The sequence below is a fragment of the Anolis sagrei genome, chromosome 5 (assembly GCF_037176765.1).
Source record: "Anolis sagrei isolate rAnoSag1 chromosome 5, rAnoSag1.mat, whole genome shotgun sequence".
Taxonomy (NCBI): Eukaryota; Metazoa; Chordata; class Lepidosauria; order Squamata; family Dactyloidae; genus Anolis; species Anolis sagrei.
The window spans coordinates 119386621-119530799 of record NC_090025.1 but is presented as its reverse complement, the minus strand read 5'-3'; the positions used below and the strand labels follow the sequence as shown (position 1 = coordinate 119530799).

Below are 144179 nucleotides of genomic sequence, written 5' to 3'. Positions count from 1 at the left end.
CCAGTGACACAAGAAGTTTCCCATGTTATGTTGGCTCCAATGAAGCCAGCACAGGACCTTCCCGCAATGGCGACGCTTTTCCCATGTGATGGGATAAGCGTCGCAAAGAGGGAGCTGCACATGAAGTGACAGATTGGCCCCACTGCTCCCTCTTTTCTCCCCAGAAGCCTGGGAAAGAGAAGGCTCAACTTTTCAGGTCCTCAAGATTGGCTGAGAAATGAGCCAGCAATAGGGAATGCCTGGGTACTTTGAATTTAAGGAGCTCAAGTGAGGCATCTTGCTATTTAATGTTTGTGATCTCTGGATTTAACCTTGGACTTTGGCTTTTGGATTCTCATTTAACCATGGACTGTGGACTCTCTTCCATTCCACTCTCGAATTGACATTTGGCTACTCTGTTGGTTGACTCCCTGCTGGTAATTGGGGTGGAGGCATTTGAAACATGGGATTTATTTCCACCAATGCTCTGGAAAAATCAAGACAAAGTCATTTCCAAATAGGAGGGCTTAAATTAGGCTTGCACAACCTGAGGCCCTCCACCTGTTTTGGTCTCCAACTCCCAGAAGCCCTAGCCAGCTTGTCCAATGGCCAGGAATTCTGACAATTGGGGCCCAAACAGCTGGAGGGCTGTTATTATTAAACATATTGGTTTTAAAAGTACTCAATGCAATTATGATTCTTTAGAAACTCTCCCTGTACTGATTCTCCGACATCCTTCAGATGTTTGTTTTTCTGAAACCGAGAGTGGAAGAAGAAAGGGGTGTGTGGTGGAATTTCCTTTGTTCTCCGTATCATTTTGAATCCTATAATTTGGATTACAAGCCTTTAGAGAGCAATACACTTTGAATGCTCCTTTGCCACTAAACCTAACATGTCTTCATACAAATATTTCTGTCAAAAAAAGCACAATGGTGAAAAGGAATTTGAATATTAGGAAAGGCCATTTCAATAGCATGCCTTGAAAGAATTCTTTTCTGGAAATGATAGCAGCTGAAAGCTCTGGGTGGAAGGTCATCTGAGGGCTTATCCGAAAAGGAAAAATGTCCCTGGGTGCATCTAAGTCTGTCTTGAAATATCCTGGGTTTCCCTCACTCCTGCTCCTTTGTGCCCTTTCTCCTTCTACTGATCAAATATCACAACTAGCCTCAAGCAACCTTTCAGAAATTGCCTTTTGCCAATTTCCACAGAGTCTTTTTAATTATTATTCAGGAGTTATAGTCAAAGCATTACAGTGCTCTGACAATATTACATTATTTAAATATTCAGAATTGTTTTCTTTTATTCTTAGTATTCATCCTCCTCACTCAGTCTCTGTAGAACCATCACACTAGAGAAAAAATCCACTTAAAATTCGGTTTCTGCCTCCTGCAGAATTCTGGGGTTTGTAGTTTAGTGAGGTTGTTAAAGGCTCCTCCCTCAACTACAAACTCCAGAATTTTGCAGGAAGCAGAAACAAGAAACAATCACCATGTTTCTTGGTGACAGCCATCTTTACTAACGGTGGTATAATGCAAATAGTAATGGAGAGGTACATTTCAGTTCAGGTAATACTGGGTTGTTTTAAACCTGAGGAGTAGGAATGAAAAATCCTTCAAAATAAAACCATTTTATACAGAAACAAAATCAGGGACTTTTAGAGACATTTGTCTTGTCTGGAGAGGATCTTCCAGAAAGTATATGTACAATAAGATCGCTTGTCCATGGGGGGAACACATTCCCATCTGGACCATTGCTTTCTGAAATGGTGAATATGACCAAACACCATTAAATCACTTGATTTCCAGTCGCAGAGTACAATATAGTTGTACTGGGGGATCTAGAGAGAAATGTGTACATCTTTCAATATGTCTCTATAGTACCTTGCAGTAGAATCATACCATAGAATTGCCTAGAAAACCTAGCAAATTCTTAGAGAGACCATTTTCCCTTGGGTTCAGAAACTACAGATATGGGTTCTAATGTAATGGAAGTCTGATCATGTCATCTCATTTTAACTCTCTCCAGTTTTCTTACTATGTTCGTGCACTGACAAAATGGAGTCCTACAGAGGCCATCCTATGACACAAAGCCACTAACTGTGAGAATACGTCATGCCAGCATATGAAGTCGGTAATAAGACTCTATTTTCAGGAATCAGGTTTTCCTGGACACCAGACTGACGAAAGCAACAAGAAGCGGAGGAAAGCAGGAAGAAGATGAGGAAACATCAGGGATGGCTGGCCACCCCCGAAGACTGACCTTGCAGTGGTAAGGCAGGTCACCACTCTTCAAGATGCAGTCCCTCGCTTTCTTCCTTCCCTTTTGTCCTTCGGATAACGTCCTGACTGTATACCTCTATGTTACTTCTCTGTACAGGCAGAGGCAGACCTACCAGTTATGTTTGACCAATCAGGAGCATCCCAAGACCTGAGATGTCAGAGTCTGAATGCAAAACTTGGGAAGGGGGGGGGGGTGATGATGGCAGAAAGTGAAGCCTTTCTTGTCAACAGCAGACAGGTCCTATTGATGTAATTCAGCATGACACTTTAAACAGTTTATTAGAGAATGCCTTTCAGATTTAAAAAAACACAAATTCTAACTGGAAAAATATTTTGCTAATTGGAAAATTACATTTGCCAAATTCTGCTTAGAACAGGGATAAAACTGAAATATTTCCTAGATATGTCTTAACATATTTGCAAACACTGCTTCTTACAACCCATGGGAGATGTTGTACAAGTGAGGCCAGTTTTCTAAGTCAAAAGTATGTTTGCCAAACTCTACCTTTAATAGGATTACTCTGTTTAATTACTGCTCTTTGGAGACCACATTAAGGGTTTTATTTTTTTACAGTCAGGTGATACTCTTGTCATTCCCAAAATAATTATAATGTTCATAATCACCACATATTAAAAGGAGGAAAATATGATGATAGTGATGACAAACTTAGACTCCAGAAGCCATTGAGACCAACATCTGCTAATGTAGCTAACATAATCCTAACAAACGGCAATCCAATTTCTCCCCACTACCTCTGAGGATGCTGGCCATAGATGCAGGCGAAACATCAGGAGAGAATGCCTCTAGACCATGGCCATATAGCCCGAAAAAACCTACAACAACCCAATCCAATTTCTGTTTTAAAAGGCAATTTATTCCATTGTTGAAAAGTTCTTACAATTAGGATGTTCTTCTTTCTCATCATTGGATTTGGTCCATTTCAGTTTCTATCATTTAGAGAGGTAGCAAAAAGAATTACAACTGAAAATGTACCTATCATCTTTAGCCATTTCATTGAAACCAGTGATCAACTTCTAAGTTAATGTGTTCAGACTGGCTAGACCAAATTATTTTTATTGGTTTTAGTGGGATTTAACCAAGTAAATGTGCAAGATTTCAACAATACTTTATGAGCATCAGCCTTTATAGACTGTTTAGTCTATAGGCGATCTGATCCTCCCCTTCCACTTCTACTAACCTATCTGGCAGAATGTTGTTATTGGCAAACACATCTCTTTTTCATTTGTTCAAATACATTGCTTCTAGCAGTCACCAAGCAGCTGCGTGTCCTTTGAGGTTTCTGTAAGAAATCCAGGATTCTAAGCCTATTTGATTTAAGTGTACACACCTTAGGTCATTTCCCTTAGATGCCTGCTCACACTTGGTTCCTTAACAGAAAGGATTTGTGGAGTCATTGAACAAAATACCCTAGACAAAAAGGGGAAAAAGGGAGCTTTATTTCTTACATTTTGCCCTTTTACGGGAGATGTTTTCCTCCCTGTTCATCTCGCAGATAGATCACTGAAGAGTCTTCTGTGACAGCTTACAAACATTTTTGCCATGCTGTGCTGCAGAGCACAGAGGAGTACGAAAAGGAGAGAGGAATGTTTAAAATGAATTATGAGAACCAAAAAAAGAATGGGAAAGAACAAGGCACCAAAGTAGTCAATAGCAGACTTGAATCCGAATCAGTTTGAATGAAAATTATTTGTAATATTCGGTGATCCGTTTAATATAATCTCTGAAAACAGACTGGGTAGGAAGGAACCGAAAAGTTCAGCTAAACAGATTGAGAGAGCCAGATTTTATTGGCAACTGTAGAGGGTAGAGTTAAGTGAAATATACCTGAGACAGGGGTCTGACGGGGCTCCCGGAGAAGATGGAATTATTGCAGCATATTTTACTCCCTACTCGGCAACAGCAGCATCCCTCCATTTTTTTTGGAAAAGTTTCCTAGGCTTCTCCTTCAGAGATGGCCCTGCTGGGGAAATTGCTTTCCTAGCAGAACTTACATGGGGAGGGCATTGAAATGTCTCTGCGTTCCTCTCAAAGCATGATGGAAGCTGAAGTTTTTTTCTCGCTTTGTTTCTCAGCCAATGAAAAGCCTAGTTGTGTCCATGCTCTGATGGGCTGAGAATGGACACAACCAGCGACTACAATTATCAGAACTCTCTCTTGCGGTTTATCTTACTTTAAAAAATGTTATGGTTAAAACTTAAAATAATTCTAAAAAATTAGTAGATTGGTGAATTGTTTTGAAACTTGGCAGGTCTGCAGTTGTAAATGGAGTCTAAAACAGAGGTAATTTTTATGCAGAAAGGCATTAAAAATGACTAAGGATTGAGTCTTTTAAGTTTCCCATTGTAGACAATGGGCTGAATCTTTGCTGAATGAAAACAACAACAATTCTCCCCTTTCAAGTAACTTCCCAGTAAGCAGAATGAGGGGTCATCTGACAGTGGGCCCCAAAACGGAATGCCTTTTGGTCAAATTGCACAAGCCTAATCAATAGATATACAGACTGCAGCCCAGGCAGTTAAATTAAGGAATGTTCAAGTGCCTCGTGAATTGAGATGAATTGAAAAAATGAAGGGCGAATGTTCTGCCATTTCAATCTTCAAAATGTTAACAATTATACAAAAAGAAATATCGTTAGCAAATAAGATGAAACTCAGCTTGATGAAGCTTATATTTTTGTCAAGTATCAAATAATATTATCTCAGAAAATCTAAGTGTTAAAAATTAACACATTTGCAGTAGGTTTGCTATCAGGACCTCAGCAATACCAAGATTTTGGATATCAAAATCCATATGGGCTCAAGTATCTTTCTCACCCTCAGAACCACCTCACACACAATAGAAAATGATATCTTCTGAATCTCCCAGGCCAGTTCCCAAAGGCCAAAAATGGCTGTGCTCCAAATATTCTGGAAGGTGTACTATGTTTTCATAATTAGAAATACTGAAAATACTGCCGTGTTGGAGTCGGGGAATCTTGGGTTATCTCCCTAGAACCCCTACCTTTTGTATTCATTTCTATGCCAATTTCATGAAACTGGCATCTTAACAAAACCAAATGCGATGGCACCATGTCAGCAGTAGGCATAGTTAACAGCATGTGATAAACCTTTTAAGTTCAAACGGTGAAGTTTTTTCCAGACATTACATAGACTTTGATTTTGTTTCACTTCTCAGTTACTTGTATTTAAGAAGCTTTTTCTTGGATGTTTTATTAATGGCATTGAGGAGCTCTTGTCACCATGGAGAAATGTAAATACATTTGAGATATCTGAGATTTCTTTTGCCTCTATCACCTTTATCAGGAAGTAGTTCTTCAGATGATGATAGCTTTCTAACAGGCAATATAAGAAAAAGGGCAATCAAATCTAAAAATAGGTCTGATTTCATAAAAAAAAATACTTTGCAAACTTGAGACATAGCACAGACTATAGCAAAGTAACAAAATGTCGATAATGGAACTACTCCGCCAACTCCAGGCCAGAATGCTGAAGATAAGATGTTCCATGAGGCCACCAAAAAAATTGAAAGCATTCTCTGATTGAAGGCATCTTTCTGGTGGAGAGAGACAGCTAGCAGGGGTATTTTAACAACCACTTAATCAGTTGTTCTCAACCTTTGGGCCTCCAGGTATTTGGACTTCAACTCCCAGAAATCCCAGCTATTTACCAGCTGTTAGGAATTGTGCGATCTGAGGTCCAAAACACCTAGAGCCCAAAGGTTGGGGACAGCTGATTAGATCAACTTGGATCAGTAGCACTGAAACTGGTGTTTCAATCTTCAGGTCCCCAAATTCCTGACTGTGGGTCTGGTGAACTAGAACTTCTAGACACTGGCATCCAAAACACCTGGAGAACCAAAGTTTGGGAATCACTGAAGCAAGAAAGGGAGGGATGTGTGGATCATGTATCAGCAAGAGTGGCAAACCCTTCCACGGTGCTAATGCAACAAGTGCTTTAGAATTGTGATTCCTCACTCAAAATAAAACCTTAAATAATTTATTCACAAATAATTCAAGTAACACTTACCACCTACTTATGGTTCCGAAGTGAAAATAGAGCAGAGTTTCTCAAACTGTGCTCCTCCAAATGTTTTTACTTCGGCTCTCACAATTCCTAAGGGCTGGTAAACTGGCTAGGATATCTGGGGGTTGAAATACAAAACAACTGGGGGAGCAGAGTATGAGAAATACTAAAATAGATATAGGTTCCTGTAGCTTACATAGTTGTACAAAAAAGAGAATTTGTGCAGGTGTTCCTTGTCATAAAAGCTTCAACTGCTAAAATCACACCTTTTAAACAATGATCAAAGGTATAGAAACAGTCTCATATTTCATCCAGCAACTCTACACTTCAGAAGTTTGTGTAAAGAGGATTAACTATCAGTGAAAGGCAGCATGATTCATTTTGCTAGAAGGGGACTCACACAACTGTTGAATCAATAAACCAAACAGAACTGTATATAGTAGCCAGGTCCTTGGCAATCCCCTATTTTTTAGAACTAGAAAAGAAAAAATAATTTGTTGTTTTGTGCTTCTGGCTGTCTGTCATATAAAGCAACCTTTGACTTGCATGTCCTCTCAACATTTCATAGCTCAAAAGAGATGCATGGGACCAAATAACAGGGAGATAGGACCAATTAAAGATCAACTTCAGATTGTAATGTTGGGTAGGATTCTGCATCACAAAGCATACCTTTATCATGTAGTAACATCTCCATAGGCTGCTTAATCCAAAAGATCTTTTGTAGCTGACAGAAATTGCAACTTCAGACAGAAAGGTATTCCCAAAGCTTGAAATCATAAGTGTTTTGGACTCCAACTCCCAGAGCCCTCCAGTCAGCATGAACCCTGGGAGTTATACTCCTGAAATGTAATTTTCCCAAGCTTAGGTTATATAGAGTTAATCCTCTCTTAATTCAAGCAAGTCATTCATTTAGAAAAAAAACTCTTACCATTATTTTCTTTTAGGTGTAAATTCTATTATTATTATTATTATTATTATTATTATTATTACCCCTCTTTATCTCCCCAAAGGGGACTCAAAGTGACTTGACACAAAAGCATTGGTAACCAATTTAAAATATACAAATATACAAACATTAAAACAGAATTAAACAGAATTAATAATTTCTGTTAAAAACCATCAAATCATAGGTTGTTGTAGGTTTTTTGGGCTGTAAGGCCATATTCTAGAAGTATTCTCTTCTGATGTTTCGCCTGCATCTATAGTAGAGGTTGTGAGGTCTGCTGGAAACTAGGGAAATTGGGTTTATATATCTGTAGAAAATCCAGGGTAGGAGAAAGAATTCTTGTACTGTTGGAGCTAGGTGTGAATGTTTCAATTGACCACCTTGATTAGCATTTGATGGCCTGACAATTTTTAGGTGTGCTCTGTTGCTACCTGGGGGAATTCTTTGTTGAGAGGTGATTAGCTGTTCCTGATTGTTTCTTCTCTGGAGTTCCTCTGTGTTTGAGTCAGGAGATAATACTTCTAGAACATGGCCATACAGCCCAAAAAACTTACAATAACCCAGTAACTCCGGCCATGAAAGCCTTCAACAATGCACCGTAATGTTAAAAACCTTAGCATCCCCTGACTAAACCTTAAACGCCTTCATCTTAAAATGCCTGTTTAAATAAAAAGGTTTTAGCCTGCCACCAGAAGGACAGCAGGGAGGGGGGTGTTCTGGCTTCCCTTGGCAGGGAGTTTCAGAGTCGAGGAACAGCCACCGAGAAGGCCCGCTCTCTCGTTTCCAGCAACTGAGCTTGAGATGGAGGTGGGACTGAGAGAAGGGCCTCTCCTGGAGGTCACAAGACCAAGGCAGGTCCATACAAGGGGATGCAGTCAGCCAAATAGCCCGGACGTAAACCATCTAGTCGAAACCAGCACTTTGAATTGTGCCCAGTTGCTGTAACATGGGGGGTTGTCTGCTCCCTGTAGCCAGCCCCAGTTAGCAAGCTGGCTACAGCTCTTTGAACCAGCTGAAATACAATGGCTAGCCCAAACTAGAGTATAACCTTCGAATCTGCAAAATGAATATAAGTTTTGACACTCAGCAAGTAGTTTAATAAAGCTAGTCTTGTTAAAACAGGTTGACTTTTTAGGCCCTAACATGTAAATATTTATTACTGTTTTTGTTCTACATGCAGAGCATCCTTTATCCAGTTGTCCACATGGGTGACTGAGATAATGATAATGGTTTTATATACACAAACTTTGTTTCATGCCCTAAATTGTTTTTAAAATGTTGTATAAAATTATGAAACAAATGAATGTCGTGTTTAGATATTCACGGTATCCTATCATGTGCATATATGCAAATGCAGGCATTCCAAAAATCAAAATAATAATAATAATAATAATAATCCAAATATTAGAACACTCCCAAGCATTTTGACTAAAGGATATTCATTCAGTATATAAGACTTCCAGAAACATGATGGAAAGCAGGGAGTCTAATGTAAAAATAGATAATAAAAGTATAAGATGATTTTAAAACTGTGGAGTAGGAGAGACAGCGAAGACATTTCTCAAGAGATGACTCCTGGGGCCGGTAGATGTGACCTCCATCTATGGGGAAGCCTGCCATTTTCTCTGCCTCTGATTATATCCAGAAGAGCTCTGTGCAGTTTGAAGAGAACCAACTCCCTTACCTTACTTGCTCTAACTGTTCCTCATTGCACAAAAGTGACCGGATGCTGTGACAGCTTATAGGCACTCTCCAAGTCACTTCAGCAAGGTTTTTCCAATGATTATCTTCCTCCGGCTTCCCTAAGGGTTATGATTAATTCATAGTGTGTCACCAAAGGTGCCTTGCAATGGCACAGAGAGAGAAAGTGTCCTCTACCCACTGCTGCCCTGGGATGACGGTGAAATTTGTACAGACAATCCCACCAGGTAGTCAATCTTGTAAAAGCACAGATATTACAAAGTAAATACAAGCGATCTATTTGTTTAAGGTTATTACTCTGACCGACGGGGTATTGAAACAATCTTTTGACTGACAAAAGATATCACACTGCTATTTTCCACTGAATCTGCCCAAATAGGTTTTCCTCCCCCTCTTCCCACTGCTTCCTCTTATTGCTGCCTGTGAGTGTTTGGAAAGTTCATCAGTTTTCTGCTGATATGAAGATTGGAATGCATAACGCATCCAATCCATTGAAATTCAATTCATACAGAAGTCTAAATTAGGGGGAATGGAGAGAGAGAGAAAGAGAAAGCCAACGGAAAAGAAATCAAGAAACTTCAGCCAGAAATTTCACCTTGATATGCAGAAGCATCAAATTTTAACTTTATCTCAAGTCAGCTTCCAATTACCCCATTTGATTTATATTTTATCTCGTAATACATCCAAAGGTGCAGGTATTGAATGCTGAACTCTATGGTCAGAAGTAATTAGAGTTGCAGCTCTTTGAAAAAGCTCCCTTTCTGAGCTCTGATCACAGCTGTATAGCTAGATCTTTCCACAAGATGCAAGCCTGCTCCCTATTGATCTGAAACTGAGATCAATGCTACTTCTCCCCTTTACTGGGAAGCCACCAAGTGTGAAGAACTTGGAAATTCAGACTTGAGAAGTACAAAAGTAGCTGTGGTCATGTAAGTCTCAATGTTCGAAGTTCCAAAGTTGCTTCTATTAGAAGTGGAGTGGCTGCAGAGTTCTTACGCAGTTGGCACTCAGTATCCACCGGGATTTGTATTCAGGGCTCCATGCAGACACCATAATGAATTTATTTATTTATTTAGTTAGTTAGTTAGTTAGTTACCATATTTATGTATTTATTTATTTATTTAGAGCTTTTATAACCCGGTCTTCTCGACCTCCGAAGAGGGACTCAGGCCGGCTAACAGCAGAAAATTCATACACACATAGAATAAACATAATAGCATCATAATACATTAATCCAAAAATACATTAAAATACAGATCATACAATTACAAAAGCCAGGTCGTCAGAGTAAAATCACAAATTCATCACCATCCGCCAGTGTTGTCAGCTGTTATTGACTCAATCATCATTCTGCAAATGCTATATTCCAAAGCCAAGATTTTACCAGCTTTCTGAAATGTACCGCCTCTTATGTACTGCCTCTCTCAACCCAAAGGTGACTCGAGGCGGTTTATAGTTGGCAGTCAATGCCCCCACAACATAAAATATAGTTAAAACATTACATATAATATAGACCATATAAAAGCAACAAAACAATAAAAGCCTTAAAACACAAGTCTTCAGCATCTCATCACTAAAATCATTTCTGTCACGTCGTCCAATCTAAATTCAGTGGATCTAAATTAGTCAGTTATACTGCATCTGCAAATGCCTGCTCAAACAGCCAGGTTTTAATTCTCTTTCAAAATGTTAGGAGGGAGGAGGCCTATCTGATATCCCTAGGGAGGGTGTTCCATAGCCGAAGGGCCACCACTGAGAAGGCCCTATCTCTCGTTCCCACCAATCGCATCTGCGAAGGGGGCAGGACCAGGAGCAGGGTCTCCCCAGACTATCTTAAGCGCCTAGTTGGTTCATAGGGAGAGATGCGTTCAGACAGGTAAGCTGGGCTGAGCATCCATGCATGAATCCATGCATGGATGTTCAAGCCGTATTATATACAATGCTGTACAAAAATGGTATCAACTACACTATGTAACGACATTTGAAAAATGTTTTGTTCCTGATTTGAAAGTGTTATTTCCTGTTTAACCGTGTGGTACTTATTTCAAAGGTAGTTGTTATCCAAAAACTTCATTTTTGTGGGTGTCACAAACTGGTTGAGACTCTAGTTGAGACTCTAAGATATTCATTGCAGCAACGATGTCCTGCAAAAAAAACAGTTTTTAAAGTTTTAAAAACTTTTCCATGTTTTTATGATAGAACCAATTAGTAAATGACATTTATAATGTAGGAACAAAAATCACATTACATAGTATGGTGAAAAATGGTGGAAAACTCAAATGAGTCCTGGGTTTTTTATTCTAAGATTTTCAAGCCTTTGGTTGGTTGAATACATGGATACACAAAACATAGGTGTGAAGGGATGACTAGTTACTAGTGGGAATGTGGTGGTGCCTGAACCACTGCCAGGGCATTGGTTACTGGCCTGCATGGAATTTGCAGGAAACAAAGAAACAATGGTAGACAATGGACTACAGATGGGAAGGCTTGAGGAAAAGTGGAAAAATTGGGGGGAAAGACAGTTTTTTCCCATTTTGTCCAAAGCCATTTTTCTCTGAAAAATTTGGGGAAAAGGTGTGTAGAAACAAAAAGTCTTTGAAATCTTTCATCAAGGTCTTCGTGTTATATAGTTTGGATATAATATTTATCATTGGAAAATAACATATTGTACACTTTTCCATTTTTCCACGGAAAATGGCTTTGGAAAAAAAACCTAGTTTCCCCTCCATTTTTGAATTTTTTTCCAGGCCTTCCTACCTCTACAGTGGGCATAAATATGGTATCAGTTCATCACACGTTAACAAAATAAATGCCAGTTCCGAGCCTTAGATAGTCAGAGTAGCATGGCTGCAGAGAACCGGGTGAGCTGGAACATTTATTTATTTGCTGCACTTATATCCCACCTTTCTCACTCCGAAGGGGACTCAGGGCAGCTCTCAACAAAACTACATTATTATTTCATTATTATATTTATTTATACCTCACTTTATCTTCCCAAAGTGGACTCAGGTCTAACTAAGCAGGTCTCAAACTAAATTCCCACCCAACTAGCAAATGCACTATTTCACAGTTTACCTCCCTTTCTTCTGAAACAAGTCTTCTCATAGTTTTTCCCCCAAAACATCAACAATCCAGTGAAAGAAAGATGGAGCTCTTGAAAGTCTTCTCCTTTACTCCCTAATCTGGGAACTGCAGTAGAATAATAATAATAATAATAATAATAATAATAATAATAATATTTTTTTAAACTTTATTTATATTCTGTTCTATCTCCCCGAAGGGACTCAGGGTGGATTCCAAACATAAAAGGCATTCAATACCTGAATACAACAACAATACATCCATAATAACAAAATTTAAACAACCCAACATATAAACATGAATTATAACTAGATCAAAAACACGGCCTGTTATAAAAAGAAATGCAGCAATAAAATACCTGTGTGTTGATCATTGCTGGGGAGAAACCAGTCACAGGTAGAAATATATTCTCCCAGGAAATAAATAAATACTTTCAGCATAGTTTGGATGTGTCAGGTGATAGGATGCTTTATAGCAGAGCTCCTCAAACGTTTTAAGCAGAGGGCTGGTTAGCAGTCCCTCAGACTGTGGAGGGGCTGTTCTATAGTTTGAGGAAAATATGTGAGAGGAAGCCACAGGGAGGAGGGAGCAAGCTTGTTTTCTGCTTCCTTGGAGACTAGGACGCGGAACAATGGCTTCAAACTACAGGAGAGGAGATTCCATCTGAACATGAGGAAGAACTTCCTGACTGTGAGAGCCGTTCAGCAGTGGAACTCTCTGCCCCGGAGTGTGGTGGAGGCTCCTTCTTTGGAATCTTTTAAACAGAGGCTGGATGGCCATCTGTCAGGGGTGATTTGAATGCAATATTCCTGCTTCTTGGCAGGGGGTTGGACTGGATGGCCCATGAGGTCTCTTCCAACTCTTTGATTCTATGATTCTATGATTCTATGAAAAACATGAATTGATTCCTATACACACTGCACATATCTCATTTGTAGTGCAAAAAAGGTGAAAGAACAATACAACATTTAAAATGAAGAACAATTTTAACCAGCATAAACTTACCAGTATTTCAGTGGGAACTGTGGACCTGCTTTTGGTTGATGAGCAACTCAAGTTAATTAGGATTGTTATTGTTGTGTACCTTCAAGTCATTTCAGACTTAGGGTGACTCTAAGTCTAAAGTTTAGTGTGGGGACTGAGTAAACGACCTTGGAGGACTACATCTGGCCCACGGGCCTCAGTTTGAGGACCCCTACTTTATAAAAACCAAGTGCTTGCAGGGGGTTCGTTTTGGGTGATGTTAGTCTTGCATGGTTCAAGATTTTGAAGAATCATGAGACAGCACCCTAGGTAATGTCCAGCTAGCTTTCCCACATCTACCGATGATATCCCAAATATGCTAATCCAAACAGGAGTCAAGATAAAGGCATAAAACAGTATCTCCTTAGCTAAAGTAAGAACCAAAACTGCATTTCTCCTTTGTTGAAGAGACTCTTCAGTCTGCTTCTCAGCTGGCCTTTTTCATGGAAGGATAAATGAAGACCTCCAGATTGCCACCTGTTCAATATGAGAAAAGCACTGATGTTTTTTCAAAGCTGCGCATTTCTTTTCTTCAGCTTGCACTTGTGCTAAGTGATGGCTCCTGTTTCTGGCAATAGATGTTTGCTTTGTTGTTCATTTTTAGAGTCGACAGAAAATAAAGGTCACTTTGACTGAAATGTCTGGTTTCTGGAGAAAGGCAGAACAAAGGGAGATCATAATTTCCTCCGCTGTATTGTTTTGCAAGCTGAATGCGCTCTTTCACTGGGCTCCTGATCTTTGAAACCAATGGGAGTGTGGCTATTGATTCCAGCGAGAAGAAGCGAGAGGCTGATTTACATATGCAATTAGGAGACAAATATGAACTGAGTCTGTCATACCAGCTTCATCATGAACTACATTTCTCTTGATGCCTGGTGCCATTTTCTATATCTATCAAAAGACGAGGTGCTGCAAAAGGATCAAGAGATGACAATACTCCTTTCTTTGTCAAGGAAGGCATAATGTTTCTGAGAAGCTCAATCTAAACTTTTTACCCAATGCTGCAAAAGAGCAAGTCACATTCTATTCAAAAGCTAGTAATGTCCGCTTATACCTGTGGTAAAACGCAGGTGTGCTTTGTCAGAGGGAAGCTGTCCTGCCATTTTGGCTAATTCTTAGATTTTTATAGCAGGCAAATAAAAATATATATTAAATTCCCTTTGTCATCTTATGTCCCCTATATCCTATAGACACTGCATAAGAAAAATGGTATGGCACATGCTCTAGCATGACGGCTGTCAAAATCAAGTTCATAAGGATGTAAGAATTGCTGCATTGTATCAGACTGAAGGTCTAGCTTAGGGTCCTCAAACCTTTTAAGCAGAGGGCTTCACATTGTTGGGAAGCCAGACTATAATTTGAAAAAAAATATGAACGAATTCCTACGCACACTGCACATACCTTATTTGTAGTGCAAAAAAACCCATGAAAGAATACAATGTTTAAAATGAAGAACAATTTCAACTAACATAAACTTGCCAATATTTTAGTGGGACGTGTGGGTCTGCTTTTGGTTGGTGAAATAATCAAATTAATTAGGATTGTTGTTTTGTGTTTTCAAGTCTTTTTGGACTTAGTGTCTAAAATTTGTCTAAAATTTGGGGGGGGGGGAGTAAATTACCTTGGAGGGTTACATCTGGGGACCCCTGGTCTATCTAGTCATAGAATCATAGAATCAAAGAGTTGGAAGAAACCTCATAGGCCATCCAGTCCAACCTCCTGCCAAGAAGCAGGAAACTTGCAAAGCACCCCTGTCAGATGGCCATCCAGCCTCTGCTGAAAAGCCTCCAAAGAAGGTGCCTCCACCACACTGCAGGCAGAGAGTTCCACTGCTGAACGGCTCTCACAGTCAGGAAGTTCTTCTTAATGTTCAGATGGAATCTCCTTTCTTGTAGTTTGAAGTCATTGCTCCGTGTCCAAGTCTCCAGGGCAGCAGAAAACATGCTTGCTCCCTCCTCCCTTTGACTTCCTCACTCAATCTTACATAGGAGCTAAACAGATAAGTATGAGAGGTCCATAATTTACAGGATGCAAGGATAGATGCAACCACCATTTGTTTAGGGTGTCTGGTCCGTGAATGTTGTCCATGTCTGCAAGAGATGTCTAGTTTGTCTCCTGTCACAGGAGTCTTATATCTAAGGTGGCTGCTATCTGCATATTGATAGGTCAAACTGGAATCTTAATAGCAGATTATCCCAACTTGATCCAACACTGTAGAGTAGAGTTGTGCATGGAATTTGTTTCTTCCGTTTCCTTTGTTCCTTTTGTATATTTCATTTCTTTGGGAACACGGAACAAAAAGGCCCCTCATTGAACAAAAAAGCAAGCAGGAGCGGGTCCTGGGTCCTGGCTAGTTTTTCGGTATCACAGATTAAGAGGTGCTCAACTGCAGGCACTGGCAAGTGCAGGCGCTTTCTGTGGCATGCAATGAGTGTGTGTGTGTCACATGCAGGAGCACTGGCACCTGCCAGTACCTGCACCAAGCACCTCTTGCTGTAGAGGCTGCAGGTACTGGGGAGCGTGTGCGCGCTGGGCCTGTATGCCACACACACACACACTTCTTGGAAAAAGAGTGCGTGTGTGGCATGCAGGCCCAGAAAGCATCTGTGCCAGCATCTGAACGCTCCTCTAGAGTAGAATCAGTAGGTAAGATGAAGCCTCCTTAAACTGCACACCAGAAAGGGAATTCTGGTTGGGAAGCTCCCCCGCACCCTTTACCATAGTGGGCTGATTGAAAATAGATCTTTTGGCACCAAAGAGCAAAATATCTGCCCTCTCAATTTTGGGAGGCTCCCAAAAATGGATGAAAGCCGGGACACAAAATGGGTCAAGGTTTACCCCAATGCACAACCTTACTGTAGAGCAGCAGTAAAAGAAAATGTGGTCCAGTTGTTTTCTAGTTATGAGCAGAATAGGGGAACTGATTCCTGTTGTGGTTTTATAGAAAAGTACCAACCATGCTTCAGTATAGGGGTATTAGAGATATGTCCTCCAACTGATCTGATTTAGCAAGGCCAATTCTAATTAATCTTCTGTTGTCCCATTTTTTCAGGTGATATTAAAATGCACAGTTTTCTTTCTGTTCTTCCTATTTCTACCCTTAATCCTCAATTTACTTCAATTACTGCAAAGTGAGTTCAAAGTGCAAAGGTTAAGAGGGAGCAGAAAGGAGGGAGAAGAACTTTACAGTTCCCAGTAGGTTCAGGCAAAAGCAAACTACTGCAGCCTCTTACACTTGTGTGTGCATCCTCATTCACAACCATGGCACTTAAAGTGGAAAAACAACACGATAGGCCCCAGTTATCCCTCTTGGAAATTCTCTCTCCAAAAATTGTGTCTTTCAAATAACTTGGAAACACACACAACAAATAAATTCATTTTCAAACTCACTGGAAACCGATGTGTCTTTTTTATTTTACAGATTCCTGCTTAAAGAAGCAGACCTTGTTAGAGATATGCTCATAGACATGCTCACATCTGACAGAGGAGGGAGATTCACTGAGTAGGTCAGTCTGCAAAGTGTTTGCTTCCACACCACAGTGTGGGCAAGGGGATTGTTGAACAAATTTCATTTATCGCTTTGCAAGCATCTGGGCTTGAGGAGTGTTTGCCGTGCGATTGATCATTATCCAGAAATGTCCAGGAATCTCAAAGTGTACATAGGATTTCACATCTTCCAGCAAACTGCTCCTGCAAATCTTTATTTCTGACACATCCTGCCGCCTCATACCCTGCACTTAGCTGCCTCTATCTTCAACTCTGCAGAGGTTTGAGAAGCTCTCCAGTTCCTTTTGATTAGCACACCTTACACCGAGTGCTCTGCACTGAATAACTAAAATGGTAGCAGTGTGCATCTCACAGCTATTTGAGAATGTGGACCAGCTCTTGCCTCAAAAGAAATAATTACCCCTTCCCCCATTTCTGGGAGAGACAGAAATGCTCCATGTACAGCAAATGTTACATTGTGCAGACATTTCTGTGGAGCCAGATACATTTATACTGTTCATTTTATTGTATTGTATAAATGTAAGCATTTGTAAAAGGTTACCTAAAGGAATATTGCTCCACTACACTTTAAGAAAGTTGTTCTGGGATAAAATGATAAATAATAATAAGGACTTGCAATACTAACAGTGCAATACTATCTAGTTGTGGGACCGATGGGGATATAAGGTGGCTACCTGTGCTCAATGGGGTGACACTCCCTCTAAGGACATAGTCCACAGTCTGGGGGTCCTTCTGAACTCCTATTTGACACTTGATGCTTAGGTGTCAGCGGTGTCTGGGAGGGCCTTCGCACAGTTAAAGCTTGTGCACCAGCTGCACCCGTACCTCATGAAGTCTGATTTGGCCATGGTGGTCCATGCCCTAGTTACTTCCAGGTTGGATTACTGCAACACACTCTACGTCAGGCTGCCTTTGAAGACAGCCCAGAAACTACAGTTGGTCCAAAGATCTGCAGCCAGCCTGCTAACAGGGGCTAGTTACAGGGAGCAGTCAACCCCCCTGTTTAAACGACTTCCAAAAAGTTTCCGGTCCCAATTCAAGGTGCTGGTGATTACCTACAAAGCCCTAATCGGTTTGGGACCTGCCTATCTTCGCGATCACATCTTCCCCTATGAACCAGTGCATACCCTAAGATCATCTGGGGAGGCTCTGCTCTCTCTTCCACTGCCATCTCAAGCGTGGTTGGTGGGAACGAGGAAGAGGGCCTTCTCAGTGGTGCCCCCCCCCAGCTTTGGAACTCCCTCCCTAGGGAGATCAGACAGGCTCCCACTTTGTCCTCCTTTTGGTGGGAAGTAAAAAACTGTTGCACAGCAGCGGATTTTACCCAGTGCCCAAAGTCCAAATGCAACAGACTCACAGACAAGAGAAAAATTGAACAGAAAAATCTTTACTCAGCAGAGATGAAACATAAACTTGCAATGTTGCATACAGAAATGAAACAGTGAAAGAAATTTACATAGTCCTTGTAAGTAACACAAAATAAGGCATCTTCATCTTAAATCAAATGAGAGAGCAAAGCATAAACGTTGAGTATATAGCTATTCTACCATCGCCTCCTTCAGAGTAGGTTCTCCATGCTGCTCTCCAGACCAAAGCCTTTGAGCATAGATCTCCTCAGAGAAGCTCTCGAGCACCCACATCCACACTGTATTCTAAAAAAAAACCATACAGATATACCCCATTGGGTGTGGTCCAAGCTTGCTGGTTGACCTACATTACCAGCTGTACATAATTACCATCATAAGGTTTTTCTTCAACATACACACACACTTGGTCCTGCTATGACTTACCCTTATATGCTATATAATCCAGCAGAGATCAGAAAATGCTGGAATGAGGAAGTCCTGATGGCTCTTCATCATAGAGGATGGAGTGACAGCACCCCCTGTGGACTCAAGCCCAACTGTCCATGGCACGACACAAAAACCCCCTTCTGTCTGTGTACTGTCTATACAAATGGCATTGAATGTTTGCCGTGTATGTGATCCACCCTGAGTCCCCTTCGGGGTGAAAAGGGCAGAATACAAATAAAGTGTTGTTGTTGTTGTTGATGATGATGATGATGATTTAAGAAAACTATTTCTTGATTAGGGCAATGGCATGCTGGCTGATATCCAAACAGGCGATGGGCCGGAGATGTGACTGCCTTGGTCATTTCATTATTGGCTGCTACTTTCCAGCGGATGTCAGGTGGTGCAATACCAGCTAAATAGAATAATTTTATTGCTGGAACCAATTAGGAAATGACATGTGTAATCCAGGAACAAAAATTGTGTCACATAGTGTAATGCTTGGGAAAAAGAATTAGGGTTCCACAGGAAAATCGGAACAGAATTTGGCTTCCACAAGGGAGATAGTCTTCTGAAGAGTTCCATGACCCCAAAAGTTTGGGAACCAGTGCTTTAGGGTATTTGGACTTCCTATTGGTTTGCAAACACTGGTTTATAGAAAATAAATGGCTGCCACCAGCTATGTCTACTTCAAATCCTTCAAAAATCAATGTCACCCTGGCAGCCTACTTGGAAAAAAGAGAAGGAAACAAAGTAATGTTTCCTTGAAAACGAACTTACAGCACTGGTGTGTTTTGATTAAATGTTGTTCTGTATTTTTCCCTTATGGAAAATTGTCTTTGTTCCAGAACAAACAGTCCCCTCTTTGTGTGTCTGCTCTTTTCTTTGGAACTTGGGTTCAGCTTTCTTAAGCCACAGGTTCCAGCCTCTAGCTTTCTAAACTTGGTCCAATGAAGCAGCCTCATCATTATACAGCACAGTCACGTCTAGGTCAAGCTTTAGGTGAGCTCCCTTTTATGTTGCCATTTTCAAGAAGATTTAGCCACAACAAACCGTTTTACAGATTGGCCATAAAAAAGTACCTTAACCCTTTAGAAGTGACATGAGCATTAAAACCCATCTGAAACGTAAACATACAAGGATAGTGTCACAAAATGAAATTACTTTACCTTTATTGTTCTTCATTGTCTGAGAATTGACCATGAAACTGAACTGCTTTCTGCAACCTGCTCAATTTGCTCCTGGAAGCTTCCCTAAATCAAATTTAAAATGTTTGAGGATTTCTCTGGAGGACAAATAAAAATAAATAGCATAGCAAACTACCTGGAAGTGTCCAGTCAAATAGTCATCAGATCTGACAGACAGAACAAGATGTTTAGAAAACAATAAATGTATCCTCTCTTGTTCCTTTCTGTAGTGCATTTGAGCTTTTAACTGGTACATATGTGTGTGTACATCAGCAGAAGTGCTCATCTTAACAAAGAAGTGGCTCTTAAGTGGGTTCAGACCACGTGGCTGCCAACCATGGCTACTTTTGATTTCATTTGGCTACACATGGAGCATGGAGAGGCAGCTACACGGGGTTTCCCTGTGAGCCCTGCCTATTGAGCCAATCAGAACAGAAGAAAAACATGAAGTGTCTTTTAGCCAAGCTGGGCCCCCTTTGTTATTGTTGCGGCCAGGTTTCTGAGAGAGACAGATCATGCTCAAGTCCACTGGTGATCTAAAGTCTCAGTGCCAATCACAGCTTTGCACTGTTCGCCTTGCTTTTTGATTCAAATAACAATAAATGTTTACTATCTACACCAGGGGTCCTCAAACTAAGGCCCGCAGGCCACATGCGGCCCGCCGAGGATATTTATCCAGCCCGCGTGGCCTGGCCTGGCCTCACGCAAAGCCCCTCGCTGCTTGCCAAGCCCAATTCCCTTGCCTGCCTCGTGCCGCCCATCGGGCCTGACAAGCAATGGAAGCGGTGAGGTGCTTCGCTCACGATACAACTTACCTGCCTCATGCTGCCCCTCGTGCGAGCCAGGCAAGGGAGCTTGAAGTGACTGGCTTGACTCTGAAGGAGCTGGGGGTGGTGACGGCCAACAGGGAGCTCTGACGTGGGCTGGTCCATGAAGTCACAAAGAGTTGAAAGTGACTGAACGAATAAACAACAACAAAATCTAGTCAGAACTATAGGATTTAGGCCATTCTCTAGGAAATGTATGTATGTACATAGATGATAGATGAAAGAATGATAGAATTTCCATGTTTGTACTTGTACACATTATACATACATGCACAAGGGAAGGTGTAGCACAGAGGCAGAAACAGTGTGAATACAGGGCTCCAGTCTCTGCACAATAAGCTGTTTGCTGTGGTTGTCAACAGAGTCCCAAAGGAGATCAATCCAAAGGAGATCAAGCATCTATCTAAAGGCATCTATCTGACTTTGAATCCCTCTCCCTGTCATATGGTTTTCTATACAGAACAGGCTTTTTGGGATTCCTCCACCTTCCCTATGAAACGTGCCATGCCAAATGACAGCTTATTATTTCAGCTGGAACAGTGCCTTCCAAACTAGTTTCAGTGCATATGAAAACATTTTAATGGCTGCTGAAAATGAAGGGAGATATGTTAATTTGACCTCAGATGAACTTCTTACAGCATTGTGATGGCGGTGGTGGTGGTAGTTGTTTGCTTTCAGTTTATTTCCAACTTATGGCAACTGTAAGATATGCCTACCACGATTTGTTCAGTGGACATTTGCCTTTGTCTTCCTCTGAGGCTTAGGATCCTTCCAAACAGCCATATAACCCAGAATATTAAGGCAGAAAAACCCACAATATCTGCTTTAAACTGAATTAGCTGAATCCACACTGTCATATATTCCGGTTCAAAATAGAAAATGTAGGATTTTATTCAGCTGTGTGGAAGGGGCCTCAGACAGCAATTTCAACCTTGGTTTAGGAAGTCATCGTTCAATGCTTAAACCACTACACCATGCCAGTTCTTCTACATCATATAACCTGGAATATATTAAATACTTTATATATTTGGTGGCACAGCGGGTTAAAGCACTGAGCTGCTGAACTTGCTGGCCGAAAGGTCAGCAGTTCAAATCCGGAGGAGCGGGGTAAGCTCCCACTGTCAGGCACAGGTAAGCTCCCACTGTCAGGAGTTGGAAAAATATAAATGTGAGTAGATCAATAGGTACAGCTTCAGTGGGAAGGAAATGGCGGTCCATGCAGTCATGCCGGTCACGTGACCTTGGAGGTGTCTACGGACAATGCCAGCTCTTTGGCTTAGAAATAGAGATAAGCACCACCCGCAGAGTCGGACTCGACTAAACTTAATTTCAAGAGGAAACCTTTTTCTTTACTTTTACTATTCACTTTTACTATCATGTATATAAGCTAAGAACCGGTTTTGGAGCTGAAAATATGGATTTTGATAAGTTGAGGGACGTTCTGCAAAGGATTCGCAACCCCAGCTCAGGGTCTCACCTTTTGCCATTCTACTCAGAGGGGAAAAATATTCCTTTTGTGGCATAAGAGTAACCTGTGAATTAGTCAACCTAATTTTTTTGGATCAATGTATTGACTAAAATTCCTAAACGTATAATGAGTAGATACAGTAGAGCTTTATAGATCACAACTGGCCTTTTGAATTACATCTCTCCATTTTCCAAGATGACTTTAGTGTTTAACAATTCATCCAAACTTCAGATGTTCTGTTTCTTTGTCAGAAAGTTCTGGTAGAAATAGAACGGCCTCTCTGCCACAATTATTTGCCTGCATATAAATTAGAAGCAATCAATTGCACTAAACAGCATCAAGTTCCTTTGAAAGGAAACGAATTAAATTGTTGAGATTTTCAAAGAAGCAGATTTACACTTTGTCCCTGTGCAATTTTCTTGCAAACAAAGGGCTTTTGCTACCGTCTGATAGTTTGGTTCCTCTTGTAACAACAGTAACAGCCAAACCCTTTTGTTATATATTTTAAGTAGATATGTTGTGAAGCTGGGATATGTTGGGAGGTTGGGTTTTTCTTCTTTTAAAAAACACCTCACCGATACAGGGCCTTTAAAAACATATATCTATGAATTCCTCGTGCTACCCATTATATTGCAAATTCTTCTGAACCTTGGTGAAATATATGTCATTCTTTCAGCTGTTTTATCCGGCAGATATCATTTTGTTGTTCATTTACTGCCATCAAGTGGATCTATTTGATAATACACTTACATTGACACAAAATATATGGGATTTAATGTGTTGTCGAAGGCTTTCATGGCCAGAATCACTGGGTTGTGTGAGTTTTCCAGGCTGTATGGCCATGTTCCAGAAGCATTCTCTCCTGATGTTTCACCCACATCTATGTCAGGCATCCTCAGAAGTTGTGAGGTCTGTTGGAAACTAGGCAAGTGAGGTTTCTGTATCTATGGAATGTCCCGGGTAGGAGAAAGAACAATTGTCTGTTTGAAGCAAGCGTGAATATTGCAATTGACCACCTTGATTAGCATTGAATTGCCTTGCAGCTTCAAAAAATGACTGATTCTTGCCTGGGGGAATCCTTTGTTGGGAGGTGTTTGCTGGCTCTGATTGTTTCATGTCTGGAATTCCCCTATTGTTTGAGTGTTGCTCTTTATTGACTTTCCTGATTTTACTGGTAGTAGATTTTGCTCATTTTCATGGTTTCTTCCTTTCTGCTGAAATTGTCCACATGCTTGTGGATTTCAATGCCTTTTCTGTGTAGCCTGACATGGTGGTTGTTAGAGTGTTCCAGTATTTCTGTGTTCTCAGATAATATGCTGTGCCCAGGTTGGTTCATCAGGTGCTCTGCTTTGGCTGACTTCTCTTGTTGAAGTAGTCTGCAGTGCCTTTCATATTCCTTGATTCGTGTTTGGGCAATGCTGCGTTTGGTGGTCCCTATGTAGACTTATCCACAGCTGCATGGTACACGGTAGACTCCTGCAGAGGTGAGAGGATCCCTCTTGTCTTTTGCTGAATGTAGCATTTGTTGGATTTTCCTATTGGGTCTGTAGATAGTTTGTACATTGTGTTTCTTCATCAGCTTCCCTAGGCGGTCAGTGGTTCTCTTGATGTAGGATAAGTACACTTTTCCTTTGAGTGAATCTTTGTCTTTACTCTTGTGATTTGTTCCTGGTCTTGCAGCTCTTCTAATGTCTGTGATGAAGTATCCATTAGCCTGTAGAGTTCAGTTTAGGTGGTTCAGTTCACCTTGGAGGAGTTGGAGTTCACAGATTCTTTTTACACAGTTTGCCAGGGCTTTAATTGTTCTTTTTTTTACTTGGGTGATGGATATGTTCGCATTTTGTATTTTTGCTCAAGTATTTGCTAAGTATACCTTTGCTTGTGGATTTATGCTGTACTTGTGGAGAAGAACAAACCACAGACCACCTATTACAATGCCGTCTGAGTCCCGCCACATGCACAATGGAGGACCTCCTTATAGCAACACAAGATGTACTCCAAGTGGCCAGCTACTAGTCAAAGGACATTTAATATAATTGCCAAGTTTTTAAACTTTGTGTTTTTTTAATACATTACAACTGTACCCTTGGTTTGCTCCTGATATGATAAATAAATACTGGACTATATTACATGGAATTTGCATGAGACATTTGAAATTATTGTCTGGTTATCACCTGGTATAACCCATTTTTGGATTATATCTTCTTTCCTTATTCCTGCTTTTTCATATATTTTATATGCAACCTCCAGTGGCACAGTGGGTTAAACCCTTGTGCCGGCAGGACTGAAGACCAACAGGTCGCAGGTTCAAACCTGGGGAGAGTGTGGATGAGCTCCCTCTGTCAGCTCCAGTTCCCCATGCGGGGACATGAGAGAAGCCTCCCAAAAGGATGGTATAACATAAAAAACATTTGGGTGTCCCCTGGACAATATGCTTGCAGACAGCCAATTCTCTCACACCCGAAGCTACTTGCAGTTTCTCAAGTCACTCCTGACACTATATATATATATATATATATATATATATATATATATATATAGTAAAGGTAAAGATTTCCCCCTGACATTAAGTCCAGTTGTGTCCAACTCTGGGGGTGGTGCTCATCTCCATTTCTAAGCCAAAGAGCTGGCATTGTCCATAGACAACTCCAAGGTCATGTGGCCGGCATGACTGCATGGACCGCCGTTACCTTCCTGCCGAAGCAATACCTATTGATCTACTCACATTTGCCTGTTTTCAAACTGCTAGGTTGGCAGAAGCTGGGGCTGACAGCGGAAAATCACACCACTCCCTGGATTCAAACCTGCGACCTTTCGGTCAACAAGTTTAGCAGCTTAGTGGTTTAACCCACTGTGCCACCAGGGGCTCATATTCACACACACACACAGTATGCACTTTTGCAATAAATGGTTTGCTTATACTCTAGACTCTTGTGTGGTTCTGTGGCCATAGGGTTTCCGGGCCTGGGGTGCAACAATATCTTACTTTTCTCCTATAATGGACCCAAAACAGCTCTTTGGCTGACCCCAAAAAGTGTTACCATGTATTGGTATTGACTCAACGGTACATAAGGATAGGGGCTTCGAGACCCAAATATTTGCCAGTTATAAATGTTTACATGTTACATCTTTAATCTGTTTATTGTGGCGTGGCTTGGTAGGATGCCAAACAGTGAAGAGTGTTTGCAAATGCACCTCAGGACCCACTTATTTACGAGATCCATTTATAGGAGCTATTTTCAAGCAACACTTGTTCATTTAAAAAGAGTTCTTCCTTCCAGCTGATGTCAAGATTCCCTATCCGGCAAAGAGCTACTGGACTAATATTTCACATTAATAGCGAGGCAATTAACTGGCTCCCAGTGTGAGCCGGCAAATCATTCCTGGAGTTCTCTGCGAAGTTCACTTCTATATTTATTCATTAGTCGGGAAGGAGTCACCAGAACAAATGCATGCAGCCTTCTGGGCTCACTCCAATAAATGGAGGAAGAACTCATTCAGCTTAACAGCCGTTGCTCTCCCTCAATGAGACATCAGCGAGAATAACCGTCACCCAGAAGTGAGTGAAGAATGAAATTACTGCATATAATGTAGTGATCCAATCAGGCTTTCGGTTTCAGAAAAGCTCCAAATAGCTCATTCCTCCCAAGCAAGATCGAATCAGCTTTAAGGTGTAAAACAAAGGCCTTGTCAACTCATTGTTATTGCCAACTTTAATAATTCCTTTTGTTATTTTGAGTTAGGACAAGCTCATTATTCCAGGAGAAGTGTGGTTCCAGGGGAGCTGAGCTTCGAAGCTCAAATCTTTGATGAGCTTTCATTCATGTGCGCTGAAGTATGACCTGCTATATGTGTTTGGAGAGTCGACCGCTATTCACAAAACGACTAAATCAAGCTAGAGAGAACCTATCAAGACCTTTCCTTAAGGAGCTGCATTTTTTCTTGGCTGCCTTTATCCAAAAAGAAGCGTACCTCCATTTTAAATCCCTTCACACAGGGAGTCAATCCGGAGCTTGTTAAAATTCACTTTTTATCTGTTCAGTATGAAATGGTACATTTTCTTCTGATGCCAAGGCAGCAAAAAGCATGCGTGTGTGCCTGCAATTTACCAGAACTAAGAAACCCATGCTCTACAAACATATGGGGAAATTTAGCCTCACATGTAGGTTATGTTACAAGGAAAAGAAGTCTTGCGTGTGTCAGAGGAAGGCTCTTTCCCCCTGCAGAGTCTTACGTTTCTTTCACTATATCTAATTAGAGCAGAAAAGTTGTTCAGTGTTATATTAATATTTGGTATATTCAAGTTCCAGTCTTCAGTGGGTTGCAAGACTCACTGAGTGATGTTAATAGCATTACACTTTTTCAGCCTGATGTACAGTCTGCCTTCTATATCTGTGAGGATTGCTTCCAGGATACCAAAAAATGCAGATGCTCAAGTTCCTTAGAAAAAGGAACTCAATTCATGTGCATTCAATGATCCTGCAAAACAGCATCTGCCGTGGTGCTCTCATAAGGCCACTAGTGGGGTGGGGGGATATGTCTATACTATTATTATTATTATTATTATTATTATTATTATTATTATTATTATTATTCCGCCCTTCTCCCTGAGGTGACAGAGAGTGGATTACAGCATATATACAGAGACAGGCAAACATTCATTGCCTTGTTACAATGAAATAAAATGAGATATAAATGCACAGACAAAGGCAAAGGCTTCTCCTTTCATTTCCTGCTCCAGAGGCAGTGCTCATCTCTGGTTCTGGAGGAATTGCTCTTCTCCATTTCCAAGCCAAGGAGCCTCTGTCCCCATAGACATCTCCTGGTCTTGTGACCAGCATGACTGTCTTTTTGCCTTTTCCCGCCGAAGCAGTACCTATTGATCTACTCACATTTGCATGTTTTGAACTGCTAGGTTGGCAGGAGCTAGGGCTAACAGTGGGAGCTCATCGCGTCCCACAAATTTGAACTGCCAACCTTTAGGTCAGCAGTTCAGCAATACAAGCATTTAAACCAGTGGTTCCCAACCTTTTTTGAACAGGGATCACTTGACCAGGGACCACTCACCATCATTAGTACCAAAAGGCTTACGGATCAGTTTTTGATCAACTTTAGATTTGGTTTGGTTATTGGGGATGCCGATTCAGAAAACTGCATTGCACAGATAACTTTAGCTCTATTTTCTGATGCAGAACATATGCCATCCAGTAGTCACCATCTGCTCGCTCACAGAAAACCATATTTAATAATTAGAGCTCATGTGGTAGTAGTAATCTTTCTTGGGTAGTCAGCCTCTCCTTGAAATTTCTCTCTGAGTGATATGACAATTGTCCTGAATAAATCTGTCAACCTTTTGCTTGTCAAACTTGGTGGTTTCTGTCATAGGACGTCCAACTCTTTTTTTGTCATGCAAGTCAGATATTCCCACCTCAACATCGTTACACTTACTCGCCCAATGACGCACAGTACTCATGTCAACACAATCACCATAAACAGCTTGCATTCTCTGATCAATCTCCTTTGGGGTGACACCTTCTGCTGTCAAGAATTCAATGACTGGACGTTGCTTAAGTTGCATTGACCGACCGTCTGCGCAAGGTTCCTTACTTCGCACTTTAACAACACAACCATTCAATGCTAAGCCTTCCTGCCAAAATGGAATTGTAGAAGAGAGTCTACTGAATAAGCCAGTACCTGCCGCATACCAGTACTGCCATCTGTTGAGGAGTTACAAAGGTGGAGGCATTACTTTTCATTCAACTCTCATATCTGCTATGCACACATTTCCCCCAGAATTATGTTCCTTTTGAAACAATTTTAAACCAGTGGGTCATTGTAGGTTTTTTAAGGGTGTATGGCCATGTTCTAGAGGCATTCTCTCCTGATGTTTTGCCTGCATCTATAACAAGCATCCTCTTGTATGTTTGAGTCAAGTGTGAATGTTGCAATTGGCCACCTTGATTAGCACCTCACAACCTCTGAGGATGCTTGCCATCGATGCAGGCGAAACGTCAGGAGTGAATGCCTCTAGAACATGGCCTGAAAAAACCTACACCAAGTTGCTGTGAGTTTTCCAGGCTGTATGGCCATGTTCCAGAAGCATTTTCTCCTGATGTTTCAGACACTTCTATGGCAGGCATCATCAGAGGTTGTGAAGTTTGTTGGAAATTAGGCAAGTGAGGTTTATGTATCTGTGGAATGTCCAGGGTGGGAGAAAGAACTCTTGTCTGTTTGAGGCAAGTGTGAATGTCACAATTGGCCACCTTGATTAGCACTAAATGGCTTCCAACAGACCTCACAGCCTCTGAAGATGCCTGCCATAGATGTGGGCGGAACATCAGGAGACTCGATGTGGCGAGTTCACACATCATTATGCAGATAAAGTCGCTCAACTGCGTTCCGAATTAGTCACCGGTTTTGATGCAGTGTCCATGGATGTAACCGAGGTACCTGTCTGTCTGGTTTTGATGGATTCGTTTCAAGCTGTTCAGCCTGATGACGTGGACAAGATTCTTGGAACCCTGGACCCTTGCCCTTCCTGGCTAATCAAGCTTGCCAGTACGGGGTTGGCCGAGTGGATCTTAAAGATTGTAAACCCCTCATTGGAACAGGGATATATTCCATCTAACCTGAAAAGTGCAATTGTGAGACAGTTACTCAAAAAGGCGTCCCTAGATCTCTCGGTCCTAAATAACTACCGGCCAATTTCTAACCTCCCTTTCTTGGGCAAAGTTCTAGAGCGGGTGGTTGCCTCCCAACTCCAGGGATTCCTGGATGACACCGATTATCTAGATCCATCACAGTCTGATTTTAGACCTGGCCATGGTACTGAGACAGCTTTGGTAGCCTTGGTGGATGACCTCCAAAGAGAGCTTGACAGGGGGAGTGTGTCCCTGTTGGTTCTCCTGGATATCTTAGCGGCTTTCGATACCATCAACCATGGTATCCTTCTGGGGCACTGTGAAAGAATTATGGATCTGGACCAAACCTGGTATGAATACTCAATATACCCAAATGTGAACACTGGTAGAGTTTGGGGAAAATAGACCTTGATATTTGGGAGTTGTAGTTGTTGGGATTTATAGTTCACCTACAATCAAAGAGCATTCTGAACCCCACCGATAAAATTGGACCAAAATTCCCACACAGAACCCCCATGATTAACAGAAAATACTGTGTTTTTTATGGTCTTTGGCCACCCCTCTAACACTCCCTTGTGACCCCCAGGTTGAGAAACACTGATCTAATCTATCTATCTGGGAGTTGCAGTCCAGGAATAGGAAATTGGAAATATGCAGGAATTGGGATACTCTAAAAGAAATCCAAGGAGAAGAAAGCTTTCATCTTGGAAGCGGTGCATTTGGATCCTCCTCCTCTCCTAAAGGGCCTGGTCTAGGGGATGCTGGGAGCTGTAGTCTGGAAAATAGTGTGGATATGCTATTGTGTGTTTTGTTTGCTGGGGAAGTCATTTTTGCACTTCTGTTGTAGCATCTTTTTGCTTTTTGACTTTTGAAGTCCCTTCCACTGTGTTTTTCAGTGTTTTTATAAGTGATGGTCACTCAATGGCCTGATAGGTGTATTGTGTCCAAATTTGGTGTCAATTCATCCAGTGGTTTTTGAGTTATGTTAATCCCACAAACGAACATTACATTTTTATTTATATAGATTATGTTTCAAGTGCCTTTGTTTTAAATGTGTCTTTAATATGGTTACAACATTTAATTGTTGTTAAATGTCTTATTATTGTTTTAAGTATACCTGGTTTTGATTCATACCATAAGCTGTCCCGAATCCCATGGTGAGATCAATGTAAAAATAAAATGAATGAATGCCCTTCTGTAATCTGTGTTTGTAGAAAGCATGATAACTAGTGCCAGAAAGGGCTCTGCAGAGGCCTCTGCCTCATTCACTCTCATACCGTGGTGGTTCTCCATACTGCAAATAAAACACTGCTCGAGACTCCAGAGTGCGATATAACTCCTTTACAACTGGAGTCTTGGAGATTGTGTGCCCACAGAGCTTCTGCGCTTTTGCCTAGGCTCTTCTGCTTTCTCTCTACGGAAATGAAATCTGTAACACTCTTGGCAAGGTGGTGGGTCATATATTTGCAGCCAAGCGGCTGCTCTCTGCTGGTGACAATCAGGGCAGCTGCCAACAAGCCGCGGAACAAAAGCTTTCTTGCTCTAATTAAAGTGCACAGGAACTAGGATCCCTGCTGAATAGCTCAGCCCAAAGCCCAACATCTGGCAGAGGTTGCCAAAAGCCTGTTTGGCAGGAAATAAGAGAGTTCAAATAGTCAAACCTTTTGATATTTCAGTCCCAGAGAAGGAGATATAAAATACAGTTCCTCTCTTAGAAGCTAAGCCCTGGTTAGTACTTGGGTAAGAGACCACCAACTGATATCAGGTACTGTAGGCTGTATTTCAGAGGAAGGAACTAGCAAAACTATTTCCGAATATTCCTTGTCAATGAAAAACCTATAAAGCAGTGGTTCTCAACTTTCCTAAAGCCATCACCGCTTAATATAGTTCATGTTGTGGTGACCCCCCAACCATAACATTATTTTTGTTGCTACTTCATAACTGTCATTTTGCTACTGTTTTGAATCGTAATGTAACTATCTGATACGCAGGATGTACATTCATCCACTGGACCAAATTTGGCACAAATACCTGATATGCCCAAATTTGAATACTGGTGGGATTGGGAGGGATTTTATCATTTGGGAGTTGTGGTTGCTGGGATTTATAGTTCACCTATAATCAAAGAACATTCTGAACACCACCAGCGATGAAATTGAACCAAACTTGGTGCACAGAACTCCCATGACAAAGAGAAAATACTGGGTTTGGTGGGCACTGACCTTGAGTTTTAGAGTTGTAGTTCACCTACAGCCAGAAAGCACCGTGGAATCAAACAATGATGGGTCTGGACCTAACTTGGCACACATTCTCAATATGCCCAAATGTGAACACTGGTGGAGTTTGTGGAACGTAGACCTTGACATTTGGGAATTGTAGTTGTTGGGATTATTGTTCACCTATAATCAAAGAGCATTCTGAACTCCACCAATGATGAAATTGAACCAAACTTGGTGCACAGAACTCCCATGACCAACAGAAAATACTGGAAGAGTTTGGTGGGCATTGACCTTGAGTTTTGGAGTTGCAGTTCAGCTACATCCAGAGAGCACTGTGGACTCAAACAACCAAACTTGGCACAAATGTTCAATATGTCCAAATGTGGTGGAGTTTAGGGAAAATACACCTTGACATTTGGGAGTTGAAATTGCTGGGATTTATAATTCACACGCAATCAGAGTCCCTTGAACCCCACTAATGATAGATAGAACCCCCATAACCAACAGAAAATACTGGAGGGATTTGGGAGGAAATGACAGTGATTGAGGGGAGAGCACGCCTGCTCTCCCCTTCCAACTTGGAGTCTCAGAAACAGCCCTCCCCTTGATTGAGAGGCCAGCTGAGGGGCCAGCTAATCACAGCAGGAAGAGGGCTTCTGGTAGGAGGATTCACAGTTGTTTCCAAAAAGAGAAAGGCAGAAAGATCTTCAGCCTTCTCTGCCAAATAGGTTCCTAAGACCATCAGAAATATGTTTTCTGATGGTCTTTGGTGACCCCTCTGAAACCCCCTCGTGACCCCCCCCCCCCCAGGCGTCCCGACTTCCAGGCTGAGAAACACTGCTATAAAGTCATGAGATCACCATAAGTTGACAGGCGACTACAAGGCACATGCTTGCATAATCCAGAGGGATGTTTTCTTGCAAACGGTACACAGGACCTATGCTACAGGATGACTCCCATTTGTTTCAGTGGAATTTGTACAGAACTCCCTGCTGGATCCTACACTCTTGGGAGATGAGCGCTTTCCTCGATCAGTGCTCAATACAAGCACTAATAGTTCTACATATCATAAATAGCACTTAGAATGTAGATTTAAATTCCATTAAGAGAGATAGGTTAACTGGAAATTCAGAGGCAACCTCTTATTTTGACAGTTAAAATAAAATGAAACTGAAATCTCAATTGGTAATAGTTCCAGAAATGTAAATGCTAAAGAAACTATGCAAAGCCTGAAACAATTTCAGTCCCAGTTCCCTCTAAATGCAACAGAGCTATTTAGGCGTGGGTTGAGATCATTCCATCAAATAATGTTTGTCAGTTGCTCCTCCACAATCTCTATGAATTGTAACTTGTATTTTCTAAGGCTTTCATGGCCGGAATCACTGGGTTGCTGTGAGTTTTCCGGACAGAGTTTCATCTATGCTGATGATCGTGTCATCAGTGCTTAAACAGGGAGCTTTGAAATGGTTGAACAGAAGCTCTACGAAGCTTTAGGTGCTCTTACCGCCTATTACAGGGAAAACCAGCCGATTCCAATTGCAACTTGGGCTGTATTTGGGAAGTGCCTATCGATGGCATTTTGACCGGAAGTTTCTGAATTCTTATAAAAGCAATTTAAAATGATCAAATTGAATGCAATTGCAAGATATAATGGATTAATTCTATCACTCATCATATGAAAACACAACGAAGACCTTGCAGAAGGAATCATCATAGAGATCTGAACAAGGGTCTCTGCTTTGCTCCCAACTCTTCTGTTATTTTTCAGCTTAAGATTAGTTATCTATATGTATGTGGACTAGAAATGTACTTTCACAGACAGATGTCAAAATTTTCACACATAGTTTACATGAATGCCATGGCAGTGGTGGGATGTCAGTGAAGACGCTTCTACGTTATTCATTTCTGTGCTTGCTTTTGCTTACCATCCTTATGCATAGATTCGCTATCCATCGTTTCACTTACCGATTTCTAGGTCCTCTAGTGCAAATCCATGGTATGCCTTTGGCGCAAGTATAGCCAAAATATAGAGTTTATTTTATCCATAGTGTGCATATATTTTGGAACATATGCCCCATGGATATGGGAGTCATACTGAATAGCATAAATAGGCAACTAGGCTGCCAGATTATATTGGGCTGAAAGTCCAGTCAATTCTATCCAACCAACAACTTATGAATTACACTCCACTATCTCTAGGAAGCCAGAGTTGCTATCTCTGTTGTGCAGGAAAACACAAATTGGCCTTAGTGGATCAGGGGTCACAAGTCACAACCCATCAGAGAAACAACTGAATGCCAGTAAATCCTAGCCTCTGAAATTTTCAACTAGAAACAAACACATATAGAACAAAAGGAAACACCAATTGACTTGCGTCCTGTTTAGTCCCAACTAGAATAGATCAATGGAATCAAGATTTACCTTTGGGTTGTCAACTTATGAGCCAACAATTCATTCAATATTGCTCTTTTAATTTCAACTAGCCAACAAGATGCAGGGTGGTGTATGTCGCCACTCACAAGTTTTGCATTTGAGATTATAAAAGTAAATCATGAGTGTGCGTTTGTGTATCTCTCCTACTATAACTATTTTGCATATGCAAATCACCACTCTGCTAAAATATATGCTTCCAGCCCAGCTCACCTCTCCAAAAGTATCTCCCTCTATGAGCCAGCTAGAAGGTTAAGGTGTTTTGGAGAGGCCCTGCTCTCAATTCCACCTCCTTCACAAGTGCGGTTGGTGGGAACGAGAGAAGGCCTTCTCAGTGGTGGCCCGTTGGCTATGGAACTCCCTCCCTAGTGAAATCAGATCTGCCCCCTCCCTCCTGACCTTCAGGAAAAAAAGGTTAAAATGTGACCAAGTGTTTGGTTACTACTCTATCAGTACAATATGAGAACATGGAATAGTGTAATTATAATCTGGAATGGCCTCGGACTATGATTGGATTGCATGATTATTTAAAAAGTTGTTTTTAATGTTTGCTATGTTTTTAATTATTGTTTTAATGTATGTTTATTTTACTGATGTATGTTCGAAGGCATCAAATCGCTGCCTATATATGCGAGCCGCTCTGAGTCCCCTACGGAGTGAGAAAAGTGGGGTATAAATATGACACATAAATAAATATGAAAATATCAAGAAATTATTTTTTAAAAGTCTGTCCTTGCCCTTGGAATACAGCTTAATTGGTGAATCTTAAGATCGTAGATTAAGATCTTCTGGGGAGGTCCTGCTCTCATCCCCACTGGCCTCACAGGTATGGCTGGTGGGGATGAGGGATATGGCTTTCTTGGTGGTGGCCCTACGGCCGTGGAACTCCCTCCTGAATGAGATCAGGTCACGCCTCCCCTCCCTCCTGACCTTTAGGAGACAGCTAAAGACCTGGCTGTAGAACCAAGCATTCAGCCCATCATACAAATTAAAGTCAACGTGAAAGTTGAAAGTGCAATTACTTAAGATTGTTTACGGAGAACAACTATGTCTTTGTGTGATATGTGATGTGTTTAATAATGTTTAATGTTTTATCGGGGGAGGATCTATTTTGACGTTTTATACTGTTTATCCGATGGCACTGACTTGTTGCCAACTCTGTGAACCACCTTGAGTCCCTTTCGTGGTTGAGAAGGGTGGTATACAAATACTGCAAATAAATTAAAAAATAACAGTAGACAAAATGGCACGCACCAAAGCATGTGTAGCACTATAGGACATCAATCAGCTATTTAAAAGTGATTGTCTCTTGCAAGTTGGAGCGAAATGTTTACTATACAGGCTTGCCATGAAATATCCCACCCGGAAGAACGTTTCCTTAGCTTCCATAAGGTGGCTACATTATGCAGCACAAAATCCCAGCAAAGTTGATAAGATATAATTCCTGCGAAGTAAAGCTGACTGACAAAAGGTGACATCAGAAGCCCCACCATTCAAAAAAACGGGGAGGGAGGGAGAGAAACACTGGCTGAAAAGGAGCCCCTGGTGGCGCAACGGATTAAACCCTGGTGGCGGCAGGTCTGAACACCGATAAGTCACAGGTTCGAATCCAGGGAGAGTGCGGATGAGCTCCCTCTGTCAGCTCCAGCTCCCATGCAGGGACAAGAGAGAAACCTCCCACGAGGATGGTAAAACATCAAAAACATCCGGGCATCCCCTGGGCAACGTCCTTGCAAACGGGTAATTCTCACACACCAGAAGCAACTTGCAATTTCTCACGTTGCTCCTGACATGAAAAAAAATCACACATGATGTCCATACTGAATGAAGAAAAACATATACACTTAAAACATGAAGGTTTTTTTTAGAGTTTATTTAAATAAAAATTATAATTTATACCAAGAGCCAGCCCACCCACCCACCCATTTTTTTAAACAAACAAGATTCTCTTAAAAAATGTACAGGGCAAATTGTTTCAGTTCAATTTTTCCATACAGTACAAGTCTCCTCTTGAACAAAAGTTACACTGCTAATGAATTATTTACAAGTTCAAAATATAGACTCAAACTTCAGACAAAAAAAATTATCTCACATCCATCCTATTTAACGATTAGTAGCAGAAATAAAACATCTGCCAAAAATGTACATCATTCATAAGAAACTACCAAGTTTGGTTGCTGTTGGGTTTTTTAAAAGTGTTTAATGTTCATCTTCCTGTCTCTCATCACCCAGTTTGGAAAATTAATGAACTGGTTTTGCTTCATTTTTGTGCAATGTTGCTACACGACTCATTCATAGTCAGCAAAAAATAACAGTGAAGTTACATATAAAAGAACCGATCCTACTACCAAATTAAAAAGGGAACACAAAAAGCGATCCGTTTTCATATCCCCTTTGTGGTAAACAAAGGTTCTCAAACGTGACCACTGTGCTTCCAGTTACCCAACTGAACACAAAGAATTCACACACAAAAAAGCCATAGATTGGATTAGAGTAACACAGCAAATGTATGGATATTTTAAAAAATGCTGTTGAAAAAATAACACTTACATTAAATAGCACTACTGAATTCACATTCAGTACTGCCAATGCATATAAGGAGATGGACTCAGAGTGGTTATATGAATACAGAATGGGCCGACAAATGATCAACACTTCAGGATACAGGAAATAAAAAGAATGTCAATCCTCAAGTATACCAAGTTATTCGTAGGGCATATATAAAACAATAGATGATCTGGCAGCTCAAAGTTAGAATTTGCCAAACAATGTGCATGGCTGTCAGCTTTATTAAACTCTTTTTTTAAAAAAAAAAACTTCAGTTCATATATACGTGATATTGGAATAAACTATCATTGCATTGTAATTTGCTTAACATTACGATTTGTTCAAAAGTTTGCTTTGTTCCAAGTGTGGTTATTTGGAAGCCACCTGTATTTGTGATATCCACATAAAGAGGGGGAAATTTTATAATCATAGTCTGTTCTGTAATCATATTACTAATGGTTCATTCTGGAAATGTATGTGGCAAATTGTTGTGGCACTGTCATCATATATCGGCCAGAAATGGACTTCATGGAACCACATCCTAGAACAATGCATCAGTCGGCCAGCAGGGGGAGGAAGAGGTAAGAAGTGCTGATACCTGATTTTCACGACAACGGTATTCTCATGATCCAAGTGAAGGTAAAAATTACACTTGAAAATGATACAAAAATAAGAAACAAAGCTCACTTTGTAAAAAAGGTATACATTTTTTCAAAAAATGAGAACTCTGTGAACGTCCGAGGGAATGTTCTTTAAAAAAAGACAAACTCAACGTAGTACAGGCCAACTTCAGGGCAGTAAAAATATTACACTAATTAAATGTTTTCTGATCCATCCATTATTCCATTTGTTTTCCTACTAGACTGGTGCTTCACAAAATCCTTGTATGGTAAGAAAGTTCAATTTCTGTAATATACATCCAGGTTTCTTCAAAAATGTTCTGAAAAATTACATAATTTTCGACCTCAAATGTTTTTTTCATCAATAGCCAATTGTTTCTGATACATTGATACAAGGAAATTTCTGTTTTACTGTAAGAAATTTGTGGCAAGCCTTTCAGATTCCAATTTCGGCTCAAAAATTAATTCCAAGTGAGCAACACTTTTCAATGTTCGTTGTTCATGGAAACCTGTTTGCAAAATCCTTCCAAGATCAATCCTCCCACAAATTTATTTGGGGTTATTTCCAAGACATAGCCTCTGTAAGGAAAGTAGGGAGGGGTTTTTTTGTCCCAACACAGACCAAAACTGACAGAAGCCCAGATTATTGTGACAATTGCCCTAATGGTTAGCTTTGGGTCATATGCAAATCCATGTTAAGAGAGGTCTTAGAGACAATTTTAAAGCGAATGATACCACGGTTTTGGGATGAAGCAATTGAGGTGGGAAAAAGAATGATAGATAACATTTTGTCCCACTATCTGTAGGGGCACATTTGAACCCTTAACAATAAACACATGCTTGGAGAAGGAGCTGATGGAGAGAGAAAATACCAAATGCAGAAGAGATCCCATGTTACTTCTCTGCTCAATACTTGTCAACTTTGGGGAAAACCTAATAGGTTTTCTTGCCTGAATAAAGGATTGTACCATTATCTCATTCCATGTACAAGGGCTTGACCAGACTAGAACTTGAATCTTCCTTGAATACTGACTACTTCTACTAAGAGAAGCAGACTACTTTAAGGAGTCCTGGGCAGGCTGAGGGATCCACATACAGCCCTGACCCTAACAATTCACGGCTTCTTCCCACCTTTTACTACTTTCTGCCGAAACAAGCTACCTTACTCTATTTGCTCCTAGGGCCAGCCCAGTCACTCCTGTGGTCATTTTTAAAGTCCCTCAGCAATACATTATATGCATTTGTCCATAATGCAAGATTAGCATCTTAAGACCTTGAGAGTCCATTTTCTTGGTGAAAGACTTCCACATTCAAAGTCTGTTCTAGTAGGAAAGAAGTAGAGACAAGAAGCTACAATGACCAGCAATGACAAATTAATTGGCATTTTTGTGCAAGTTCAAAAAGAACTTTAAGAAAAATACAAAAGGAGAAATAATCATGGACACGGCAGTGTGAGTTTAATACTCTGTGACCACAAGGGTCGGGAAGCCTTTGGCCCTTCAGATACCTTTAACCTTCCTCCATCATAATGCACCACCTGCCAGGCTCATTTGAGCTAACAGGAATGCAAGTACCACGACATCAAGAGGGGCATGGTTTTCCAGGCCCATAGTATAGAATCATATATATTTATACAACCTAACACCACCCACAGCATTTCCAATATATTAAAGGGGGGAAATGATCTCCCTGGAAGTGTAACACCCAATGCAATCCACTGCGGTATCTTGGAAGTGATCAAAACAAAGCATTAAGATATAGGTAGTTTGTACTGAAAGTAGTGGCTTCATTGGTGGTGTCCACAAAGAAGGTAGAAAATGAAGGACCAGGCTGAGGAATAATGATTTCTCACAACTGTCCTCCACATTTACATAGCCACTGAAAAGTTCAAGGAGTTGATAAGAAGGTTTGCTTGAATCACAACTAGATAGCACTTATACCTTCTGTTAGTATGATTTAGATATGAATTAACAAAATAGACGTCACCAAAGTGTGTTGTCCTTCACATGTTTCTCCAAGAAGGGTTGCAACCCTGTGCCCAGTTTGTTGTTGCCAACTGCTGACAAGTCGACTTCGACTTATAGCAACCCTATAAAATGAGAGACTTCCAAGTCAGTTTAAAAATGCCACTGAAATCAACAGAACCTGTGCAATAAGACCCACAGCAGAAGAGGAAGAGAATGAACTGCCAGACCCTGGGATTTTAGGGTAGGACAACATACCTTCCTTGGTCTATCCTCAAGCTGCCGTCGCCACGTATGTTCCTAAGCGTTTTAATGTCAGTAAATAAACATTAAAAGTGCTTAATGTGCAAGGCCAATAGTGATGATAGCACTTTCACTGTCTTTTTCTCTCTTTTTGTTGTTGTTTTTTTTACAAAAAGCTTTAAAAACAAAAATGGAAGGCATATATAAAATACACTTATGTAACGTAAGACATATGCAACAAAGAAAATTATTGCAGAATCGATGAAGGGTGTTCCTCCTTTTATTCACTACCAAGTGAGTCAAATTTAATAAGAGTCTCCCCAGGAGAATCAGCAGTGATGATCTACTAGCTTTCACTGGTGGATGCTGCAGAGGTTATCTTCATGTACTGATTGAAAATGGTCTCAAAAGCTTCATCTCTGTGTACCATGGCACCAAACACTAAAGGCTGGAGTGCGGAGAGGACAAAAACAGAATGGTTAGCAACAAAAATAAAGATCCCTACTGCATCCCAATCCTAAATTCAAAACTATGTTTCAGTGTATTGTCAAAGGTTTTCATGGCCAGAATCACTGGGATGTTGTGTGGTTTCTGGGCTGTATAGCCAGTTCTAGCAGTATTTTCTCCTGACATTTTGCCTGCATCTACGGCTGGCATCTTCAGAGGATCAGACTATACAGCCCGGAAACCACACAACACCTCAGTGTGTAAGTGGCCTATTTGTTTAAAGCAGGCCTGCAGTAGTAAATGGCCAAAATTAAAACAGGCTAAATCTCTTAGGGCCATTGATAGGTTTGTAGCACTTTGATATGAGCCCCTGGTGGCGCAATGGGTTAAACCCAAGATTCTATTCTCATCAAAGAAAGGTCCGATACTACTTAAAATGTCATCCCTGCTCCCCACTATTCTAACCTGATTCCCCATGTTGTGTTTCCATGCAAGACCAACCCTTCTAGCATCCTAATCAGTGGCGCCACCTTTGCCACAGATTACTTTGGTATCTTTGATGCAAAGAGAAAGGAAACATGTAAAGGTAAAACCCTTGGAGGAGGGAATGACTGTCCAGGTTATAGTCTAAAAGACATAACACAAAAGGAAAAATAGGTGCAGGAGTGAAGAGGAAACCAACTTAAGCACCAATTTTGAAAGTTACTCAAAAGTGCTTTGAATGCAATTTTCCTGCCCCTTGGCATGGGGTTGAACTGGATGGCCAGCAAGGTCTCTTCTAACTCTATGATTCTATACTCAATCTTTATAATAATCAAAAATGTCTGAAGCAATGTAGAAGAGAGAGCACTCAAAAGAACTGGTCTCTCAAGATGGCTGACAGAGAAGCCTCTGCTAACCATTTTCCCCATACATCTAAATGGAATGGGCTGCATTCTAAGTCATTCTTAATACATGCCTTCAAATTTCTATGAATCATCATGTCACTTCTATTATTACCAACCGAATGCACCAGTGTGAATTATTGCATTAAAAAAAAACTTAGTGCTATTGATTGTTCCAATGTCACATACATATCAGCAAAATTAAATACCCCCCCCCCCCTTAGAAAACAATGGATATATTCCCTTGAGTTACTAATCATAGCACATATGCTGTGCAACTCAGTAATACAATCTTTATTATCTCAAGTTAAAGGAAGTGCTCCAAAAACGGATGTGGCCATCGTATCATTAATATTTCAAACACATGTAAACTGATAGTGCTGCCAATATGAGTATTTTTTTCCTTTGAGTACTTACTTTTTGTGTAGATGGTGTGGAAACTGCAATACCCATCCCAGATCCTGGGAGAACAGACAGTACTTTGTACTAAAAAGAAATACAAAATAAATGATAGTATTTATCAAAAGCTTAGACGGGTTGGGAAAAAAATATATCTGAACTGTCCAGAAATCTGGACAGAAAGTATCCCATTGGTGTAGCTATTAGAAGCTCTGAAAGTTGCATGAGGCTTGGGAATGACCTAGGCTACGTTTACATCAGCCAAAAATAACCTGGAGTATTGTGCTCCGCAGCTCCCCTGGATACAGCACAGGAGCACTCTGAAGCCCTTTTTGAGTGCAGGCCTTGCCAACAGTGCATTGGGGTCACTGTAATTGGACCATTGGCCAAAAGTAACTTTGCTCCTGATGCTGCTTTTGATGAAGTGACAACAAGGAGCCCAGTCACGTGATCAGTAGAAATGATGTCACCAGCAAGGCTCTACCAGGAAAATACTTCTGAGAGGCAACATAGCAGATATTTTTTTGAGGTGTGGACTCTGGTTTTATTTTTCTGGGATTTGTTTGTCTGATTGTTTAAAGTAAAGTATTTTGATTCCTCAAAAATCTTCATGAAATCTATGTAATAGGCTTGTGCATTTCAGCCAAACCTCAATCCATTTCTGCTGGCCAGATTCCAGTGGACCCCTGTATCCATGTGTGCATCCTGAAAACGGGCGGGTAGTCAGATAGCCTTTTTTGGTCTGCGCCTGAAAAACATGGCTAGATCCGGCTCATTGGTGGCAGTGGGGAACTTACGAGGCTCCCTTTTCTGTTCCTGGGACCCTTTCATTTCTTTCCTTCAAGGGAGCCCAGGTTTCAGCAATGAGGTTAAGCAAGCAACCTTCCTGGAACCCTTTCCTTTTTTCCCTCCAAGGGAGCCTGGGTTTTAGAAATGGGGTTAAGGAAGTAGACACAGCTTGCATAAGACATGTCACGGCATTCTTCAATTCTGACTGGCCCAACAGGCAGGGCTCACAGGGAAATGCCATGTGAGCAACATGCAGAAGCCTCTTTGCACACCTCATGATGCCAAATAGGGGAGGAGGAGCTGTTATCGACTGCCATGTGGTCCTGTTACGGACAGAAAAACATGACAGCTGGAAACCAGCCACTACGAATCCATGCACAAGCCTACCATATAAAATGCATGTATGCATATACACACAGCTTCCAGGTTTTGGAAAAGCAGGATAGGTGTGATTTAATTTTTAAAAGAATGACCTCTACTTTAGAGTTTAAAATATCCGCATATTCTTGGCACACAGACTCCCCATGACCAAAATTAGGAACATTTAACTGAACATTAAAATACATTTTGATCACTTTTAAGTAAAACAGTACACAATGGGACCATTTGCCACATCTGTCCGAGTGAAAATTTAAGATTACAAAACACCATTTTTAATAATGATGAAATGATGATGAAATATTAGAGCACGTTTAGGAAACTTGGGGTTCAAGTGGTGAAGAATGCTGGGACTTGCACAAAAGTGATAGATTGCTGATGCCTCATCTTTTTCTTCAAGCCTAAAAAAAATGAAAGGATAAAAAAGAACTAATACCATGAACGTACCTTTTGAATATCTGTTATATCTGCCAGTTTTATAACTTTATTTCTTTTTGATGAACCAGATTTGGAACTTTCAAAGCATAAGTAGCTAAAAAGAAAAAGAAAAAAGAATTATTTATAAAACAAATCATTTGAAATCATACCTTTAAACTTCATGTTTTAATTTCCAGCAGCAAAAATACCTATGCTAATGTAAGCAATATTAAACTTCTTGATTTTTTTTTAAAAAAACCATAGCTTTTACATTTTTTACACTGAACTGAACATCAAAGCTCTACAAAATACCCCTACAATGTAAAAAAAAATACATGCATACACATGCAGTCATGATAGAAATTGGTCAGCTTGGCATTTTTAAAAATACTTTCGCATGTACATTTTTTCTCCATTTTTTTGTTATTAGGAGCGACTTGATAAACTGCAAATCATTTCTGGTGTGAGGGAATTGGCTGTCTGCAAGGATATTGCCCAAGGGATGCCTGGATGTCTTACCATCCTGAGGTAGGTTTCTCTCATGTCCTTGCATTGGAAGCTGGAGCTGACAGAGAGCTCACCCCACTCCCTGGATTCAAACCGCTAACCTTTCCATCAGCAGTCCTGCCAGCACAAGGGCTTAACCCCAAGTGGTTCCCAGCTTTTTTTGACCAGGGAAAACTTTGACCAGGGATCACTCTCCAACATTAGTACCAAAAGGACTATGAAAAAGTTTTTTGTCAACTTTAGATTTGGTTTAGTTATTTGGGGTGCTGATTCAGAAAATTGCATTGTATAGACCACATCAGCTCTAGTTTCTGATACAGAACATATGCCATCCAGTATTCGCCATCTGCTCACACACAGAAAACCGTATTTAGTAAGCCTCTGCAATATAAGAGGGTTTCATGAGACAGTCACTCTTGTTGTAACAGTGTAGTAGAAGTGAGGCCGCAGACCATATTTTAGTTCTTGTGGACCATAGGTTGGGAACCGCTGGTTTAACCCAATGCTTTCCTCCGTTCAGAACACAAAAGAGGAAAATCTAAGAGTCAAATATCACCAGGATGTCTTTGCAAGCTTTTAAGGATATTTTAAGAATTTAAAAAATGCTATAGAAGCACTCAGACATGCAATTCTGTCATTTTTTTGGTGGAATACATATATAAAAAACAAAGCTGGGAGAAAATTTGACAAAGAATAATCTCTTTTTGGTTTTTTTTTTTCCTGCAAAGAGATGATGGTTTTAATTAATGTTTTATGATTTTATTGTCCAATTTGTTTACTGTGTTTTGGCATATCTTGTTTGTTTTTTATATTGATGTACTGTGCTGTTATTTGTTTATTTTATTTCATGTATTTCATGTATTTTACTGTATTTATTCATGTTGTGAGCTGCCCTGAGTCCCTCCAGTATTTTCAGAGAGAGAGAGAGAGAGTTGCAGAGAATATTAATTATAGGCTGCCTTATGGGCCCAGCTAAAAACAGCATTAGCAGCTGTATGAAAATGCTACCTGAAGATCTGCCTCTGCTGTGCTTCATATTATACAGAGGCTGGATATTCAATTCAGTATAAAACTGGCCTAGTTATCAGGCCCGTAGCCAGGATTTCATTTCAAGGGGGGGGGGGGGTGAATTTTTTTCAGGGGGGATTCGGGGGGGGGGGGGGCTGAGTTTTGGGGGGCTGAGTCTGAGTGAAAGAGGGTCTACCCTAGCAAACCTTTTGTATCATTACCCCAATACCCCCATGCATATGGGATATATTGAGTATGGTGATCAGATCATGATATGAATAAACATAACAGTTTAAGTAATGCACCAGTAAGGCCTTTTCGCGAACCACCATGAGAATTTTGGGGGGGGGGGGGGGCTGAAGCCCCCTGAGCGCTCTCCCCCCCCCCCCCCCCGGCTACATGCCTGCTAGTTATATAAAGATGTTATTGTTGCTAAGAGAAAAATCTGAGAACTACCTATTCCTCATGTTGAAAGTATCTGGGTTGTAAAGGCTTAAGAGAGGATTATATTTTGGGGACCTTTTCAAGTTTTCTGAAACCACATTATCATACTAAAATGTTTACAGGATCTCTTTCTGTTCAGCATTATACAAATATTTTGACCTGTAAGTATAAAACACCCCCTGTAAAAGTACTAAATTTAAGTACTCTAATCTGTACATACAGAAAGATGCTCCAAACAGCTTATGTTAGTGATTCAAAGAGTTTCACCAGCTCTGAGTTCTGAAGCATTGCTCATCATGACAAAACTGCAGAAATCCAGACACGATTCCTTCTTTCTGTATCAAACTCTAACTTGTTTACACTAGAGAGATCATCATTTGATCCACGGATAAGCCCATTAAGTCCAATTCATGTTACATTTTACGTGGTTGCTATTTCATGAGGCCTTTGCCACATGTTAATTGTGAATTGGCCCTCTTTCAACAAAAAGGTCAATGTATCTGATGATCTCATGAGAAAATCTTTTCCAAACTCATTTGCAGTTATCTAGATGTATGCAGTTTTTTTCTGCAAAGGATCCTTTCAAAATATATATAAATGTATTTTTACACTGGCTTATAGGAAATGGTTCTCTTCAGTCTGCAGTCTGTCTGGTCTGACTCAGCTACTGTTGAAGGATCAGCAGCTTGTCTGGCCTGGTTCAGCTACTGTGAAGGAAAGCCTTCAGCAGAAGCTGACACTCTCCAGTATTTGGAGCAAGGTTAGAAGGGGTTGATCTGACGTCCTCCTCAAGGAAAGCATCAGGCTGTGAAGGGTTGCTGAGATAAGCAGCAGCTGACACCTTATGATAACAGTGCTTGGGGAAGAATGGCTCTTGGTAGCAGACAACGGTTGTATTCTGACTCCACATCCTGGTTCTGCTGATCGTCTGTTTGATTTCAAGGCTTCCTGCCTTTTCTGACTTGTAGACTCTCATCTTGGCTCCATTGTATCCTTGTTCTAGACTGTGGCTCTGCTGCCCTTTGCTTTGTCTCGAAGGGCTCCTAGTATTTGACTTTGTGACTGACCTCAGTTTCTGTAATCCTGAATCCTTGGCTTTGACTTATGGACTGACTTCTTGGTGTAGAATTTATGGTTTCTGATTCTGGTTTGTGGTAAGAATCTTCGGCCTTTGACCTTCTGACTGTGACCTTGACTTTGTCTGCAAGAAAACCTGTCATTTGAGCTTGGAACCCCAATTACTCATGTGCATTCGGACCAAAAGTCATACCGTTTTCCGGTCTGTTTCCATCTGATCCCTGATTTTGCTTACCAGAAAGTTACCCAAAGGAGAGGATGTTTTCTGTTTCATTTAGGAGAGATTCGGCCCATTGGCTACAATGGGAAATTTTAAAGGCTCAATCCTCAGCCATTTTAAGGTCTATCTGCATGAAACCTACCCCAGTTGTATACTCCATTTACAACTGCCGGCCTGCCAGGTATGCAGTTGTAAACAATTCACCAATGTACTGATTTTTTATAATTATTTTAAGTTTAAACACAACTTTTTTAAAAAATAAGACAAACTGCGAGAGAGGGTTCTGAGAATTGTAATCTCTGGTTGTGTCCATTCTCAGCCAATCAGAGCATGGACACCACCAGGCTTTTTTATTGGCTAAGAGACACACACAAAGAGAAATTTCAACTCCCATCATGCTCCGAGAAGAACTTTCAATGGCCATCCTATGATAGTGCCAGTGGGAAAGCGAGTTCTATGGACCCTCTCTGGAGGAGGTGGGAACTTTCCAATTAAAAATGAAGGAGGCTTCTTCTGCCAGGGAGAGAAAAAGACGTCACAGATCTCCCTGCTTCAGGTATTTTGTGGCCTTAACTCTTTTCAAACACATTCTCTCTCTGAATTCATTTCACTGGTCTTTTCATCTCTCTCTTCACCTTTCTGTTTTTGAAAATCACATTAAAATTGCTCTCCGAAAACTACAAATCTTTTAGTTAACAGTGATTCAGGCTGAACTCTAACTCTAATACAAACCCTCAACATTTGCCTTTTGGACTCTAACTCCCGTTTGTTGAAAATATTCTTGGCATTTGATCCCCCCCCCCCCTTTTGATATTTCTAATTAAAACTTTTACCAAAAAAAAAAAAAACCCAGACACAAATAAACTTACCACAACAATACTTATGCATAAATCCAGGATTTAACTTTGGCTTTAGTTTATTCCACTCTGTTTGAGGTTTGTATTTCTGCTTTCCAGCAAAACTTTAAAAGGACTTGATAGTTGAGCTTTTGTGAATGAACTCTTGATTCTAGCTAGCCGTTAATTTGTTTAAGCTTTATGCCTTGATAACCAGGATCGTGGGAAAATGAGACATCACCTGGCATTTGGTTTAGCGTAATTTCGCTACTTCGCTACAATTTACAAAAAAATAATATACTTGTTCCAAAGTCACCACCAATCCCCTTGGTTTCTTAAGATTCTGCTGGAAATTTGATGAAAACTTACTTTTCTGTAACATAAAGCACACCATTTCGGATGTAGTCTGTGGGCATCTTCCGGTCTCTGTTGATCAAGCAGCAACGCCAGCCATTTTCACACACTGTCAAAATAGCACAATCACATTATATTTCACACAGTCCCAAAAACTCAGAAGTGCCGACAAAGCTTTTCTAAACACTGAAGTATTTGTTTCAAGCCTTGGGTTAAGTTACTTCTCTCACAGGATTATGCGCCTTTCCTCCCCTCTCAAATTCATGCTGCCACAAAGGCAAACCAGGCTATGGGCATCAGGTTCACTCAGAGAATCTTATGGATATCAGATAAAAGATTAATTTGACCTCCTGTCCATAGAGCCCAGCAGCAGATAACATTACACTGCAGTTCAGTTCTAAATACTGCTGCTCTTTGCACAATTCTTTTAAAACATGCTTGCATTTAAGGCACTGCCACCTTTTGCATTCAGATCAATACCTGCCAAAGGACGCTCATTTTCTGACAGATTAAATACTTCATGGAAGTTGCCTCGCTTAGTTGTATGAAAACGACTAGTCTCTTCCTCTCTGCTGATTCCTGCTGGGGCACTTGAGCCTACACAACTTCGTGAAGCTGCTGTTTGAAGCTGTAGGGAAATAAAGTTTGAATTACTATTACTACACAATTAAATGCATGCGTTGCACAAAATGTAACAATATTATGCCTCCACTGGACAAACATACTGCCTAAACTCTTCAAAATGGGTGTTTACTGCTAGAAAGTTAAATCATAAGATAGCTGCAGGCTTCACCACTCTATGTTGTGTATTGCTGTAATTAGTAACAATATTAGCTAAAATTAGAGCCAACAAACACACAAAGAACTCTATTGGTTCTTACTGCAGGCTAGTGAATTGCATGTTAGAATGGTCATCTACCAGAGAGCTAGAGATAAAAATCTCAACTCCATAGTCATATGGCTCTGTGTCACTAAACAATTATAATGAGATTATTCTACTTTAATGCCGTGGCTGCATCCTGTGGAATTCTGAGGCTACTACGTCAGAGGACACTGGATATCTGTGGCTGTGAATTCTAAATTCCTTTCCCAAAACTGCGAATTGCAGGATTTTGTAGGATGTTGCCATGCAGTTAAGAGTGAAATCACAGTAGAGGCAGTAACCAAGTTATAAACAAGATAGGTTTGTTCTTAAGTTGTAGGTTTGTTCTTAAGTTGAATGTGTATGTAAGTCAGAACAGGGACATTTTTTCAGTGCAACTCCAGCCGTTTGTGTGTGTGTGTATGTGTAAGCTTCCCTTCCAAGCTTTCCTTCCTCTTTCCAGTTCCTCCCCCTTCCCCTGCTTCCAAAACCATATTTCTTTCCCAACACTCAGTGGGTGCTTTGATTCAGGACCTGCCTATCTTAAAGACCACATCTTCCTTTACAAACCCACAAAATCACTATGATCTACTGGGGAAGCCCTTCTCTTGCTTCCATCTCTGTCAAAGGTGCAACTGGTGAGGGCAAAAGAAAGGGCCTTCTCAGTTGTTGCGCCCCCCCCCCCCCCCCCAGTGTGACTCTAGAACTCCCAGGGAGATTAGGCTAGCACCCTCCCTATCCACTTTTTGTAAAGATCTAAAGGCATAGACATTCTGCTGTGCATTTGACTAGACAATTCCCTTGACAACTGGCCCCTGCTGGGACCCAAAATCTTGTCCATGCACTTTACTATTGTTGTATTCAAAGTTAGAATGACCCTTTTTATATTGCTCTATTTTTAATGCTGCAATATGACCTATGTACTTTACTCACCAGCCCTATCCTCTAAACTGTTGTGCACCAGTCTGCCTACCCAGTCTGCCTACCCATAGTGAGACCTGAGTTATACTATTGTTGTTGGTTTTGATGCTTGTTTTATATATTGTTATAACGTTTTTATATTGTTCTAAATTGATGTTATGCATTCTAAGGGTTACGTTTTAACTCTGTTGATTGGGCTTGGCCCCATATAAGCCGCCCTGAGTCCCTTTGGGGAGATGTTGTTGTCACTGTTGTTGCTGCTGCTGTTGTTATTATTATTATTATTATTATTGTGCTTTTCCTGCATGGCAGAAGGGGGTTGAACTGGATAGCCCCTGGAGTTTCTGCCATTATTATTATTATTATTATTATTATTATTATTATTATTATTATTATCATCACAAAGGCTGGATGGCCATCTGTTGGGGGTACTTTAATTGTACTTTTCTTGCATGACGGAAGGGGGTTGGACTGGATAACCCCTGAGGTCTTTCACTGAAATACTGTTAAGTTTATGTTGGTTAAAATTGTTTTTCATTTTAAATATTGTGTGGTTTTTTCTTTTTCTATGCGCAGTGTGCATAGGATTTGTTCATTTTTTCCAATTAGTTCACACAAACACTCTCCATCCATCTACCACTGGCCCGGCCTGACTGTCAAATTTTAAATCGCAATGAGTCCAAAATTATATCCATGCCTGATATATATACATTATATAATACTTAATATAATATATAAGCATTCTTGGAGCTCCACAAGAAACTTTTCCTTCAAAAAGGGCTCTGCGGCTGAAAAGGTTTGAGAACCCCTGCTGTAGAACAAGGTCAGATGAAGTACTAAAAGGTCCGGAAGTCATTATTCCGTGTGGAGACTGCAACGCCTTAAGAGAACCAGAATATAATGAAGAGAGATGCCAATATAACCTAAGATACCAATATCTTTTTAAAAACGGATGCTTTTCATGGTTTTTATTTTAACCAAGGCCTACATTATTATCTCAGCTATAAATGAAGTTTCAGGAGCTTCTATGATGTAACTATTTTCCTTTTTATAAATATCAGCTGTGATGCAAGCACTACATGAACCCAGCAGCCTTTCAGCTTCTCATCTAGTGACAGAACTATGCACAGCCTTTCCCTGCTAAAAAAAAGTTTGGGGATTTTCTGGAAGGTACTCAATGTGCTTTGAAAAAGAAAATCAGCAACCTGCCAGATGTGAAACCATGCTTTGGAGTTATAAAATATAGAAAAAAGTAAAAATTATAGTAAAATCCTTTTTTTTGTTGTTGTTAAAGTTAGGGAAAACTGGAAATGGGCTGTTCATTATGTTGATTAGTGAGGCTGTTGAAAGACGGAGGGAGTGGGCAAGCAAATCTCATTTAACTTTTACTGCTATGCCACCTTGATAAACTGGACTGGAAAGTCATATATCAAACTTGATAACAAGGTAAATACTTTTATATGGTGCTTTCAGGCAAGGTTCCAAGAAGGAAAAGCTAAGATCTATTCCATTTTAATGGCCGTGTGACTTCAAGCAACCTGTCAAATTTCATAGGGCTTCCACAGGCAAGGAATATTCATATATAGTTTTGATATAGCCTGTAGTATGTGATATTTGTGAGGAGTCTCTCATCCAAGCACCAACCAAGGCAACTCTGCTTAGCCCCAGGTTGGCGTGAGCTGTCGACTGTCAAGCCCAACTTACTGTTGACCTAAGCAGTTCAAAAACAGCTTGTGCTATAATTAGATATATTAGATACCGCTAAATCAAGCGAGGGGGGTATTTTACAACACCATAAAGAAAAAAATCAGAAAATGCTGGGCGACCAAAAGGAAGGAGGAAGTCCTGATGGCTCTTCGTCATAGAGGATGGAGCGACAGTACCCCCTGTGGCTGGATTTTGAGCACAAACCTTCCAATGTGCCAAAAAACTGGACGTTGGTTGACATACATACCTCCTTCTGTTCTGTGTGTCTGTCTCTGTATTGTTTATTTAAAATTGCATTGAATGTTTACCATGTATGTGTACTGTGATCCGCCCTGAGTCCCCTTGTGAAGATAGGGCGGAATATAAATAAAGTGTTGTTATTAATAGCTTCTAAGAACAGGCAGGATCTGGTTCCTTCAGAATATTTAGGTGTTAACTAATAGCTAAGATACTGTAAATACATTCTAGGATATCTACATGCATGAGAGGTTGGCTATAGTATTAATCTACTGCAAGCAAGGATAAAGGGGAATAGGTATCCCCCCCCCCCCACACCTGAACCAGTGAAGACAGCACCCTAAACAAACAAAACAAACAGCAAAATTGCAAAACAAACCACAGTTCTCTTTTAAAACAAGGTACAATGAAAGGATACCACTTGTTTTTAAGCAAAAATGTGCTTTTGGGAAGCCTCAGAATGTGATTGTGCTTGTAAACAAGGTGTGTTCTTCCTGCAGACCGCGTTTTAAAGAAAAATGGTGGTTTGTTTTCCTGTTCTAGTTGTGGCAAATAGGAGAATGGGAGTCTGGCAGGGGCTACGACCACAGGACGGGACATGTGCAGACCAAATTGCTTGTCCCTGTCTTATTTCAATGTTATGTTTGAAAAGAAATACTTTTTTGTTTGTATGCAACCAGCGTTTCCTAAAGAAGCATCTAGAGTACTTTTACCAAAGCACATTAGAGAATTCCTTCAGTTACATGTCAAAATAGTACACCACTCAGGATCAATCAATTAGTAGGAATACTCCCAGGAAGAACATTAACTATATGTCTCCAAGAGACTTAAAATACAAGCCATTTAATATCACATACAGACATACGGATCAGTTAGATAAATGCACAAGCTTACACACATACACAGAGAAGAAACACATCAGATCATCATGAGTACAAATGATCAAATTGAAAGGAAGAAGTAGTTCCACGCTAAGATCCATACCTTTTCATGCCCTGACAGCTAGCAGGAAAAGAAAAAACAAACAAACACAAATGTGACAGTGACAAAAGAAAAAAGCAAAATCTATTTAGCTATCATATACAGAATAAAAAACATGAATTGAGTGAAGTTGCCAGATCTTTCTCACATACCAAGAGATTACACACAATGATTGCAATCTTAAAAAAAAACAAAAACAAAAAAACACCCGACGTAACAGTGGTTAGAGCACATCATTTTCATTCATTAAAATTATATTTCACTGACTAGAATTCCCATTTCTGTTGCCTGGCCTATAACATTTCCGGTTATAATACGGAGGCTAAAATAAAACTGATTCACAAAAGTGGTTGATATCGATCTTCCCTGGGGTTTTTTTTTTTTTTTTTTTTTTTTTGGCCTGTTTCAGGAGAGACTTGAGAAACTGCAAGTCGCTTCTAGTGTGAGGGAATTGACCATATGCAAGGATGTTGTCCAGGGGACGCCCGGATGTTTTACTATCCTGTGGGAGGCTTCTCTCATATCCCTGCATGAAAAGCTGGAGCTTACAGACGGGAGCTCACCCCGCTCCCCGGATTTGAACCACTGACCTTTCAGTCGCAGTCCTGCTGGCACAAGGATTTAACCCATTGTGCCACCGAGGCTCCATCTCCCCTGGTGATAGCTATATTATTATTAAAGAGGGTTTTGCATCTAAATGGAATGGATACAATTCACACTTAGTATATGATTTTTATGAACCGAGGAAGTATTAAATAAAATTACTTTGGGATACTTCAATTCAAACTACTCATAATTTATTTTAAACAGTTAACTGAGAAGAAAAGGACTGATGCATATGTACATAGTACTCAATTGGTTAACTCCCTGATGCTAATTTGAAAATTAGAGGAAAAAAGGTTAAGACAGCAGGAGCTAGAGGTTTCCTTGCTACTATAGCAATGAATCTATATTAGGTTTTAGTCTGGATTTTAAAGCAGCTATTCAAGGAGATGCATCCTATTCCAGTTGGACTAAAACTGGAATCAATTCACAACCCGACCAACACCGAAGGCTCCAGCTGCCACTTCAGTATTAAGGACTATGGACAAAAGCATCTGTCTTTTTCTGGTATCACAATTTACCACTGGTATAAGGTATAGCCGTATATGCTACAATGCACATTTTGATGTTCCTCCAGATGAAAAAGATCCTTTGGACAGAGAAAATAAGTGTCTCTGAAAAGAGAATACAAGTATAGCCTTTCTGAAATTTTAAGTGTTTCAATTGCAGGGCCCCTTCAATATCAATCACACATTTAAAATGCATTCCTGCATTCAGTAGGATCGCTGTTGTGACTTTTTAGACTTAACATTGAATTCAAGGCAATCAACACAGATTAACCATAGGTTTCCATGGAATAATCCATTCAAGATGCAACCTGAGTGTTTTTGGGTTCAATGAGTTTAGGTTCAATGAGTTTAGGCCATTAACTTTCATCCTATGACTACACCTGAGTTGTAGTCTTTACATAACTTCATAAAGGAGTTCTGGAGGCAATATTTAAGTTTGCATCTTGCCTCACTTCTTGACAAAATAGACTCAACTTTCAGGATCAAAGCAGAAAGTTGTCCAGAGAACAATAATTTCCTGTTCCTGAAATTCCCCATTTCCCTTTGTCCGGACACATATTAAGGTTGGGTAGCCCTGCTTTCAATAGGATCAGTGATTTTCATAAATATTTGGCACTAAAGGCCTACGGTAAAGGTAAATGTTTCCCCTGACATTAAGTCTAGTTGTGGCCGACTCTGGGGGGTGGTGGTGCTTATCTCCATTTCTAAGCTGAAGAGCTAGCATTGTCCGTAGACACCTCCAAGGTCATGTGGCCAGCATGACTGCATGGAGCTCTGTTACCTTCCCACAGAAGTGGTACCTATTGATCTACTCACATTTACATATTTTGAACTGCTAGGTTGACATAAGCTGGGGCTTACAGAAGAAGCTTACCCCGCTCCCCGGATTCAAACTGCTGACATTTTTGGTCAGCAAGTTCACCAGCTCAGCGGTTTAACCCGCTGCACCACCAGGGGGACTTGAAGGCCTAAACCCAACTGTTATTCTCAACTACAGCAGACATACTGAACAAATTGAAATTTACAGTAATATCTCATTGTTCAATGGGACTGCTCTATTTTGGATTAACAAGTATATTTAGGCTTGTTTAGGCAGGTTTATGATTACTGAGAATTCATACAATTGCTATGCATGTTATAACATGGATTTTTGCTGTATTCTTTTAACTGCTACAGAGCTTAAGTTGTGACTAGTTTAAGGAAGCTGAAGCTACAAGGGAATAGTCAAACATGTTAACAAGGCACTGGCTTGCATCATTTTTATTTTTTATTTTGTTTATGGACTTCTGATTTATTATCGTGTTTAAGGTTCTTATCAACTCTTTCAAAAGTTTTAGACAATTTCTTTTGTCTAAAAACTACCAACACATGCAAATTCCAGCAAAGACAATTATTCTGGAGGATGCTCTCTTCATTACCAATGAAAACAATGATTTTGAAAAATCTGTCAATTCTTTGTGTGTAAGAGGAGAATGAATGAACCACCAGTTTAAAATAAAATACGTATACAGGTCTCAATATATCCCTCCCTGCATGTGCTCTAGTCACTGAAACCACATGATCTGTTGTAATAATTTAAAAACGGATTTAAATTATTATGTATTTACCCGTCTTGACACTGTGGCATTAGCCCTCTCTTTGAGTTGAGGATCCGTGGGTAAATTTAACCATATGATGTAAGGAGTGTCATACTTTGCTCGTAGCCTTGGACATCGTTTGAAGACAAAATCAATAAGAAAAAATTTGATTCCTGCATATAGTCCTAGATAAGCAGAAAGACAAAAATTGGCGTTTAGCGAAATGACAGTTTGACAAAGTCGTGGCATTCCTCTTATACCATCCTTGCTCGTACCCCCAAGGTGCTTTGCCACTCTAACCAGGTTAACCCCTGGATCGAAGCTGGAACTGAATAATCTACATCAAACATATAATAATAATAATAAAATAATAAAACTTTATATAGTAATAAAACTCCATTTCCCCCAAGGGGACTCGGGGCGGCTTACATGAGGCCATGCCCATCGATACAGAAACACAATACAGTAAACACAAAGCAGGCTTTCGTGTTGAACAGATTTTCGTGTGAGGAGGGGGCTTCCCATTTTGTGCTTTCGAAGAAACGGAAGACACGAAAGAAATGGTAGAAATGGTAGGAATGAATTCCTCGTACAACTCTAGCATGTAGGTGATGAATGACACATCTTCTCTCACTTGCAATTTCTTAGAGTATATATTGTGTCCACAACACTGCTGCTCTGTGGGATGGCAATAGGAGGCACAATGTACATATGCCCCATGGTATCTGTGTGATGTGAGACAGTTTTACAGTAGGGTGTTGTGTGGTTTCCGGACTGTACGGACGTGTTCTAACAGCATTTTCTCCTGGCGTTTCCCCTGCATCTGTAGGACCGAAGATATCAGCCACGGATGTAGGTGAAATGTCAAGAGAAAATGATGCTAGAATACAACCATACAGCCCAGAAACCAGACAACACCCCAGTGATTCTGACTGTGAAAGCCTTAGACAATACAGTTTTAGTGTAATTCTACTCCTATCTATAGGGCTGAATACATAGAGTACATTGCAGATTCCTGTTTAGCTCCATGGGTATTAAACTGTGGAGAACAAACAAATAAAATTTCAACTACAGCCCATCATTGCATAGTTGGTCCTCTGTATCCACAGATTCTTTATCTAACGTTAAATTCTAACATTCAAAAGTATATCCACTATAAAATCAATATAGCTTTACCCAGTGAAAGCCCTATGATCCTGTATGGAATACAGCAAGATGCAATAAACGCTGCCCACAAAGCAATATACAGCTTTTGTGTTACTTCAGGTTGGACCCACATAAACAAGCTGTTAAAAGGAAAGAAAAAAAAGTTAAGACATTGCAGCAGTTCATTGTCTTACATCTCAAGTCTGCTGAATTCATGCATTGTTAGGAAAAGAAAAAAGAAACAGAAGGATACTTACTTCTTAATTTTTTCCAGTATGTCTGACATTTTGCCAAACAAATTCTGTATAGCAAGAAAAAGAAGAATATAAATTTGGAATGTAAATGTAATTAGAGATGAATCATTTGTGTGTTTCTGTTTTGTCTATGACGTAATTATTCTGAGTCACCCGCTATTTTTTAGCTCCATAATCAATTATTTCTAGCTTCATGTCACAGATTGGTGTTAGAGAAGACCCATCACATCAAAACACATTGATGGGTGATCAAATTGAGAGGAAAAACAGTGATATAAAGTGAATTATATAGCCCATTGAAGAATGCAGCTTGTTTCGTAGATCATAAAAAAACATGTGTAGTTCTTTAGCTCAGAGGGACCAACAATCCCATCACAGCAGACACTGAGAAAGAGCTTCAAATATCAGATTCTGCCCACATTATCTTAAGGCCAACACAGGTTCTTTAGATTCATGCCAGTTTTCTCCTAGACTGAGACCAAAGTATGGATATTATCTCAAATATCAAAGAAAGAACCAGGATAGGCAATTGCATTAGAGATGGGGATCAATTTTTGTCCCACATCCTGCCACCACTGTTTGGACCATGTCCAAGTGTGCTAGAAGTGAAGTCACATCACTTCCACTCATCATTTTTAGCCAAAATCTCCACAAATCTTTTCAGATCTTTAATTCTAGGGCAGTTATGAAATTAAAATAAAAAAGGGAGAACTGTGTGTAATGTCGTGAGCTCCTTGGGGAAAAGCCATGATATAAATAAAATAAAAAGTCCTAAAATTACATTTGTTGTGTTATATCATTTCTCTACTACTAGAGAAAACATCCGATATGATACATATGAAACTGCTTTTCAATGAGTCACACAATTTGACCATTCAAGCCTTCATTCTCATTGACAGAAGTATTCTTCGGTGAGAATATTTTTAGGCCCGCGATTCTGTGGCTGGAAATGCCAGGGATAACATACCTGTGCTTTTTGTGCCACATCCAGAACAAGCTGGAATTTTTCTGACACAGTTAGGTCTTCCTTTGGGGGTTCCTGAAAACAGATAAATATAGGAATTGAGCCTTTCAGATTAAATATTTCTTCCATAATTTAAGGCCAGTCAAAAATACTTTGTGAACTACCTTCATTCAGATCATGGTTATTCTTAACTTTGATTTACAAAACTAGCCAACGTCATTAACCAAGTTCTGAAGATGGCTTGTTTCGATAAACTATATTTAAAACTAATCACAGATTGACTGGTTTGTACATAATGCTAAACACAATATTCAGTTGGTTAGTTAACAAATGAAAAAAAAAACCCTTGTGGCTGCAACAAAGGAGAGAACACATGACCCTGAGATACACAAAGGATCGTTCACATAATAGTTTTGGGGTTCAAATATAGCCTGAGTATGTGAACACTATTTACAATCCACACCTTAATTTTAAATCAGTCCTTTTGAGTCCCAGAGGTGAATTCACAGTAATAATTCCCTGTTACAGAGATCTGACTAAATTAATCTCATTCATACTGGGGTTTTTTTTATTGAGTTCACACCTACATTCAGGAATTCAGTTTCCTTGTTTGGGTGAGTCACAAACTCTCAGTTTAAACTAATTCATGGGGTTGTAGTGATATAATGACAATGGCGAGGGCATTACACATGACTGAACTATTAGACTATCACAGTATATTCTATATAGGGTTATGCATGCTTCTCTGAGAATTCTGGAAGAGTGACACACTTGTTAAACTGAATTTTTAAATGGCTGCATTGATTTAAATTAATTACACAGCCCAACCCTCCATTTTTTCTTGGTGTCTTGGTTTTTAAGTCTGTCTTGGGATTATTTGGGACGTTGATTCAGAAAACTGAATTGGACAAGATTGCATCAGCTCTACTTTCTTAGATATGGTTATCATGATTTTCTATGGGCAAGCAGATGGCAAATAGTATATGGCATGTGTTCTATATCTCAAAAACTAGAGCTAAATTGAGGGGAACCGGTACCCTTTTTTTCAATCAGCAGGTCAAATATACCCAGAAACAGGTCTAACATTTGAGACATCAAAATGTGTGTTGGCCAGTCTTATTTTATTGCATATGCTTAAGCAATAAGCAATTCAGAAAAAATTACTTATTGTTAAATAATAAGTTGAGTAATAAGTAATTCATAAAAATGAATGATTTAAATGAATATTTTACTTATACAAATTCCTTATTTGTGTATATTTCATATTTAACATGACAATTCACTTAGGTTGTTCAAAGAGAGATTCATTTTTGTTCTATTTCTGTATTCTTCAATCTTATAGAAATATATGAGTCCAGTTTAGCCAGTTCTGTCTCAGTTATTTACAAATGGAAGGAAAATTGTGTTCTCTGTCAATTAGCTCCAGAGAAAAAGAGAGAAAGCCTAAGGGAATTTAAAGTCATGCCCAAATCAATAGACTAACTATACATTTACAGAATTTTGAAACATAAAAAATGATTTAAAGATTACATTGTTCTTCGCCTTTACTTTCTAAAATGAGGATTATTTGGATTTTTAGAAGAAATGTAAAAGGATGCATTTAAGATGTAAATCTTTTTAATATTACCTAATTATATTAAAATACTAATGTAGGTTATTCTAAGAATTAGAAAAGTACACATCCATAAGATATTAATTCTATAATGCTTTGTAATTTTCATATCAAAATTCTCAACGTTTCAAAATTATTTTGACTTACAATGGGCTCAGAAACTTCAGGCACAATACTCCACTGTATTCTCCATCCTCTAAAAATAAACAATACTTTATTAAACTGAGAAAATGGCTTTTCTACAAGATTCTGCAAAAATGGAACAAAAGTATGCTTGTTTGCTGGTTTGTACATAATGCTAAACAAGCTATTCTTGTGGATACCAGACAATCTTTTCCAATCTATTTTAGTATTTCTGCACAATCAAGTAACACATAATCATATCATCCTGAATCTTCAAAAGGTTGAAAGAGACTACAAAGGATGTCTGTTTGTAATTAACAAAGTATGAGGACTTCAAAATGAACAAAGTGAGGGGAGGAACATTTTAAAAACACAAATTCAAATTCAAATGATGATGATGATGATGATGATGATGATGATGATGATAAACTTTTATTTATAGCCCACAAGGAGCAATTGTGGGAGATGTACTGTCTGAAACAATTAAATAATAGGGAAATAGTGCAATGAAATTCTTTTTTAGAATACACATAGTCAAAAACACATATTTTCTCCTGTTTAAAGCAAAAAAGTAAGAAATAAAGTTGCAAAGTTAAATCTCAAGATAGCGAAAAGCAGTATGGTTACCTGGCTATGAGGTAATTTAGAGATAACCTCAAAATTGCTAAAAATAAGAACATAGGAATGGCCCAGCCATGCCATACAGCATTCATGTAGATCTATGGATAAAAGAAGAAACAAAACTTTACCTGTTACAATACATTACAAAACACTACAACAGGAATGGTTTTATCCCTCTGTTAAAAAACAATCTCCAATGATGGGTATGTATTGGCCTCCCCTACAATACCCCCTCTCTCTCTATACATATATATATACATTGAAATTCATTCCTAGTTAAGTAAAATCGGTTTGGATATTTTAGTCTTCCATGTAGAACAGCCAGGTAATAAACAGAAGCAACAGCAACTGTTACATCCTGAGATGCCAAGAGCCATTTTCTGGACCCAATATAATACATGCGGACTGGACTGGGCCCTCCACTTTCATCATAACCTTATTTCCATGTTAGTAATTTCTGACATAAAATATATCCATCTTTAATATTTATATCAGGATTCAAATAATGGAAGCACTATAATTATTCCATGTCTGGGAGAGTATTTTGATCTGAGACTTTGATCACTCTAGTTCTCCAGCATGGTGTAGTAGCCTGAGTGTTGGATTACACCCAGAGTTCAAACCCATATTCAGCAATGGAGGCCCACCTTGAGCATATTACACTCTGAACAAATCCCTTCTGAACAAATCTTGTGTAGGAAATCTTATGATAAGACACCCTAAGTTAGATTCAACTTGAAAGCAAATGACATGTACATGTGAAGCATAATTGTGATTTCAACCATTGACTAAAGTACTGACAGGTGGGAAATGGACTCATTTTTCACAGATTAATTAGAATGCTGCCTGTACATTTCACTTTTCACCTCTCGTTTTATAAGAAGGACAGATCCACTCTTTTAAAATGAAAGCTCAAAGTTTGCCTCCCAGGTCTCTTTCTCCAGGTGACAAAGCTCAGGTTTCCTAGTTTTCCATATCCTAATTTGACATTTAATGCACTGCTTCTCAAACACTATGTCAACTGGGCACAACTGTTTCTTACTTAACTGGAAACATGCCAGGCAGCTAAGGTACTGGCATCGGTCCAAGGCCCACCTGATTCTCCTCCACTTTGATTTGTGTTGATTTAATAAATCCATAAAGGACTCCACAATGGTTACCCATTAATTTACAGTTATAAAAATATTAAAGTGAAGGATAATATTCCCCTTTCAAAACTTCCCCATATGTTAGTTTTAATAGTGTTGAGAGTTTGTTTTTATTTTTAAAAATGCAGTGGATATGACATAGAAATGAAAACAATACAAAAGACTTAAACAGCTTTTAAGACAATTTTGTAAATATATGAAAACACTGAAATATTGCATAACAAATTAAGCAAGCTGTTGCCTTCTGGGCTCATTTGTCTCAATAGATCTCAGAAACTGAATAAGTCTAAGATTATATTGTGCATTTATTTTAGAAAATCTGGCAGCCACATTTAAAATCAGAAAAACAAATGGTTTCCACAAAGCATGTTTGTAAACTGAGCAAAAAACCATACTGAACAAAAACCATATTTCGCTCAATGGAAGAATGGCAACTTACAATAAAGGCAATAGCAGAAGTGTAGACAGAAAACCAGTCTGATAAGGCAGAAAGATTCTTCACAAAATTTGTAACGGGTTTGGCACCTCTCTCTAGGTAAAAAGGAAAAGGAATACATAGTTTTATGTATTTATATTTTAAAGAACATTCCCTCATAAGCCAAGACTTGATGCCTAAAAATGTCAACATCCCTATGTGAACAAGTGATGTATCATAATCTGTTTCATCTTTTGTAAACATATAGCAGACTCATAGTTGAAACCACATCTGTCAGATGGATCTAGCCTTAGTATAAGAGTACAAGAGAGTGCATACAATAGTTGACGCCACACTCAAATTCGTAAAGAATGAGTGGGAACTTATCAAGACAATACCTACATATTTCCTGTTCTTGTAGTGAGAGATGCCTCAGTATAGAAGTTTGACAACTTCAGGTTAATTTAAAGCAACTACAACTCTTGGAGATCATTTATGATGGGTGCGGGATTAAACATAATCAGACCATTCTAGCTTGGCTGCTTAGGAGCTCGAAAAAAATATTTTTGGGCTGCAACTCCCAGAATCTCTCAGCCAGAATCCCAGGTTGTTTAAATTTCTCCTCTCACCAAACCAAAGAATCCCTCAGTCATATTGACTGGGTGTTTTTGGAAGTTCGCATCCAAAAACAAAGATTTTCAAACACTTTGATGAATACATATGAGATTCTGATGATCCATATCTCTTCTCTAATGAGACTTGAACATCCATAGATTTTGGTATTCATAGGAGGTCCAGAAACTAAGCCCCAGCAGTTTCCCCACAGCACGAATACATTTTTGAGGTTTTGTTTAAAGGACAAAATAGTAGCATTATTTGTCCACTTTTCTTTGGTTTGACAAAGTATGGCACTTTTTGTTACTTTGAATAAAGCAAACAATTGTGGGTGGCAACTTCTATGGATAATAGAAACCAGGTTTGCATGTCACACAGAAACAGGAAGAGCAAGGGGAGTTAACAGCATACTCATTGTTCTTCTATTTCTCCACAAAAAGTACCATATGAAGAACCAAAGGTCATAGCTTGAATGATAAGCACAAATTGAAGATAACTAGAGAAATGTCAACACCTGGAAGACTTACTAATTTCTATAGTGTTCAAGAAAAATAGAAACTATACCAGCCACATCTGTTTGCAAAGTTATCTGTTTGTTTTTTAAGTAATTTCAGACATAGTTTGCACCTCCAGTTCCTCTTCCTAAGAAGGCCGAAAGACCAAGTTTAGATCTCCAACACTCAATAACCAACCATTTTTTATAAATGCAAGAAATACTTCTCATCTTTTTCTCCTTCATCTCTCCTTCCCTCCTTTTCTTACAGACCAACATTTCATTCTACTTTGGTTTGTTGCAAAGTTGTGCATGACTTTCAAACCATGAAAGCGTTGTTTGATGGTGACCTATAAGTCAGGATAAGCCCATGATCATGGACACACTGGGCCTGGGAGTACATTTACCATTTGTTTTGCAAATAAATATATTAAAGTGACTTCAAGCTTCTATTGCTATTAAGCATATCACATGATTGGAGTGTCATTAGAATTATTCTCAACTGGATTAATTATCACTGTTAGTATATATGCTGCAAAAAAGAGCAAAAAAATTTGTACAAGTTACCTGTTAATGTCAAAAATTGCCATTATTTTCTTTTTATATATTAGATTTCTAAAATACTGCAGATTTAAATTATTTTTAATCCATTAGGTACTTGTTCTACATTCTTTGTCTGCATGACTGTGAGATAACAAAATTGCACCAATTATATCACTACAACACCCGCTTCAATGTCACTCACACTTTTTTGCATGGTATAAAATTGTATTGTGCAAATATCAAGTTAGATACTTACTTAATCTTCTCATATTTTCTGTGAGTCTGGAAAGTAAATGTTTGAAAATGTAATGTCTCTTTGACAAATGAACACATTTTTGTTAACTACTGGCATATCTGAAAAAGACCTGATTCTAAAATGGCATATTTTGGAAATGCTTAATGCTACATTTAATACTAAGTCTTATTTTGGAAACTGCTTTTTTTTTAAAAAAATGTGGAATTCATATAAAATACCAGGAAAACAACAGTGCTGAAATACAATTCTAATACTAATGAAATAATAATAATAATAATAATAATAATAATCACCCAAAATGTGGAAAATGTGACATATTGATAATATCAATTAGCATTAATTCTTTCAGGTCAGTTTAAATATGAGAAGGCAGAGGGGTACGCCTACCACAAAGCAGCACTCTGCATATCATACACACCAGCATCTCTGCACAAATAACAAATGAAGTTGTGATATAAAACTACCCTTATTTACACATAAGATGCTGCATATTGCCAAAAATGAAACTGTAGTAAGAATTATGAGTTGTCTGAATGTATATTAAATAAAATATAGCTGACACTTTTATTCTTTGTGCACATACTGTATGTCAAATTGCATTATTTCCTCTCATTCCAGAGAGTTCTCAATTATTCCATCCAGAGACACTGGCATAATTAAAGAGACACACAGAGCTTTTAACAACACTCTAGAGGCTGTGATCAGTATAAGCAAAGAACAATGTGGCTTTTCTGTATTTAATTTGTATAATAATACAACAGGCCATCCAATATGATTTACCTTCTAGCACTAAGCGGTTCTTCCGTTTCAACTGTGTTCTCTTCTGGCTGAAACCTGAAGTCTTCTATATATTCCCCAAATTTGTCATAGACCCATTTCTGAACTCTTGAACACACCATGTGGCTGCGTTTATCTAAGGACAAAAATATGTTACAGTTTGTTACTTACAAGGATCAGTTTAAAACTGCACGCGCAAGCAATAATTCTATAGCACAGGCAGACCTTTTCAGCTGGCAAGCGAACTTTTACTATCAGTTGTGCTATGTGGTAACCTGTTTTTAATGAAGAACCAGTAGTACCATAACGTACAGTTAAGAGACCAGTGATGAACAGAAGAGTGCTCTGATAGCTTTAGCTCCCAATGTCTTCCCAAATGTTATGTCTTGATTCTCTCACGATCTCTGGCATAAATAGGGGGATTGCTCCATTAAACTGATGGTGCAAATGCAAAATGGGATACAACAGGAATACCACTAACACAGCCTTATGTCCAAGTAAAACACACCTATTGACTCAACTGAACTGAATGCTCATTTACTAACTTCCCACTGAGGCAATGGATTTACTCCACCGGGGACAAAGAACTGAATATTGGAGATCTCGTCTATTTATGCTACCAATATGTTACCATCTCTTTTTTTAAGGTGAAGGTTTCCCCTGACATTAAGTCTCGTCATGTCCGACTCTGGGGGGTAGTGCTCATTTTCAATTCTAAGTCAAAGAACAGGCGTTGTCCGTAGACACCTCCAAGGTCACGTAGCTGGTGTGACTATAATAACCACTACAGCAGGCAAGGGCAAACCTTTTCACCTTGGGGCCGCATTGTGGGCCCAGCCGGGCCAGGAGGAAGGGGGCCGGGCACACACTAGGTAGGGAGGGCCTGGGAGAAGGTGTGGCCAGGAGGTGGGAGGGCACGGCCCAGATCATCCTCAGGTTGTCCTCCCAGCATAAGGATGGGACTGCTCACCCCATCTTAATACCGGGAGGAAGGCAGGACACACAACGACTGCACCAATCCTTCTCCCCCAATTTTTTCAAAATAAATAAATAAAAATTCTTGGGTTGTCCTCTTGGCATTATGCTGGGAGGAGAGCAAGACAGGCTATGGCTGAGAGTGCTCCAGGGGTCTCAGCCATCGCTTGCCTTCCTTGAGTTGTCCTCCTAGCATAAGAATGGTGCTGCTCTCACCGTCCTAACACCAGGAGGAGGGCTAGACACACAGTGGCTGAGAGTGCTCTAGAGGGTTGCTACATGCCTTCCTCCTCCATTTTTTGCCGTAAGGACACAGTGAGCCACTGTGTCCTTTTCCCAAAAGAATGGGGAAAATAAGGAGGGCCTGAGGTAAGCGCCCAGGAAGCCGCATCCAGCCCCAAACCTTAGTTTGCCCATGCCTGCTCTACAGGATACTAAATTCCTGCAGTGTTTGGAAGTTCCAATTAGTGCAAAATGTAGCAGTCAGATAGCTGACATGTGTGCGCTTGAGAGACGGTATATCATTAGTCTTGCAGGAATAGTTCTTGCTTGAGATTTACTTCAGAGCTCACTTTTGATTTACAAAGTCTTGAGCCTCTTGTGGCCTGGATATCCTCTTTATGAGATTGCCCAAACTTTTGAGATCCTCAGTGATGATCTTGTTACATGTCCTATTGTCTATTAAAAGGTTAGGATGATGGATACCTGTGACAGGGCTTTCTTGGTATCCTCATTCCAACTGTACAATTCCTGCCCAAGAGAAGTCCAGTCTGGCTACATCCCTATTTTCTGATAGGCAACCAAGGCTGCATTATTTTTCATGGACTTCCATCCAGCTATTATAACTATCTGGCTTTTATATTATATTTTAGTCTGTTTTAAAATGTTTTTAATTAATTAAGGTAATGGTTTTACAATCTGTCAGGATCCTGGAGGGTTGAGAATTGATAAATAAATACTATAAATCAATGAAAGCTGTAGTATCTTGCTTCCCACATCTGATTCAGTTCAAAGATCATGAAGAGATTTGGTTAACAATCGTTTTTAAAATCTCAATGTACAATGATGTCAGAATCCTTTACTGCTTCCTCTGGTTCTTTTAGCTTTTGCTTCAGAATTTCATTCTGCCTCTGTGCTGCATCAGCATCTGAGCACAAAACTATAGTCTTACCTACTGTTTGCCAACTCAAATTTCATGCCGGTTAGCACAAGTCCCAGTTTGCATAGCCATTCCAAGCAGCTGCTTTGGAGTTTGATTTGCTATTCAACTGGAAACAGTAGTTTGCCAGTTGAGACATCATGGAAAATCCCAGTTAAACGTTCTTTGTAGAACAGTTAAAATTAACCTGAGAGTACAGTCGGTGCTATCACATTTTACTTAAAACTGTAAACCAAAGAACATTTCACAATCATTATACCAAACCACTTCATATGTTTCAGACTATTATTGTTTTTACACCTTCAGTTTTTATTTTAGCTATGACAAGAAAAGTGCTGGAAACATGTTATTTTCCAATGCTTATGTAACCAATGTTTACAGAAAAGCAGGGTCTCGATAGAACAAAGATTTGAAAACGGAGAAAATGGGCCAGATAGAAAGAGAGAGATGTTCCAACAAAAATAACACAAGAGAGGACTAAAACATTTTTAAGGAGGTAGCTAAGAGGAGGCTAGATATACAGGGGGGGAAATGTATGCAGGTATAACTTCTAAACAGCTTTGCAATGAAGTTAAATGTGCAGTGAGCCTGACGTTGTACTCTCATAAATAGTCTTCACAATATCTTGATTTTAAACAATAACTAATCTATGTTTACACAATGTCAGATTATAAACCTCAACACCAGTATATGGGCCATATTTATAAGCATTCATTCATCCTCTTATTTCACATGGAGGTGTATCACTACACATAAAACACTTTGATTCTACTCTTGGCTCCATCCAATGGACTCTTAGATCTGTGTAGTCTGACCGGATACTTAGGGCTTTCTGCTAGGGTGCTCCACGGCACTCCTGCTAAGTTATATCATCAGTTCTCTTGCCAACCCAAACTATGAATTCCAGGATTCTGCGAGTCAAGAGACATGGCAGTAAGATGGTATCAAACTACTATAATTATAAAATATTGATAGGCCAGCAATTAATTCTGAGCTGAAGAGTACATCTCCTCCTTCATCTCCTTCTCTGGAGTTCATTGTTCACTGCAAACATGCAGCATTCAAGGACATCAGAGATTCTGATGAGAACAATTGAACAGAAATGTAATGCTTGCTTTAAAGCCATCTCTGGTGGCAACGTTTTGGTAAAATAAAAATTGCTTCTTTTTCACTCGCCTTTTGAAAGTGGGCCATATCAGGTCTCTTCTATCGAGACCCTACTTTTCTGTAAACACTGGCTACATAGGCACTGAGAAAGATATAAATCATGGAAATAAGTCAATTTTCCCACTGAACCTTGACGCTTTTTGTAAACATTATTGAAATTTGGGGGCACTATGCAGAATTCTTCAGGTGCCACAAACCGCCTACAGTGTAGGTTTATAATTCTATATGAATTCAACAAGAACTCTGGAAAACTAAAATGTCTCATTTTGTTGCATGAGGAATCAAATGCCCTACTCCAACCACTGCTGCTGGAAGTTTTAGCCCAGCACATCTAATGGCTGCCAAATTGGAGAAGATGGCTTCAAAATATTCCCATGTAGAGGTTTCCTAATTCAAGATGTTTATAAGATTAATTATGAGAATACAGGCCTGTCTTCATCCAGCCCTCTCTGTACACAAAAGTATTTAAGAATTAAAATAAATTAAAATTAAAATTAACTGAAGGAGCCGCAGTACTGCAATGGGTTAAACCCTTGTGCCGGCTGAACTGCTGACCTGAAGACCTGAAGGTCAGCGGTTTGAATCCACGAGACAGCATGAGCTCCCATCTGTCAGCCCCAGCTTCCTATGTGGGGACATGAGAGAAGCCTCCCACAGGATGGTAACACATCCGGGCATCCCTTGAGCAACGTGCTTGCAGACGGCCAATTGTCTCACACCAGAAGCGACTTGTGGTATATTCTCAATTCGTTTCTGACACAGTAAAAAAGGATTAACTGAAAACACCACCCACATTCCAGAAAATATTTCTGTTTGCTAACTCATTAATCAGAGGTTTTTCCTCTCTGTTCATTTTAAATTTCCTTTCACATTCTTCTTGTGGAGAAAACTTGGCTGAAGTCACTAAAAGTATAATTAAGAAGCCAAATGTACCTGTTCCATTGACTTGTGTCTGTGCTTTTGGGGGCTGCTGAGTAGGTGGTGGTTCTTCTGTTCTAAAGAAAACCCAAAAACAGAAATACAGCAATTTAGAACAGTACATTCCTCAAAATAAAACAAAATTAATATACACATCCCATATAAGTATAGATATATTTTATTAGCCTGATGGGAGATAAAGGCTTTTTAGTATTCCCTTTGAAAACAGACATATAGGGAGAACATAGTCTTTCTATGATATATGATCTACCATAAATAAAATTTCATAAAAAGGTTTATTACTAGGGCTGTTTTTGCTAATCTTACTTATACTCTGCGTTTTCCTCAAACTACTATTTAAGGCAGGCAGCCAAAACTTCACTAGGTTTTTTTTTTCTCCACCAACCCTTAGACCATATACATCCAGGCTGCTTAAGGCAATGATAGTTCCTAGGCTTCCTGGAAAGAAATCTGAGTTATTTACAGGCTGTATAGCAAATTATTTTGCTTGTCAAAGTCCCAGTCTACAGAGCTGAGGCATGTTTCTGTCATTCCCTTTTATTCCCTGAACAACCACCTCTAGGAAAGAAAGAAAAAACCCTTCCATTTTCCACTTGCATTTATAAAGTACAGGTCAGTTCTGTATTATCATAGGCTTTCGGTATATACCAAAATACCTACTAGATGGCTGGCTGCCCCAAGACATTTTGTTATTTGAGGCAAAATAGCACCCACTTGCTATTTCCTGTACAGAAGATATGTTGACAGGCTATGAACTTTGCAACACTGGTGATGAGACAGGTTTCACAACCGCCAAGGCATCAGGCCAGTTTAGGCGGCCCAAGAAGAACAAAGAGCTCTCAAACAGTGACCACTAGGGACATCATTTGCTACCCGAGGTTTGGTTTTGCCTACGGTTTTGATCTGCCCATGCCTAGTAGTAAACTGCACAATAAAAACGAGCAAGAAGCTGTTTTAATTTAATGTACTATTCAACATGAAAATGGAGTCTAGGATTGGATTTACACTGCCCTATATCCCAGGATTTTATCTCAGATTATCTGCTATGAACTTGACTATGGGAGCCTACACTGCCAGATAACCTGGGATAAGCAGATAACATTATGTGCCCTTCCAGACAGGTCCTATACCCCAAGTTTTCTACTTTAAACTGGATTATATGAGTCAGTACTGTCAGATAATCTGGGATAAACAGAAAACCTGGGATCAGATCCAGGGATATGGGGCCTTTCTGGAAGGGCCCTATGCAACGCAAATTTTGTTCCATGGTGAAAAATGTCATTTCCTAAATGGTTCTATCATAAAAACATGGAACAAATTTATTAAACTGCAAGACATCCTACAGCACATTTTGCTATAGTTTTTCAGTGAATATCGCATAGAGCAGTGGTTCTGAATTTGTGGGTCCTCAGGTGTTTTGCCCTACAATTCCCAGAAATCCCAGCCAGTTTACCAACTGTTAGGATTTCTGGGAGGCCAAAACATCTGAGGACCCACAGGTTGAGAACCACTGTCATACAGCCTCATTTAATTCAACATACTAGTTTGTGTCAGCCATAAAAATTGAGTTTATGGAGTATAACAACTACTTTCAAAGTAAATCCTTAACAGCGTTGCTGTAAGTTTTTCAGGCTGTATGGCCATGTTCCAGAAGCATTATCTCCTGATGTTTTTGCATGCATCAATATTGAGAGGATGCCCCCAGGAAGTAACAAGCCACACCTTGAAAACTGCTAGGCTATTAAATGCTAATCAAGGTGGTCAATTGAAACATTCATACCTACTTCAAACAGACAAGAGTTTTTTTAACCACACTGAACATTCCACAGATATATAAACCCTGTTTTCCTAGTTTCCAACATACCTCACAACCACTGAGGATGCATGCCATAGATGCAGGCAAAATGTCAGGGGAGAATGCTACTGGAACATGGCCATATAGCCTGAAAAAATTACAGCACCCAGTGATTCCGGCCATGAAAGCCTTCAACAACACATTAAATACTGAACAATTAAACACTTTCAAACCAGGAAAGAAACATTTTCAAATGTTGTTACATAGAGTAATCTGGGGTCAGAACCTGGGATATAGAGCTGTGTAGATCTAGCTTAGGTTTCATAAACCATTCAAAATGCATAAATGAAACATCATGCATTCTCTTGCAGCTGGGAAGGAAATTAGTCCCTAATTTGTGTCTTTCCATACCAGGACCCCCAAGCTGAGCTAGTTTCTTCATTTCAGTCTGTGCAGTTAAGTTACATTGGTATTCTGGTCTTTGTGCAGGTCATATCTGATAGTAAGCACTCCAGATGTGTCAAGTAGCATGCACACTAAATAACATTCCTGTAGTATCTGCCTATGGAGAACACAGTACTATCAATGAGGTAGGACTTCCCTGAAACTAAATACAGAAGCAAAATATGGCAGGAGAGACTGAATGCGCCATCCATTAACAATAGATATTCAATCTATTGCAGCAGAATGACATATGACGAGCAAACACCTTTGAACACAACCAAATCTCACACACTCCAAATTCTCATGTATTTTAAAAAGAGTCTCACAACACTGCATCTGTGTAATGCCTTAATTGTCTTTAATTGATAAAATGCTGTTTCTATCAAGCATGGCACTAACACCAGCTTCAACTAATTTCTGTTTAGTCACACTGCAATTAGAGTACCATGAAAAGTCATTTAGAGCTGGCCATGAATGGCTAACGGCATATCATTTTGCAAGCAGCAAAGTACAGGTTTACAAACTTACCATTCAACTCCAACCCAAAGGAGCACCCAATATTCTGTGCCAAGGAATTAGCAAACATTTTTACAGCTGGGAACCATGATGCACAAAAGGAAAGGAAAACCTCTCCGGAGATGCATTTGTTATTTACTTAGGCACCTTGACAGTGTATTGCTGGGTTCTAACAAGGTTTGCAGTCAAGTATATGCTTGTTGCATGATGACTTATTTATTAAACTGAGTTCAAAATTACTTTTTCTTGCTCTCACCACATACTCATACTCACCACACACAGGGTTTTTTTTAAAAAAGAACAAAAATCCCACACAATCACTACTGTCATGATCACAAGAAACAATATATGTAATTGCTCCCTTAAACAATTGCATATCCAGCCATTAAGCTTCTAAGAATCTTTGTCCCTTTAATATTGTTTATATCCATATCATTTCCAAATTATGGCAGAAAGATTTCTTTAGAGGAAATTATCTACAGCTCTCTTCTGTAGTCAAAATAATGGAACCTGTCCAAAGTCACATGATGGAATTCCCTGACTGAGTGGGGATTCAGGCCTTGGTCTCCAGGGGCAAAGTCAACACTCAAACTATTGCACCGCAATGGCTTCCTATACTACACTGGCTGTTCCCTAATACAATTGAAAAGGGTAGACAAGGGGAGGGGGGTGTATTTCAGCCTCAATATATCCAGAGAACAGAACTCTAGAAAAATGAATTGTTGGGCTAGTTGATGATGTGCCACAAAAAAAGGAGCAGAACTATATCTTGAAAAGTTAAAACCACCGAAGCAGCCATTCCTCTATCTATAACAATGAGTGAAAGAAGATATCAAGAGGAACCCTGGTATGCCCTTACACAATCCACAGCATAGCAGAAACGCCAGCTATTGAACAAAGAGTGGTTGGAACAATAGACACCCATATAATAAACTCAGTCCTGGAAAACTTCCCAAACATTAAGGCACAAAGAAGAAGTGGTGGCTGGCCTCAAATCTCCAAACAGCTTGTCCACATCCTGAGGTTGAACAAACAGAAGATCCAAAAGTCTATGTGCAGATGTGGTCCTACCTCATTAATCTCTAACAATTAATGAGGTATTTATTCCATAGCATTAGTTGGAATAAATACAAACAGCTGAATCTTAAAAATGCACCGCAAGCTGTTCACAATAATCCTTTCAGGTTTTATCAGCTGATTCTCTTCAATGTTAAACAAAAGGTTCTTTATCCATCAAAAGAGAAGTAGTGTTTTGGGGCTTCCATATCAATGAGGCAGTGCATTCACAATGGGCTTACGATTGAACTTTAAAACACCTATCCGAGGTGCTGACCCCTACCACCCCATATGTTAGGTTCAGCACTTTGAACAGCTCCTTCAAAGTTTACTCTAAACTCAGAGCACCCATTGTCTCATTTTACAGGCATTTTACAGATGTGAAGATGGCAGAAAGGCGAAGTCTCATTGCTCCAGCCACCACAATATAGTATAAGAGACTCTTTTTCATGTTTGATTGTTATCGTCACAAGCTGTTTCATCATCTGCCAGAATATGAAAAGGCTGACACAGGTTTGCAACTGAGTCAAGGAGATTTGCAAATGATTATCTTAAGAAACTGAGCTGTCCAGGGTCTAGGCAGAACAAATGCAAATAGCTACCAAAAAAAACCCTACCCAGGACTTTCAGCAAACACCCAGATCTAACTGTCTGTGAGGGAAGACCATTTATATTAGTCAAGCTCGTTTTTGGTTATAAGATCCATTTGAATCTGACAATGAACTGACCATGACAATAAAGTACCTACTAGCTCTCTTACCCGAGTACAAATTTAGGACATGTCCTGCTACATGGGTCAGGAAATGCGATTTGAAACAGGCCAGAAGTTATCATAAAGTTTATGAATTCCAACTACTCAAGGCAGACTCGTTGTAAGTATTAAAGTTCCAAGGGCCAAAGGCTTGGTATCCTCCACACCATATCCAAAGCCACCTATAATATCACAGCTTACTATATCTCAGTACAGTACTCTGCATTTGAGGATCATACTCTCAGCTTCCTCTCTCAAAAGGCTTAAAGTGACCTCCTCGCTGTAATTTTCTCCTTCCCCATTCGCATTTTTAAACTTGGCCAGACCTGTTTTCCAGACAGGTAGACACCATCCAATTATTTTCTGTTTAAAAGGAAGTCCATTAAAAAATGAGCCTGTGGAGCATTCCAAAAACGTTGAAATGGCCCATAATGCTGGGGGAGACATATCACTCATTTTGAAGCCAAAACAATTAATATTCCCCAAATCTGGAAACTAAAGATCTTTGAAGCAAGCAAAAACAACCTTGGGGACTACATATGGCACACATTTTACTCACCCCTGCTCTAGAGAAACGCCATTAGATAAATATTTCACCATCTACATGTGATGTAGCAAATGGGAATGATAAAAGACTTGCATATGACACATCAACCTATCCACACAATCAACCCAAAGACAGTCATGAAAACTATACGACTCACTTACAACTGCCAGCATTTCTAGCAGTAATTATAGTTTTGTTATGTGATAAAACTAACCCATAGCTATAATAGAGACAGAATGCAATTTATACCAATTAAAACATTCTAAATCATTTTGACATTTAGACATTTGTTCTACTGGCACAGAGCCTCTTGCAGCAGATGTTACACTCAGTGCAAGGCAGTATAAGAACATCCTCGTGGAAGAATACATAAAACAAATGCCACACTGCTGCTCAGTATTTCTTTTTAGTATGATAGGAGATTGAGAAATATATAAGGAAAGAAATGCATTTTATTTTTATTGATTAATTCAATGCATTTATATTCTACCTTTCAGAAACAGAATAGTAGTTCACATACAACAAAAAGACAGGCACAAACAAATACATATATAAACAACACAATCCAAACTAAGCAAACTTGACGTTTAAAGTTCAAAGACCAGTCAACATGAAGCATTCTGAAAGATTTCTTAAAAGTTGAAGGTGCAAAGCAGAAAGAAAGGAGTTCTATCATTGAACTAACTTGCTAAAAGTCATGAATTATCTTTTCTCCTTATTATATACATAGGTTTCAACAATATTCAGTGTTTGCGTATGTTCTGATGCACTTCCTGGAATAACATATCTTGTTCTCGGCATCAGAATTCAAGGAGGATAATGGCAAGCTGGAATGCGTCCAAAGGAGAGCAACCAAAATTGTAAAAGACCTTTGAAGAGCTGTTTAGGGAGCTGGTTATGTTTAACCTGTAAAAGAGGTTAAAATATGACATGATAACCATTTGTTTAAATATCTGAAATGATGTCATATGGAAGATGGAACAAGCTTGTTTTTTTGCTGCTCCAGAAACTACAACACGAATCAATGGATTCAAATTATATGAAAGGAGATTCCAGCTAAACACAAGAACTTCCTGATAAAACAATCTGTCTGAGAAAGCAATATGGTGCCTCAGACTGTGGTAGACCACCTATTGACATCACTATAAATTTTTCCTAGTTGATGTGTATATGTGCTATAGATGTTGCAAGTCTCCAATACCCATCAGCCCCAACAAGCACAAATGTCCAGGTATGACAGAAGGTAATACAAGAGTTCTACAAGCTCCTTGAGCCACTTAGAATTCAAGTGGAACAAAAAAAAATTGACCGATTCAAAATCCCTATAAAATCTCCAATGGTGAATTTCTCATTGCTCCATCATATGGCAAAGCCAAGTGAATACTGTTTGCCCATTGTTAACTTGCTATCACCATCTAAAGAACAGATTCTACTTTCCAAAGCCAGTAATAGTATATGTTTTATATGATAGATTTTTCTTACCTTGTTTTAAGAATTTCATTGACTTTTTGTTCCAGTTCTATCCTCCTGAGGCGTTCTTTTTCTAGCTCCTGTTTCAATGTTTCAGCATTGGTTTCTTCTCTCAGCTTCCTCAGCTCCTCCTCTGTTAAGAAGGGAAAGTGGAGGGGGAAATGATTTTACTCGCTTCAACAAACTAAATCACCCAGACTGGAAAGAGGAATTCAAGAGGAGTAATAAACAGATGAATGGATGGCTCCCAAATTTGAAGAGAGCCCGATTCTGGACTCTAGTAAACCAATGTTTTAACTTTCAAATCAGTAGTACATCCCTGACATCAGGGCAGTTCTGACTAAGCAATTCCACTCCTATGGGTGCAAAACAGTATTATTTGACTACCTCACCAGTTTAGGAAAATCCAGTGACAGAGTGGACTCATAAATAGGTTGCTTTCCCAAGTGTGTTATGCTCAATAATCAATGAAGCCATGCCTATCTTCTGCTCATTAAGTCCTATTATGACAAAACATAAGTGAAACTACATCCAAGTTGCAAATTAAATCCAAGTTGCTGCAGGTGATTTCCCGAAACCCAATACAATAGCAGGGACAAAGCATATGCTCTCTATGCCTACAATCAACACATCTCCAAAACCACCACCCTCCCTTCAAATTCACCTAACGCAGAAGTCCTAAACCTGAAGCCCTGGAGAGCTTCTGCTAGTAAGAGAAGAAAGTACTACGCTGGGAGGGATGTTCAAATACCTGGTATATGATGAATTCCTATATTCCCTATCTTAGACACTAGTTGCCAGTATCAAGAACTTGCATTTTACATGAAGAGCAGCTGTTGAATATGCATACCATGGCATATCAAAGATAGTGTTCTGATTGAGTTATGGAAGCAGCTATTAGCATATTAATCTCATTCAGGAATTCCTAAATTAGTACTAATATCTTCTGGAAAGATATACTCTGGTGCGTCAAGAAGTTGTAACACATTTAAGTCCAATGAAGCAGATAAACTGAGATCCCATGAAGGTAAAAGTGAAAGGTGCAGTCCCAAGCCTGAGGTTAATCACTATGAACAGTAATGATTCTGTATAGTAGTAGTAGTAGTAGTAGTAGTAAAAAGAAGTCTGGTATAGTCTTCAGTTTCTTACAGTTGATAACATGCTTTTTAGCACATGCACAGGCATTCCCTGAGTTACAAATATCCAACTTAAAAATGACTCATAGCTAAGATGATAGTAAGTGACCTCTCAACCTCTGAGAATGCCTGCCATAGATGTAGGCAAAATGTCAGGAGAAAATGCTTCGAGAACATGGCCATACAGCCTGAAAAACTTACAACCCAGATAGGAAGTGAGATAAATCTACCCTAGGAAGGGAAAGTCCCTCCTGAAAGAGTTAAAATAGGGGAAAGGTGTCTCTAATGAAGCTTTATCTCCAATCCTTGTTTCAACAACAAGCCATTTTTTTCAAAATCCAATTCTCACAAGGAACAGAAAGTGAGGTGAAATCTTCTAAACAGGGACACAGACAGCAAAACACCCCACAGGGGTGTTCACCCTTCCTTATGCTATCAAAGAGATACACTTTAAAATGTATCTGTTCCGACTTACATACAAATCTCACTTAAGAATAAACTTACAGAGCCTATCTTGTTCGTAACTTGAGGACTGCCTGTACTGTAGTTTTAAAAACCTGAGTTTAATGACAAATATGATCACTCATATCTGGCCTGTTATCTGACTCTCAGACTTAAAAGTCTGACTGAGCTTCAGCAGTTATGTCAAGTGACACCATGAAGCAAAATAACTATTTATAACACTTAATTATATACCTGTAAAATCCACTTTTACATATGATTCAAAGATGCAAAAACCCAAAACTGAAGGCTTCAAACCACACGGGAAAGTTTTCTGTGTCCGTAAAGGAAATATATTTGTTCAATGGAACATTTTAACAACCTCCCGTGTTATAGTCATGACCACCAGAAGCTAACCTGAACCACAGCAGATAAAAAGGAACCTGAGTTCTGTCTCAGTGGCTTATCATTATGAGAAAGTCTAACCTCTAAAAATATACCTTCTTTTATACACCATGCCCACAATATCAGTTTTAGTTTGCATTCTGGATTATCTGCAGTTTAGAACATTGACCAAGACTTTAATATCAGTTAATCTTCATTATCTATATATATAAAAATGCTCAGTGCATAATGAGTACCTTAAAAACAAAAGAACCAATGAACGAAATCACACCAAATTTGGCAACAAAACGTCTCACAACACAAGGAGTGACCATCACTCAAAAATTATGATTTTGTCATTTGGGAATTGTAGTTGCTGGGATTTATAGTTCCCCTACAATCAAAGAGCATTCTGAATTCCACCAACAATGGGATTGAACCAAACTTGGCAGACAGAACCCCCACGACCAACAGAGAATACTGGAAGGGTTAGGTGGGCAGTGTCCTTTGGTTTTGGAGTTGTAGTTCACCTACATCCAGAGAGCTTACTGGACTCAGACAATGATGGATCTGGACCAAATTTGGCATGAACACTCCATATGCCCAAATACAAACACAGATGGCGTTTTGGGGGGAATAGAACTTGACCTTTGGGAGTTGTAGTCACTGGGATTCACAGTTCACCTACAATCTAAGAGCATTCTGAACCCCACCAACAACAGAATTGGGGCAAACTTCCCACACAGAACCCCCATAACCAACAGAAAATACTTAAGGCCATCCAATCTAACTCCCTTCATCAGGGCAAGAAAAGTAATCAAAGTCCTCCTGACAAAGAGTCATCCAGCCACAGATATAGATAGATAGATGGATGGATGGATGGATGGATGGATGGATGGATAGATAGATATGATTCACACACACACAGATATAGTATCATAAATTTGAAAGGGACCCCTAAAGAAGGACAATTATATGTTGCATGTTCCAGAGTAGGCAAACCAGACAATCTCCACATCAATACTGACATAGTAACAACAAGGAATACTGTTTACCCACATGCATAAAGGAATCACATATATTAGAAACCAACATTTTCTCATTACTTTATTTTCCAGATCAACAGACTGGGCCACAGCAATGCGTGACAGGGGACAGCTAGTAATTAATAAAAATGTGCCACTATCTTCAACTTTTTTTCTGCAGACTGTAGTTTAGATTAACCAGTTTCTTTAAGTTCAAATGACACATCAGGTTGAAAACTGCAGGTTTAAAAAAAAAAGAATGGGAAGTTTTTACACTCCTTCTCACAGCAACAAAGGAGGGGAAAATATGAGATACTAGGGAAGGAATTCCTGGTACTTTTGACAATTGGCAAACATTTATTGTTTCCAAGTTTTGCTACCTTATTTTTAAAACTATACTGTCATATTCTCTTTCCTACATGTTTTAGGTGAGTTCCTTACTTTGGCTCTTACTTTTTATCAATAATTGTGTGCTCTGCTATCTGAACTGATAGTATAAACCCATTTTAAACCAACTTGAGATCGTGATTTCAAAAAGAAGTATGAATGTCTGAATCTTTTACCCTAGCTATTGGGAAAGTTACTTCTGGGCCTCATTCGAAAGGAAGATCAGAAAGGCAAGCTCAGATCAAAATACAAGGTGAAGAAAAATCCATGCTACATATGTCCATCATCCTACTCCAAGAAATATCCTTTATTAAGAACAGTCCCTGCTTCCATTTCTAACAGGACCAGTTAAGACATATGATGGTCAAGAATAGGGCACTACAGTCACCTACACATCCACTGCCAAGACACTACACTTGGAAGGACATCATACTCTGACAACGAGGGACATGTGAATCTGTTCTGAAAGTCCTGTAGAAGTTCATCCCTTTCTCTTGGGCATGAAGCAACACGATTGAAAACAAAAGCCACAGTCTAAGTCTGTAAAACAGTGCTTCCTTATCGATGCACTTTTTAGTGGCTGGTAAGAAGTACAATTTTATGAACAGAGAGTAATATGATTCATCTACCTCCAAAGAACAAATGTTAAGGGCATTCCTTACCTTTAGACTGTTCGTTTTCTCATACAAAATACAAGAGTTTTCTATGTAAGTATCCCAAAATCTATACATTAGGCTGCACAAATAACGCAAGCCAACAAAATCAAACTTTTTGTAATAATCAGAAATGAGAGTAGCACAGTTTAAATCAGTTTTAATGCTGATGTTAAATCTGTACCATGACGGCAACTTTTAAAAATATAACAAATGGTACATTGCAGCAGACTACTGTAAAGTCTGTACATTTCACAACATTCTTGTGCATCACAAGCCAACAAGTATTTTCCATCAGATATGATTTTAGGTCATTCTTTTAGCTTTATGTGCTAAATTCAAATCTGTGTTTCTTTTTTCTCTATCAGGTGTAGTTTTTGCGATGAGGCTAATGAAATAATTAATACATTTATGCTAGATATCAATTAGATTCTATTGATATCAGTGTGTAAATGCATTAATTATTCAATTAGGCTCATTGCAAAACTACATGTGATAGAGAAAAAATAAACACAGATCTGAACTCAGCATAAAAAACCTCTCTAAGAATGACCTATAAGTAGTATATCTAATGAAAAATACTTGTTGGCTTGTGTAATCGAACTTCAACACATCTTCTGAATGCATGACAGGTGCATTTCAGGTAAGATCTGACTCTAAAGCGGTGGTTTTCAAACTGTGAGTCCCCAAATATTTTGGCTTTCAACTCCCAGAAATCCTAACAGCTGGTAAACTGGCTGGGATTGCTGGGAGTTGTAGGCCAAAACACCTGGGTACCCACAGATTGAGAACCACTGACTAAAGCAAGGAGATTTGGCATGGTGCCAGTCATAAAGATCATATGTTGGTTCAGGATTATTATATCCAAAAGATAGAGCAAGAAGACTTGTTAAAAAGGTGTAGTCATAATAAAAAATATGCATGAAAACTACCTGATGTTCTTTTCCTCCTCTACAGACTTTTATCTCCCTTCACGGAACAATGAGGAAAGCTTTTGATGCCAACAAGCCATCAGAATAATTACCTAGTGCATCAAACCCTAGGTTGAATCAAAGGTATTCCGTATTTCTGTCTGACACTTTTATAACCCTAGTGACTGTGCAAACAATTCTTTCTTAAAGGTCATAAAAATGAAAATAAAGAACAAAGAACCCTTTCAGAAATTGAGCACACTCTACAAACTCAATATATACACTACAGTTCATTGCACCCATTACATTAAATAAGAATAAGCATTATTAGTAAGCAGAGTGAATGCCTAAAAATGTCAGAAGCATTCTGTTTCTGACAACAAAAAGGTTAGCATATTTATGGCAGAAGGAAATTCCTCTTAGCAATCCATCTTAGATACATCCATGTCACCTGGTTTATGAGATATGAAGTTCACAATAGGTTTCTTTTGAGTAATTAAGAATAACATTTTAGATTCCAACAACATTCAGAAATACCCAATTAACTATTTCTTCAAAGCAACATCCAGGCAGAACTGAGACTTGTAAAAGTATTTAATAATTATTTAATTTCTGTTTCAATAAAAATTAGAAACTTACATCCAGAGATAAGCCAAAATCCATGTTAGGTGATATTAAGGAACATGTTTTCACTGCGTCTTTAGTTGTCTGTGCTTTAAATCCAAGTGGTTTAAAATCTTCTTGCTCTGAGTCCTGCTACTACATTAATTGACTACATTAATTTCTTGGCTTTTTTTGGCTTTTCTCTTTCCTCATCCTGCTTTTTGCTTAGATGCTTTTGCAACGTATCACCTGATGAAATGATCTGCACACATACTAGTTTCTTCTTGACTAATAAAAGTATGCCCCAGTTGGGATTTTGTTTCATGGCCAGCGTAGTTGCGTTTGCTCTTGTATGGCCCAGAGATAACATATTCCACAATACCAGATGCTGGGGACAAACAGTTTATGAGCAGCCCAGAACCATCTCGCTGGATGTCTGTTGAAACTGCATGAGAAGCTAGCTCAATCTACCAGGGCTTAGAGATGCCTCAGGAATTCAGTCTTTCCACATATGAGTGTAAACTGACCTGACCTAGAATCATTCCCCATAGTTAATGCATGGAATGCCTGAGATTTCTGCTATCCACAAGAGTTTATACTTCCCCAGATTTTAGAACACAAGGTTCTTGCCTCAAAAACAACAGAACGTCTCATTTTATGGGAAAGTAATTAAGAAATGTATATTTAAATGAAAATGTTCCTGAATACTTTTTTTAAAAAAGTTGCCGATATGAGCAGAAATGGCAGAAGAGACATATAAGAGTAGACATTATCTGATTCTATTGAGATGCAGCTAGGTAACTTTGGCTTACTTTCACATAGCCTTCCTCATGTTCCTCTCAATGAATTAAGGAAAAGAGAAAACTACTATACAGTGGCAGAAAAATTACTGTGTATTGGAGTGACTAAAAACAACACTTAATTCAAGTGATTTTTTTTACATTTTGATGCAAACAAAAAGCCAGCGCTGAATTAACCATTAAGTAAATGATTAGAGCCTAAAGTGAAGAGGGCCTTACAGAAATTTCCCATTGCCAGATTTACCATAGACCATATGGTGCAAAATTGCAAATGGGGCAGCTGAACTACAAAAAGGGGCTCCCACAATAAAAAAAAGAGTTTGTAATTAGAAAAAGGGGGATAAACTTTTCAAATATAAACAATGGAAGTATACAAAAATGAACATTATTTTCCATCTTGCCTTATGGTTTGTTTTATTTTGAAAAATAAAATACTATTTTATAATTTATTATTTTTTATATTTTGTATTAGAGATATAGAGGGCATTATTTGTTATTTATTTACCACACTTGAACCCCACCATTCTCACCCCGAATGGGACTCAGGACAGCCTCACAAAGGCAAAATTCAATGCCATATATACTTATACATATCAGTAAATAAACACCAAAAATCAACGCAATTAAAAACATAAATATTAAAACATCAGTTAAAATCACAAAATCCAAATGATATTCCATTATTTATAGTCTCTTACTTCGCTACTTATTGACCAAAAGCTTGTTCCCACAGCCATGGCTTTGGTTTTTTCCTGAAGGTCAGGAGGGAGGGGGCCAATCTAATTTCACTAGTGAGGCAATCCCACACATGAGGGACCACCACTGAGAAGGCCCTGTCTCTCGTCCCCACCAGTCGCGCTTATGAGGGGAGTAGGACCGAGAACAGGGCCTCCTCGACGATCTTAGACTCTGAGGTGGATCATAGAGGGATCATTAGGGACCCTAAGAATCTTAATCCAGTTCTACAGCGAGTAAGCAAAGAATGAGTAAGTATGATGTTTCCATAGTACACCTCAAAGATAAAGCTATGTGGACATTTTTATATCAGCCACCAAAGCAGTCATTGCTTATACACTTTTGCATACCTGTGCATTCTCTCTCAAGTGGAACAGAAGATGATAAGCTAATTAGCATTCAACAAACTGTTGGAGCTGAGCCAATAAGGTTAAATCTACACTTACCAAAGCAGAACACAGAGAATAAGATTGCTTTGTAAGAGGCCGTTAAATAATTAGGCTACTGGCAAGTTTAATGCCATCAGCTGGTTATATAGCTGACCACTATTTTTGTATGTAAACATAAGGCTGATGCAGCGTGACTTAGTCCATGTTAATTATGGCAAATCTCTTTATAGTCTCTTTCCAAAATAGTGTTTTAAATCAAGTGTGTTGTATAATTGGTGGTGAGCTGACTAGTCAAACCTTAAGTCACATGCTGTCAAACTGGTTCATGTCAGCTTCGTGGGGAGACTTTATCAGCAAACAAGCAAGCATTTGTCACCTTTTCCAACATTATTTTCAGTCATAACTTGTAGGTAAACATATGGTTAGAGAATATACATATTTTCTCATTATAACTGAGAAAGTATGTATATTAGGACCTGTAGAATTAAGAGAAAATATTATGGGGGAAGGTATTATGTGGGAAAACCTACTGCTCCAACCCCCTTCTAGCACAGACACAAAGAAGCACTGCAATTTGGATTCATCTCCTTTTATTTTGAATTAACCACAACTTTTTGGTTCGCTTTTTGGATTTTATATATTCAAGCCACAGGTGGCAGAATCCATGGATACAGAATCTGTGGATGACTGTATATGATACCAGCATAATCAGAAAACATGTAATGCAGATAAAAGCCAAGCTAATTAAACATCTAATATTTAGAATGCCTGGACAAACAGATATATTTTAACCTTGCACTTTTTGGGTAAATTCATAACGTATTTCCTGCACTGATAATACACACAAAAAGGGATTTCTCCAAAGAGCCTAGCACATGGGCAAAGGTAAAAGAGAGGCCACAGTCCTCCAGCTGTATGGGCCCAAGGCTATGTAAGGCAGTGGTTCTCAATCAGTGGGTCCCCAAGTGTTTTGGGGACCCACAGTTTACCAGCTGTTAGGTTTTCTGGGAGTTGAAGGCCAAAACATCTGGCGACCCACAGGTTGAGAACCACTGGTGTAAGGCGTTAAAAAAACGAATTGTTTTACAGCTTATCTAGAGAAGAATCCACGAAGCTTATCAATGCATGGCAAAGAGTTTTATTTAGCATTTGCTGTTCCTATTTCAGTCAGGATGTGTAGGTGGATGCATCTTGCCTTAGGTTTCTACGAGATGATACATTGCTTCAAACACTACAGCTACCAACTTTTCTTTAATCCTCAAGTGAAAATTCTAATGAAACAACAACGAAAGTGCCTTGCGTCTTTAAAGTGCCTTGCGTCTGGTGAAGTGCCAAGTATTAAAGAACCAAAAGGTAATGTAGGTCAGCATAGCTAGTTTCATTATGATTGGTCTATTGGAGACACTTAACTGTTAATCCATCCACTGGAGAGCACCACACAGCATGAACTACTAAGCCAACAACTCAGCTTCCACAGAAATAATAGTGTAAATATAAAGTATAAACAGCCCAAAGATGAGCAGCATGTTACCAGGAAAAATCAGATCAGAATATTCCTCTTTTATTTATCTATTTCCATGGCATATCCCAAGAAGAAGCCCTTTTGGAGGGGGGGGGGGGGGGAGTTATGAAATTCAAAGTCCTGTTCACTGCAGAAATCACCAATATAGCTTCTCTGAAAGTCTGCTGTCCAGTCTGTGCTTAAATACTTTTGAGTCTAAAAAAGTGCTAAGATGAGGGCCAGAAACAGTCCAATTGGTGTGCTAAAGGCATTAAGCAAATATCTATCTGGGTTAGCTGGCCATCCAAAAATTAGTGAAAGCTGTTTGTCAGGACTCAAACACCTTTCACTAGTTAGAAAAGTTACCCTTTTGGACTACAACTAACATGCTAGGTGTAGTTACAACCATAACATCTTCATGACCTGTTTCTATGAATGGGGGCACTGGGTGACCTTGGGCAAGTCGCATACCCTCAGTCTCAAATGAAGGCTAGGACATCCATCCTCTAAATCAGTGGTTCCCAACCTGTAGTCCGTGGACCACCAGTGGTCCCCAAGAACTAAAATATGGTCTGCAGCCTCACTGTTACTACACTGTTGCAAAGAGAGTGACTGGTCTAGTGAAACCCTCTTATAGTGTCAAGGGCTGTCAAGAGAGGAAAGGCTGACTACCCACAAAAGACGCAACAACAAGACTCATGATTGCTGCTTCTCCTCCTCCCTCCCTCCCTCCCTCTGAGGCGCCTGGAAGCGGGGCCCCCTTGGTGTCTTCATTTTTAGGCCTGTTCCTGAGGTTATTTGGGGTGCTGATTCAGAAAACTGCATTGGATAGACCACATCAGCTCTAGATTAAAAAATATGGTTTTCTCTGGGCAAGCAGATGGTGACTACTGGGTGTCATATGGCCTGTCTCAGCACCCCAAATACACAAACTGAATCTGAAATTGACAGAAACTGATTTGTCACCCTTTTGGCACTAATGTTGGAGAGTGGTCCCTGGTCAAAAAAGGTTGGAAACCACTGCTCCAAACCAATTTTGCCAAGAACCTTGCTGTGATAGATTCACATTATGGTGAGAAGTGACTCCAACAATAAAACAGGCTAGAAAGGGACACCATATTCCACTTCTTTCAGCACAAAGTCATAGCTCATTTCTACAGTCATTGCATGGAAGAATAGAGTGCAATTTTTTTCAGCAGTCTGCCCAGTGAATAACATATCTGCCCAGCTTTATGCAATGGCACTTTGGCATCCTTGACTTATAAAACTAACAATACAAGAAGTCGAAGACCACTGTTACATACTAGCAAAGCTAAAAAGGCTTTTCCCCATTTGTCATTCTTTGCCTCCAAGAATGGAGAGGGAGAACAGAATAAGAAGTAAAATACATGTGTGGGTTGGCTCATTACCTGGTGTGGTTAACAGTTCTAGAGCCCTATTTTTCCTTCAGCCACCTCTTTCCTAAACTACAATTGATAAATCATTAGAACTAACCACAATTTCCTTTAAATATAATCTAAAATGCAATTCAAGTGGAGTAATGTGGTAAGTAAAGAGGTGCATGAGACAGTCACATTTTCCACAGGTTTTTTTATTTCTAAGGTGTTTGCCCCTGTTTGCAAGGCTTAAAATGAACTGTCAATCTTCTTTTACAGGAAGCCACTACAGATAAGAGAATGTGAAGTGTTGTCACAAGTTGTGGGTATTTTGCCCAGCTCTGTCTCTAGGATATTTATAGTAATCTGAGTCAGCTTTGGGTTCAGCTTCTGAATAAGGGACATTTTTGTTGACTGTGACAAATTACAAATCATTATAAGCAAAAGAACGAATTATTATTAGAATGAAATGTCAAACTACTTAACTACAATATGCAGGTGAAGTTTCAGTAAACTACCAGTAATAATGTGACTAATTATAACTGCAGAAATGCAACCCCCTTCACAACACGACCTATGGTTAGTTTATGTTATATAAACCAGACAACCAAATCACAAATAAGGTATGGCTGAGCCTCCTTTATCTGAAATTCCAAAATCAGAAATACCTCAAAATCTGATACGCCTCACATGAGTGGTTGAGATAGTGACAAATTTGCTTTCTGAGGGTTTAATGCACAGAATCTTTGTTGAATGCATAAAATTGTTCTTAAAAATGCATAAAATTATCTCCAGCATATGTTCATAAGGGGTATATGAAGCATAAATGAATTTCAAGATTACACTGGGGTCCCATCTCTAAGGTATCTCAGTATGTGCAAAAATAGATATTCCAACCCTCTTTACCAAAATCCGAAACACTTCTGGCCTCTAGCATTTTGGATAAGGAATACTCAACTTGCATTATAACACAATTCAGACAAAATTAACAGGAAAGATTTCATTTCTAACTCTAAATCCTTAGGAAGCACTGTTTTTATAGGCTATCTTACTCACAGCCTCCTTTGTTCATACTTTTACTCATGGATCCTTGTAAAACTGGTGACAATGCTTTCCAGGAACTTCCCCATGTTTGATATCATTTTTACACTGGAGGCAGAGCTAAGGGTTTAAGAAAGTTTGGAAAGACCAACTGTCGTCTGCAAGAATCTAGACCTGTTGGTCCCAGAGATAAATACGGAAAATTCATTAACAGAATCTTGAGTTAAGTGATGCAATCTTATTGGGATGGATAAAGCTAGGTTTTAGTTCAGTCGGAAAAATTAACTATTTCTGGAGAAGAAGAGTGAACATAAAAACAAACCTCCAGTAGTCCTGAATTTTTCTTCTCTTTTGTGTTGTATAAAAGCAGATTGTTACGGCTATAATACTCATAAATTCACCTAAGACTGTTTCGTAGATGATGTTTCATTATGGAGCAGATTGCATTGTTCTTTTTAAAGTAGATGGCAGATTACTTATTTTAACAGAGCACTGTTCAAAAGGGGAAGCGAGTGCCCTATCCATTTTTCCAATTCACTGCAAAAAAAATATATTGGCAAACAGCTGTATATGACAGTAGTCATTATTCATACTGGGGAAATGGCTCTCTTAACATTTATAGTTTTTTTAAGGGCTAAATTATTAGATTACAGATCTAAAGTTGATTCTTGACTTTTTTGCAACCCAGACTTAGCTGGCAATATGTGGCAAAGTACCCTTTAAAATCTGAAGAGGGACCTACACTATACAGTTGGCCGTCTGGGGTTCTGCATACACAGATTCAACCATCCAGAGTTTGGAAACAGTAAAAGAAAAGAAAAAGAAAAAAAGAGCAAGACTCCTTTTTTGTTTTTTGTTTTGTTTTTCATTTTAAATAAGAGACACCATTTTACTATGCCATTTTATATATATACTCTGTTCAAAAGTTACAAACAAATAGGTTGTGTAGGTTTTTTCTTAAGTTGAATTTGTATGTAAGTTAGAACAGGTACATTTTTAAGTGTAACAACACCAACCATATCTTTCTTTCTTTCTTTCTTTCTCTCTCTCTCTCTCTCTCTCTCTCTCTCTCTATATATATATATATATATTTATATATAACGCTTTGGTTAACATAGGGAATATGCTGTGGTGTTTGTTTTGCTGTCTGTGCCCTTGTTCATAAGATTTTCCCTCACTTTCTGTCCCTGTGAAAGTTTGATCTTGAAATTTTTCACTTGTTGTAGAAACAAGGATTAATGGCAAAGCTTCAGTGAAGGCAATTTTTCCTCATGATAACTTTTTAAAGAGTGGATTTCCCTTCTGAGGGGGAGATTTCTCTCATTCCCTGTTGCCTTTGGCCCTTCAGGTGTTTTGGACTTCAACTCCCAGAAATCCCAGCCAGCTTACTGGCTGTTAAGAATTATGGGAGGTGAAGTCCAAAACACCTGGAGGGCCAAAGATTCTCCATGCCTGCATTAGAGGACAGATCCACTTTAATTCCAGTTTCTGCCTCCTGCAGGATTCTGGGGCTTGTAGTTTAGGGAGGGGCCTTTAAACTGCTCAGCCAAACAGGTACTGGGCAAACCCTAGAATACTGCAGTTGGCAGAAATTGGATTCAAAATGGATCCATCCTCTAATGTGATGAGGCTGCATTACATGGGTAGGAGACTGCCAATGAATACCAGGTAATGTAAGCTAGATTTCAAAGAAAGGAACTGGCAAAACGACATCTGAGTACTTCTTGTCCAAAAACAACCACGCTGGAATTCATGGAGTCAACAGGAGATAACAAAAGTATTCTAAGGAGAAGTGAAGAAGATGTGTTAAAAGGATATAAGAACATTGACTGCTTCTCCTGCCATGTTGCTCTGCCACTCCTCTATGTCCTCTGGCTCAAAGAGCATATGAAGGGATACGTGTGAGAGAAAAACATACCATGTCTGCAGCCCCTTTCCTGCCTGGTATACAGTTGGCCCTCCATAAAACACAGATTCTGCATTCACAAATTCAACCATTATTGGGAAACTTTCATTTTGCTATTGTACATATGGGTCACCACCGTATTACACCATTGTATGTAATGGTACATGAGCATCCACAATTTTTGGGGTGGGCCTGGAATTAAACCGTAGCAGATATCAAGGTCAACAGTACACAGCTGATTTATGCACCTCAAAATATGTACACCAAGTGAAACAGTTCTGAATTTTGATCCACAAAAATTCTGACATACCCTATAGAATGAATAGTTTTAATGTTTTCCCCCGATACAAGAACTGTTCTTACAAAATATTTAAACCTAACTAGAATTACTGGTATAGTATCTATTCAATTTTAGCAGAATTTGTAACATTCAAAATTGTACTTGAACTTTACAGTATTTTTCATATTAGAATCACAAGCACAATCTTATAAGCTAAAAGCAAATGCATACTGAGAGCAAATGCATACCTAAAGAATAACCACCCAGGGTCCACAAGCAAGACTGAAATAAACCCAAAGTTTGCATAGTATTGGGGGGGGGGGGGAGAGAGAAAATGACTCTGGGGTAAATAGGGAAAACCCCTCCATCCCAATGACAACTGAGCATGCTAAATAGGCACAAAATGCTGCCTGAATGTTTGGAGGACAAAGAAAGGAGGGTGATGGAATGACATAATGGCTGGCAGGATCACTGACAATGCTGAGCAAGAGCATTCCATCACACAACTTTTTGTTAACAGGTTTAGTTTGTTCACTAGTCTCTGAGTTTTCTATGCATAGCAAAGACATGCAATGCTTCTAAAAATATAGGCCTCCCTTTGTATTGTCTCTATGCCATATTTGGAAGCAGAAATATACCTTTCCTATTTTTAAATCATTTAGCCAGCATTTAACATATTCCCTAAGAAGAGTAATGTATAAGTTTCATTAAAAAAATTAAAAGGCCTGAAATCTATATTTAGTGTTTTATATTATTCTACGAACATTCTCTGACATTCATATTCCTGGTGCAAGTATTGTATCGCAAAAAAGAAAAAATATTCTTGCAGCAATCCCAAGCACAATGTTTTATTAACATTTTATTATTCTAACTTTCTGGCTCCTTTCACTTTTTGCTCCACAACTGGAGTAATAAACTGAATAGCTACAACTGTCCAAATTTCAGAACTCAGATTTTTAAAGAACCAAGAGGAAAATTGTAAATGACATATGCTACTGAAAAGTGACAAGCGAAAGTATGAGTATAGACAAGTGCACTTGCAATGGAGGGAAAAGGGGGAAATGCAGGGGAAATGTTTTTCTTGCCCTCTGTTAAAACAAGCCTTGGACTCCATGCAGCCACCAATTTTGGACACTGCTACTTAAGGCAATCATGGTGGCAGCTTCTTCACCTTGTCAAAGTATGTCAAGATGCATTTGTTAGGTATTGCTAGGGCATGCCCAGATCCAGACCACGATCACTTTGATAGAATCTTGTCAACCAATTGTCACAGCATGAACCTAGCACTGAAAGTGAGAGGAGAACTGAGAGTACAACAACTGTACATATACATACAGAGAGAGAGGCTGAGAATAGGCTCTGTATATGTGTTCTGGTGAAGTATCATAACCAGCTTCATTGGGTGGGGAGCATGAAAGAAAACATCAGGTATTCTCCCCCATGAACCATCAAGGACATTAATATCTTCCTGAGAGGCCCTGCTCTCGGTCCCACCACCTTTGAACCACCAGATAAAGAAGTGAACACCATAATCCAGCTAGAGATTGTGTACATGTGAAGAGATACACGTATGAAAATGTTGTTTTGGAGTAGAAACCATACATGCCAGTAGCATCCTTTCTTATTCACTTGCCAGGCCTGCATCCATGCTTTATTTTAAAACATCTCATTAAACAAATATATAATGGTAAGCATGTTGTTAATGTCACATGCCAGCGTAATTCTACATTACACCTGCCTGTAACTTTATGAATGTATTCTCTTCTACCTTCTGTAATGACCAAAGTTCCACCAGTACTCATAGTTTTCTAACAGCAGCCCTGCTGAATGGCTATTCTATGGCACATGGTATTGGAGAACTTTCTGATTATAATATCTTTGAGATATCAGCTAGAGGAATGGTTCTCAATCTATGGGTCTCAATTCCATGGCAGTACATAAAGAGCAACACTCTCTGTGGTCACTACAAAAAAATTAAACTCCTACTACTCCTTATTCGCTGTGATGACTAAAGACCCTTCCATACAGTTGTACAAAATCCACATTGAACTGGATTATATGGCAGTGTGGACTCAGGGCAGATATTGTGGATTATATGCCTTGATATTCTTGGTTATATGTCTGTAGAAGGGGCCTAAGGTATCTAGGAAGATGAATATCCCTTCTAGCCAACTCAGCACTTTCTATTGAGCAGGAAGGTTGCTGGCTCTCTGCCATGAGATATTGAAGACTTCCTCTCATGCACCTTGATATGCTGGCTCTGCATCTTTAATGTTGACAAAAAAAAGACAGAGGGAAGACAAATGGGCCTACCATACCTAAATCATGTAAACAAGCCCTCAAAGGACCTTTAAGCGTCCCACTTCACTGTACAGCTGCTGCTTCTCATATCAGATGTGTCTTTCTGAGAGGTAACTAAACAAATTAAGGCTGCAATCATTTTCAGTTGCTCACAACAATTTGTTCTGTGCCTTCATTCATCCACTGAATAAATTCAAATGTATAGCAGTGTCAATAAGTAGCAACACTTGAAATCCAGCAATGATTTTACCTAAGAAATGATCTTATCCAGATAATATAAGTGTACATACCAAAGTTCTGCAGCATACCTATCCTAAATATGTATATTAATTAACTTCCAACTATAATCAAAACAGTTTGAATGAGTTGCAATTTCAAGTACCACAATGACTCCAGTGGCCTCCATGCTTTTTCAAATGTATATTTTAGTTGAATGCCTCACACATATAAAATGATATGTCATATGTTCTATACATTTATGAACTTACTATGTGATGTGAGTCTCGGAAACCAAATAGAAATTCAGTACATATAGCTGTGGTGCACACACAAAATCAATGAAACCAGGCCAATGAACATGGCCATAAGCCACTATGCAATTAGACAAAGGATCTTACTCAGCACTCCAATGCCTCCACCTCATCTTCAATGGTTAAAATTAACTGAATGACATGGGATCCGACACACTGAAAATGAACTAGTTTCTATGTTACTGCTGCCATAATCCTTTAGCTAGACAAAACATTCATACAAAGGGGTCTCTCCCTCTTCCCAGCTGATTTCTAAACAGCTTTACAATTATCAACTCCAAAGCGGGAACTTTTTTGTGTCACCATTGTTAGAACAAAACAAGCTGAGTTGATTTTTTTTATTTAAAGACAAAAGCTTATTTTGAGATTAGTCAGCTTTCGAAATTCATTATTTCCAACACACACACACACACACACAATTTGCAGCATCTAATCATTGCAAAATGTAGCTCAACCATGGCATAAAAATGTTCCTTTGTACTTACGTAGAAAGTGTTTTTCCAGCAAGGCAATTTCCAGATGGCCTTTGATCTCATTTAATCTATCAGATTCCGTTCTGCTATAATCCGGGACTCCTGAAGCCATGATGATGGTCCCAGGACCAGCCTATTGAGGGGGAAAGAGGAAAAAACAGAAACACGGTGAGCTCAGAAATCAACCTCTCTCAAGGAGGGCCATTTATGCATACAGACACATATGCAATACGTAAGACAAAGATACATTTCATAAAACCAAGCCCCAGGCAGGTGAACAAACCTCCTATTCTGCATTAGCTTGGTGAAACGAATCAATAGAAGCTAATGAAAAGAAGCATAGCTTTCTCTTAAGCATCTCAGAGTACTGCGCCTGCTCAGAGCTCCAAGAGTCTCCGGGAGAAAGCGTTTGGAGTTCTGCAGCAAAAATCATCGTCATCTGAACTCCCTCCTATTGGCTGGAATCACACTTTAAATAATGGGGATTCCGAGTCAATAAAAGCCAATTATTTCACAGTAACCGTTTGAGTAGTTATTAGGAAAGTAGAATGAGTTTAATGAACACTGGGCAACCCTGCATTAATCCCTTCTCATGCATATGCAAATACATATTGCAGGAGAGCATAACAAAGAAGAAAAAAGACTGCAGTCTTCACAAGACAGACAATAGAAGGGAGGAACTATGATCAGAACAGATGGGAAAAATCTTGCGAAGTTTAAAGTTGTAATATATAATATTTTAAAGACTTCATGCTGTGCCTGTTCTGAACTTTGCAGAATTCTATATACTGTTCCATTTATTTTATTTTACAAAAATAGAAAATGGTGTAACACTATTAATCTCAATTCATGTAAAATTAATGGATAAAGCAGCAAAGATAATGCAATGGTAAGGGCAGGCAATACATCTTACATAAATCACATTATATAAATTTGGCCATAAACTGTTGAACTGTTGAAGAAAAAAAGAAGATACATTTCCAAACAGTGAGAGTAATACAACAAAAAAACAGTATGACACCATTTCCAAAAGGAAATCAATAAACATGTCAGAATAAAAAATACAACATGAGATAAACAATATCAAAGTACCCTGGTTGCAAATTTCCTTTACAGACTGCTTTTGAAGCTGCCTCTAACAGAATGCAGTAGAATGCACTACATTTTGTCCTACATCTTTCAGAGGATATTGCTATACATGCTATAATATAAATAATGCATTTGTTGTAAAACAAGGTAACATCACCAGTTATTTTATTTCCCCCTATAAAACAAAATATAGCCAATATACAGTATAAAGGCAGCCCCAAGTTACAAACATGCAAAGTACAATGACTCCTTGTTAAGAACAAGGGTGAGACAACAGGAAATGAGAGACATCTACCATGCGGAAGGAAAATTCCCTCCTTAAAGAGTTATCACAGGGAAAAGGAGGCTCCACTGAAGCTTTCTCACCAATCCTTGTATCCACAACAAGCCAAATTTTCCAAAATACAATTATCACAGGGACAGAAAGTGAGGGGACATCTTCTGAACAAGGGCACAGACAGCAAAGCAAACATCATGGGGGTGTTCACCCTTCCCTACAGCTGTTTTGACTTACCTACACATTCAATTTAAGAACAAACCTACAGAACCTAATCTTGTTTGCTGTCCTGATTTCGGGGGTTTTTTTAATACTGGTAGCCAGATTTTGTTCATTTTCCTGGTTTCCTACTTTTTGTTGAAATTGTCCACATGCTTGTGGATTTCAATGGCTTCTCTGAGTAGTCTGACATGATGGTTGTTAGAGTGGTCCAGCATTTCTGTGTTATTTGCTCAAATAATATGCTGTGTCTAGGTTGGTTCATCAAGTGCTTTCCTATGGCTGACTTCTCTGGTTGAATTAGTCTGCAGTGCCTTTCATGTTCCTTGATTTGTGTTTGAGCAGTGCATTTGGTAGTCCCTATGTAGACTTGTCCACAGCTATATGTGACAAACAAACAAGGTGGGAGTTTTTTCTCCCACCCTGGGCATTTCACAGATATATATAGAAATCACACTTGTGTAGTTTCCAACAAACCTCACAACTGCTGAGAATGTCTTCCATACATGTGGGTGAAACATCAGGAGAAAATGCTTCTGAAACATGACCGTACAGGCAGGAAAACTCACAGCAACCCAGTGATTTCGATCATGAAAGCCTTCGACAACACAACTTGGGGACTGTCCGTATATTCATCTATAAGCTGACTTCAAGTATTTGTTAAGGGCAGGTTTGGAGCCAAAATTATGGATTTTGATGTGACCACTGGATAAGATACGGGTCATTCTGCAAGGAGGAGAAAGCAGGGATACTGTCTCAGAGAGTCAGCTGCCCTGTCAAGGCATTTAAAAGGTCAGAAGTGGCATCATGGCAGAACAAGTTGAAGAGATTTGTAACATTCCCAAGATGGATTAAGCTCTTGACTTTAGCCACTCTACCCAGAGAAGGGGATGGTTCCCTTTTTTTTTTTTAAAGAGTTAAGGTACAATGAAAAAAATAAGATTATAAATCCAAGACATAGTTTGGCTTTAAAATGAATGGGAGGGAGGAGGTAGTTTGTTACAAATCAAGACCTATATGACAAGAAAACTCATTATACAGGTTGAGCTTCCCTTTTCTGAAAATTCAAAATATGACCACACAGGTGTCTGCAATAGCTACAGTTTTGCTTTCTAGGATTAAATGGAGACAAACTTTGGTCATGCACAACATTATTTAAAACTTTGTGAACCAAATTAGCTTTGGCGTATGTGTAGAAGGTGTACATAAAACATACAGAAATTTCATGTTAAGACTTGGGTCCCATCTCCAAGATATCTAATGATGCATGTTCCAAAATCTGATATAATTCAGATGTTCCAAAATCTGATATAATTCAACATCTTCTGGTCTCAAGGATTTTAAATAACCCTTTCTTTCCATAGCCTTAAGACATACAGTCACCTACTTTATCTTCCTCTGTCTTTTCACAGTCTTCCTTTATGTTACCTTCCACCTTTCAAAGACCCACCAAGTTTTAGGCAAGCTTCTCTAACTTGGAATACAAAGGTTTTCTTTTCAGTAAATTATTGCAACAGCTGCAGTCATTATTTCCTATTAAGTAGAAGTTTTTGGACATTTCAAGGAACTAAAGGAGCATGTTTTCTCAGCATCATTATTTTTCTGAACATCTGCAAAGGATGCATATTCATTTAAATCCTGGCCTGAGGGCCAAGCTAGATATCATGATGATTCATGAAGGCAGTGCTTCACTCTCCCCCTCCTCTCTTCCTTGCAATACATACAATGCATATGATGATATACACCACAGTGTGCAATTCCATTCCCCAATCTATCCACAAGGAAAGAAGCATAAAATATATCGCCCAACTCACTGTGTACACTTTCTGTTACATTCCTTGTGTTGAAAAGAATGAAAACAGATATGGAGCACTGGCAGCTTCCCTTCTCCAATTAGTATCTAGACTCTTCTTAAGTGACTTATTTATGCATACTCAGCTGCCTAACTCATTTATTCAGTATGGCACACATCTCAGTAAATACATGCAGGCTAGCACTGTTAATACAGCATTCAATGGCAGTCTGGCGAACTCTATGCTAATATTTTTATGAAGAAAATCCCTCCCCAGTAATAACAAAAATATCAAATCCTACATCTTCCACCACTGCTCATGGAAAACATTTGCCCTTTGCACTAGGTCTGATATGAGTGTACTATATCTTTTATCTGCCTCTTTCACAAGTCCTCACGGCACTACTGACAACTTCTGGTTTAACAGTAATCACATTGTATGGTTGCTAGGCACCCACACATCCAAGCGGCCTCTTAATCTTTCTTAACCTTATCCACATTGATAAGTGAAAAGTTATGCAACTAAAGATTCCATTGTAGACAGTGAGTGGGCAAATAAGGTGATTTTCTTTACTCTGTAGTTGCCCACTTATATCAATGCTGGCCCTCCACCAGTTTGAAAATGTTTATTTTTTTTTTAATCAAAATTTGATAGTGAGGGTGCCTTCCTCTCTGACAGATTCCCAAAACAGAAAGGATTGCTTGCTATAAGGCAGTGTTCCTCGACTTTCCTAATGCTGTGAACCCTTAATACAGTTCCTCATGTTGTGGTGACCCCCAACCATAACATTTTCATTGTATTGTCGAAGGCTTTCATGGCTGGAATCACTAGGTTCTTGTGGGTTTTTTCGGGCTACATGGCCATGTTCTAGAGGCATTTTCTCCTGACGTTTCGCCTGCATCTATGGCAAGCATCCTCAGAGGTAGTGAGGTCTGTTGGAATTAGGACATGGGTTTATATATCTGTGGAATGACTGGGGTGGGGCAAAGAGCTCTTCTCTGCTGGAGCTGGGTGTGAATGTTTCAACTGACCACCTTCATTAACATTTGAAGGCCTGGCTGAGCCTCCATTTCCTAATTCCAACAGACCTCACTACCTCTGAGGATGCTTGCTATAGATGCAGGCGAAACGTCAGGAGAATATGCCTCTAGAACATGGCCATTTAGCCCGAAAAAACCCACAAGAACCTATTATTTTCATTGCTTCTTCAAAACTGCAATTTTGCTACTGTTATGAATTGCAATGTAAATATCTGATATGCAGGATGTATTTTCATTCACTGGACCAAATTTGGCACAAATACCCGATATGCTCAAATTTGAATACTGGTGGGGTTGGGGGGGGGGTTGATTTTGTCGTTTGGGAGTTGTATTTGCTGGGATTTATAGTTAACCTACAATCAAAGTGCATTTTAAACTCCACCAATGATGGAATTGACCCAATCTTGACACACAGAGCTCCCATGACCAACAGAAAATACTGAAAGGATTTGGAGGGCATTGACCTTGAGTTTTGGAATTGTAGTTCACCTACAACCAGAGAGCACTGTGGACTCAAACAATGATGGATCTGTACCAAGCTTGGCACAAATACGCAATATGCCCAAATGTGAACATTAGTGGAATTTGAGGAAAACAGACCTTGACATTTGGGATTTGTAGTTCACCTACAATCAAAGAGCATTCTGAACCCTACCAACAATAGAATTGGGCCAAACTTCCCACACAGAACCCCCATGACCAACAGAAAATACTGTGTTTTCAGATGGTCTTTGGTGACCCTTCTGACATCCCCTCGCAACCACCTCCCAAGGATCCCGACCCCCAGGTTGAGAAACGATATAAGAGAAGTTGTACTAGAAATGCCTCACATGTTTGTGTTTGTTTTTTTTTGGGGGGGGGGGGGAGATAAGGCAGACTGACAGTGAGTAGAAAAAATGTTGATAACAAATTTAACAATGGAAAATAGAAAAAAGTGAAACATGGGATGTAAAGGAACAGGGCTTGGGTTAGGGGAAAATATAGAGTAAGACTCTAAATCAGGCATTCTCAGGCCCTCCAGCTGTTTGGGCCTTCAACTTTCAGAATTCCCAACAACTGAACAAGCTTGTTGGGGCTACTGGGAGTTGAGACACAAACAGCTGGAAGGCCGCAGTTTGAGGATGCCTGCTCTAAATAACCAAAATCATGCAGCTTATCCCTCTTTCCCTTAATAATGTGTTGACCAGGAGTCACAAGTGTGAGGTAGGGGGGATTTAAACCAACTTTCCCCAGCCACTCATTTTCTGAAACCTAAACACACACTCAACCCTTAAATCTTAATTAATCTTACCCACATGAGCTAGTGGAAGTGAAAGAAAAAACTCCTTCCTAAATCTTTTCTGAAGACACTTCCCATGTCTCATATGAAAGAGAGACAAGCAACAACATGAACAAGTACAAACATGCGTGATTTTAATAGCATCACAATACAAGGTCAAAGACTTTAAAAAAATATTAAGATTGAATGGGTACATAAAATAGTGTGGTTGTTAGATATGTAATCTTTTAAAGAAGAATAGCCATAGGGTGAATCTGACATTCTTGGTTCCTGCTCTATCACATGTTGGGATGGGGAAGCAGAAAGGATGCAATGATTCATTTGTGAAGTAAATTGTTCTGCATATGATCAGAACTTCAAAAAACATTTCTGATTAAGAAGTCTCGACCCTTAAGCCAAGGGATAGAGAATCCGCAGCTTTTCAATTACTTCTGCATTTGCACTAGGTAAGTTTCTTTAAGTGACATACCCTTAATAACCTTTAACAAACAAGATGTTTGACAAGTAAGTGAAGCATGCATGTTGTCAGAGGAAGAAAGGAAAGGAAAGGAAAGAAAGCATCAGATACATGATAGGCCTGGGCGGTTTCGTTCGTTAATTTTGTAATTTGTTAAATATTCGTTAATTTTAGCAATTACAAAACGATTACAAAACTTATTTTTAAACCCGGAAGTGTTTTTAAATATCGAAACGGCATGCGCCAAATATTTTTGTATTTCCGTCCATTTCGGAAATACGTAAGATGGCTAGATGCTTGCTGGGAGCTCTGGGAGCCAATCAGAAGAACCCACAGAGCTGATTGCCCTGTGGGTTCTCCTGATTGGGCGGGCTCAGGGGCGGCTCAACCATTATGCAAAGCAACTAGCAAGTAAGCCGTTGCGGAACACTTTATTTTGCCAGGGGTGCCGAGAGCGAGGGACGCGGGAAGCTATCAGAGGCCAGAGGGACCCTGCTGCTGGTGGTAAGCCTGCTGCTCCTCCTCCTCCCATCCTCCTCCTTCTCTGCCTGCAGCAGCAGGGTCCCTCTTCCTCCCCGCCCCCACCGAGCGGCGCAGCCTGCTGCTCTTGCCCTGGCTGCTCTTGCCCCACCCCTGTGGATGGCCCCTTCCACTGCCGGCGCGCCCTGTCACTCCAGGCTTGACAGGGAGCCAGGGGCGGGGACAGCTCAGCTGGTCACCACCCCGCCAGTCTCCCTGGTCATGGGGCCTTCCGTTCCTCCCCCCCCCCAATCCTCCGACCCTTTCTCTTCCTCCTCCTCCTCAGGCCGCGCCGCTCGGAGATGCCGAGGGCGAGGGGGGAGGAAGAGGAGGAGCGGCAGGCCCGGTTATCAGGGAGACTGGTGGGGTGGTGGCCAGCTGAGCTGTCCCTGCCCCCGGCTCCATCTCAAGCTTGGAGTGACTGGGCAGCGGCGGCAGGAAGGGGCATCCATGGGGGCGGGGCAAGAGCAGCCGGGGGCGACCTCTCCCGCCGACCTCCTCACTCCACTCCCAGCCACCCACTCCCCGTGAGTATATGGCAGTGGAGAGGGAGGTTTAGGGCAATCTGCACAACTACATGATCCAGAATACCAATGGCAGGGGGATGTACAAAAACAAAAAAAAAACACCCCAGAGTTGATTGGATTATCACAGGGCCCTTCCAGGCAGAACTTATATCCCAGGATCTGATCCCAGGTGTTCAGTTTATCCCAGATTAAAAATTAATAATTAAATTAAAAAATATTGAAAAAATATTGAAAAAAAAGGCGCCATCTTTACAAAACGTTTTGTAAATATTAACGAAATTTCGTAAATACCGAACTTTTTCAAGGGAAAATTTTGTAATTATTTTAAATATCGAAACAAAAAAAAACCCCAAATACAAATCGATTTTAGAAACAAATTTTTCCGTAGTTACCCAGGCCTAATACATGACACATTTACATTGAAGAGGATGTAAGTGAGATCCCATGCCTTAGGACAGTCCTTTGGGTAATGTGACAGGCACTACACATGTTGCAACTGCACCATTCCCAGTCAACAAGCAGTAGAAGCTTTCTAATCTATGTTGGGGAAAGTCTAGGTTGAAGTTCAAATTGACAAAGAGAGCAAATAAGAAAATATTCCCCCATGGCTTGCTCTGTAGAAACCTTGGTGTATCCTAAAGCTAACATTTTACACAGACATCTAATGATTATTTAACTAATTAAATTATTTCAATTATTAGTGTTGATGGCAATCTGCCATCAACACTGTGTTGATGAATATTAACTATGCTGTCGAAGGCCTTCATGGCCGGAATCACTGGGTCGCTGTGAGTTTTTCAGGCTGTCAGCCATACATAGCAGAGCACCTGATGAACCAACCTGGATACAGCATATTATTTGAGAACACAGAAATGCTGGACCACTCTAAGGAAAAGGACTGTCTGGAGCATTAGGAATTCTAATCAGAGGGAAGTCTGCTAGTTTCCTGAGGGAGTGAAGAACTGTTTTGGGAACCAAGTATTGAACTGTTTTAAAGTAACCATAAGCTTCATCTCATTATTGCAACTATTACGCTTAAGTGCCTATATTGTTGAAGTTCACACAAATAAACAACTTTGTTCTTTGTTAATCAACAACTGTCTCAAGAATGCCTCTATGTGAAGAAGTTCCATAGCATATTGGGGAAAGAGAATTCCCAGATTGGTGGCAGCGACATTTCAAAAAAATCTCATTGTTATTTACCTCAGAGTTCTGAGCCCTGAGTGCAAATTCAGCACATTCCAGCCTACTGAAAACCTCTTGCCAAACCAAAAGCTGAACATTCCTTTTAAGTGTGGTGGTAGCCAGTTTCCTCAGTAAAATTTCCTCAGAATACAGTGTATTGGTGGCAAAGTCTCTGCGGCTTCCAAGCATCTAGGTCGTTTTAAAATAATAATCCTTTACAGAGGGACTTGAATTTTAAAATACATTGCCTCAGCCATGTATATAGTAACACACACACACACACACACTGTGTGTGTATCTCCAGAGGATGCATTGCAGGACTTTGTGTGGATATGTGAAACTGTGGGGAATATCACAGAACCATAGAGTTGGAAGAGGCCACAAGGGCTAACCAGTCCATCCCCCTGCCATGCAGGAACACACAATCAAAGCACTTTCGGCAGATTGCCATCCAGCCCCTGCTTAAAAACCTTCAGAAAAGGAGACTCCAACACACTTTGATACAACATATGCCACTTCTGAACAGCTATCATCATCAGGAAATTCTTCCTAATGTTTAGATGGAATCTTTTTTCCTGCAATTGAAATCCATTGATCCATGCTCCAGTCTCCAGAACAGGAGAAAACAAGCTTGCTCCTTCCTCAGTGTGACATCCTTTCAAATATTTAAACATAGCAATAATGTCCCCTCTCAGCCTTCTTTACGCCAAGCTCAACATAACCAACTCCCTCAGCCATTCCTCACAGCACTTGGTTTCCAAATCCTCCATCATTTTCGTTGCCTTTCTCTGGACAAGTTCTGGCTTGTCAATATTCTTTTTGAATTGTGGTGCCCAGAACTGGACACAGTATTCCAGGTAAAATCCTACTGAATAAACAATGTCCGGCAGAAACATACTATAGAATCATGCTGGAGGACGCAGAAAACCTCTGTTGTGCTGGAAGATCTAGCAGTGCCTAGAGGATATCTCTCTAGGTATCGCTAGATCTTCCAGCACAATACTGTAGTCAACTTCAAGAGGTAGTTTGATAGAATCACCTAGAAAATGCCAAGAGAGGACATATTTTGAAAATGATACTATGGGCAACAGTCCCATGGATATGGAGGTAATATTTTACTCTCATAGTCAATCTCTGTCTTATGCACTCCTTATTCCTCTATCTGCATATATAACTTGCAAAAATTCCCAACTGTTTTGTTTAGTTGTTCATTCAGTGACATTTGTACATATACCAAACCATACCAACCAAGACATAAATTATTCAACAATGTGGTCATTTCAAAAGTACAATTCCAGCTACTGACAAAAAGAATGAAATGTAGGCATTTGGCATGAAGTATATATGAGCCAGAACACAGAGAAAACAAAATGAAGTTGGAACAACAATACACCCAATGTAATGTAGTGGGATTTCAGGCTTGACTGAAGTCTCTCTCCAAACCAAATATTACTAGTGTCCTCATTTTTTGGAGTCTATTGCAGTTGAACAACTGGTTTCTGTCAGCATAACAACATTACTCCTGAAAAAATATAGAAGCATCAAATGGCTTTACTAAGGATACTAGAATATGATTTTACAAGATACAGTGAAATGATATTATTTTCTCTTTGAATAACTGTATGCTAAAGTAAGAAGCTGCAGAGCACAGTGGCATGGGATAAATAATATTAATGCATCATGTACAGCTAAAACAAGGATGAGTACTTATGGTGAGCTGTAAACATCTCAACCCTCGAATTATAAGTCATTATCCACTGCTTTACTACACTTAGACATGCACTGAGTCTCTGTATCAGGAGAAAAGAGGGATAAATTTATATCATGAGTGTATGATTTCACAAACAAAAACTGGCACTATCATTGTCCTGAAATCACTGTTAAATGGCAAGAGTTGAATGATCACTTTAAAAAAAACTGTTTGCTCTGCTGAATAATCTGGAATGAATATTGCAGGTGTCCTGCTCCGATTCCACTTTGTATTGACTACTATAAGAAGCTAAGGCAATAATAATAATAATAATAATAATAATAATAATAATAGGGAGATGCTTGACAGCCTGCCACAAAGAATATGCACAGCATTTTGTAAATAAGGTCGCTAAGATTCGTTCCAAACTGGATGTTGTAGTTGATCCAGTTCCAGTGGATGGAACCTTAATTCCTGACTGTTCAGTATCGTTGTGTACAATGTGTACAGCCTGAGGATGTGGGCAGAATCCTTGGAAAAATGAGAAACACCACATGTGTTGGTAGACTCTTGCCATTTGAGATTTATAAAAAGGCCAGAGGGAAATAGGCTGAGTTAGTATGAAGGAGATAGTCAAAACCTCCTTGCAACAAAACAGCATTCCAACTTGCCTAAAGCAGGCAGTTGTGAGGCCTTTGATGAAAAATCCATCCCTGGATCATTCTGTACTAGATAATTATCTGCAACTGTCCTGCCTAACATTTTGGGGGAAAGTACCAGGATATGTGATAGTCTTCCAACTCCAGGTTGTTTCTGGATGCAACAGATAATCTAGATCAATTTCAATCTGGTTTCAAGTCTGGCTATAGGACAAAGACACTGTTTGATACCCTTGGTGGATGATTTAGACAGGAGACTGAGGAGGGGGAGTGTGTCTCTTCTTGACCTCTCAGCAGTTTTTGATACCACTGACCTTTGTATCCTTCTAGGCTATCTCACTGAGATGGGACTTGGAAGCACTGTTTATAATTGATCCACATATTCCTGGAAGGGTGAACTGAGAAAGTGGTGCTGAAGGACTCTTGCTCAACTCCCTGGCCAATATCTTATGAGATTCCCCTGAGAGTTCTGTTTTATCCTCATGCATATAAAACCCTGGGATACGTCATCTGGAGTGTTCAGATATGGTATAATCAATATGGAGATAACATCTTGCACCCCTTTCCACCCCAAGCGAATATGTGTTATCGGTAAGGACTGGATGAGGGTAAACAAACTGATACTTAATCAAGACAAAACTGGGACACTTTGTTGTGAGGAAGATCAGGGAATAGGGATTTTATTCAATGTATTGGTAAGGCAAGTAGTAGTGGGAATACATGTTGATATACTCTTCCTAGTATTAACTCTTTTCAAAAGATGTTGAAGTAGTCATATAATATTTTAGATGCAGCAGTACAGAACTCTTAACAGAGAGGTAGAAATGGTTTTGAATTATAAATGAACTGAATGATTCTAAATGGCAGCTGAGAAATAGGATACTAATAGTGCAGCCATAGTCAGGTTTACCTGAGTTGGAAAGCTGACATAAGTAAGTCCACCTGTCAGGCAAGAAAGACATTAAAAAGTATGTCGAAAAGGTATCATTTTAAAAGCTAGATATAAAATGTTATAACTAACTTCAACAATATTTTTAAATAAAATATATTGAACTCAGAGGGATTTATTTCTAAATAAGCATTCAGAGCAAGGAGGGGAACAATTACTGGGTGTCAGAGGACCATATTGTACACTGGAAATGATTGCACTGCAGATTTCTTCCATGAACTGATTTAAATGAGGAACATCTTTCTAAGAACGATGTAACAAAACCCATATTACTACCAAAAACAAATAGTATAATGCTGAAAATTGCCTACTATTGCTCACAATCACTTGAAATAGAGAAAAAACACAAACTGTAAGTACTCCTCAGAAATTCAATTTTTTTGTGTTTTCTTATGTTAAAATGCAACAGGAATGCTGTTTGATGACAATTAATGAAACAGGAAGAAACTTATTAAACTATATTCTGTCCTAAAACAATACAACACTATGCAACACACACACAAGCAATCAGAGCCAATGAAATTACCAACTAAAGACAATTTCAATAATAGAGAGCATGGCAAACTTAACAGGCCTTTTCCTGCCACTAATCGAGCCTCCTAAAGGGGGAATTCAACATATAGGTTTCCACAGTTAAACATTTCCTTTTCTCCACTTGCTATCCACTGAAAATGCATCTATGCACTATGGCAATGGGGGAAGGAATTATTATCTTTATATATAGCTACACAGGCACAAAGAATTACCTGCAGCACTGTGTGGGAGCATCTACAGAACAGCACCTACCATGTAACTGGAGGAAATATCAATGACACTTCAGGCAGCTTTTGAAAAGGATTACAAACAATCAAATAGGATAGAGCCATCAGTGGCTGTGATCCAGGATAGCTGCTTAGACCTCCAAAAGTAATATTCTATAACGTAAAAACAAACTCATTTTTCAAATATGAGTCTTTCTGCAGCCAAAAGAACACTTTTCAAGCACAAGGGTAAGTTATCAGCAGTCCTGGGAAACTGCCAAGGTTTGCAAAATCTCTTAAGAAAAGCCTTAGAAACACGGAGTGGAAACAAAGTCCAATAAGGGATTGAGTAGACACAGTGTTAATAGAAATATGTAGGATTGGTAAGGTGGGAGGAGATGGGAATGGAGAGTCCCAGAAGAGAACATGGCTGGTTGCTCCACAACATGAGCATTTTGCAAGGCAAAGTTTTGTGGCAGCTCCCATTTTTAAAATGGCATGGACAAAGAACAGTTACATATTTGTAACTGGTCACCATCAAAAACAAAACATTTCAACAGAAGAACTGTGATCTGACCCAGGAAAAGCTATGCCCCGGCATATTTTCTGATTGCCAATAATGAACAACAATGCAGTATGCTTTTATTTCTATTTTCAAATAGCTTATGAAATCCATAATTCAGCAATTCTGTATTATCTGCAATTAACTTCCAGAGCTGTCCAGCAAAGTAAGAAAGCTCAGACTACAAAAGGTAAAAGAGAGGAGCCCATACCCCAAATATGATGTTCTGTCTCCTGTTTGCTTTTCCTCCTTCGAATGACCACAGGTCAGGAGGGAGATGAACTGAAATCAGACACTTATGCAGCTAAGTAGGCAATTCCCTCATTGCCTGGTGCTTTGGAGTCTATATTTGACACTGAGCCAAACATTTGATTGAAGCATTGGCTGAAGGAATCTTCCTCCATATCTGCCCTTCCTTATGCAAGAAATAAAAACTGGGTTCCTGGATGAGTTATTAAATACAGATAGCATTCTGGTTGGGAAGTTGGTGGCATGAAGAGCCACATGCCTTAATGACTGAACACTCCAAACCAGTACTCTACCCCTGTCTTAGGTTTTGTAAAGTTAATACAGATAAAAAGAAAACAGATGTTGGCCATCACAGGGGTGGTATTGTTTATGTCACCACAGCTGTGGAGATAGGGAGGCATGGGAGACAGCAGACTAGTCATCAACGCATGGCAGGCCTTTTGCCATGGGCAGTTACCATGGGGGGACAGTACCACGTTGGCCGCCCCGGAGGGAGGGGGGTGGCAGCACTCCCCTTGTCAGTCACAGTGCCATAGGTGGGCCCAGGAATAGGGACAGCAGCCAGTAACTCTTTAAAAAATGTACCTATTTCAACTTACGTACAAACTGAACTTAAGAACAAACCTACAGAACATATTTTGTTCATTACCCGGGGACTGCCTGGATATTCTGGATCTTTTTCTCCTTAACAGATAATTTTATATTTGTAAAAGATGGAAGATGCAGTGATGCATAAAAGATCTACAAATGAAAAGTTGCATCATTTGAGCCCCTGTTCAATTCAGTGTTTGAACTGAAGTGACAGCCTTACAAAAAGACCCTAAATACCCACATTTATTTTACTAAAAGTTCATAAGTAACAGATCAATAAATATAAAGTCATAAACAGAAAGGCTTAAATGGTTACAGTTCACAACACCACCAGCAATAGTGTTGTAAGTTCACCTGATACACAGAGAGAATGCCAAAGTTATTACAAAGTCCTCATATTCTACGGGTGAACTGTGCAATGTAGGTGAACTGAAATATTTCTCACTGAGCTGCCTTGACCAGCATCCTAATTCACATAACAAGGTCAAGCTACAGAATCAATATAACAGCTCAGCTATCCACTCTCTTGCCATAACACGGAACACAGTGCTGGGAATGACAGTAATGGCTGGATAATTCTTGATGGGAGAGCTATTTTCAGAGCTCAAGTTTTAACCCTCGTTCTACACAGTCATACAAAGGAGAAAACGTGTGGCTTCACACAACAAAATATCAGGGCCTGGGGATCATACCATACACATAATACATGGAGAAGAGTTGAGTGTGCTCTCCTGTAACACTAATCATGTAAGTCAAATACTTGTAAATTTCATTTTCTTTTAATAAAATCAGGAGTGCTGTGATATCTGAGAATGGACTGTCCATGTTTTATCTGTTTTGGTCCTCAGAATAATGCACTCTATATCCAATCAGTAACATGCTAATATATTCTTACTAGATATATTCCAATGATGTAATGTGGCGTGTATTAAGCACTTCCAGATTCAATATGTCTTTCAATGTTACATTACCTCACTTCTCAGTGCTGGGAAAAGCAAACTTATATGAGAGAAAGTCAAGTAGACAGAAAAGGAGCAGAGCAAAAATCTGAGCCCCCAAATTCTCTATTTTCTTTCCTTCTCTTTTTCCTGTCTCCCTCCAAGAAATCATTATCACAGCTCTACTGTATTCCAACTTTAAAAAGATCATCACACAGATGGGGGTACCAACTCAACCATTAAAGGACAATGATTACTACGTAGTATCACACAAAGACTAAAATCCTATTGTTCATCTCTAGAGCAGACCCATTGAATCAGTGGTATTTTGGTATATTCCAATTTACTATTTGTAGATTTTTTTAATATCCATTATAAAATTAGTGAATTTTAATGACAATGTCTATTATATATAAATACAATGTCTATGATATATAAATACAAGCCAATATAGACCTACTCAAACAAGAACTATCAACTGCATGCCAAGAACATAAAATTACTACATTTTAATGTAATTCTGAACAAAATATCTATTTCATTTTCAGTGCATACACACAATTCTGAACAATAGTGTGCGAACAACAAGAAATTTGATTTTTTAAATATTTTTAAAACTTATATATATATATATGCTCCTTAAGAATAAGTTTTCTTTTCCTATTCAAAGATTCATTTCTATACCAGGCAAGGCATATATGCTTGTTTTACACATTAATAAGAATATTGTATATGCATTTTAAACTGGTCTGCCTTTTCACAGGGGCACCAAAAATTCATAGGGTCCAAAATTTCTTCCAGAAAACTTGACTGAAGGGAAAATCTTCCACTGCTCATTTATAGTTCCTCCAACATCAGTGAGAACAAGATGCCAGTGTGTTCTGAGTGTATCTCCAAAATTGTGGGAAGAATACTAGCCCCAAGGTTATTGTATGAATTCACCTCCCATCAGGAATAACAGAAGAGAAAAATCTAACAAAAAATCATAGAACACTGACCAAAGGTGGCAGGGAAAATGCCCATCAGTTGTTTGCCCTCACTCCATGGGCCTGTTCTGCCTGGTTTCTTGAAAATGTAACACTGAACATAAAAAAGTGCACATTGGCTTGCTGTGAGTTTTCCGGGCTGTATGGCCCAAAAAACTCACAGCAACCCAGTGATTTTGGCCATGAGAGCCTTTGACAGCACAAAAGTACACATTGTTAATTCAAATTAGCTCAAATACTTACAGGGTCTCTCAGTTCATCATTGTCTTTGCCTGATGTACGAGGTATTTTCATAGGGATTTCATCTCCACATTCAGTGTCTGAAGCATTGGGAGACTCTGCTAAATCAAGGAACTCATCTCTCTTGTGACCTCTGAATCTTATTTTGTCTAACCTCTTTAGCATGTTCAGCACTGCGCCTTTCTGCTTTATCTTAACATGACGATTGGAGTCCCTGTGAAACACAAAGGGGAACAAGATGAGGAATGCAGAAGACTATTTTCAGGACATTCATAATATGATAAAAAAATTCTAATTACGCAGAGTGTTCTTATAACCACTTACTGAATGCCTGATGCAGAGGCAGTAATCTCATTTTAGAAAGGAAAAAGCATACTAAAGCTTGTATTTCAAAATCCATGTATTTTAGCAAAGTAGCTAGATATGGAAGCATGGCTATTTTTGTTCATAGAAGCATCCAACTGTATTCAGACACGTTGAAAGTAAACTCATTGAAAATTCTGAGACTCAATTAGTTCATGACAAACGTAAGTTTACTTCAATGGGTCTACTCTTAAATATGAACCCAATCCATCAAGAAAGTGATTGCTTATGGAAAAGCATGATGTTTGCTTCTCTTATTCATTCAGATATATACTGCTGACAATAAAGAAAATTCAGACAGTCCACATAATTTAAAAATATAATTACTGATGGTAGTCTGTTAAGTACCATAGTTCAACCATATCAAGTACCATATCATCAATTATAAGATACTAAGTAACATAGTATCATCATATAATAGTCATACCCTCATTTTCAGCATGCCCAAATCGGAATGTTAGTGTTCCCCGCATAATAGTCGCACTTGCCCAGGTAAGTAAATGAAGGGTGTGACTACTACCCTTTTGGTGCTACTCCCCAACAACCCTGCCCCACGCCCTTGGCACTACTAGGTTTCACACGGCTGGTTGCCAGCTAGACAAAGCCCCATAGATAGAATTTTTCACCGCATAATAGTTGCACCCTCTCTTTTTTATCCAAAGAAAGGGATAAAAACTTTAACTATCACACGGTAAAATACAGTAATCATAACTGTGACATAAAGTTGTAATATCACGTAATAAGGGGGCTCTGAAGGTAACACTCAATATTAAACCACTCATTTGAATTACAGAAATAATGGTTTGTACCAATAACAGGATCGTGAACAAGGAGCAAATGACTCCAAAAAGTTATAAGTATTGACTATTTACGCTGAAAAATCTAGTCCCTCAGTTTATAGACAAATCAAGGTTATTTATTATTTTACTCTGTTATTAATATTCTTTCATTACATTTATTATTTTACTCTATTATTATTGGAAGGATATGTAAACACATTTACATTGAAGAAGGTTAGAATAATAGTTTAATCTGAGTTGAGCAGTCTTATCTTAAATTACAGTTGTATGTATATATTCAAAAACATTTAACCTACTGATGCCTCAATTAATGTAATTTTATTGTTTTCTATTTTTATTTTGAAATTGACCAGTACCTGCTGCATTTCCCAGCCTCGGCTTATACTCGAGTCAATACATTTTCCCAGTTTTTTGTGATAAAATTAGGTGCCTCAGCTTATATTCTGGTCGGCTTATACTTGAGTATATATAGTAAGTTAGCATTATATCCGTCACTAATGACTTTTCAGTAACTTTGAAGCAGAGGTTCTTTTTATTGCAATTTCCAGTGTGAGAGGGTATATCAGATTACAGCAAAACACTTAACACAAAGAATGACATTAGACATACAGACACACAGATTCTATACAGATTCTATGCAACTACACTGGATTTACAATTACACTGGTTAACAAACGAACAAAAGGGAATTACATTTTCACTCAACATTCACACCACATGTACACGCATTCATCCTCAGGCGTTCAAGTATTACCATATCATTTTCTCCCTTCTTGGAGAAGCACCTGTTAGGCTAGGCCTGGCTTTCCTGCAGCCTGCCAATATATAGTTCCATAACTTCCATAACACCATAACTTCAAAATGCCAAAACTTCTTTCCTAAGAACAATGCCAAGGACCAGATCTCTGTTTTCCGTACAGCAAAACTTGATTCCCTGCACAAAATCTAAGACTCCAAAAGCACACTTCTTCCTTTTCCCTTGAGAAAGAAGCCCCAAAGTGACCAGACTGCTCCCTTGCATATCTGCCATTCTCCATACGTACACTATCTCTCTCCTTCCCATGGAGCAGAGCATAGCAGGTGGAACAGGCTCCTCAGGTCTGCCACACTTTGAGCATTATTAAGACTGAGTCTTTTATAGGAATATTCTGCTGATGTAGTCCCAAAGTTGTAAATTAATGATAGACGTCTTCCATCCTGGATCCATCTCAGTTTCCTGGCCAGATGTTGATCTTCTTGATTGGCGTTGACAAACACAAGGCTTGTGTTGACTTCCTTCTTAACATAAGAAATGTTGCAAACATTTCTGTTATCAATGTCCAAGTTCTTATCAGAGTTTACTTTCATTTCTCATTAGCAACTTTTAATTATAGTCCAGCAAGAAGGTTTAGTAATTGCAGGCCTTAATATTTTACTGATGTTTCCAAAATTATTAACTGCATCCATACATCCTTCCATTCTTCCAGTCATTCCCACACATCATATTAAATTCACATTTCTCAAACCTGCATACTAAATTTTGTGACATAATAATATGAACTCTAGTAGGCAATTAATTAGTTCATGGGCAATGTGATACCCACCAAGCATATAAGAAACAAAATTAAACAAACAGAATAAAAACACATATATGAGACATTATCATACAAATATTACTTCTACCATAAGAAAATGGTAATCCCACTACCACAAGAAAATTAACTCCCAAAATTCATACTATAAGATGCAGGGCCTAAGATGCTAAGCTGCTATCAGTCACAGCTGAAACTGAGTGAACTGGACAATTTTGGTTTCTTGGTGGCTACAAGAGGCAAACCAGACAAACTACATAGTGGAGGAGGACAGAGAAGAAACGTGGAATATAAAAAATTAAGAAATGTGTGACCTCAGGGACAGCATGGTAGATGCTTCCTGCACACGGTCACAATATCAAAAGGGAATTTGATGGAACCAGAGGGAGTCCTGAATTCAACGCATGCATATAATTTTTAGATGGTACATTACTAGATTCTAGCTTTCTATTCCAGTTTCTTCCCACCCACCAACTAAAATGACATTCTCTGTCCTTTCAGGTGGTTTTAGAAGAATCTGTTGTGACAAAATGGAAAGGGGGGGGGGGTAATATGATGAAATAAAAAGGGTTCTTGCTACTAACTAAACAGTGAAAGACTGCTCTGATGTGATTGGGATTTCAACAAGATTGGTTTACAAGTAGAAATAAAAAATCTCTCTAAAGACACATATGTTCTCTCTCTAAAAGAAAAATTGATTCAACAGTATGAAACAGAAACTATTTTTAGGAGACAAAGGGGACTCTGAAATATACCTTTCCTGGGGTCTCTTTAAATCTAATCTCAAAAAAGAACTAGAGATAAGGAAATTCTCTGCAGCTATGCAGTAATGCACTTTGTCTATTATATATAACTGGAAATCAAGCTACATCCACTTAATAGGAGATTAATTTACCAATGAGCGTGGCAGCAGGTTATGTAAGATTAGAGGAGATCCCCTTTGTCAACTAAGCTTCATGCAAGCTAGAGAGGTACTAAGTATCTGGAACCTTCAAACCATGATAAACCCATAGCAAGAACAACAGGATGTCAGCAGGAACCAACAACTCCAGATGAAGATCAACAAGAACAATCTGGTGCCAAAACCCTGAATATATAAACTACAGCTGATCCAAAGAAAAGAGGGAGAGCACTCAGTCAGGGGAGGGAAGCAAGTCATGGAAAAAGGTACAGAAAACAAGGAAACTTAACTAAAGACATTTTTGAATTTCAGCTAAATCAAGACCTAATCTATCTTCTTTCCAGTTATGCCAATTATGGAACATGAACAGGACAGAGGTCCTCCTGGTCAATCGCAAGGTTGAACAGAGTATTGGGTTACAGCCTATGCTGGACAGGGTTACACTCCCCTGAAGGCGCAGGTTCGCAGCTTGGGAGTGATCCTGGACTCATCGCTGAGCCTGGAACCCCAGGTCTCGGTGGTGGCCAGGGGAGCTTTTACACAGTTAAAGCATGTGCCCCAGCTGCGCCTGTACCTTGGGAAGTCTGACTTGGCCACAGTAGTCCACACTCTGGTTGCATCCTGTATAGACTACTGCAACGCTCTCTATGTGGGGTTGCCTCTGAAGACTGCCCGGAAGCTGCAGCTAGTCCAATGTTCGACAGCCAGGCTACTCACGGGAGTGGGGTACAGGGAGCACACAACTCCCTTGTTGCACCAGCTCCACTGGTTGCCAATTAGTTTCCCAGCACAATTCAAAGTGCTGGCTTTAACCTGCAAAACCCTATACGGTTCCGGCCCAGTTTACCTGTCCGAAGTATTCTCCCCTATGAACCATCAAGAGCATTAAGATCTTCCGGAGAGGCCCTGATCTCGCTCCTGCCACTTTCGCAGTCACGTCTGGTGGGGACGAGAGACAGGGCCTTTTCTGTGGTGGCCCCCCAGCTATGGAACTCTCTCCCAGATGAGGTTAGGTCTGCCCCCTCCCTCCTGACCTTTAGGAAGCTAGTGAAATCCTGGTTGTGGAACGAGGCATTTGCAGAGTGATGGCTGAGACCGGTAATTGACTAAAGTTATTGACCACAATGTGCAGACTGAGTTGGACATGATTTTATCTTGGCAAATGGTTTATATGCACTTTATCTTATATGTATTTTTAACTGTATGATGTTTTAACTGTATGATGTTTTAAAAGGTTTTTATGGTTAGCATTGAATTCTTGCTGTTAGCCAGTCTGAGTTCCTTTACGGAGGTAGAGAGTATCAGGATATAAAAGTTTTAAATATATAAATAAATAAGTATGTAATGCATTAGTTGGATATCTACTACTTGGATGATGGTCCTCAAACATATTTTTCATTGAACTGAATCATTTATGATAGTAAAAAATCCATAAACATATTGCTGACTTCATATCCTCTGGGTACTCAATTTCAAAGAGGCTTATACTAGTTGGGTTAAAATTAATCTTGGCCCTCTTACATTCTTATTTGCCATAAGTCCTAGGCCACAATGGTCTTCCACATGGGGATAAACATAGGATTTCAAGGCAATACAGCACATGTCCAGCTGGCTTTTAAGAGACAATTGACTTGCCCACAACTAGCATTGCTGACATTCTTAAGGAACTTAAGTCAAGAGAGATCCATGTATGCTTACAGATTTAGTCCCATAGCAAATAAGAACATATGATCATTCACTTTTCTGCGCTCCTGAATTCTCATACAGACCTATGTACCTACTAATATTTGATTCACATAAATCCCAGCATTCTAAAAAAAAAATACTTATAGTTGACTAGCATGTTGATAAACAGTGCTACTTATTCCTCCTTCTGGTCCCAGAGGCAGCATCCAGCCAACTCAGCTGGGCTTAAATTGGTTCAGACCTATTGGACCATCACTTTGCTACCACTGTTACTGTCACCACTGCCAGACAGCTACAGAGCTCCATGTAAGTTCCAGGTCATTGCAGAGGGATCCCGTGCTTCCAGTCATCTATCTCTTGGATGCCAGAAATGTTTAACTATCTTAGTATCCAAAATGTTAAACGGTATTCGTAACAACTCAGCTGGAAAGATTTTGCTGCAAGAGACCAACATGCCTACCCTGCTATGAAATAAATCCATTATTATCTCAACAAAGCATTCTTTGTCACCAGTGTTTAAGAGCATGGATTAGATCTACTTGATTTAAGAATCTGAAGAGCAGCCAAAATAATTCGTAGGTTCATTTCTGCAATGTTTACAGAGGTCTTTATTTGCAGGCTCTAACTTGGGTCAGTTTCAACATTCCTCCAGACTGAGCAATACACTCATTTAGAATCAACAACCACTAATCAATTTATTATAAATGGGAAAAGATCATTTACATGTATACTGAGAAATAATGTTAATTACAGTTACTTCCTATCAAGCAATGGCGACTATCAATAAGTTAATGAATTGTTGTTCTCATGGTCCATTTTAATTGGCCATGATAGATAGGGATGCTGGAAGTTGCAATCCAAAAATATATGAAAGACCAGTTTACAATAGCTGGTGTACATTCTTAGGGCTCATTTGCACTGTCCACTTCATCCATGGCCAGTTCAGAGCTGTGAGGCTCCAGACTGGTCCCAGAAGTGCTCAAACTGCAGGGTTTCTCTGAAGTTTCAGCCAAACTTTCCTTAACACAGCGCTAAACAGGATTAACCTGATTTATGCCACCATAGGGACTAGATGTCCCTGAATGTCATGAACACAGTCAAGAGACTAATGTCCAGTGAGTTGTAGTATATGGCATGGTGGTATGACAAGTTAGTTTATAAGAAGCTTGGTTCTTTCAACAGCCCGTAGTAGTTTAAGTTGTCCTGCCTTATTTAATTTGACATGCAATGAATAATGGTGAAATTCAGGATAAGAAAAAGTCTATTTTGTGGTATTTCAACTTAACCTAACAAAGCCCTTTTCAACAGATTATTCTGAAGCCAAGAAGGTTGTCATTTCCCATAATAATAAAAATGACGCCATGACATACAAACTATCCATATCTAATCATTTAAGCGTGAAGAGAGATGTCCTTCCCCAGTAACAGATGCGTGCATCTTTTAAAGTGAAAACACATGTAGTGTAAGTGTATTTACATGGACACACCTAAAACAGCATAAAATTTGTGGTGTCAAGGAGGGGTATATTTAACATCCATGTAGAAATCCCTCTGCCTTCATAATAACCATGGGCGTGAAGCTTCAACAAGTCTGTGACCCAATTGTCTGCTTGTGTGTGTAAAATATGTAAATCAAAACTACAAACAGCTAGAAGTCCATGTCTGTTTTTGAAAAGTAGCTGGGGTGGTATGCTAAACTGTAGAAGAGAGGTCTGTTATCTACATAAAAGTGGTCACTCTCTTCCAGAGATGTAATTCACTTTTCAGGAGACAGTCATATAGACCTATTGGCCAGAAAGATATGAAAGTGGTGTGTGTTTGTAGGTAAGTAAGTGAGAGAGAGAGAGAGAATGCACAAGTAGGAAAGGAGCTGAAACTATATTGTTGACAGACCACAACCTTCATTAACAACATTGGTCATTTGTGGTAAAGTGTGAATCCCAACACAGATTCAGAATACAATAAGAGCTTGAATTCCAAGGATACTTGTGCACTGTCAGCTCTCACTTTTTGAGAGGTGCTGGGACTTAAGTCTTTGAGTCTCCTCTTGTAGTGATCAGCTGCTTACTGTGATGACTTAGAAGGGAGTAGAAGATTTCCAGCACATGAGATCAAACTGAGTTTGGACGTTTCAGCTGGAGAAAAACAGAAAACGACACAGAGTTTCCTACTGATTTCAGTTTCCACTGAAATAAAGAGTGCTGTAACTAAGTTTTGTAAAAAGCTTAGGAGAGTGAAGAATTCTCACAAAAGTGACAAAGAAATGAATAAGAGAAAGTGAAGGCTGGATCCTACAAGAGAGCACAATCCACGTGAGGAAGAACAAGAGAAACCTGCTCTCAGTCCTCTGTGGTAAGCCATACACCATTTGCCCCTCCCATTTTTGCATATTTTGATGATTATTTAACACATATTTTTCTACCTCTATCACAAATCTGAAAATGGGACACACAGGGATGACTAAGGAACAATAAGTCCTGGAGCAGAAAAAAGAGGAGACAATGTATAGTGCAAACTATCAAGCCAGAATTTCAGCAATATATACCAACAAAACTCCACAAAGCTAACAACAACCTGGTTCTGATCACCAACTGTATTAGCTTGGATATTGCATTTGAAAAAACATAGAACCCAACAGACGGACGGATGAATCCTACATACAACAATAAGCTTGCTAGATTCCAAGCAAATTTTATGAGCTACGTTCGGTACATTTCTTTCTGGAGTTGGAAGTCAAACAAAGATTACAACACTCCCTTGACCGCAGATCCTCTGTGCTGTGCTTACACACTTTGGCAATTTGACACAGTAATTCTAAAGGTCACAAAACCATCTTATAAATAGAATACAATGTGTGCACTATGGAAAATAACATTGTAATCAACAGAAAACATAAAGGTTCCAGCTGATATCATGAAATGAGAGCAAGGGGGATTGAAGGAAAACAGACTAAGGAAGAAAGAGAAAATGAGTGCAGAAGCTATTAACAATCTTCTTGAAAAGTCACTGGGGCCTATCTTTTTTTACAGTTATCATCCAGGAATCATTCCACCATTAGGAAAAGGGGGAAATATAAAGAATTTACCTTAGTGGCTCAGCTACTAGAGATAGGATCCTTTTATCTTTGAGCTCTTCCTAGCTTTAGTGGTCATAAAAGTAAGGCTGACAACATTCAGATACATTAGAGCATTGCCTAAACAAAGCCTTTACCTTTGTTATGTCTATTTGTGTGTCATTGTTATTTCACTGTATTGAAGGCATTGAATGTTTGCCTATCTGTATATGTTGTAATTTGCTCCAAGACCCCTCGGGGAGATAGAGAGGAATATAAATAAAGTGTTTTATTATTATTATTATTATTATTATTATTATTATTATTATTTCATCTTCATATGAACTTCATACAGCTGAAGTACAGACTATCTGAAAGACACAAAATTATCTAACCCAAAGTTCCACAAAGCAGACAAGAGCAAAGCACACAGAAATCTCCCAAAGCAGACAAGAGCACAAGGCACAGAGACATGGAAGATGCTCCCTTGAAGCCCTAAAGCCCTGTGCTCTCGAGCTAGCACTTCCTCTGGCATTAGCGCCCTCTCTGACACTAGCTCTTAATTCAAAATGCTGCTCATTTCAAAATGGAACCTGGGCCGAGAGACAGCTCTTAACTCAAAACATTCTTAAGGTGGGACGATCTTAAGTATAAGTTCCACTGTATGTTAAATACAGGTTATATTTATTTATACCCCACTTTTCTTCTCTTGATTGAGACCCAAAGCAGCTCACAACCTTAAAACAATTCAGTTTAAAAACTGCAAAATATAAATATTGAAATAGAATTAAATATAATTATTAAAGCAAATCAGTTAAAATCACATTAAACAAGTACAAACAATTAAAATAATTAAACACCCTCAAAGCATTATGATTTTTTGCCTGACTTTTCTTGCTTACATTTCCTCTATAATTTCCTTTCTTTTGTGTTGTATCTTGGTTTTATTTATTAGCCCTCTCTACCCTTAACCCCCACCCCCACCCAATGGGAAGGCTTCAAGACTTCCTCCAGCTGCAAAAATGTGGAACAAACACTATAAATACATACATATGAAATACAAAGTACTGTATCCACTGCTTCAAACATGACTGGAACAGCTCTAAATATAAAAGAGCCCCATTAGAATCTCAATGGCCTAAACCTTATAGAAAAAATAACCAAGAGTGGGCAGCAGCTGTGAAAAAATAAAAATTTCCACATACAGACAGAACTTGAATATTACTCTTGTGTCTGCTCAACTTTTACTATTTAAATACATTGAGCTTCAGAGTTATTAAGCGATTTGGCAACATGCAATGTGTGTATATCTACATGTATGAATCAGCTCTGTACAAATAAGAGAAGGTGGAGTTCTCTCATCAAACATGAGGTTAAATAAACAAATAGCATAAGAAAAGCAGGCGGGGGCTTGTATGTTTGCTTTACACTTCAACATTCAGAAACACAAAGGGCCATCTTTCTCATTTTATTTTCATCAACCTCCTTTGAAATATTTATGTATACAGCTTGTAAAGCAATATCACAAAGCTTCTGTGACTCTGAAATGAGTACACCGAGACAGATCCTTTCCCTGGGATTATTCCTTCCAATTAAACAGTTCTCTGGTTCCTTTCCCATCCACTCCCCCCCCCCCCCCCGGGTTAACAAGCCTGTTTTCCCTGCAAACTGGACTGCATGGATGCAGGATAAGTCCCTCCTTCCCTCTTTTGCTGAGACAGGAGCCAGATTCTTTTAGAGCTTGTTTTGTGCACTTATCAAAATGTTCCTAACAACAGGGCACAAACAGGGCAGAGCATGGAATGGAATGCAATTAGTCAAAATGTATTATCACCAGCTTTATTCTTCCTGAAAAACTGAAACTCAAGACAGCTGTCAAATTAAAACTGCAATGTTGCTAAAACAAAGTTACAAAAGAGGAACAGAATTAAAGGAGTCACAATATTAAATCAATATGAAGTAGTTGCAGTCATTGTGTGCTTTCAAGTCACTTCCATCTTAAGCAACTCAAAGTCAAAACTATCACAGGGTTTTCTCGGGAAGAACTGATCAAAGGGGGGATTGCAGTAACGAGACAGGGTGTCTCAAGAGAGCAACAGGGTCAAAGGTAATACTCTCATATTAGCATGCCTGTGAAAGGGCACATTAGTGCCTCGATGCCAGCACACACTGTTCTATTTTAGGGTGCAAAGGGATCCCAATAATTACAAGGAAACTCTTCAGCAAAACTGCAGAAGGATGTGACTCAGCTCAGAAACAGCAGGAGAGGAGCAGTTGTGTATCAGTGCTTCTTTTTTTAAAAAAATAACATCCTCCATCTCTTCCCACTACCATCCTACACCAATATTATTTCAGTGTTCAAAAATCAGGCATTCTTCACAAAGAAATATCAGTCATTCCAGCTTATGTAAAAGATTCATTGGCAATCACTTCTATATTTTGATTCAACTTCATTTCATTTAGTAAGGGTGTCCTGTGACACCTGAAAAGAAATATAGGATGGCAAAGGATGTCCTTAAAACATGCAATTTCACACTGCTGACTTAGCAATGCTACCTGACTAGACCAGACTGCTCTCAATTTATATTAGCTAGTGAAAGCTGGACAATGAATAAAACCAAGAAGAAGAGAATTAATTTTAAGTGTAATGCCAGATGAGGGTTCCACAGGTATCAGAGACTGCTTTAAATGGGTCCTGAAGAAAATCAAGCCTGAAATCTCATTAGATTCTAAAACGATCAAACAAGCTATCATAGTTTAGCCCTATTGTGAGCCAACAGGACTCATTAAAAAGACAGTAACAGTGAGTAAAGTGAAAGGCAGCAGAGAAAGAAGAGGATCACATTACAGATGGAGAGACTCAACCAATGAACCCTGAGTCTACAAGGGCACAGCAGGACTGCTAGTTTATGGAGGGCTCTGATGTATATGGCCACCATAAGCTGAAGCTGACTTGAAGGCAATTAAGAGCAACAAATGGACCTCTAAACATTAAATCTTTTTGATATTTCTATCCAAGTAAAAAATCAGCCAAGAAGCGGCCTTGCCAGTTAGTGAAATTTAAATTGACTTTGCCTTTATTATCTCCAAAGGCGACCAACACAGAATTTTCCAATGTAGCATTTCCAAACATTTCAAGCCAACATGGGTAGTGGTTTGGGCACTGGACTATGACTCTAGACACCAGGGTTCAAATCCCCAGTCAAACATAGCACCCAATGGGAACCGTGGGCAAGTTACACTCCCTCAGCTTCAGACAAAAACAATGGCAACCCCCTTCTGAACAAGATCTTGTCAAGAAATCTCTATGATAGGTTTGCCTTTGATCAGGGGTTCCCAAACAAAGGCCCATGGGTCAGATGCAGCCCTCCAAGGCTATTTACCCAGCCCCCAGCCTAAACTTTACATTGAGGGTTGCCCTATGTCTGAAACGACTTGAAGGCACACAACAACAACAATCCTAACTAACTTGATTATCTCATCAGCAGGACCATACTTCCTATTGAAATACTGGCAAGTTTATGTTTGTTAAAATGCTTCTTCATTTTAAATATTATATTGTACTTTCATGTTTTTTTCCAGTTTTGGTCTTGTTTTTTGCACTATAAATAAGGTATGTGCAGTGTGCATAGGAATTCATTCGTTTTATTTTCCTAATTATAGTCCACACACCCCCACCCCAAACTGTCTGAAGGGCTGTGAACCAGCTCTCTGCTTAAAAAGTTTGAGGACCCCTGACTTAAGGCCCTTCCAGACAGACCCTATATCTCAGGATCTGATTCCAGGTTTTCTGTTTTTTTTTTTTCCAGATTATCTGGCAGAAGGGACTCAAATAACCCACTTTAATGAAGAAAACCTGGAATCAGATCCTGGGATATAGGGTCTGTGTGGAAGGGCCCTTAGCGTCTCCATAGGTCAGAAATGACTTGAAGGCACACAACAGCCAACATTTCTATGGACTTATATGAAATGGTCAATTCCATTTATGCCAACAAAATACCGGAATCTCTATGCATAAGTATGCACTAGGACAGAATCATTCCAATCCTAAAGTGTTTCCCTCCTTTCTAGACACAACACAAATAACCAAGTGGTAGCCATAAAGCACAGTGCCTAAGGAAATATGTGGCCCTCAGATACTTGCATTGTCACTAAAATAAAATGTGAACTACAGGCTACAGAAGGCAAAGCATTTTTGGCAAAGAAGGTGGCTCATTTCCCTTAATATTACTAAGTCAGGATGAATACTGTAGACAGACGGGCTTGTATTTGCACTCACCCTCCTCCCTTAGGTGAGGTCCCAGCCAGACAATCTGTGGAAGCCTATGCTTGACTGACACTGCATAATTAGAAGGGCACTGCTGCTAGTCAGCTCTTGGATTTCTTTAGCTGCCACCAAAGCTGGCTGACTCATGCCAAGGCAAATCACTTACATTTTGCAAACAGCAGCATGCTCTACTATATTAACAGTAGGACGCACATGCTGATAATGGAGTCATTGAATCACACGCCTGTGCCCCCCTCTGCCACCATGGCGCTGCACTGAAGCATGCCAATGCTGAGATATATTTACTAGGCTTGAGCCCAGATTTGTTTTTAACTGTTTCCTTGGCCAATCTGGCTTCTTCGGTTTGTTCAAGTGCCCGTAACAGCAAGGAGCCAGCTATCACGGATTCCTGTCCATGACAGGACCACCAATCTCAGCTCCTCCTCCCCTATTCAGCACCACAGTTTGATCTTTTTTGTTTTCCTTATTTTCTTGATTCTTTTTATTTAGTGAGACTGACTGGGAGTTGGGGACTTGCAGGGACGGGTGGGTGGGTGCACACATTTGGGGGCTTGGGAGAGTCACCCTTTTCGTTTTTCTCCTTCCCTCCCTCTCTTTAAAATACTTCTAAAAGATTATTATTATTATTAATCCTAGAAAAAAAGAAAAACCCCAGTATATGAAAACCACTACCACCTAGTTACCTCTCCTATAGAGTACAAAGTAGAAACCACTTTAAGGAAGCATTAAACCCAGAGATTGAAGCGTGCCCACTCCAGACAGGGCATGCAGAAGAGAAAAGAGGAGTTTTTAAAAGAAGCCCAGGGAGATAGGTCCAGATCGATTGCTCTTTATTTCCTGGGAAATGGGAAGCCTCCTTAAATGCCTTGGAAAGCTGTGTGCAGGGAGAGAGTGCGTGCCTGCAGCCTGTCTCCTCTAGAATACAAAACAAAAAAACAAAAAAAAACCCACACACAGTTTTAATGAAGCATTAAACCCAATCTTCTCTACAGAAGAAGGAAAGGATCACAGAAATAGTGTTATCTTAAGTCTGATGCTTTAATCCAGGTTTTAATGAAGGATATGGAAGGGGAGCCTGTGGGAAGCCCCCCCACCCACCCACCCATAATGGGCTGGATAGGGTGCTTTATTAACCCTGTTGCTGACACCAAAGCTCCCTTGAAGGAAAAAAGAAAGGAGGAGCCTAGTAAGTTCCCCATTGCTGCCAATGATGCAGATATAGTGCATTTTTCAGCTATGGACCAAAAACAGCTACCCACCCATTTTTGGGAGTCATGAGAAAACAGATATGGGGAATCTACCGGTATCCAGCCAGAAGAAACAGATTGAGGTTTAGCCGAAATGCACAAGCCTAATATTTACCCAGAAATACTGACAAGACTACGCACACAAAGGCAACAGTAATACCAAAATATGCCAGCCAACCAATGGCAGTTTTCTTTTTAAAACAATTTAATATACAAGACCACTGTAGCACCAAAGACCGATATCATACATGCATGGTCAATACCTGAACTCCAAAAATTATTTTATATTAACAAAAATGGCAGACAGAGCAACAAAATGGCAGGACATTAGGTATTACGTGATTGCTTGATTAATAAATTTTATTTACTGTACATTCCTATATAAATCTTACCAAAAGCCAAGCCCTGTTGAAAAAAAAAATACTTAGGTTAGGTTCTTGTGGGATTTTTTAGGTTTTTAGGTTTTAGGTTTTTACCCACCACCCCCAACAAACTATCATGTAGCTTTAGCTTTTGGGCAGGAAACTTTTTTGACTATGGATATCTGTATGTTTTCCCTTCTGAGATAAACAAAAGGTTGGAGAACTAATTTAAGATGGGACAAAGGGAGAAAGATTTTAAAAGCCAACACAACACCACACAGCCAACATTAAGTCATCACAACTATTAGGAAGGGGAAAATGGGAGATCAGAACAAGGATTTCTTAGGAAATGATGTTTGGTTGCAAGGGAATAAAAGGAAAACACAGACTCATACAAACCCAAGTCCCCGCAGAGATCAAGCAACAAGGAATGAGCTTTGCTCCTTTAATTAATCCAAACACAATGTCGATTGAGCTCTTAGAGCCCTGAATGTAACTATCAATTTGAAAGTATATTATATATTCAATACAGTTAGAGAATCAGCCTAAAAGAAGCCATATTAGCAAAAAATCAGGAGAGGCTAAATGTGATTTCTGTCCAATTGTATGCAGAGGATTTACCCAAATGTATATTTTTGTTCCTCCTAATTAAGTTTTACTTGGGACTTTTGACTGCTTGACACAGTTAGCTACATCATGTGTAAGTGTTCCACTTGAACTTTAAAACAAATTTGCTTTTTGGTTGTGAGTTGCTATGGAATCTTGTTCAGCTACATCTCTCAACCCATTTCCTACTATTGCCTCCTCGTAATATGAAATACATGTATCTTCATGACCGCACTGCTCATTTTCTCACCCACACTGTGAATTATCACATCTACTATCTTAAAAATGTGAGAGATCTTTGATATTGCCTCTTTCACATTTACCCACTTCCTTTTTGAAATGTATGTTTTATGGACATTCTTAGTAACCGTCCATCATTCTCTCTTACAGACTCCCTACATGCTCTACCTATACTATTAGAGGAGGCCATCATGAACCACCAACCACAATTGGAAAAAGATATGGAGGAAAGGCCTGCTAACTCCAAAGAAAAACATGACATTCTGAACAGGGTAGGGGTTTAGTAAAAGCCTTGATCATGCCACACACACCAGATATATGTTGGAGAAGTAAAGCCAGAAAAACTTCTATCCATTGAATTAAACTTGAGGAAGTAGACACGAAACAGAGACGAATTTAAGTCAATGGTTTGCCTTAGAAGATGTGAAGTGGTTTCATGTCTGCCCTGGATAGGTGATGGGAGGGGCCTGGAATGGGGAGGCAGAGAAGGAAGATGGCTGTTAGGAACAGTTGAGAAAGTGGAGAATAGGCTGTGGGGGGATCACAAGTGAAAAAGGACAGTCCAGGCAAAGAAGCATGAAGAAGCAGCACAGTGAAAAAAACTCAGCATGAAGCCTTCAAACCAATGAGAAAAAGTGAAACCACAACAAGAGTGGTGAAAAACAACAGACTGAGAAAGTGGCAAGACAACTGTTGCTGGCCTGAGAACAGTAGTACTGTGTTTTGTAATCAACTGTGACTTAGGATTTGAATTATTAGTTTCTAGTTCACATTATTACATTTGTTAAATAAATGTTATGAAAAGTCTAGGAAAAACTATGTTTCATATTTAGGGTATTTAAGCCAATATTGTGGTGGTTGGAGATACATATTTGAAAGCTATTAAATCACTAAAGAATGAAGGCACTTGATCTCATCTGATCTTAGAAGCTAAGAGGAGTTAACTCTGGTTAATGCTTGGATAGTAGACTACCAACAAATACTAGGTGCTTTGAGCTATATTTCAAAGGAAAAAACTAACAAAACCACTCCTGAATACTCCTTGCCTAAGAAAACCCTTTGAAATTCATGAGGTCATCCTATATCGATAAGCACATAGACATTACAGTACGGGCCCTTCCAGGCAGGCCCAATTTCCCAGGATCTGATTCCAGGTTTTCTGCTTAACCCAGATTATCTGACAGCGGGGATTCATATAATCCAGTTAATGCAGAAAACCTGGGATCAGATCTTGGGATATAGGGCCTGTCTGGAAGGGCCCTACATTATCTGTTTTCCATCCTGTGAAAATAAAAACCTGCTTAAAGAGATTAATCCAAATCCTCCTGACAGCTGGGTTATTGAAACGAATAATGTATTGAACCCCACATTTCATAAGCCATTTTCCAGTTCTTTCCTACACTTCCTAGGAACGTTATTCTGAATTTTCTCCTATGGAGATTCTGGCATACAAAGTTTGGAAGAATTGTATTTGATAACATTAACACTGCTTTCTGAAAAAGTAATTCATTGTTCTCATCCACTGGGTGATATTTATAAAGTGACATATTAATCATGAATAATACTTTACTTTTCCGGGTAATTAAATATTACTATTTTAAAATGTTAATTTAGCTATATTACATTATTTAAAACTTAACAACTACAATGAAAGAGAGGTGATGAGTAACAACATTCTCTTTTATAAACAGATACATAGACCTGTCAGTCCCGGGATATGACCCCCCCACCGACCTCAAAGTCTTCTTTTGAAGCGGTTCAAAATGACGAGTGGATGGGGAACATCTGATGGAAGTTTCCTTTTTAAAAAATCACTTTGTTATGTGATGGACTGTATATGTGTACACGCAAATATGTTCACATAAATATAAGCAGATTCACATGTGCGCATATGATGTCCAGTTGATAATGGAGGTATTTTTTTTAAAAAAAACTTCTGTTGGATCTCTATCTTTCCCCAACTGTTAATTCAACCTCTGTTTAAGATTATAATGTGTAAATGAAAGAAGTTCAGATAGTTCAAATTGCTTTCCATTTCTGCTTCCCTTGAACCACCTGTATGTCCATTTGACAGCCTGATCAGCTGTTTTGGGCTTTTTAAAAGCACACGTACACTGAAGCAGTCCACTTAGTGAGGAGGGAAAGAAACCACATATTTTGCATGACTGCAGGGATATACAATCATGCACATTTTTCAGCCAGAATTGTGTTATAAGCATACCTTTTTAACACGTGTTTTCTACCTCTTAACTTGAACCCTCCTGCCCTTTGGACGTTAATCTAGTTTCTTCCCTGTTTTACAGCATGTGTAGAAGGACCCTTTCTCTGTACCATGAGAAGGGAAACTTCCCCAGAACGTAAGTAAGAATGAAGGAATGATCAGAAAAAGTAATTGAAAACTCTATCATTGTAACTGTTTATTTTTTAATACTGATAATATGTAATTCTATTTTAATGTTTGTATACTTTTAGGTTTCAAATTGTATTGTATTCGTTTTACTGTAAGCCATTAGGAGTCTCTTTTTTAGAGGGGACATAGCAGAATACAAAAAAAAATAGGAGAAGTAGCATATTATGGTTTAAGATTAGTAACCGTAACAACAGTTTGACCATGAATGAAAATAAACCCTTAATAACAAAAGTTGCATTGGCACCAATCCATGAATACATTCAAACAGTATGTGACAATAAGAACCAACACAATCAAACTTGCTAAAAATTAACTCTTTAACATATATGTGACACATGGTGGGATGGAGAAAGGCTAGGCTGAGCTAGGTTGTATATGAAAGCAAGCTGCAAACAAACTGTTGTGCTATCATCACAGCTGCATCTGAAATATCAGAACCACATGGATCCTTCTGACCTCAAACACGACCTGATCCCTGGCTGTGAGATATAAAACATTCATTATTTATCCAAATACAGAAAGCTTGCTGGGTGAGCCACATGGGATAGAAAAATCTAAGGTCTAAAAATACTTGGTGTTATCACTTAGAAATCTGAAGAATCTTTCTAACCACTCCACATGTGTGAAGGTGGCTTAAGGCAGATGACCATGACTTCTACAGCATACATGGCAGCAACTTATAATGCAAGAATGGGCTACCAAATTTCAAAAACACTACTTTCTCCAACATGTGAGAAGGTCCTCTAAATGAAGGCCCAATATCAACAATTTTTGTTCTGATTTTATGCCACATAGATGATGTGCAGGGCTTGACGAATGCAAGGCTGGGGTGAAAACTGCTGGAAGAAACATTAACAACCTCAGATATGCAGATAACACCACTTTGATGGCCGAAAGTGAGGAGGAGCTGAGGAGCCTTCTAATCAAGGTGAAAGAAGAAAGCGCAAAAGCTGGGTTGCAGTTAAACTTCACAAAAACCAAGATTATGGGAACAAGAATGATTGACAACTGGGAAATAGAGGGAGAAAACGTGGAGGCTATGACAGCCTTTGTATTTCTAGGTGCAAAGATTACTGTAGACTGCAGCCAGGAAATCAGGAGACGCTTACTTCTTGGGAGAAGAGCAATGTCCAATCTCGATAAAATAGTGAAGAGTAGAGACATCACACTGGCAACAAAGATCCGCATAGTTAAAGCAATAGTATTCCCCATAGTCACCTACAGATGTGAGAGCTGGACCATAGGGAAGGCTGAGCGAAAGAAAATAGATGCTTTTGAACTGTGGTGATGGAGGAAAGTTCTAAGAGTGCCTTGGACTGTGAGAAGATGCAACCAGTCCATACTTCAGGAAATAAAGCCTGACTGCTCATTGGAGGGAAGGATATTAGAGACAAAATTGAAGTACTTTGGCCATATCATGAGGAGACAGGAAAGCTTAGAGAAGACAATTATGCTGGGGAAAATGGAAGGAAAAAGAAAGAGGGGCCGACCAAGGGCAAGATGGATGGCATCCTTGAAGTGACTGGCTTGACTCTGAAGGAGCTGGGGGGGGGGGGGGGGTTGACAGATGACAGAGAGCTCTGGCGTGGGCTGATCCATGAGGTCACGAAGTGTCTAAAACGACTGAACAAATGAACAACAACAAGATAAAACAGAAAGTTCCTAGAATACAAATAGCATTCAAGACATGCAAAATGAATGTATCTTTTCTTTAAAGAACATTAGGATTTTTTTCTTTGCTGTTTCCATTACCTTTGCAAAATGCCATGATGCAGAGATGAGCTGTTCCAGATAACAAGTGGCCTACTTAATCCAGCCTGTTGTCTACTGCCTGTTGTACTATTTTACCATCTAAACTATAGAAGAAGACCATCCATGGTTGATGGGTTGAATATGGGATCAGAGTTTAAAATAAAACTGTTTCCTGTATCCTGATGGGAAAGTACCACTTTCCAACGACACAGTAGGTATCTTTGATGCCAACAGAGAATCAGATCCAAGTTAGTCCCGTGTCTATCCTGTTCAGTGAAAGCCTGCTTAGATAAATAGGGCCCTTGGCCAGCTAGGGTGATCAATTTGTCCCTTCAGAGAAGGCAGAAAGCCAGATGGATACTAATCTGCAGTCATTTTGGAATCTGTTCAAAACTGGATGCCAATTCCCCAGCCAGTTATCCATTCAGTTCCAACCTCTTCTTTATGGAAAAGATTTCCAAGCAGGTGATCCCTTTGTAGTTTCAGGTACTGATTAATGCTCCAGGTCCTAAGTCCCAATTATTCTGGCTTTCAATTGAACACAAGTCAGTTTTTAGAAAGAGATAGAAACTGACAAAAACAACAATATCCAGCCGATCTTGTCAGGTATTCCTGCAAACCTTAATAACTGATATAATGAAGCACAAGAGAAGCACAACACATTTTTCTCTCTTTCAGACCGTGTCCATACTAGCATTCTAATATTTCTTATAGCTGCAGGGACTTGTCCAAGAGGCGAAATGCTATGTTCCCCTTATTCCAAGAGCCAAGCATCTAAGCACCAATAAATATGATACAGTTTGCCAGGACATAAGGAATGGCAATAACATAGAACCCTAACATAAACAGGCCAAACTCCAAAATTGTACAACAGAAGACTGAGCTCTTAGAATAAGGAATGAATTGAGGAATTCTATTATTCATCAAAGGAAAGAGATGCAGATTTATTTTAAAAAACTAATCAAAAGAAAGATCTGATAACAATCTTTAAAACTTCTACTGCCTAATAGGAAAGTTAGCTTCGCAATTTCAGAAGATATCGTTATGGGGCAATTCGGTATGTATGTACATACCAGGCATGCAAAATAAATAAACTCATTTTGGATAGGAAAAAAATAACAGGTCACAAACTCAGCCAAATTCCAAGATAGGTAGAAAACACATACTGTGCCACTTGATTCCATATTTCAATAAATATGCTTAAATGAGTGAGCACAAAAAAACTCTACTTCACAAATACACATGTATCAGGATTCAGTCACAAAGCTACTCCACCATATATGTTTTTCCAGTTCACTCAATGCACAAGACTGTAGTCCTAAGTTCAAATTGTGAAAATAAGGAAATAAAAGTATTGTCAGCCCTCCACATTCGCTGGGGTTTGGGGCACAGGGCACCTATGAATCTTGGAAGACACCATTTTTTTAAATGACTGTTTTCAGCAGACATTGACTGTATAGTGCTAGAAGACCTAATGATTCCAAAACAAAACATATTAACTGAATCTGTTGAACAGTCAAATCCACAAAAGTTAAATCTGCCAACATGGAGGACCAGCTGTAAATGAAATTGAAATTGCAGTGGGAAAAACCTATACAAACCAAATGACTGTGTAATTGAAAAAAACTCAAAAAGCCTATATAGTGGACCTTGTTCTGTATTGATTCTCTAAGAAAACGTGACTCTGGGGGCCCAAAATGTCCTGTCGAAATGTATAAGGGTTAGAATCATAATTCCAGGAACAGAAATGAGTAATAAGACACGATAAAATAAAACATAACTTTTGACTATTCCTCAAAGGCTTACACAAATAAATGTTTTCAGCTTGAGCTGATGCCTACACAATAATGGTAAGAGGATATGGTGGGGGGCACATTACATGGCCTCTATGGAAGAACAAGGGATCCGGCTTTACAACAGACTATGCTATATATAACTCAGGTCTGCAAAATTTATAGCCTGTTAAACTGAATGTACTCCATTGTGATAACATTCTATTTTATTGTATGCCTGGAGCCACCATCAAGGATTTCAAAGCATGAAAATATGTCTGGGAGGCTCAATTTGAACTGGTGGATCACAAATTGTGTAGGCCCAGCACAAACAGCGAGAAAAATTAAGCAGTGGTCTGGATTTTTTAAAATTGCATTTTTAAAGGAAACATCCAAGACAGAACACGAGCAATTTCTGTTGCCTTTACTTTGACAACGTGACAAGGGACAGTCAGGGCACCATCCTTTCCTATTTAACAGCCTGGATCTATGCCTGCACCAACAGTGAACTTTCTCTGCCAATTCATTCATTACAGATGCACATGGAGAGACCAAAGCCATTCACTGTTTGGTTTGGGGAAGCTCCAGATGATAGCTTTAAGAACATGCTGTCCCAAGGCAGCCTTTTGTGGAAAATAAAGTCTTCTTTTTTTCTCATACAAACGCAACATTGACACAAACGTGTGCCTTAATCAGACCATTGTTTCTTCATGCTGTTCAGTCTACTGATGGGGGAGTCCACTTTACCAATTTTATCTGGCCTGCTCCACAAAAACCCACAAGAACAGCTTAATTGGAGAGCTACATTGTCTACAAAAGTGTTCATTCATTTTGATGGAACTCGGAACTACGGAGGAATTATTTCTCAGACTACAGATCCAAGATTCCTCAACCAGGAGACAAGAGTTAACTTCCAAAACGTAATTTTGCCAAGCTATAGTAAAATGGGCTGCCATGACACTTACACCTCATTAGAATGGCAATTGCAGCATCAGTAACTATACTATTTATGGCACTATTACTATAATGCATTTATTGAAATCACATGCTTTGTCCATTTTAGAACAGATGCACTGGCAATCCCAATTAGATACACCCAGTGAATCAGTTCTTAAATAGTGACACAATACTTACGAAAAATCCAATTATGCAATGGTATACCCTAATTGGGATTACACAGGCCCCAAAGCAATGGGATTTAACCAAGTGTTGAGTAACCATTCAGCATTTGATGCAATTATTCTACTCTAGATGAGGACTTCTCTCCATCGTCTTCTCTTCAGGTGGACATGGCAGCACCAACTGCTTCATTTACTAGAACTTAAACCCTAAAACATGTTTGACCCAAATGCATGCAAGGGAAGTCCAACAATCCTAACTATTCTTTAAAAGTTACTCCAGGAACAGTAGACGACTATATTGTAATGTATGCTGCTGTAGAGCATATGGGGGGAAAACTGGCAGGTAGAAAAAGGATTTAGGACTCCTTTCTCCTCTATGACATCTGGGCTTTCAACTGCAATCTCCTCACAGGTTTGAAAACAAAAAGCAAGTAGAGAGATCTAGGGTGATGTAGTAGTTTGAATGCTGTACTTTGGCTCTAGAGATCAGAATTCAAATCACTCCTTGGCCATGTGATGCTGAACAAGTCACACTTTTAGGGGATGGCAAAGACAAAAAACCTTCTGGACAAATATCACGAAGGAAAGCCCACTACAGATTCTTCTTAGCATCACTGTAAGTCAGAATTGACTTGAAGTCACACAATAAGATAGGGGGGAAAGTGACACATACCAGCAACGTGACCCACACTTTTCCCCTTATAAGGCATTAATAAGGAGGTGATGTACACATATAAAGAATAGCAAAAATAAGTATTTACTTCTGCAATAGCTGTCTATTCTCCTGTGGATCTGTTGCAAGTAAAACACCTACGTAAAACAGTAAGATGTCCATGGATGGGTGAGTGGGTGCTATATAAATATTTTAAGAACAGCCATCAGCTGGTAATGCTGAAAGTGTGAAACATTTATGTAACATTCAAGTTTTCTATAATAAACTATAGCATGGTGTAGTGGTTTGAGTACTGCACAATACTCTGGAGACCAGTGTTCAAACCCCAATTTGGTCATAGAAATTCACTCACTCGATATCAGATAAAGACAAAGGCAAGCAAAGGCAAACCCCCCTCTGAACAAATCTTGCCAAGAAAACTCCATGATAGCCTTAAATGGTTGCCATTAACTTGGAAATGAGAACATAGCAGCAGCAACAATGTAATAACTACTAGGTAAAGTTTTCCCCTGACATTAAGTCTAGTCGTGTCAGAATCTGAGGGATGGTGCTCATCTCCATTTCTAAGTTGAAGAGCCAGCATTGTCCATAGATGTCTCCTAGGTCATGTGGCCTGCATGACTGCATGGAGCACTGTTAACTTCCATAGAAATGGTACCTATTGATCTACTCATAGAATCATAGAATCATAGAATCATAGAATCAAAGAGTTGGAAGAGACCTCATGGGCCATCCAGTCCAACCCCCTGCCAAGAAGCAGGAATATTGCATTCAAATCACCCCTGACAGATGGCCATCCAGCCTCTGTTTAAAAGATTCCAAAGAAGGAGCCTCCACCACACTCCGGGGCAGAGAGTTCCACTGCTGAACGGCTCTCACAGTCAGGAAGTTCTTCCTCATGTTCAGATGGAATCTCCTCTCCTGTAGTTTGAAGCCATTGTTCCGCGTCCTAGTCTCCAAGGAAGCAGAAAACAAGCTTGCTCCCTCCTCCCTGTGGCTTCCTCTCACATATTTATACATGGCTATCATATCTCCTCTCAGCCTTCTCTTCTTCAGGCTAAACATGCCCAGTTCCCTAAGCCGCTCCTCATAGGGCTTGTTCTCCAGACCCTTGATCATTTTAGTCGCCCTCCTCTGGACACATTCCAGCTTGTCAATATCTCTCTTGAATTGTGGCGCCCAGAATTGGACACAATATTCCAGGTGTGGTCTAACCAAAGCAGAATAGAGGGGTAGCATTACCTCCTTAGATCTAGACACTATGCTCCTCTTGATGCAGGCCAAAATCCCATTGGCTTTTTTTGCCGCCACATCACATTGTTGGCTCATGTTTAACTTGTTGTCCACGAGGACTCCAAGATCTTTTTCACACGTACTGCTCTCGAGCCAGGCGTCACCCATTCTGTATCTTTGCATTTCGTTTTTTCTGCCAAAGTGGAGTATCTTGCATTTGTCACTGTTGAACTTCATTTTGTTAGTTTTGGCCCATCTCTCTAATCTGTCAAGATCGTTTTGAATTCTGCTCCTGTCCTCTGGACTATTGGCTATCCCTCCCAATTTGGTGTCGTCTGCAAACTTGATGATCATGCCTTCTAGCCCTTCATCTAAGTCATTAATAAAGATGTTGAACAGGACCGGGCCCAGGACGGAACCCTGCGGCACTCCACTTGTCACTTCTTTCCAAGATGAAGAGGAAGCATTAGTGAGCACTCTCTGTGTTCGTCCACTTAACCAATTCCAGATCCACCTCACCGTAGTTTTGCCTAGCCCACATTGGACTAGTTTCCTTGCCAGAAGGTCATGGGGGACCTTGTCGAAGGCCTTACTGAAATCCAGGTACGCTACATCCACGGCATTCCCTGCATCTACCCAGCTTGTAGCTCTATCGAAGAAAGAGATCAGATTAGTCTGACATGACTTGTTTTTGATAAATCCATGTTGACTATTAGCGATGACTGCATTTGTTTCTAAGTGTTTGCAGACCACTTCCTTAACAATCTTTTCCAGAATCTTGCCCGGTATCGACGTGAGGCTGACCGGACGGTAGTTGTTTGGGTCATCCTTTTTTCCCTTCTTGAAGATTGGGACCACATTGGCCCTCCTCCAATCTGCTGGAACTTCTCCCGTTCTCCAAGAACTCTCAAAGATGGTTGCCAATGGTTCCGAAATGACTTCCGCTAGTTCCTTCAATACTCATATTTGCATGTTTTCGAACTGTTGGGTTGGCAGAAGTTGGGCCTAACAGCAGGAGGTGAGCCCACTCCCCGGATTCAAACCGCCAGCCTTTCAGTAAGCAGTTCAGCATCTCAGCAGTTTAATCTGCTGTGCCACCAGCTGGCCCTCCTCCACCAGCATAGCCTAACTATGGAACTTAACACACTCAATGTGGAAAAACCACTTTCCTGTAGGCAATCCATGACTTTTGAGTACTGGATAAATACTGGATACAGATAGACTATGTCACACTCCAATCCGTACGAAATAAAATAATGCACCCTGACTCATCGCACAGCAGACAAATTACTCTTCCCTACCTGTAGGATGTAAGCCTACAAAATTTTCTTCCCTTTGGGGAGGGGGGTGCAAATCTTGTGGGACACTACAGAATCCAACTCCTATTCAAACAACATTCTCATGAGCAGTTCCAATTTCCCTCTCATCCATTAGCGCTTAAAAAAGCATTTTTTAAAGGACCTTCTGGATCCTGAATAACAGGGCACCCTTACGTATCTAAGAAAACCCGAGAATGTGTTAAAGGTATGCCAACTATGGAGTGAAAGTATGAAGGAAACAGGAACATGCTTTCATTCCCAAAGACATACCAGAAAAACTTTAACCAATGACATAAAGTAAAAAAGAAGTTAAATAGAAGATAAAAATGGCTTCACCCTGTGTTTTAGAAAAACTTTCTCCAGACAATGTTATAGGAAAACTTTCTCCAGACAATAAAAGAAATTATCTCCACTGACTGATTTTAATGGAGATCTCTCAGGGTCCTTCCATGCAGTCATATAACACAGAATATCAAGGCAGAAAATCTTACAATATCTCCAGTTCAAAGCAGAAAATGTGGGGTTTTATTCAGCTGTGAGGAAGGGACCTGAGAGGACAGGACTATCCTGTGAAGGCACTTTAAAAACCCTGCTAAGCACTTCAGCAAAAGGGCATTACAAAAGTTGTCCCCCATCCTCACAACGAAGTTAGGGAAAGATTCTGTACAGCAGTGTTGAATATCCTGTCTATAATAATGACAAAACATCTGAGAAGTATACTAAAACAAACTATGGCTGGTATGTAATAACCTTGCAGCATCCAGTTCAAAAATACCTTCATGACCTTGCAAAGCATATTGGCCAATCAAATGGAAGCTGCCACCTACCAGCCTTCAGGTTGCCCCCCACAACCCCCCCCCCCCTCACAAAGGTAGCTGAATCAAAGGACACCTGAAAGAACTGGTAAAGAAACAGATCTATGCTCCCTTACACTGGCACCAGATATATACTTACAATCGGTGCCTCTGACAGTCACATCAGAGTTTGCAAGTCTCAGGAGCAAGAGATAATCGATAACATCCAGTTATTTTTCATGACAGTGCTTTCAGAAAGCAATAGTAAGACAATCATGGGCTGGAGGAAAGAGATCTTGAAACCCGACAGCAAGACCAGACAGCAAGACCAGACAACCGTTCCTTTCCACAGAGAGCAACAATGTCACATCTCAATGGAAAGCACAGCAAAATCTAACTTTCTACCCACATCTATGGCAGACACCCTCAGAGGTTGTGAAGTCTGTTAGAAACTAAGCAAGAGAGGTTTACAGATCTGTGGAAGGTCAGGGTAGGTGAAAGAACTCTTGTCTGTTGGAGACAAGTGTGAATGTTGCAATTAATCACCTTGATTAGATTGCAAAGCCTTGCAGATTCAAAGACTTGCTGCTTCCTGCCTGGGGAAATCCTTTGTTGGGAGGTGTTAGCAGGCCCTGATTGTTACATGACTGGAATACCCCTGTTTTGTTTTGTTTTTTACAGTTGCTCTTTATTTACTGTCCCGTTTTTAGAGATTTTTAATACTGGTAGCCAGATTTTGTTCATTTTCATGGTTTCTTCCTTTCTGTTGAAATTGTCCACATGGATTTCAATGGCTTCTCTGTGTAGCCTGGAATGGTGGTTGTTAGAGTAATCCAGCATTTCTGTGCTCTCAAATAATATGCTGTGCCCAGGTTGGTTCATCAGGTGCTCTGCTATGGCTGACTTCTCTGGCTGAATGAGACTGCAGTGCCTTTCATGTTCCTTGATTCGTGTTTGGGCAATACTGCGTTTAGTGGTCCCTATGTAGACTTGTCCACAGCTGCATAGTATACGGTAGAGTCCTGCAGAGGAGAGAGGATCCTGCTTGTCCTTTGCTGAACATAGCATTTGTTGGATTCTCTTAGTGCAGTGTTTCTCAACCTGGGGGTCAGGACCCCTAGGACGGTCGCGAGGGGGGTGTCAAACGGGTTGCCAAAGACCATTAGAAAACACAGTATTTTCTGTTGGTCATGGGGGTTCTGTGTGGGAAGTTTGGCCCAATTCTGTCATTGGTGGGGTTCAGAATGATCTTTGATTGTAGGTGAACTATCAATCCCAGCAACTACAGCTCCCAAATGTCAAGGTCTATTTTCCCCAAACTCCACTAGTGTTCACATTTGGGCATATTGAGTGTTAGTGCCAAGTTTGGTCCAGATCCATCGTTGTTTGAGTCCACAGTGCTCTCTGGATATAGGTGAACTACAACTGCAAAACTCAAGGTCAATGTCCACCAAACCCTTCCAATATATTCTCTTGGTCATGAGAGTTCTGTGTGCCAAGATTGGTTCAATTCCATCACTGGTGGAGCTCGGAATGCTTGTTGATTGTAAGCTAACTATAAATCCCTGCAACTAAAACTCCCAAATGACAAAATCAATCCCTCCCCAACCTGACCAGCATCCAAATTTGGGCTTATTGGGTATTTGTGCCAAATTTGGTCCAGTGAATGAAAATACACCCTACATATCAGATATTTACATGTCAATTCATAACAGTAGCAAAATTACAGTTATGAAGTAGCAACGAAAATAATGTTATGGTGGGGGTGGGTCACTACAACATGAGGAATTGTATCAATGGGTCGCGGCATTAGGAAGGTTGAGAATCACTGTCTTAGTGGGTCTGTAGATCGTTTGTAGGTTGCGTTTCTTCATCTGCTTCCCTATGCGGTCAGTGGTTCCCTTGATATCTAGTAAGAACCCTTTTCCTCTGGGTGGATCAATGTCTTCGCTCTCGTGGCTTGTTCTTGGCCTTGCAGCTCTTCTGATGTCTGTGGTAGAGTATCCATTGGTCTGGAGAGCCTAGTTTCAGCTAACACCTCCCAAAAAGGGATCCCCCAGGCAGGAATCAGACAGGCTTTGAATGGTAATCAAGATGATTAATAGGAACATCCATACTTCTCTCTCCAATGCCAGAAATACAGCTTAATGGTGTAGCATTAGAAAATGTTGATCATTTCCGCTACCTTGGCAGCCACCTCTCCACAAAAGTCAACACTGACACTGAACTACACCGCCTGAGCTCTATGAGTGCAGCTTTTTTCCGAATGAAGCAGAGAGTGTTTGAGGACTGGGACATCCGTAGGGATACCAAGGTGTTTGTTTATAAAGCTATTGTCCTCCCAACCCTGCTATATGCCTTAGAGACGTGGACAGTCTACAGATGTCATATACAACTCCTGGAACGATTCCATCAGCGCTGCCTCTGGAAAATCCTGCAAATCTCTTGGGAAGACAAGCGGACAAATGTCAGCGTGCTGAAAGAAGCAAAGACCACCAGCATTGAAGCAATGGTCCTCCGCCATCAACTCCACTGGACTGGCCACGTTGTCCGGATGCCCTACCATTGTCTCCCAAAGCAGTTGCTCTACTCCGAACTCAAGAACGGAAAACGGAATGTTGGTGGACAAGAAAAGAGATTTAAAGATGGGCTCAAAGCCAACCTTAAAAACTCTGGCATAGACACTGAGAACTGGGAAGCCCTGGCCCTTGACCACTCCAGCTGGAGGGCAGCTGTGGCCAGCAGTGCTGTAGAATTTGAAGAGACACAAATGGGGGGCCAAAGGGAGATATGTGCCAAGAGGAAGGTATGTCAAGACAACCCCGACCAGAACCGCCTTCCACCTGGAAACAAATGAATCATAGAATCAAAGAGTTGGAAGAGACCTCATGGGCCATCCAGTCCAACCCCCTGCCAAGAAGGGGGAATATTGCATTCAAATCACCCCTGACAGATGGCCATCCAGCCTCTGTTTAAAAGCTTCCAAAGAAGGAGCCTCCACCACACTCCATGGCAGAGAGTTCCACTGCTGAACGGCTCTCACATTCAGAAAGTTCTTCCTAATTTATTTATTATTTATTTACTTACTTTATTTGTATACCGCTCTTCTCAGCCCTTAAGCGACTCAGAGCGGTTAACAACACAGTTTCACGGTACAAAATCATTGGACATTTAAAGCAAAAGTAAACAATTAATTAAACAGCAAACATCAACATCAATTTCAATATAACAAATCCATCACGTCTCATCGATAGAATCAGAATCCAGCCTCATTATCCTTATTCCGTGTTCCAATAATCGATTGCACTGCCTAGTCAAATGCCTGTTCGAAAAGCCAGGTCTTCAATTTCCTCCGGAATACCAACAGGGAGGGGACCGATCTGATCTCTGTAGGGAGGGTGTTCCACAGCCGAGGGGCCACCACTGTGAAGGCCCTGTCTCTCGTCCCCGCCAGGCGCACTTGTGAAGCTGGCGGGATCGAGAGAAGGGCCTCCCCAGACGATCTTAATGTCCTAACTGGTTCATAGAAGGGGATGCATTCGGACAGGTAGGTCGGGCCAAAACCGTTTAGGGCTTTAAAGGCTAAAGCCAGCACTGATGGAATTTTCTTTCTTGTAGTTTGAAGCCATTGTTCCTTGTCCTAATCTCCATGGAAGCAGTAAACAAGCTTGCTCCCTCCTCCCTGTGGCTTCCTCTCACATGCCCTCGCTGCGGGAGAACATGCAGGTCAAGAATAGGGCTCCACTGTCACCTATGGACTCACCTGATCCTGGAAGACTATCCTACTCTGACAACGAGGGGTCACCTAAGTCAGTCAGCCTATATATGGCTCACTTGCCTAGTTTCAACAGACCTCACAACCTCTGAGGTGGCCTGCCATAGATGTTGGCGAAACGTCAGGAGAGAATGCTTCTGGAACATAACCAATACAGCTAGGAAACTCACAACAACCTAGGGGTCTCACCAAGGCGAGGAGGGTCCAAGGAGGCTTCTTTCCCAAGGAAAACCCAGAGCGCAGGCCCACGCAAGCCCCCCTTTGCCTTAATCATGGAGGAAAGGAAGAAGAAGAAGAAGGGGATTAGGAGAAGCCTTAGCAACGAGCTGCGTGGGAAGGAGGAGGAGGAAGGGGAGGCCCAAAAGGCTGGGGGGGAGGAGGGGGGAGAACAAAGAAAACCAGGCGCCTGAGGGGGAGCTGGGTGAGGGAAACAAACAGAGGGCCCTTACCCGGCGCGGAATTCGGACCAAACTTTCATTCACGCGAGCGCCCTGCTGCGACGGCACAGCGGCCTTGTCCTCCTCTTGCTCTTCTTCTTCCTCTTCTTCTCCTCCTCCTGTTCTTCCCGCAGCGCTGGGGCGCCTCACGCTGCTCGCCCGCCGAAGAGAAGGAGGAGGAGGCGGAGGCGGAGGAGGCAGAGGCGAAGGCAGCAGGTGCCCGCCCGCCTGGCCTGGCCTCGCCTGGCTTGGCCTGGCCTCTCTCCCCGCGCATGCGCAGACTCACGCTTCCCTCAACAGGCGCGGAGGGAGGGAGGCAGGGAGGGACGGAGGGAGGCAGGGAGGGAGCCGCCCCTGGCCAAGGAAGGAGGCGCGCTCTGGGATTGGCGCCAAACTCAATCCATCAAACGTCAGGCCCGCCCCGCTCCTGCTCCCCTCGCAGCCCTGAGTGCGCCCAGGCCCCTCAAAACCTAGGCAAGCACTCCCCGGGTTACAGACGCCCGGCTCACCAACGACTCCTAGTTAAGAAGTCGTTTCTGAAGGACTTCGTGTATGTTTTTCTATTCTGTTCCAAAGAATTATAGAATTGATCCCTAAATGTATTTCTTTTTTTTAAAAAAAATAATCTTTATTGAGAATTTTCCTTAAAAACAGAATCATGTGTGTGTGTGTATGTATATATGTGTGTGTATGTTTATCTATCTATATATCCTCTTTAGATGGAAAAAAGAAACAAATGGGGCGGGGGAGAAGGGAGAGAAAAAGGGGAAAAAACAGGCAAGGAGGGGGAACAAGGGAAAAAGGGAAAAGAAAGAAAAAGTGTGTGTGTGTGTGTGTGTGTGTGTGTGTATATATATATATATATAGGTAAAGGTTTTTCCCTTACATTAGGTCCAGTCCTGTCGGACTCTGGGGTGTGGTGCTCATCTCCATTTCTAAGCCAAAGAGCCGGCGTTGTCCATAGACACCTCCAAAAGTGTGTGTGTAGGTAAAGGTAAAGGTTTTCCACTTACATTAAGTCCAGTCCTGTCGGACTCTGATGTGTGGTGCCGAAGAGCACCATTTCTAAGCCGAAGAGCCAGCGTTGTCCGTAGACACCTCCAAGGTCATGTGGCCGGCATGACTGCATGGAGCGCCGTTACCTTCCCGCCGGTATTGATCTACTTACATTTGCATGTTTTCAAACTGCTAGGTTGGCAGAAGCTAGGGCTGACAGCGGAAGCTCACGCCGCTCCCCGGAATCAAACCTGCGACCTTTCAATCAACAAGCTCAGCAGCTCAGTGTTTTAACACACTGCGCCACCGGGAGCTCTGTATGTATTATATATATATATATATATATACATAATCTTTAGATGGAAAAAAGAAACAAATGGGGGAGAGGGAGAGAAGAAAGGAAAAAACAGGCAAGGAGGGGGAACAAGGGAAAAAAGATATATATTGTAAAGTAGATAAGGGGGTCTCTTATCGCACGTGACAGGGGGGAACCTTTCTTTTCAATCCCACCGCTGCCACCACAAGGGAATTACAAGTGATGTGAGAGAACGGTGTGTATGTAATGGTAGGTTAGCTGCCACCACCCCAAATTATTGTTTGAGGAATTGTCTTGTTGTTGTACTTGAGGTAAAATGTCCCTATACACCGGTTCTTCCTTTTGGCTCCCTTTCTGGTGACTGAACTGTAGAGATGTAGAGGCTTACTGGATCTAACCTTATATGAATAAAACAAGGCTGAAGCAGATTAACGGTAAACTAGAGAACAGGTTTATTGAAGTATTTGAAGCAAACAACTCATTACTGAGAGATACAACGCATAGTTTGTTTCTGAGGCACAGACTGATTAAACAAATGGTTTCTTTAGAAGGAGTAATTTTTCCTTAACATGAGCTACTTTCCTCACACTATCCAGTAACATGTAACAGTGTGTTTCTTGGACCAGCCGTCCTGGCAGCCTACCAGAGTATCTAGGTTTCCACTAGTCTTCTCTGACCTTTAGGGAAATAAACCCACTTGTATTCTATCCTAATACAAGTAAACAAGCCTTCACTTTGACCACCCTAGTCAAACTACACAGAAGCACTTGCTCTTTAATTATTCCCCTAACAGTCTAATTCCTAGCTCACTCAGAAACTCTCTTCTCCCTGTCTGAAATCCTAATCCTTTCTCTGCTAGATCAAATCCTCTCTCCGATCAAATCATTCTTCTCCCCTCCTGTCAGAAATGACAGCCTTTTACACTCTCCTTCAACTCCTTCCCTTAGGTCTAAACCAATCAGAAGTTGGCTGATTCCTCCCCTTGCCTCTCTGCCTTTACCAACATGGAGGCCGACTCACTGACTCCCAGGCTGTGGCCTAGCAAGCAAAGGTATGAGTTCATTACGTGTGTGTGTGTGTGTGTGTAAAGGTTTTCCCCTGACATTAAGTCCAGTCATGTCCGACTCTAGGGTGTGGTGCTCATCTCCATTTCTAAGCCAAAGAGCCGGTGTTGTCCATAGACACCTCCAAGGTCATGTGGCCAGCATGACTGCATGGAGCACCGTTACCTTCCCGCCAGAGCAGTACCTATTGATCTACTCACATTTGCATGTTTTCAAACTGCTAGGTTGGCAGAAGCTGGGGCTAACAGCAGGTGCTCACGCCACTCCCCGGATTTGAACCTGCAACCTTTCGGTTAAGAAGTTCAGCAGCTCAGTGCTTTAACCCACTGCGCCACCGGGGGGGCTCCCGAATCTATTTTGTCTCCCATGCTTTTCAACATCTACATGAAACCACTGGGAGAGGTCATCCAGAGTTTTGGAGTTGGGTGCCATCTCTATGCAGATGACACACAACTCTACTACTCCTTTCCACCTAACTCCAAGGAAGCCCCTTGGGTGCTGGACGAGTACCTGGCCGCTGTGGCTGTCTGGATGAGAAGGAACAAGCTGAGGATCAATCCCGACAAGACAGAGGCCCTCCTGGTCGATTGTAAACCAGATCGGGGTATAGGGTGGCAACCTGTGCTGGACGGGGTTACGCTCCCCTTGAAATCGCAGGTCTGCAGTCTGGGTGTCCTCCTGGACTCATCTCTGATGCTTGAATCTCAGGCATCAGTGGTGGCCGGGAGGGCCTTTGCACAATTAAGACTTGTGTGCCAACTGCGACCGTACCTCGTGAAGGCGGATCTGGCCAGGGTGGTCCATGCCTTAGTCACCTCCAGATTGGACTACTGTAATGCACTCTACGTGGGGCTGCCTTTGAAAACGGCCCGGAAATTCCAATTGGTCCAGCGGGCGGCGGCCAGGTTACTAACTGGTGCTCCTTACAGGGAGCGGTCAACCCTCCTGTTCAAGGAGCTCCACTGGCTGCCATTCATCTTCCGGTCCCAATTCAAGGTGCAGGTTCTTACCTACAAAGCCCTGAATGGTTTGGGCCCCGTCTACCTGCGTGACCACATTTCTGTATATGAACCCACACGATCTCTTCGATCATCTGGAGAGGCCCTGCTCACGCTTCTTTCGCAGGCGCGATTGGTGGGGATGACGGAGAGGGCCTTCTCGGTGGTGGCCCCTCGACTCTGGAGCTCACTTCCAATAGACATCAGATATGCCCCAACTCTGGCAGTATTTAGAAGGAGCTTGAAAACGTGGTTGTTCCAGTGTGCCTTCCCAGAATAAGGAAAACTCTCAGCATTATGTCCTCAAAATGCACTTTACTACTGCCTTAGGATTGACTTCACGCCCTCATTCTCTGGGATCACCTCAGAATCACAATAAATCAGAAAACTGTTAATCAGATCATCTGCTGACAGAGCTGCTGAGATTGGACAGTTTAAGACCCTCATTTGCAATTAGTTCTTTCTCCTGTCTGTCCAAAATATCTTTATTTATATTATGCTTAAGAAATGTAGGGATGGGTGATGTTCAATGTGCCTTTTCTGTTTGCTAAGAAAAGACAATGTGGATGACACAATACAGGCATTCCTCAGGTTATGAACAATATGGGTTCTTAAATTGCATTTATATGTAAGTTGGAACAGGTACATTTTCTAAGTGTTACTAGTTTTGGATAGCATAGGGAAGTGTTAACACTCCCGTATCGTATTGCTTGTTTTGTTATCCCTGTGACATTTGGATTTTGAAAATTTTGGGTTGTCGTGGAAACAAGGATTGGTGATCAAGCTTCAGCAGATATACCTTTTCTCCATGATGACTCTTACAGAAGTGAATTTCCCTTCCTAGCAATAGATTTCCTCTCACTTCCTGTTGCCTCATCCTCGTTCTTAACTAGGAGTCGGATATAATTCGGAGACTGCCTGTATGTTGATCTGTAATGCCCCATGTTGAGCATGAAGATGATAGGCATGTAGGTAAGACAGTGGTGCTGACCTATAGGATTTTACAAAATCCAGCTGTGCTTTGCCAAGGAAGGCATCGAGTGCTCCAGGTGTTTTGTGGTCCTTTTTTTGCAAACATTTTCGCTTGCTCATAAAAAAAGCAACAGAAGCGTATGACACACGCATTCCTTTTCTTCCTCCTCTAATGTGGAAAATGAAATGATGCATAAGGTAACGTCTGTTTGCCTACTCAGCTTTGAAAAAGCTAGCTAACCTAGTTTCCTAAGCAACGCTTTTGCAGCGTAATCTGCATTAGCCCCAAATTCTGCTGTTTATTCAAAGAGTGATTCAAGTATCAATACATTTCTTATGCTGCCCTTAGTATTAAGCATGACATAATATGCACAAAGAGGGTTTGATCACTAAGAGCTGGTTGATTTCAAGCCTGTGTGCAAACAATGTTTTTAACATTTGAACCACTTACAATGCATCTACACTGTAGAATTATTGCAGTTTGACACTTTTTTGTGTGTGTCAGGAGCGACTTGAACAACTGCAAGTCGCTTATGGTGTGAGAGAATTGGCCGACTGCAAGAACATTACCCAGGGGACGCCCGGATGTTTGATGTTTTACCATCCTTGTGGGAGGCTTCTCTCATGTCCCCCCATAGGGAGCTGGAGCTGACAGAGGGAGCTCATCTGCTCTCTCACCGGATTCGAACCTGCAACCTGTCTTCAGTCCTGCTGGCACAAGGGTTTAACCCATTGGGCCACCGAGGGCTTCAGTTTGACACTACTTGAAATGCCATTACTCAATACTATGGAATGCCGAGAGTTGTACTTTTACAAGGTCTTTATTTAGACTTCTCTGTCAAAGAGTTCCAATATTTCAGCAAACTACTACTCCCAGGATTCCATAGCATTTCAACCATAGCAGTTAAACTCGTGTCAAACTACATCCAATCTACAATTTATGCCCCATCTCCACCACCACCATTTGTTTAAGTCATTTCTCCTTACTAGCTCACTCCTGGCATCACTGACCACGTATCAAGCTGGCAATGGGATGGATTCCAGTCTTCTGGGTGAGCTCCCATCTGTCAGCTCTAGCTTCTCATGCAGGAACATGAGAGAACTCCCACACATCTGGGTGTCCCCTGGGAAACATCTCTTCAGGCGGTCAAGTCTCTCACACTAGAAGCGAGTCACTTCTGACAGGATATTTTTAAAATCTGGTAGAAGGGGCCCCAGTTGGAACCAATGCAACATGGTGGCTTAGAATGAGGGCCAAGTGTAAATCAAAGCAACTGGAGGCCTTGGGTTCATTTCAGACCAGGTATTTGTTTTTTGGAATTAAATCTGTCACACACACAAATCTATTGCTTTCCTTTTCTCAACCTTTCCTAATTTCAGCAGCCTGAACAGGAGGCAAATGTTGCTGTTGTTAAACAAATTAGAAAGAGCTCTTTGGTGATCTACCACATATATTACCCATTGTATAGTTGCAGATCCAGTCTATGCTCACCCCACCTTTAGGTTTCTTAAAGGTCAGTTTAGTTCAACCCTCCCTTTCTCTTTTAAACATCTGTCAGGTTCAGAAAAGCAGGTAGCAATCCAAATGTGTCATTTGGTATTACTTCCGTTTCTGCTTACTCACAAGTGGCATAAGGCAATGAATCATCCCACCGTGGAGAATGAAGTGATGTATGTACAGGTATAATAGCATAATACTGATCCTCATTACAGGAGAAGTTTTAAATTTATTTATTACTAGCTGAACCCGCCACGCATTGCCATGACCAACCTTCCCTCCCTCTTTCTCTTCTCCTTTCTTTCTCTCCTTCCTTCTTTCCTTCCCTTTTTTCCTTTCATTCTCTCCTTCCTTCCTTCTTTCTCATCATCTTCCTTCCCCCCCCTTTTCTTTCCCTTCCTCTTTCTTCCCTTTCTTCCTTCTCTACCTATTCTTAGACTGCAACTCCCAGCAGTCCTCCTGATCAATCTATCTACCTACCTACCTCAAAGAAATCCAAGGAGAAGAATGCTTTCAGCTTGGAAGCAGTGCATTTGGATCATCCTCCTCTCCTAAAGAGCCTAGTCTAAGGGATGCTGGGAGCTGTAGTCCAGAAGAGAGTGTGGATATGCTTTTTGTTTTGTTTGCTGGGGGGGGGGGGGTATTTTTGTGCATGTGCTATAATGTCTTTTTTCTTTTTTAGCCTTTTAAGTCCCTTCTGTTATGTTTTCAGTGTTTTTATGAATGATGGTCATTTGTTGGCCTGATAGGTGTATTGTGTCCAAATTTGATGGAAACGCAAGCACATAAATGGTGACCAAATAAAAAAAATATAAATCACAGAGTGATGCATTATGAGAATATAGTCATCTTGCTTTGGTTTGTTTAGTAGCAGTAATGCTAATGGAAATAGTAAACTTGCAATTTCTATGGGCTGCCGATTCTTACGGGCATGGAATGGGCAAGTCCTTCAGGGGATTGTGCCATGGCCTCAGGCATTCCTAAAAATCCCAGCAGCTACAGCTTTTTATGGATGGTGTAGGCACAGGGAGTCCCACTCTGCTAGCTATACATATAACTTGACTTGAAAACTTTGGTGTAAAACATTAAAGGACTAATGTGAAAGCAGGCTCTTTTTCTTGTATAAATAACTATTAGGAATACATACAAAACCTTGATACAAACACCAGTTTCTAATGGCACCTCATCAGATGAGCAATTGACCCATTATCGCCTCTCTGGCTGGATCTACACTGCCATATAATCCAGTTTCAGAATCTAGATTAATTGGATAATATGAGTCTGCACTGCCATAGAATCCAGTTCAGTACAGTTAATCTGCATTCAGAAACTGGGTTCCATGGCAGTGTAGATGGTTTTGCTTCGGTAAGGATTTACTGTGGAGATACTCAACAAAACAAGGCAGGGCACAGTCAGATGGGAATGACACATGGAGACTTGGCAGATTAAAGTGGGGCTGCTAAAGCTGTCTGCTTACACTTTGGGTAAGTTGTGGGATCATCCTTTTGAGCTGGCTTTTCCCCAAACCCTTTCAAAACCTGCCAATCATTGTTGCATCAAAATATGTGCAATGAATATACTGTATTTATATGTAGAGATACACTAATTAAAAAATGCTGCCAGCAAAGATTATA

General features: G+C 39.9%; 1 protein-coding gene across 3 annotated transcripts; it reads right to left on the bottom strand.

Moving 5' to 3' along the window:
• Positions 1 to 38743: 38743 nt before the first annotated feature.
• GRAMD4 (GRAM domain containing 4) lies at positions 38744 to 136985 on the bottom strand. Of its 3 annotated transcripts, XM_060777814.2 has the most exons (20): positions 136714 to 136985; positions 106304 to 106514; positions 90324 to 90444; positions 73452 to 73572; positions 66855 to 66916; positions 62624 to 62756; positions 61844 to 61869; positions 59961 to 60052; positions 58380 to 58471; positions 57777 to 57825; positions 56021 to 56092; positions 55057 to 55100; positions 54830 to 54939; positions 53684 to 53838; positions 50968 to 50985; positions 46737 to 46884; positions 46272 to 46365; positions 41841 to 41925; positions 40245 to 40313; positions 38744 to 38944 (listed from the first exon to the last, which is right to left on the bottom strand). In XM_060777814.2, exons 1-20 carry the CDS (start codon positions 136740 to 136742, stop codon positions 38843 to 38845), a joined length of 1833 nt encoding a protein of 610 aa, XP_060633797.1. In that variant the 5' UTR covers positions 136743 to 136985; the 3' UTR covers positions 38744 to 38842. The 3 variants fall into 3 exon arrangements, with proteins under 3 accessions (XP_060633797.1, XP_060633798.1, XP_060633799.1); XM_060777815.2 differs by lacking the exon at positions 50968 to 50985 and having other exon boundaries at positions 136714 to 136984; XM_060777816.2 differs by lacking the exons at positions 106304 to 106514; positions 136714 to 136985 and adding an exon at positions 90595 to 90688.
• Positions 136986 to 144179: the final 7194 nt, after the last annotated feature.

Coding starts and splice junctions, on each gene's coding strand:
- GRAMD4 (XM_060777814.2), bottom strand. CDS start 136,742: ATGAAAGTTTGGTCCGAATTCCGCGCCGG. Junction 60,053..61,843: donor AGAAAATATGAGAAGATTAA/GTAAGTATCTAA, acceptor CTTTTTACCTAG/AGAGAGGTGCCAAACCCGTT. Junction 46,366..46,736: donor AAATGAGCGTCCTTTGGCAG/GTATTGATCTGA, acceptor CTATTTTGACAG/TGTGTGAAAATGGCTGGCGT.